This window comes from Vombatus ursinus, unplaced genomic scaffold (genome assembly GCF_900497805.2).
Source record: "Vombatus ursinus unplaced genomic scaffold, bare-nosed wombat genome assembly UNPS02009132.1, whole genome shotgun sequence".
Lineage (NCBI taxonomy): Eukaryota > Metazoa > Chordata > Mammalia > Diprotodontia > Vombatidae > Vombatus > Vombatus ursinus.
Window position 1 is genome coordinate 9,915,049 of NW_020948910.1, and position 137,074 is coordinate 10,052,122.

The window sequence follows — 137,074 nt, forward strand, 5'->3', positions numbered from 1 at the left end:
AAAGAAAGAAAGAAAGAAAGAAAGAAAGAAAGAAAGAAAGAAAGAAAAAGAAAGGAAGGATGGAAGGAAGGAAGGAAAGAAAAATAAAAAAGGGTGCAGCTAAGTGGCTCAGTGGATGGAGCACTGGCCCTGGAGTTAAGAGGATCTGAGTTCAAATCCAGCCTCATTTTTTCTATCACTTCCTTAAATGTAGATAATGAAAAAAATATCAACAATAAATCAAGACCTGATTGCGACATTGCTGCATTGCATTGCTGATTTCCAAGGTATAAATGCCCACATTGAAAATTAAAAATCTCACCAGTCCAAGCTGGCTGCAGCACACCCCTTCAAGAATCCTCTTAACAGCATCCTTTTCATATAATAACCTAAGTTCCAAAAAGAGGCATCAGGGATAGGGAAACTTACTTCTTATTGAGCCAGTGCATTCTGGTTTGGAACAACTGTAATTGTTAGGTTTTTCCTTATATCAAGCAGAAATGTGCCTTCCTGTATCTTCCATTGGTCCTAGTACCAGTCTGTGAGGCCAAGTAGAAAAAAATGGAATCCCTCTTCCACATGACAACCTTTAATACATTTAAAGGCAGGGATCACGTCCTCTTCTTTCCCTAAGTCTTCTCTTCTCAGAGTTAGATATGCTTAGTTCCCTTAGGTAACCCTTACAGATATGGTAGGATTTTGACCCTCCATCCTAGTCACCTTCCATAGGATGCCCTCCAGTTTGTCAATGTCCTTCCTAAAATATAGCACCTGGAACTGAATAATCCACTGAGGGAGTTAATCGTGGCCTACCATATTATTTCGATTATCAACAAGTATCCTTCTACCCCTGATTTCACTGAAGGGATTTTTTTTTTCACTGCCCACCAAGCTCTTCAAATGTAAATGTAAAAGGAGAATAAATGTTTCCAAGGTACACCCAAGGGATAGTGAAAAGAACACCTGTTTGGACATCAGATGACTCTGAGTTCAAATCCCAGCTCTGTTATGTCACTTAGTACGTGGATAACTTTGGACAAGTCATTTAACTTCTCTTGACCTCAGTTTCCCCACATATAAAAAGGAAGGGTTTGAACTAGATGATCCAGAGTGTTCCCTAAACTTTCCAATCCTATGATCATTAAGAAAACTTTATCCTTTTACATCCATGTTATTCAACAGTAGAAGTTTGCCTGATGATCTGTTCTACTCTATCTAACTAAGCTCTCTTGTCATAACAGGATCCCACCTCATCTTTGGGTCCTTTACAGAGAATGACAGGTTGGTTTTTGTATGATTGTAATCCAAAGAACACTGGGGTAGAAATTTGAAGGCCTGGGTTCTGGTTTCATCTCCTTTTCTAAGTAATTGCTTGACCTTGGATATGTCATTTAATTTCTCTGAAACTTAGTCACCTCATCTATAAAATGGAGATAATAATACCTTCCCTAACAAGCCTTCTTAGTGCAAATATAAGCCTATTTCTTCTTTTTTGTTGTCTTGTGTGGAGATGGAGTAAATTTGGTTAATATTCCTTCATTAAAATTAGGTTCCTCCCCCTTTGCCTTCTCTTAGCCAAGTTAAATGCATATATGGGCATGTATGTTCATGCTTTCAGGGCTGAGCTACTTATATATTTGTAGGTATCTAGATATATAGTCAATTCCCCATTGTGTCCATACCTCTGGTATTCCAGCACCTAGCTGTCATGTTGCTCAGCTGGGTCACTGTGGGAGAAAGAAGGACCACTGGCAGAGATGTGGCATTGATACATCTGGTTAGCACAGTAGAGAAACATCTACCTAGTATATATCTCATATGTACCTAGTTATTTACATATTATCTCCCCTACTAGAATGTGAACTCATTGAGGGCAGAGACTGTTTTTGCCTGTCTTCATATTTCCAGCACTTGCCATAGTTCTTGGCTTAATAAATGTTACCTGACATGGCAGATTACATTTCTCATAGGAGAGCTCATTTCAACCCAACTGCATTGCCACTATAACACAAATCCCTATAATCTCTGTATTTGGAGTCCTAAGAGCATTTAGATTTAGAGTCAGAAGGACCTTTCAGGCCATCAAGTTCAACCCTCTTGTTTTACAGATCTGCACTTTCTTTACAACTTAGACCCCTAAATCAGGAGTTCTTAACCTGGGATTGCTCCTAGAGCAGTGCCCCTAGGGATTTATGAACTTTTAAAAATATTTTTTAGTAACTTTTTATTTTGTTGGTTGAGACAATTGGGGTTAAGTGACTTGCCCTGAGTCTCACAGCTAGTGAGTGTTATGTGTCTGAGGCCGGATTTGAACTCAGGTCCTCCTGATTCCAGGGCCAATACTCTATCTATTGTGCCACCTAACTGCCCCCATACTTTTGGTTTTCCTTTGTGGTCCTATGTATTTTATTTTATACATTTAAAAACATTAGGAGAAAAGGACCATAGCCTTCAGTAGACTGCCAAGGAGGTCCATGAAGAAAGGAAGGAAAGGGAATAAGCATTTATATAGCATGTGCCAGGAACTGTGCTAAGCACTCTTTACAAATATTATCTCATTTGATCTACACCCCATCTTATAGTTGAAGAAACTAAGGTAAACAGAAGTTAAGTGAATTGCCCCAGGTCATACAGTTGTTAAGTATCTGAGGTCATATTTGATCTTGAGTCCTCCTGACTCCAGGCCCAGCACTTTATCCACTGCACCACCAGAGGTCTCAGATGTTCCTGATAGAGAAAAAAACAAAAATTTAGAAAACGAAAACATTTAAGAACCTGTGCCTTTGAGAGCTGCATAAGACACTGAGAGGTTTAGTGATTTGCCCAGGGTCACGCCAGCAGTATATGTCAGAAGTGGAATTTGAATTTATGTCCATCCTGACTCTAAAAGCCTTCTATCTACCTTGCCACACTGCAGCTCCAGCTCTCTCCCACTTCTAAATCTCTGAGCCTATGAAGATGGGTAGTTTATCCAACGATTTCAATTATCTGCATGAATGTGGCCCTTCAATAAAGTGGACAATGAAGACTTGACTGGAGAAACATCTCAATTTGCTGGCATGTTTCCCCCCCAATATTTCTAACACAATGTCCCCAGAGATAAAAAATTAAATATATGAGAATTACAGGATAAAGATTGAACCTGTGATGTCATTGATACAGGAAACTCCAAGATGAACAAACAACTACCTTCTCTGAAACTAAAGAATCTTAGAGCCTTAACTGGAGCACTGGTGTCAAACTCCCATAGAAACTAGGCCATTAATCCATACATAAGGATCCTTGCAGCCACATACTAACTTAACTTTAAAATGCAGTACTATTTACACTTTCTTGTATTGTTGTTTATTTTGTTAGATTGTTCCCAATTCCATTTTAATCTAGTTCAAGCCACACTCAGACTGTTGACCATATGTTTGACATCTCTGATCTAGGAATTATTGTTCAGTTCCTTTTTCAATCATGTCCAACTTTCTGTGACCTCATTTGGGGTTTTCTTGGCAAAGATGTTAGAGTGGCTTGACGGAAGAGGAAAATGAGGTAAACAGGGTTAAGTAGCTTCCCCAGGGTCACATAGCTAGTAAGTATCTGAGGCCAGATTTGAACTCAGGGAGATGAGTCTTCCTGACTCTCGGCCTGGTGATCTATCCATTTGTGCCACCTAGCAGCCCCTGACTAAAAGTCTACTTAAAAAAAAAAAGTTTACTAAAAATTTAAGTAATGTGTCCAGAGTTGCATGACCAGTAAGTGTTAGAGAAGGGCCTAGAACCCAAGACACCTTAGCTCCAAAGCCACTCTACTATATTGCCTTTAAATGACAATAAAGCTTGAAAGCTTACAAAAACCAAACCAAAACAAAAAACCTTTTATCAAAGCATTTCTGTGAGACAGAGAGTGGGGTCATCTAGTTTTGATTTGTAGAGGACCCTAGAGGTTATCTGGTCCCAAATTCTCAACTTATAGATGGAGAAATTGAGAGGTTGACACCTCCTGAGCCAATATTATTTCCCTTGTTTCATTCTGTCTGTTTTTCAGATTAAGAATCTGAGGTTCAGAATGATGCAGTGACTTGCCACACAGGGGTTACCTAGCACATCTGGAACTAGAATCCAGGTCTCCAGGGTCCCAGCCCAAGGCCTTTCCCACTAAACTATGCTCACTACCTCTCTATTATACCTAAGATTTAATGGCTGTGAGAAATCTACTTTAAGGGCAACTATATACCTGGGTTTAGTTGTGGCATTCTGTCACCTCTTCTTTTTAGGTTCTTTTCCATTTTATTTCTCATTGATATCTCTCCTCATGATAAACATTGCTGAATTACAACTTCACAAGCTCAGAAGGCAGACAAACAACATTTTGTAAGCCGGTGTTGGAGAGTTTCTCCCAGTGGTTAAAAGCACGAGGCCAAGGGTAGAGAACCTGCAGCCTAGAGGCCACATGTGGCCTGCTAGGTCCTTAGGTGCAGCCTTTTGACTGAGTCCAAATTTTATAGAACAAATCCTTTTATTAAAGGAATTTGTTCTATGAAGTTTGGATTCAGTCAAAGGGCCCAACTTGAGGACCTAGAGGGGCCATATGTGGCCTTGAGGCTCCAAGTTCCCCACCCCTGCACTAGGCACACATGTGCATCCCACTTTTTCTTCCCCCAAACCTCCCCACTTAGCCCTTTAATAGACAGTATGCCCCAAGGGCCTAGCACAGCATTCGGCATATTTATTTTTCTGGACTGATCTGCAATTTAATTGATATAGGTAACTCCCAGTAAAGAAACTTCCTCAACCAAAACAAATTAGTACCTGCTCTATAATTTGTAGTCTCAGCATACTGCCTGGAGCACTGAAAGATTAAGAGCCTTGCCTAGGGTCGCACAGTCTGTAGCCAGAGGCAGGGCTTGAATTTAGGTCTTTCTGACTCCATAGATAGCTCTCTAGCTACAGTACTATACTAAGTCTCATGCTGCACACAGTAGATATTTAATAAAAGTTTGTGAATGATGAGTGATAAAAGATAAACCCTCAATTCCTTCCCCTAAGGGAATAAAATGTCATGATAGACTTTGCAAATGCACACATTTGTTGAGGACACTACTATAAAAAAAAACAAGGCAACTAAAATTGTATTTAGAGTTTATTCTTTCCTTAATTATTAAAAATTTTTAAGGAGCTAATGAAGTGATGAACTGTATTAATGCTATAAAATATTTGCACTATTCAGTCTTTGGCCACTAGGTGTAGCTGAAGGTCTGTGAGTGATCTGATTAGACCCTTCCTTCCCAAGTAGCTATGTCAACATCACTATCAACCAAAAACCCAACTAAGCAGTTATATGCCTAAGAAAATATCTTTCTCTTTCATGTAATTATAGCATAAAAACATCTCACATCATGTACTTTAATATTTAAAATTAGAACTACACCTATATATTTTGACAGCTTATATGTACCTACAACCTACATATTTTTTTTTTTTCTTTTAAGATACACCTGGAAAGCTTAAGGGTCATTTTACTGCCCTTGTCCAGGACCTAGAACTAGGCCCTGGATAGCACCAGGACCACATTTTTTCTTTCCACAAATTATGCGTTAGGGAGGAATTTCTAGGAAATGGTTCAGTGTAACTTATTGAAGCTTTCCCTTTATATTTTGTATTAAATTAATATTATGTTGTAATTACATTACTATTTTATCATATATTAATTAATGTGGCTAAGAAAGTTGATCGTTTATGTAGTACAAATATAAAGGGTCTGGAAGATTTCCTAGATATAAGGTGGGATACAGATTTCTTTAACTTTAATATTTTTGAATAATATTTTATATCCACCCTTAGGTTATAATTTGAAACCCAGTGAGCAAATTTTCCTTTCTTGTCCAGCCATTAGGAGCCCCGTAGCTTTGTAGGGTGGGAAGTTTGCATATGTACATTGAAACATATTTCTTTTGCAGGCATTAGAGAGAACTTAAGAAGACCGCAGGGCAGATGGGCTCAAGTGTAGTACTGTTCAGTATACAGATTTTATCTTAAACTAATTTTACATTAAACTGCTATGATGGGGATCTGGGACATGAGCTCTTGTGATGACTACTCTCCATGGGGAAAAAATCTGGGAAATATGTTTCCGAAAGAATCACAATGATATGTAAATAAAGTCATTTGGAGAAACCGGAGTATGTATAAGCCCTCTACAACTAGTTCCGGTCAGCTAACCATATGATAAGTACAAGGCATACTGATGGGTTGCAGAGTCATTCAAAAAGGTCTGTTAGCTTTAGTCTCCTCTTTGCCTCAGTGCTCTTTGGAAAGCATGATGACCATTGAAGAGAGTAAAGCCTCCAATCTTGAGAGTTTGAAAGGCCCAAGAGTTCTTCAACATCCTTCATCTCATAGTCCAACTTTTCACCCAGCAAAGCATCCATGCCCTAAGGAATAAGGAATCATATTTGGGTTTCCAGCTCAATGAGCCAAAGACTCATCAGGCAGGGATGCCACCTCTGGCTTTAAGTTTGGTGGGACTCATTTTGTGCCAAGCTATGAGCCTAATCTCCTCTCAGAGATCAAGATGGTATTAGAGAGATTGTGCCTCTGAGGTATTGGTGGAAACTTTTATTTATTTGTTAGGTAAATATCCCTTTGTAAGAGCCAATAAATGTTAATCGATTAAATGGAACTGGGCTGCTAGTCATTGACCTAACAAATTGGAGGAACACAACTAATGGGGGCTCAAGCAGTAGAGGAGAGAGGTTCTGCTCATCCCTTAGGGTACAATAGCATTCTTAGAGATGTAGTATATCTTGACACTGAGAGGGACAGAGCACATTTGATACATTACCTCTCTGGTTAATTAATTGTAGGCTTTTGTAGACTTACAGAAAGTAGTACACAAAGTAACCAAAATAAGCTGGCATTGCTACTGAAGCACCTCAAGTGTCACAAGGAATCCTCACCAAGTGTACATCTAGCCTAGCTAAACCTGTGCTAAATAATTTATTTCAAAGCATAAAATATCATAAAAACTTTTCATTCTCCATCAGAATTATTTTTTTTTAATTCTTTCATTCTCATTCACTTTTCCTCTTATATGGTCCTAGTTAGTACTCTCTTCTGGTTCATTATATCTATATCTATATCTATGTATATATACATATATATTTATCTATCTATATTATATATATATATACACTTTGAATTATTTCATAAAGATATTTCCTGATTTATATTATTCACACTTCTGAGTCTTAATTGTATTATAATAGTCCATTACATTAAGGTACCACAATTTATTTAACAAATTACCTATTATTGGTCATTTAGTTTGCTTCTGACATCATTCTCATTAAATAGTAGCAATATATTCAAATCCTCTAGCCTAATTCTTCTCCTACCTAGCTTCCCCCTTTCTTCTTCGATTAAACCCCACCTTCTCTATCTCTCTATCTACTCTATAGTTCATGTCATTTGATGAAGAATACTTACAACATTATAAAAGATTTCTAAGACTACATTTTTAAAAAGGCATTTGCGTGTAGGGACCATAGCAGACAAACCCTCTAAACTTATAAAAACTATGCTCATTAGCTAAAGATCAGTTATTTGGCTGGTAAGGGTAAATTATTGGGCTCTAGTCCGTATATGAAAAGTACAAATGACAATAGAGAGCAAGCAAACTATAAACAAAAGAGGCCAATAGGCCTTGCCAACCATTTCCTTTTCCTCTGTCAACAGGCATCCATAATGCTTAAATAGTTCTTGCATTGAAAGAAAAGGACTAGGGTAGGGTTAAAGTACTAAGACACCTGTTTACTTTATAATCAAAAGGCAAAGAAAATCTTTCTGAAACTTTTGCCTGAGGCCTCAAAATCTCTGCAGGGTATAGTGGGGAAAGCAGGCTATAAATTGCAGAAAATACATTAAATTGGATTGGTAAAGGGAATTTCTCACACCAATGAAATCATAGATGTAGTCCCAATTCATATCCATATGTATTATATGGCTATATGAAGCTATTAAAACTTCATTATGATTTTTGGGACACTCAGTATACATATGTGTGTATGTATATAACATTATATAGTTTAATTATTGTATATTACATATAGTTGTACATTATAATTATTTAGCAGATATACACATAAATACCTACAACATACATATATAAATATATACACATGTATTTATTTGTACATACGTATTTATATATGTGTATATACCAATGCTTAATAACTAAAATAATAATAACTAGCTTTTATGTGGTGCTTCAAGGTTTGCAAAGTGCTATATTATCTCATTTGGTCCTTACAACAATTCAATGAGCTAGTACTTTATTATCCACATTTTTAAAGGTGAGGAAACTAAGGCAGAGAGATAGTAAGTAACTTGCCAAAAGTTGCATAGCTAGTAAGTGTCTTAAGGCAGGATTTTAACTCGAGCCTTCCTGATTCCACATCTAGCATCCTATCCACTATACCATGTAGCTATGTGTGTATATATTGACATTTTACAAATAAAGAAACTGAGTCTCAAAGAGATAAAGGAAGATACATTAAAGTCATATAACTTATAAGTGCTCAGATCCAGGTTGCCACATTTGCTTCTAAAGTCAGCAGAAGGAGGGGACCAAAACTCTTAAAAGGGAAATTTGATTCTGTCCAGTTTCCTCTCCTGCCTAGGGTTCCAGAGCTCAGTGGTGTTTATTATTCTGCCTCTGTTCAAGAAGAGCCACCTCCTCTCAATATTTACAGCTTGGTAAACCTAAGATCAAGACAGAGGCTATTTTTCCTTTTCCTTTGTTTCCCCAGGGCCTACCATAGTCCCTTGTACTCAGTAGGCACCAAATGCCTATGAAGGCACCAAACATTGGATTGAACTGGGCTGCTCCAGGGTTTTTTCCCCTCATTCCTATGAAGCACAAGATATTTTTCTACTATGTATATAACACTGTTTGAAGTTATGTGCCATCAAAATTACAGGACTAGAGACTCTCAATGAATTCTGCTATTTAAGCAGCAGCAGCAGTATCCACTATAATGCTTGAACTGACAAAGAATGATTTCCTCACAGGGCTACTCCAGGCAACATTGATCTCCCTGATTCTGACATCTTATGGTACTCATTGTCTGTACTATTCATTTGCTACCTTGCAGTATTTGATAACTATTTCATGTAAGAGGTTTTCCCAGTGAGATTGTAAGTTCTTTGAGAGTATGTCTTAAATGAAAAATAATATCACCACACAATCCACTATGTATTGCACGGTGATAGGCACGTGATTGTTGCACAATAAATATTTACTAAGGGTGGCACATAGAATTTTTTCAGCCTACTGCTTTTTTGCAAAGTTAATGAAGTCGAGTTTTTGTTTTTGTTTTTAGTGGCAGTAGCTCAGAAAAATTGACTGTTAATAATGAGACATAAGTCCCTACTTACATTTATGACCCATGGGATTCTTTTCCAAGCAACCTGACAGTACAGACCCCTGAAACTAATATATGCACAGGCAAAAGAAGTATTAGGGTATTTTCCTATAACTCCACACCAAAGATAAATTCCTGACAGTTTCTATTCCAATCCTTGGACTCTGGCCTTGACAATGAGGAACCTCTGCGCGATTGATCTGGTATAAAGTTACATCTAAAGAGTTGTTCAGAGCTAGGCATGACTCAGGTCAGTCCTCGGATAGTTTAGATTCAATATTGAAATGAAAATAGCTACTGATAGGCCATTCAGCAGTTAACCACAGAACACTTACTTGGCCAAAGCAGGGCAAGAATATTCGATAAGGACATGCATGAAGGATACCACAAGTTGATTCAACTTAGAAAAGCTCCCCAACCTCTCACAGCCATAGCCAGGTTGATCATGGCTGTTTTTACTCAGGTGATTCAGAAAAGATGTCAACCACCAATTCATTTAGTCTCCTGTGTTAATCTAGTCAAAAGGCTGGTCTCAATAACTTTTAAGGAAAAACTAGCTAATTCATTCTGAATCTGACCTATAGTTCAAACTCCCCTGAAAGCTCTACACTGAAAGCTTTCAACTCTGTAACAAACAAACAACAATGTCCCCATGTAGGACCTTTTAGAAAATCTGGTGTATATTCCATGCCAAACCTTGTCCAATCTCTCTAGGCTGTTATGCTTACAGGAATTATCTATACAAAGTTCTGTCTCCTCAACAGATGAGCAAGACTGCCAAAGAGAGTGATGTTTCACCTGGCACTGAGGAAATGAGTATTTTTATTGCTATTAGCCAAACTAACGTGGGCTCTAGTGAAAGTCATTCAGTCCTAATTGAGCAAAACTTGTTGGGCATTCCTCTCAGAGACGGAGGATTTAAAAATAATCTTTGGATTAGGAAACAGGGAAGTTCAGTTTGCATTAGTAATCATTCTCCTATTTGCACAGATTATTGTGTGTTTTACACTGAAGGCAATTTTCTCAATAGTTCTACCCAGTGCACACTTTTGAAATTGTGTCATTCTGAGGAGATGGAAACAAAACTTGGTAGGAAGATCTTCCACTGTTCAGCTACTCTGAACAACCTTTAACTTAAAACTAAGATAAATTGATTTTGGGCACCTATATAGGTGACAGGCCCTGAAATTCTATGCTCCCAAATGGGCCTTAAAGCAAATCAGATAGTGGATTACATCTTCATCTACCCTAAGTAAGAATACTAATGTTTCTTCTATGCCCTGCTTAAAAAATTTTAAGATAAGTACCAAATACCAAGAAGTCACATTTTCATTCACTAGAACAGGCTCCACTGCCATTCTTCATGGTAATATCTTTGCCCCATTTCTAACCTTTTTTCTTTCTCCTTCTCTCATCTATGTGCCACCTTCCTCCTTTTAGTATATCCACTGAATCCTCAGACCAACTACTCCTGTTCCCTCAGTCAGCCTTAAGCAAACGCCTCCGAGGATCTTGTAGCCATAAAGCCTTTCTTCTGGGGACCACTTTCCCCCACTTCCACACTCCCTTATAGGTAGGTGCTGTCATCACCCCCATTTCACAGATAAGGAAATTGAAGCAGACAGAAGCTAAGAGATTTGCCTGGGGTCACACAGGTGGTAACTGAAGCAGAATTGGAATCCAGGTCTTTCTGATTCCAGTGCTCAATCCATTGTGCAACCTAACTGTCAGGAAGAGCAGAAGTCAAGCTCCAAAGGAAGGGGCTATGTCATTCTATTTTTTGAGTGATGTGTGAATTGTTAATAGCTCCTAGGAGGGGAAAAATTGTATTTACTTTCAAGAGCTAGATGTAGCACCTGTTGCTGTGACATTTGAGGCCTCCAGAAAAGCTCCTCCTGATTCAAGGTATCTATACGTCTGTACCCACTCAAAACCATAGTTCACAATCACCTACCAATGAGTGTACTTTTACTATTTAGCCAGAGGATACAATTAAAACAATGAAAATCCATTTAATGAAATAGCATCATAAGAAAAGAAACCATAGAAACCCCCCCCCAAAAAAAACCTGGGACACATCCTCACACAAATACAAACACCATCGATTGATATGCATATAAATCATACATGGGGGCACATACTAGGGAACCCACGTGGCCAAGGCCCACAAGTAGAAGACACTACAGGACTTCTGATGTCTTCTAGTAGTCTCTTCGCTTTGTTCTTTCTGGGTCTGCTCCCTGCTGAGCATCATTCTCTACTTGGCCTATAACTTGGTCGTGTTTCTTCTACTTCTTATCTCTTTTACTCTTCTATGTTTCTCTGTTTAATAATGACAACTAGCTTTTGTATAGTGCTTTAAGGTTGATAAAACACTTACAAATTTTATCTCATGTTATTCTTACAACAACCTTTTTAATGTAGGTGCTATTATTATCCCCAACCTACAAATGAGGAACTGAGACTGAGAGGCTAAATGACTTGTCCAGAGTTACACAGATGAGAAGTGTTTGAGACTTGATTTGAACTCAGGTCTTAATGACTATTGGCCCAGTGCTCTATCCACGTGCACAAAATTTTGGCAGATCTCTGAGGGAGAAGACATGGTTCAAACTAATGGAAATAACACAACCAAAAGGTAATTTGGCCCCTTTATACCACAGGCATCAATCAGAAAACTGGAGTTAGAGTTATTATGTGAGTTATGAAGACAAAGTCGGGGCTGCTTGGCTTAGGTTCTATTTCCTATGACTGAATAGTAGCAAGGGATGACTTAGATCCCATTTCCTCTTTTTTACCTCTATCTACATATATTATTTCAGTCATGTACAACTCTTTGTGACCCCATGTGGCAAAAATAATGGAATGGTTTGACACTTCCTTCTCCAGCTCATTTTTGTAGATGAGGAAATTGAGGCAAACAAGGTTAAGTGACTTGCCCAGGCTCACACAGCTAGTAACTATCTCAGGCCACATTTGAACTCAGGTCTTCCTGACTCCAGGACCAGTGCTCTATTCACTGTACAACTTAACTGCTCATTCTGTAAATTTCCTTCAGATCTTTTCTAAAAACCTTCAAAAGTGACATCTCCTTCCACAGACTACTAGTTTATTTGTCTCAGCGGGGGGGGGGGGAAGGCTAATACATAGATCCAGGGATGTGCTAGGGTCAAAATTTCAGAATGAGTATTTACGCTTCATAAAACAAACACAACAAATTAGAACTTGATCTATTGTTTTGCTGTTTGTCTAGGTGCAAGAAAGTGATGGGAAAAAAAACATTAATAATGCAGGTTAACCTTAAAAGTATGTTCTGCCTATACTTTTATTTTTCTAAGAGCCAGTTGTTAAACATTTACCAGCCCACCCCTTCATTGAGTTGACCATTGCAAGCATTTCTGGGCATTTGTGGACCCATTTTCCCTAGCAGTCTGATCCTATTGCTTTTTTTATAGTATCTGATGTTCCACAGAGCAGCTCATGACTCACTTTGGCTCTGTAGACACTTTGACTCATTTCTTTAGGCCTTAACATCCCTGCCCCATCCTCCCTTCCACCCACTATAATATCTCTATTTCTGGTTCATTTTCTAGACTTTCTCTTTCTAATGTAACCTCTTTACCTGTGTGTTATATAACCTCTACAATAGTAAAATCAATACGAATATTTTCTTTCCAGACAGGCCCTTCTTCCAGTTGCAGTTAGAAAAGAACAAGATCATCCTTCAACATGTATTTTTTTTTTAAGAGAAAGAGTTCTGGGCAGAGGCCTTTCTGCTGGAAGACATCACCTTTGGAAAAGGCTTAAATATAATAGTAAGTTTTGATAAATTTGTATCCAGTTCAAGAATATTCAAATACTTTTTCTTCCCAATCAAATACATACGGGCCTTTTTAGGAATAAATCCTTCTGCACAAGGGCTGTAAAGGATTCAGACACTACCTCCTGAAAGAGACCCACCTAAAGGATTCCTTTTTACCTTTAGTGAGCCCACTAACCAGCTTGCCAAATTCTCCAGCATAACAAAATCATATACAGGTTTTCTCTTGGGTGAGCTGAAATGGTGAAAATTGCCCAGAGAAAATTGAAACCCTGATAATTGATTTTCTTGCTGTTAAAATTTCAAAAGATCTGAGTCTTTCTGAGATTAAATTGAAACAGCTTGGGACAAATGCTACCAGAACCATGGGGAATACCTCTAAATTCTTAGAACAGTTTGCCAGCTAAATCTATGTGTCACACTTCTTCAGAAATAGAAGGAGAATTAAATTATTTTCCTAAAATAGATAGTTCTATTCCCCTTGGGCCTGTGCAGAATCAGCTAATTTGGTTGTGCTATTAACTTTGTCATTGGTATCTGGAGCTGAAGAATTAAAGAGGAGGAAAATGGGGAAGTCTTGACTGTTGAAAAAATGCTTCAGGTCATGAGATGTTATTGGAAGACAATTCAAATCTCTTTAGCCCTTTGGAGAAGTGCTTGAGCAGAAAATCTGTTGATATAATCATTGAAATGTGGAGCAGCGAGTTGACACACGAAAACACAGCCAAACAGCCATACTGTTAAAATGGCACACATGAACACAAGATGGATCATAGGATAATCAATTTATCCTATTGAAAGCTGGTAAGGACCTTAGAGGTCATCTAGTCCAAGCCTCTTCCTTTTATAATATGATTTGTATTATCTAATGTAATGGCACATACAAATATGAAATAAAAAAAATACTTTTTTTTGGCAATATAAGTTTACTTTGCAAATTCAATTGCATTTTAGAGAAAATTACACCCCCTCCAATCACATCTTAAATGTGAGGTGAGATTTTATACCTGTACAGGTGAGGAAACTTAGGTCCAGAGTGGTAAGACTTACCCAAGGCCACATGGTAGGCCTGGGATTCAAAGCTAGGTCTTCTGACTACAAATGCTTTCTTCTCACTTCCTTTTCTTATGGCTATCCATAAGTATTGTAGAACTCCTCTGAGGCATTCTCCAAATCAGTACTTACAGGAATGAAGTTGGGTCTTTGGTAGGGTAACTACTCTCAGGTTTGAAAGTTTAATCTGTGAGTGGCTCCTTTACAACCAATCACCCAGTTTTGTTCAGTCATTTTTTTCAGTAGTGTCTGGCTCTTCATGACTTCATTTGGGATTTTCTTGGCAAAGATACTGGAATGGTTTGCTATTTCCTTCTCCAGCTCATTTGACAGATGAGAAACTGAGGCAAACAGGGTTAAATGACTTGCCCAGGGTCACAGAGATAGTAAGTATCTGAAGCCAGATTTGAACTCAGGAAGATGAGTCTTCCTGACTCCAGGCCCAGCACTCTATCTCCTGTACCACCTAGTTGCCCCAATCACACAGTAGACATAATTAACTCCCTGTCCTCTCATTACCATGGTATCTGCTCTTTTACTACCCTCCTCCCTCAGTGCCTCCTCTCCCCACCCCGAATGTTGCACTCACTCTACCTGAATCTCCAACTCTTAATGGTTGAGTTTTTGCCTTATCTTGCATGAGTACAGGCCTCCACCCCACCCCCTACAGTGTCTTCACCATATAAGTGCTTAATAATAATTAATAACAACAAAACATTGCAACCCAGAAACCCTTGAAGGGGACTCTCCCACAAATATACACAGGCTGTGGGAAGAATAGATACAATGATAGGCATATGTGTAGTGAAAACATTTGGCCATGGACATTTGTAACTCTAGAAATGTAGGGCCTTGATGTCCCTTCTCCTAACAGTGTTCTCATAATTTTTTAAAGGATTACAGCTATTTATTTCCCCAAACCATATGTTAGCTAATATAAATTCTGAATTAGGAGCTCTCATGGAATTTTTATGCAGCAACCAGAGAACATTTGGCACATACCGATCCAGCCAATGGGAACAAACTCAAGGACTAGTTCTTTCATCAATGTTCACACTGTTGATTGTAGCATTTGTAGAAAGTGGTCATAGGCTCATGTGCAAAATAGGTCTGAAGTTGAATGAAGTCGGCTCAAGGATATTCACATCTGGGGCAGTTCTGCAGAGAAGTCAACATCTCCTGGGCAGAAATGCCTCCTAAGACATCATCCACTTCTTTCAGCTTTGGATGACTTCTAATTTGTTATCTTCTGGTTGGTGTTGTGCATGTTTCAGATGAAATGGGTAACAGTGCTACTTCCACCATGATCAATTTTTCCTACAGCTAGGGTAGAAAAACTGGGTATAACATCTTTTCTGGGCAGGTTGCTCAGCAGGGCTCTCAGAGTCTTCTCTCCTTATCTTTACTCTCAATTGCAATGGCTAGCTCTAAATTGAATTCATAGATGGCTCTCTTCTTTGCTTCATGAGGTCCCAGTCCTCAAAGCTGCACCCTCACTTGAGTGACTGCCTTTTTGTAACATCTATCTACAACATGTCTGCTCCCTCAACTGTGTCTTGAACACACTTTAAAATTTCATTACACAGAATACATGTCTTAGTGATACAATGATTTTAAAATACAAATGAGGTCCACTTTAAGTCTTGTGCACTTCACACATTTTTTTCAATAATTACTCTCCATTCATTCTCAATAACATTAACATCAATAGAAATCCTGCCCCATTAAAGCAATTTACTGCATTTTTTTTCTTTTTCAGTAGCAAGATGATGTAGTATATTTTCACAGGCACTTTGGTTCAGTGCCTGAGTTTTAACCCAGAGCAGCACCACTTCACAGAAATAGATTATATTAAAATAAAGATCATGCAACAGCATAAATAGCCTTTGTTAATTTTTTTTGAAAATTAATCTGTCCTTTCCACTATCCTCCTATTGACCAAATTTTTTAAAGAGCCCTCAAACTCAACGTGTCCAAAACAGAAATCATCTTTCCTCCTAAACTTGCTTTTCATTTCAGTCATGTCTGACTCTTCATGACTCCAGGGTTTTCTTAGCAAAGATACTGGGGTAGTTTGCCTCTTCTTTCTTCACTTCATTTTACAGATGAGGAAACTGAGACAAACAGGGTTGAGTGACTTGCCCAGGGTCACACAGCTAGGAAGTGTCTAAGGCTGGATTTGAACTTCACAAAGATGAAACTTCAGGCACAGCACTCGATCACCTGTGCCACCTAGCTGTCCCTCCTATACTTACTTCTCTGCTAACTTCGATATTTCTGACAAACATACCATCCATCCAGTCACACAAGGTTTTAAGCCTCAAGTCATCTTTCACTCATCACTCTTAACTCACATTCCTTTTATCCAATTATTGATTGCCAAGATACGTCAATTATGTCTTTATGACTACAATCAACCCAGTTCAAGTTCATCATTTCTCACTTAGACTTACAAAAGATTTTTAACTGCTTTCTCTTTCTCTCTCTCTCTCTGTCACTGTCTCTCTCGCTCTGTCTCTCTGTCTCTATCTCTCTGTCTCTCTCTCTCTTTCAGTCTCTTCTCATTGCATTTCAACCTCCTATTGGTACTCCTAAAACACAGACCTAACCATATCACTCTCTAGCTCAAGATTCAGCGATTCTCCCTATTGCCTCTACGACAAAACACAAACTCCTCTGGCCTTTAAAGTTTATAAACTTGATAATCTGGCTCTACCTTCTCTTTTTAGACTGATTTTACATTATTCTCTCCATTTTCCTCTCCCTTTCCCCCACCCCTTCTCCTCTCTAATCAAACTGGCCTATTAGCTATTCATTGTACATTCCAGTCCATTTTCCTCCTCCATGTTTCTGCATAAGCCAATCCCATGCTTGGAATGCTCTTCTGCCTCATATCCACTTACTGGAATTGCTAGCTCCTTTTAAGGCTCAGTTCAGATACCACCTGCTACTTCAGGCCTTTTCTGGTCCTTCCAGTTGTTAGTACTTTCCTCTCATCTACTTCCACCAAAATTACTTCCTATTTACTTCTCTGTGTGCATGGTATATCTCCCTAGTGTAATGGAAGCTCCTTGAGGGCAAGAATTATTTCATTTTTGTCATTGTATCTCTGGAGCCTATACAATGCCTTATGCACAATAGGTGTTTAAAATGCTTATTGAAGTAAATTAAACAGTGCCCGTATGTATTTAAAGTATTTCTGTGTATATATACAGTACTTGCATCCTAGAGCCAGAGAAGATTACCAAGGAAAGGAATCCCAGAAATAAAAATGGAAAGCAGGTTCCAGGAGGGACTGAGGATCTCATAAGGTCTGACAGTGGTGCCAATATACAACTACCTCAAGCAAGAAGAAAGGATTGGAGTGGGGAGTGGAGGCAGGAAGATCTGTTAGGATTCTACTCATGTTTGAGGAGATCTGAGAAAGCTTTGTAGCAAGATGGAAAAGAACCCCCGGAGAGAGAAATATATACAACATATATGCGTATGCATATACATAGAAATCCTATCTGGATACGTTCATTCTTTGAATGAAAAAGTCACTTTCAAAAAAAAAAAATTTTTTTAATAAAAAAAAAAATAAAGTCATTTTCCAATTCTAAAGAATCCTCCAATAGGCTTCAGGAACTAGCAATCACTTTCTGGGGCAAATAAGGCAGGGTTCAAGTCGGGAGGTTAATAAATATAAATGGAAAAGCCAGGTTAGGTTATTACCAGGATGTCTGAAGAGCACTGAGAGTTAAGAAGCTGAGATGAGCAGAAAAATTGCTTGTCAAAATATGGATTCAGGGCCAGAAAAGCTATACTATTTTTTTCTAGGCCTGTGATTTCATTAGTATAAGGAACTTTTAGTAAGTAGATTCCTTCTACTGAAAGATTGGCAACTGTTCTGTGACTTATGGCCTTGTAAATTGACTGGGACATTGACAGATTATGTGACTTGTTGATCATCCTTCAGCCAGGACTTTTCTAGCTCTGAGATCAGCTTCTCTATCCACTATGATACTGTGTCTCCCTTTGTACTAAATTAAGAAAGTCAAAATACAGTGTAGCAAGAGTGGAAAGCTCCCCTTTGTCTGAAAATGGAGCTCTGATTCAGCCATTCCTGAGTCATCAGTTCTTCTGGCTCTACAGTCAAACAGAAGACTTTTTATCATGATAACATTCAACCCTGATTCACTTGGAGCACACAATTATGGCCAGAAACAGACTCCCCAATGTTTCTACACTGTTGATTGTAAACAAGCAAAGAATACATGTACATGCTCTAAGGACTAAAGCCAGGCAGGGAATATCTGCAAATGTTTCAAAGATAACTCTTCTACAATTGTCTTGATTTCTCCACCAATACCACTTCATCCTCTTACAACCATAAGTACAAGCAAGCATTTTTCTGGTTCAATCTGTTTCTCTAAAGTTTTGGTATTTCATTGAGTTTTTTGTTTTCTCTTTCCAGTATAGCCATGCCAGCGTGGTCACAAGTGAGGTCCAATAAGCCTCGTCTTGATTTCGCCACTCCCAATGGGTCCTGTAATTCAAACACACCTCCCAGAACCTCCCTGAGCTTTCAGGTTGTGACTAAATACGATGGCATAGTTGAAAGGTCTCTACACCTTCTAGAGGGTGCACACAGGATCCTAGCTTCTACATTCTCTCCTCTAGCAGAAGGCAGGCCTATTACCTCTATTAGCTTACCCTGAACAATGTATTCTTCCTGTCTATCCATAACTTGCAATGTTAGTCAAAGAATTGAAGGCTACAGATATTCAAATTCAGGTTTTTATGCTTTCCCACCTGCCCACAGATGACAATGTCCAGAAACCTAGTGGGGGAAAATGACCACCAGATTTGTCATTCAGACCATCTGGAGCTTCTGAATGCTCTAAAAGTTCTAAAATGTTCTCTAAAAGTTCACAGCCAATGTAAACAACAAAGGGGTACCAAACCCTCTCAAAAATGATGCTTTCCTATATCAAATGAAGCTTTGGCTCTGAGCAGATTTTTCTCCCAGGTTGTATAATTCTTATCAGCATTAATCAGTTTGCAGAGTAATTAGGGCCAGGGCTTAGAGTTGTCCAGAATGACCCATTATAGGACAATTCTCACAATAATCTTGATTCCATGAGTATTAACAAAGAACAGTTTTTATAAATCTAGATTATCAAAAGAGGGACTGAGGTAAGCCAGGTCTTCATAGCCCCATAGTCACTAAATGTGCCTCCCCTCAACCTCTAGCAACCATTGGAAAGTCTTGAGGTGTTTCAACAAATCAGGGATGCTGGAAAGATGGAGGTGCTGGAATGAACCAGCCACAATACCCTGTCAAGCTAAGGAGCTATACTACTGATTGTGGAGGACCTTAAATATCAGCTTGAGAAGATTGTATTTTATTTTAGTGGGGAGAGGGAGCCACTGAAGATTTTTGAGGGCAGTGACAAGGTCAGATATATGTTTTAGAAATATCATTTGGTAGCTGTGTGACTTGGAGAAGGGATACCAATTATGGAACTGGAGGTAGACATACCAATTATGTAGTTACTACAACAGTCCAGGAAAGAAGTAATGAGGACCCAGAAAAGGGTCATGATTAATAAGAGACACTGTTCCCACTGAAGGAAGCTGTTCTCTTGCATCCTGTTAAATTGACACATTGTCAATCACAGTCCTACCTCTGTGGTCATTACTATCAAACACTTTCAGTAGATTGCACTTTTGCAGGAAGGTGGGAAGCCAAGTTTGGCCATCTTATTTATGGAGCAATCCCTTAGCAATTGGGAATTCAACAATGATTGATCCTGTCATTCCTCCTTCCCTTCTCCCAACTGCTTATCTTCCTACTTCTTCCTGAATCACCCTGAAGTGGTTTTCACCCTATCACCTGCCTGAAGATCCACTTAGAGACAAACTGAAAAACCAGAGAGAAACAGCCAAATAATCATTTTCCATTAAAAGCAAAACATTCACTCTCTTCTCCTCTTAAATTCAGATAAAATGTTTTATTTGACGTTAATCTGCTTCAATATTGCCTTCTAAGAAATAATATAAGTGCCTTGAGAATGGGTGATAATATCTTTCTGAATTTCATATTACTCCCAGGCATTTATTACAAGTTACCAAGAGAAGTATTATGATTTTGGTGATTATTAGAGTAAAGAAGGAAAGCAGATCTAAATTTTTTTTGGCATTGATAGCAATCGGACTCTCTCCCCAGCAGGTGGTTGATTCTTTTCAATTCCTTCTCCTTGGGAATACACTGACTTCTCTTTTTTATACTTGTAACCCTTTTGCATCAGGAAAGATATAAATGGAGCAGAAGAGGAAAGAAGTTGGAAATCACACTTAGAAACCATAACTGCAGAAGGCGAACCACCCAGAGATGTGAGGGATGACCCAGTTCCCCTCATGAAAAGGAGAAAAAAATGTAGCAATTGGAAGAACCAGGCAGAGGCAATGGAGAATACCATAGACATCTATTAATGTTATTATTATCCAAAGCAGTAGTATGCTGGTAACTCTCCTACCAGAAATTTTCTTTGGTGGAAAAGAACACTGATCTCCAGTTGAAGGACCTGGGTTTGAGTCCACATTTTATCATGTTTCCCAACATCTCTGTGCTTCATTTTCCTTACCTGCAAAAGGGGAATAATGTTATTTGCACAACCTAGCTCAAAATTATTAAGAGGTTCAAATAAGCAAATATGCTTAAAGAACTTTGTATACAATCAAAGACTCTATCACTGTGAGTTGCTATCAACCCCACCTCTCTGGCAATACAGAGCTTGATTTTATCTGAGTTCTTGAGTACCCAAGGATGGTTGATTTAGGGTGTCTCATAAAACAGAGGTACTATCATCTAGGTGCAAAAAGGTAAATTGGAGTTTAGAGTTGTTTCTTTTCCAAAATCAATTTCTCTTTTATGCCCACAATGTAAAATAGTTGACAATTAAATGCCCAATTATTTTCCTCTGTGGGTCTTTCAATGGAGTATAAACATGGCCGCAATGATGCCTTAAAGTTAACACCCCATTACGAATGAGAAAGTAGCCATGCCACTTAGTATATTGCAGCAGTATTACTAGCCATAGAACCAATAAAATTGCAGTGCATTTGATTGGTAAACTAAATGCCTTTCCTGCAGTTCTGTTAGGATTTTTTTTTTAAGAGGCCACATTTGAGTTCATGCTTTGCAGAAAACAAATTAACATTTCTGAGATTATGAAAAATCAAATAAGAGTCTTAAGAAATTTAAGGAGAAAAGCGACTAGTTCTATCTTCCACAATTAGTGGTGTGAAACATGTAAGAAACAGATCCTTATAGACTACATATTAACTTATAAATCCACAAATTAATATTATCTATGGCTTGTTGTATTTTAATATATTTTCTTAAACATTTCCCAATTACATTTTAATCTTGATTTGGGCTACACTCAGGAGTTGGTTATGAGTTTGACACCTCTGTTCTACATGATACCGGGCATGTTTTGGTACCTACTATGTACCAGATATTGTGCTAGGCACTAGGTATGCAAAATGAACAACAATAACAACAAAAGAAAGAATGAAAAAGAAACAATCCCTATTGTCAAGGAGCTCATATTTTATAGAAGGAAGCAACATGCATATGATAATAATAATATCTAGTTTTTATATAGCACCTACCATGTGCCAGGCACAGTGCTAAGCACTTTACAAATATTATCTCATTTGATCCTCATAACAACCCTTGGAAATAGGTGCTGTTATTATCTCCATTTTATAGTTGAAGAAACTGAGGCAAACAAAGGTTAGGTGACTTGCCCAGAGTCCATCACATAGTAAATATTTGAGGCTAGATGTGAACTCAGGTCTTCTGACTCCAGGCCCAGTGCTCTAATCACTGCATCATCTAGGTATGGGTATGGGTATGGGTATGGGTATGTGTGTGTGTGTGTGTGTGTGTGTGTGTGTGTGTGTTTGTGTGTGTGTGTGTGTAGCTGGGATATGCATATACAGATACAAAGTTAAAAGTAGGGGAGCATTAGCATTTGGAGGAATAAGGAAAAGCTTTGTGTAAAAGGTAATGATTGAGTTTAATCTTGAAGGAAGAGAAAAATTACATACTGGGGAGTTGAGGAAGACATGCATTCCAGGCATGGGAGTGGGGGGTGGGTACAGAGACAAGGTAGAGTATCACATGTGAGGAATAGAGTAGACTAGTTTGTATAGAATGTGGGGAAGGAAATAATGCATAATAAGGTTGGAAAAATAGATTGGAGTCGGGTTGTAAAGGGCTTTAAAAGACGAGCAGAGTTTATATTTTATCCCAGAGGCAATAGGGAATCACTGACATTTATTGAATAATGGAGTGGCATGGTCAGATTTTCTCTTTAAGAAAATCACTTTGGCACCTATGTGAAGGATGTGTTGGATTGGGGTGAGACTTGAGGCAGGAAGCTCAATCAGGAAGCCATTATTACAGTAGTAAAGGTGAAAAGTGATAATCTGTGTGTATTAATAGAGAGAAGGGGTCAGATATGAGAGATGTCATGAAGATAGAAATGGCAAGATTTGGCAACTAATTGGATTGTGAAGTAAGTGAGAGTGAGAAGTCTGTAATGACAAGGTTATAAAACCTGGAATATTGGGGAAATGGTAACTTCTTCAATAGAAATAGGGAAGTTTGAAAGAGGAGTATGCTTGAAGAAAAGGGACAGAGTTTCAACACAGTTGAGTTTGAGATTTCTCTGGGATATGCAACTTGAAATGTCCAATAGGCACCTGGTGATGAGAAACCAGAAAGAAAAAGAGACTGGCTGGATATACATATCTATCAGTCATCTACATAGAGATGTTGAATAAATTCATGAAGAGCTAATGAGCTCACCAAGAGTATAGGGAGGGTATAGGGAAAGAAAAGGGGCCAGGACAGAGCCTTGGTGTATACCCACAATCAGGTGACATGATATAGATGAAGATCTAGCAAGTAGGACTAAGGAGTGGTCAAGCAGGTGTAAAAAGTGAACCAGGATAGAGTAGTGTCACCAAAAAAAAAAAATCCAGAATGGTCAACAGGGTCAAATGTACCAGAGAGTTCTGGAAGAATGAAAAGTGAGGAAAGACCATCAGACTTAGATTTTTAAAAAAAGATAACAAATTAGAGTAGCAAGGAAGGAGATACCTTTCATAACTATGGATAAGGAAAGAGTTTTTGACCAACAAAGGACAGAGAAAATTAAAGGAAGTAAAATGGGTGATTTTGCTTGCATAAAATTGAAAGGTTTCTATAAAAAAAAATCAATGCAGTTAGAATTAAAAGGGAAACTTAACCGAGAATGTATCTTCATAGAAAATTTCCCTGACAGAGGGCTGAAATCTAAGATATACTAGGAATCGATACAAATACAAAAAGAACAAGAGTCATTCCAAATAGGGCAAAGGAAATGAACAGCAAGTTCCTAAAAGACAGTCATCAACAAACATATTTTTTAAATGCTCCAAAGCACTAAAAATAAGAAAATTGCAACTTAAAAAAATCTCACATCCTTTAGATTATGGAAGAAGACAAGAAAGAAAATGACAGTTGTTGGAAGGGTTATAGAAGGATAGGAACATGAGTTCACTATTGGTGAAACTAGAGTGTGTCCAACCATTCTGGAAAGTCATTGTAAACTATACCCAAAAAGTCAATAAACCATGTATATTTGACAACTATTAGGCTTTACCGCTAGAAAGGGAGGGGGGGATAAGGACTCATAGGTACAAAAATATTTATAGCAGTATTTTGTGTTGAAGCAAAAAAACTGGAAACAAATTGAATATCAGTTGGAGAATGACTGAACAAATTATTGTATATGAAGGTAATGGAGTATTCTTGCATCATAAGAAATGACAAAAGGGATGGATTCAAAGAAATCTAGAATAATTTGTATGAACTGATGCAGAATAAAGAACCAGGAGAACAATTTAAAATGGCTACACCATTGTAAAGGGGGAAAAAAGTGAAATATTTAAGAGCCATGATCAGAACTATGAACAATGACCAATTATAGGTAACTATAGAAGATTAATAATTATTCATACTTCCTATCTCTTGGCGTATAGGTAATAATCTAGAGGTGCAGAACAAGACATACTTTTCACGTTCAACACATCTATAAATTTGTTTTATATAACTATATTTACTTGTTATTAGGGAGAGCTTTGATTTTTCAGTGGGGAGTAGGAGGAGTTACAGTGAATTAAAAAGGAACAAAAGAAAAAAACCTCAATGAGTCATTAAAAAATAAACAGAAGAGGGGCAGCTAGGTGGCACAGTAGATAGAGTGTCAGCCTTGGAGTTAGGAGGACCAGAGTTCAAATCTGATCTCAGATGCATGATACTCACTAGTTGTGTGACCGTGGGCAAGTCACTTAACCCCAATTGCCTTGCCAAAAAGCAAAAAATAAAAATAAACAGAAGAGAATAGGAGGAAGTTCAGAGGGAAACACTGACAAATGCAGCAGTGTTGAAACTATGATATTAATTTTAATTATACAAAAAATTCAAGCTGTACCTAAAGGGGAAAAAACTAGGCTAGAGTATATAGTTTCATTCAGAATCTCCCTTTTTTGTTGTTCTCTGTATACAAACATGTTCATCTTGCTCAAGTTCACAATAAAAAAGATAATTTAAAACAACAAAAATAAACCATTCAATTTGCCAATTGAGAGATCACTGGCAACTTCGGAGAGAGTTGAGTGATGAGGTCTGAAGCTCAGTTGCAAAGGACTGAAAGAAAGCAAAGTAGAGGAAAAGAGTAGAAATGGTTTTCCCACCCCAGGAGTTGGTTGAAAAAGAAAAGAAATATTTGGGATGACAACTTGAGAGGGTGGTATGGTCTAGTGAATGTGTTTTGCTTTGTTTTGTTTTTTAAAAGGATAAAGAGACTGGCTTATTTGAAGGCAATGAAGAAAGACACAGAAGAGAGGGAGAGATTGAAAATTGGAGCAAGAAGGGATAATAGAGGGAACAATCTTTTGAATGGGGGGGTGGAATCAAAGGCACATGTAGAGGGGTTGTTCTTGACAAGAAAAAGAGCTACAACCTATGTTACAGTATGCAGAACATTATACGTATATATGTATGTATATATAAACATGTATATGTATATGTGTGTTTATATACATTATGGTATCCCCAAAATCTTTGTGTAGTTTAAGCTATTAAAACTTGATAATTAAATAATGAATTTAAAGCTTTAATAGCTTAAAACTGCACTGTTTTGGGACACCTTGTATGTGAAATAGCAGGATAGCAAAAGAAAAAAAAAGCTAGTTGGATAGTGAAAGAGGGGTTAGATTTTTTTGTTTGGTTCCATACAGCAGAATGAGGGCCAAAGAATGGAAGAGGCAAAGAGGCAGATTTAGGCTTAATATAAGGGAAAGCTTCCTAACAATTAGAGCTGTTCAATAGTGGCATGCTTAGCTTTGAAAATTAGTGGAATTCCCATATTTGGAGGTCTTCGAGCAGGGGCCAGATGACCCCTTAAGGAGAGTGGAAAAGTTTTCTTGGTCAAGTATAAATTGGACTAAATGAAATCTAAAGTCCCCTCTAACATAGATCATGTTATAGTCAAATATCAAGTTTAAGGATTTCTGTCCCCATTAATAAAAAATAATAACTATTGTTAGTATTCTTACTGTTTTTTGTATTCATCTTTTTTTGATGGGGTTTAGATAGGAGCAATCCAAAGTCAAATTACTATACTGCCATGTATTTTTTAAATTTGACCTTCTGCAGATTATTGTCCAGAGAAATAAATTGATTTTTTTATCTAATTGAAGAAGTGTATTGGAATGTAAACACATCTTCTGTGGACTTACTGAAAACGTCTTTAGGACAATTCCCATAGCAGGCAGAACAGCAGTGATGATATCTATCTTATCCTGTTCCCACATTATTGTAATGTCTCCTAGATTTCTATATTTTGAAAAGATTTTCATTCCATGCAATTTGGAGATTATGGGTATCTGGCATTGCAACATCTAGCAGAAACATTCTGAAGTTTTTATGGATCAGTGTTATATATTGGTTATTCTTTCTGAAATGATGTTTTGGTTCCAAACACATCCTTCAAAGGGATACAATTTGCTGGATTTTTCTAGGATATTTCAAGGCTAATATTTTTAGGATGAGGAATTGTCATCAGTTGCTAGTTTAGAAAAGACAGTGAGCTTCTGGTGTATAATTCTATTCATATGATTTTGTCTGTCTAGATATCCAGTAGATGCTAAATTTGTGTAACATGATTTAACGTGTTACATTGTTTCTATCACTTCATTGTACAATCTGCATATGTTCTGTAATTTCTAGTGTCAACAGGCTGATCTTGAAATATTATAATTACCATCTTATTCTCATCTTTTATCACCATTGTCACTGTCATTATCATCATCTCTTTTTCCTCTTCCTTCTTCCCATCCTCTTCCTTCTCCTCAATAGATCTGTGATTCAATAATGTAGTTACACTGTCTACTGCTGCAAATCAAAATCTACCCATGCCTTCTCTTCCCATGTGACTTTTGTTCAAGTCCTTTTGTAAATCCTTTTTATGTGACTCACCCAATGTTGGATGGGAGTCTTCTGTGTTTCTTAACATTTCACGGGGGCCAGCACAAAACATAGGAACCCCACTGGTAGGACATCTAGTCCTCAAAGGCCTTTTGTAGCTTTAAATCTATGATCCTATGCGCTATATTTTAATCCTTACCTTCACTACATAACCAGCCTCACTCCTTTTCTGGGCATATGTTTCCCAAATGATGTCTTTTATGCCATTTCTTACCAGTTACTTGCCACTGGCAATATTAGGCTATGGTCTATTTAATCCCACAATCAACCAATTCAATACCAAATACTTATTAAGCACTTCTCTGTGCCTGACACCTAGGCACTAAGGAGATAGATATAAAAAATAATTCTTGCTTTCAAGGAGCTTACATTCTCTCAGGAGAAACAATATGTACAACTGTGAGTACATATTGAGTGCATATATACTTCAAAGAGATCCAAAAGGGAAAAAAAGGATCCGTATGTATAAGAATGTTTATAGAAGGTCTTTTTGTCATACCCAAGAACTGAAAACTAAGAGGTATTCATTAATTATAGAATGGCTGGGCAAGTTTTATATGAATGTCACAGAATATTATTGCTACATGAAAAAAAAGGGACAGATTCAGAGAAACCTGGTAAGATTTGTATGAATTTATACCAAGTGAAGTGCATAGAACCTGGATAACAAATTATATAAGAGCACCAAAAAACTATGTTTGATATAGTGATCAACTACAATTCCAGAGCATCCGTGTTGAAGCATACTAAATTATTCATTGATCTGGAAATTCCCCTATTGAGTGTGTAAGCCAAAGGTGCCTATTGATTAGGAGGATGGTTGAATGAATTGTGGAATATGAATGTTGTCTTAGGTATTTTTTGTTCCACCAAGTTGGGCCCTAAAGCGTGGATTAGGTTGCATGGTGTTAAGGATTTAACCCTTAATCAAGACCTAGAATGAAGATAGGCTAAACACTCCTTGGCCTGCTTTAAAGGAAATCTTACATAAACTGGTATCAAGAAGGAATAATAAGTCTTTGGATTTAATAAACTCTTTATTGCTACATAGGCTATTTCTGCTGTTAACCTGGTGGTGTCCCCATAGATGGGTACCAGAGAACTGCAACTGTACTATATATCCATTTTGAGTATTTATAATTTAGCTTAAAGATTTGTTGTTACTGTTGTTTTCTCCCTCTCCCCCCAAAAAATTATTTAACTCATTGATTCAATGTCTCAATATTATAAGCTTGCATTTGGGGCAGATGTATACTTGGACAGGGATATATGGTGTAACTGGCAGCATCTCGTAAAGTTTTTTGCTAGGAGGGGGAATAGCAGTTGTGAAGGAAAGAAGGCTAGAACATTCCCATTGCTGGGGTGCTATTGTTCCCTATTATTTGATGGCACAGGAATTAAAGCTCTATGAGATGGATTCCATTCATGGAATGTCTAGAATCCCTGTAGACCCAGAGGGATTGACCTGTTGAATTTGGCAGGAGAGGTAATGAGGAAGTAAAACCACTTTCCACTTTACTATTCTCTGGCTGTTGCTAATTATTGAAAAACCATCTTCTATGTTAACAAAAGTAAAATTAAATGAGGCCAAGATAGTTGTACATGCACAAAAGGCAGAGGGCCAATTGATAGACTTCGTAATAGCCAGTTGAAGGTGACAGGGCCAACATTTTCCCTGAGGTAGCACTTCAAAGAGTATCTGATCATGACCTAGACTAACCTTGTTGTTCCAGGAAATTTGTGCTATTAGAGATTAAATTTGGGGAAAGGGTGGGGGCTGGAGTAAAGAACATTCTCCTTCTGTTGGTATTTCCCCTCCATCTTGGTCCCAGCCCTGGCCTTCCCCATAGACTGGGAACTGGAGGGGATACTCAGTCACCATTATGAGGCAGTGTTCTCTTAGAGGACAGTGAATTGGAAGAGATTAAAGAGTATTCAGGGTAGGGAATAAGGTGCTTACCTGCTAAATATTGCCAGAAGGAAATGGAGGCTTTAAGGGATTGGCTAGTACATTTGTGGGAAAAAGAAGCCAACACTGATTTATTTTCTGAGGATCCATTTCGTAACTTTAGGGAATTTGCTGAAACCCCTGTTGCAAGGCCATTCTAATACCCTATACAGTTGGGATAGGTGATCTGTTTCTGTTTCAGTGGGCTCAGATGGGAATCAGGCAGGTTTAGCTCTCTAAGGATAAATTCCCTTCCCGACCTATTCAAGTAGCCTAGAATAAATACTCATTATAGAAGAGTTGGGAGTTCTTGATTGGCCATATGATACTGAATAGTTGAAACTAAACAGACCCCAGTCCCCTTATGAACAGCCTGTTTCAAAGGCCATTAGAGCTGAAAGTTCTTAGAAGGTGTTCCTCCTACCTGGAAGTAATTGTACTTACTATGGGACTTCCTCTGTGTGTTGCAATTCAGGTTATGCTTTTGAAGTTTGAACAAAGATTGAACCTCCTTAATGTTAAGCAGACACCAGTAGTGCTGCCCTCTCTGGTGAGCCATTCTAAAAGGATGGGAAGACAGGAAGCTTTGTCTAGGTAGAAGGCCATGAATATAGTTATCACAACATGGGGTTGATGAGACTTTTTAGCATCCTGATTGGATTAGGATTAGGATTAATCACAATGGAAGAACATCCAGATAAAGGACTGATAAATTCTGAATGCAGATCAGAGTGTGCTTCTTTCACTTACTTTATTTGTGTGTGTGTGTGTGTGTGTGTGTGTGTGTATCCTTGTGGTCTGTTTCTCCTTTCGCAACTGTGATTAATATGGAAATACGTTTTACATGATTGCACATACATAACCTATATCAAATTGCTATCATTTTAGGAAGAGGTGAGGGGAGGGGAGGAAGGAAGGGAGAAAAATTTGGAGCTCAAAATTTTATAAAAATGAATGCTTAAAAAATTGCCTTTTCATATAATTGGGGGAATACTATAAAAGTTTAAAAAAAGTTAAAAAATAGCAATGGAAAAGGAAGGAATAGGCAAATGGGCTTTCAATGGTCTCCACTGATCCCTTTGCATCATAACCTTACGTAATTTAAAGATTGTCAGGGGTGGGGCCAAGTTCTCCAAAATTGTTCAGATGGATGGTAGGGTTCAGATCTTTAGGGATCTTCTGGATACCAGAAATCAGGTGATCATTACTCCTAGGATTCTCACTTGAGTAAGACATGGAATACTTCTAGAGGTGGGAGGTTTAGAGGAAATCACTAAATGGGGAACAAAAACCACTGACTCAATAAAGGTGAGACAATATAATAATAGTATCATATATGAAAGGCAACCTGGCATCATGGATAGGTCACTGGAATTGGAGACACTTACTAGATACACGATTATGGACAAGTCATTAAACTTCACTGTGCCTCAGATTCTCCATTTGTGACACAATGACCTTTAAGGTCCCTTTTATCTCTAAATCTACAATCTTATAAGCACATGATTCTATTATAGTTACAAATCAGCCCATTTATAGTGGGGATAGATTTGTGGGCTTTGTAGGGGTTGTTTCCAGCTTAGGTTATTGTTTCCATTAGTAAACATGAATTTTAATAGAGTGAACAGAGGCCAAGAGTATGTTAAGCCTGGGACCACTGATGCTAGCACCTGCCATGAAAATGTTATTGATCTCCTTAAAAGTGATATCACCAATGAGTCTCTTCCCCTGCCACTATAATGCTTGCTTTGCAAATAGCTCAACCCATTATGGGTATGTATTCCTTGCTGCTACTCCATGGGGCTCAATTCCATCTCTCATGAGAACCCAATGGATCAGGGGCCTAGACAGTTCTTAGGACACTATTGCTATGGGCCCCACTGAATAGTAAGGAGCCTAGAGGCTCAACATTTGGATCACCAAGGGGGATAGCTTGTGGGGGCAGGGTGAGTCAACCATATCAGCACTCCAACGCATATTACGGTAGACCATATCAGTACAACTAACAAACATATATTCTCTCAGCTAGATGGAATAATGCTGTAGATTGATTCTTTCTTTTTGACCATCCATCTGTCATTTTCTTTGATTAAGGGACTCTCCCTCCTGTACAATGAAGGAAGTTACCCCCAATCTCATGCTAATTTATCTCCTAGAATAGTTTGAGCAAATAAACTCCCTAAAAACCAAGGAGTGTTTGGCAGTAGAGAGAGAAATAGTGGGCCCCAGCCATAGGTAACAACATATGAGGAAAGCACATTAACCAATTAATACCTTTCCCAAATCCATAGGTTTAAAAATCAAATAAACAATAGGACCCTTGAGAAATGTGGGGATTATTAATCTGGATCAGAGGGTATGGTTTCACTCACCTTGTGAGGAAAAGGTGATAGCCAAAGTACTAGGACATACAGGATGGGTTGCTGAGAGGAGAGGGGAGATGTTATTTCAGGCCAAAAGACACACTTCTAGGAAAGAAGATTATAAACCTTCAGCTTCTTGTTCCAATTATGCTTTTTTGCAGATATTCTGTAATGAAATATCCTCTGACCCTTCTTATCCTTATGGCTGAATTTTGTTACTAGTTACTCTTGGTGTTATATTTTATTGACCTCTAGCTAAAATGAGACCTTTAGGCTAGCTTATGATTTGGCAACAAAATGAATGTTCTAACTTGGGGTATAGTTGAGGTTTGAGGTTTTGGTTTTTTTGTTTTTTGGGGGTTTGGTTTTTTTTTTTTTTGCTTTTTTAAAAAACTTTCTTAGAAGTATACTTTGTGTACTCCTCGCCTGGGCATTTTGTTTGTTAGTACTTGAGATTAAGTGCTATGTTATTTCCTCTAAGGCATAAAACATGGTGTTGGTCCTGATGTGGCCATGATAGGTATGAGGCCAAGGGGTAGAATGTCTTAGGCACTATTTGTTTTGTCCAGATCTTGGGTATGAAGGGACTGCATGACATTCGTGACTTAAAGTGTGTGGTCTCTCTATGACTAAGAGATCTGGAATGGTAATGGGCTATATAAGGCCTGCCTTGAGACAAATCTTATATAAATTAGTATCAAGAAAGGAGATTACCAATGTATGTCTGATGAACTATTTATTCCCACACAAGCTGTTGCTACTATTCATAAGTGGTGACCTTGAATGCTACACCTATTTATTTTTACTAAGTGTATATATTTAGTAAAAACAATTTTACCTATTTTTTTTGCTTCACTGATTCAATCTCTGCAGATAATCCAGACAATCTTATAATTAGGGCCAATGCATACCTAGAATAAGACAAATATAAGGGAATGATATTATACCCTAAGAAACAATGAATATGAAGAATTCAGAGAAATGTGGGATTTTAAAAAAATAAATACAGAGCAAAACAATACAAATGGCAACTATAATATAAATAAAAACAATGCAGAAAGGCAACAACTCAAAATAATCACCAAGTTCAGATGACTATAAATGTTAAAGATGATAGATATAGATAGACACAGTTGCTACACTTGTCAGTGTTGCTTGAGCTTTTTTTTTGTTATAGAGGAGGATTATAGGAAAATGGGAGGACATGTAGAGAAATGATTGTGATATGAAAACATAAAGATGTTGATCATCATTATGTTGGTGTTTTTTAAAAAAAAAAAAGATTCTCGGGACAGCTAGGTGGTGTAGTGGATAGACCACCGGCCCTGAAGTCAGGAGGACTTGAGTTCAAATCCAGCCTCAGACCAAACACTTAACACTTACTAGCTGTATGACCCTGGGCAAGTCACTTAACCCCAATTGCCTAAAAAAATAAAAAATAAAAGATTGTCAAAATAGTCAATTTGTTTCAAAATAGACACAATTTTACACAGTCCTATGTGTACAGGTAAAAAATCACAATTATCCTCAAATGCATAGTTTTTTCAGATCCAACAAACATTTCACAAAGCCTGCTAAAGATTACTGCTTGCTTAGTACTCAACAAGTGCCTGACACAGTGCTAGAATGGCCTTCTTTAACCCACAATCAAAAAGAAAAGAAAATGGACTTCTCTGTCTCAGTCGGAAATCTGATCCTTACAGAGCATTCTAGACCATGTGGATCTCTCGCCACAGAGGTTTCAGACCTAGGCTTGACTGGGCATCACCCCTTCACTTTTAGAAGAGAAGTCAAATGCCCTGGGTGAAAATGCTTCCATTATTCCCTCAGCACCTAAGGCCATCCAAAGGGTATTTGGACAAATTTTTCTAAGTGTGTCTTTATACACCTGGCACTCCAAAATTTCTCTAGCCTTCATCATAGACTCTCTCTCTCTCTCTCTCTTTCTATATATATATATATATATATATATATGTGTGTGTGTGTGTGTGTATACATTATATATACACATATACATGTATATATATATGTGTGTATATATCATAGACAATAGACCTTTAGAGGTCCAGGCAAATTTCCTCCCCTTATTCCAAAGCGTACCTGAAATTCCCCCCGATGGATTCCTGCCACAGCAAGGGCAATCCAGGTAGAACTGCGAACTCACTTAATATGACAAGTAACCTGTTAGAAAAAATAGCAAAGAAAGTCAAATACTTGGGTACTGGCAAATATTTGGATAAGTAAAACTTACTCTGTGAATTTGCAGGGCACATTGCTCTCATAATAAAGCAAACAAACTAGTTCTATTTGACTGCAAAAAGAGAAAAAAAAAGATGAATATCAGCTGTTCTTCACACCTTCGTTTTCTTTAGTACCTTTTCCACTTCTTCATGCAGCATATTAGGGACTGAAATCTCTGAGTCCAAATGTAGGCACTACACTGCCACTGATGAAGAAAATAATTTGCTACATAAATTTTGGAAAAGCTTTTCCATTTTTCCTGTTTGTTGTCCTACTTTTCTGTTTTACTGTTCATCTTCAAATGATCTAATTAGGTTTCATGCCTTGCTTTCTGTAAGTTATTTTTTTCTTTCCTTCCTTTACTTCTCATTTAAAAAAAAATGAAGCATCACTCTTCAAAATTTTCCATCATCCTTATCTGTAAAGTCTTGAAAATGAATCTATATTTTAACCCAGTGTTGCACTTGGCAACCAGATCTATCTGCTTGATAGAGATAAAAGTGTTTGATGTCTGAGGGAGTTTCTAGGTTTTTTCTGTTCTTTTTTGTGGTGATTGCTTTACATCAGTTAAACTCTGTAAGAAGAGGCAATCTTCTCTGTTGATATCTTCTCCTTTATGTATTCTATATCCTTCAGCATCAGTAACTTATTTAAATAGATCAGATTATAGTTGTTTAATTGCATATTATATTTTATCTTTGTAACATCTAACATGATATTGACTTTAATATTTTCTTTAATAAGGAACTGATCTGACTGTACATCTGCAGCACTAACTCCCACATTGGTAAAACAACTGAAGTCCCTTTAAATTTCAAACTATGTCTTACAACCAAACAACTATTTGGCATAGGAACATCTCAACAAAGAAATTTTCCCAAGCAATGCATATCAGCAGAGAGAATTCCTACAATTCATTGAGAGTTCCTATTACCAGTGAAATATGTTTGTGTGGGTCTATGTATGTAGAATATGTGTGGTGCCAATGTGGGCTATGTGTATATGCATATTGTTGTTATTTAGTCATTTTTCATGAATTTTCAGATGTTTTTCAGACTCTTTATGACCTCTTTTGGGGTTTTCTTGGTATAGAGAGACTGGTGTGGTTTGCCATTTCCTTCTCCAGCTCATTTTACAAATGAGGAAACTGAGGCAAAGTGACTTGCTCAGGGTCACACAGCTAATAAGTGTCAGAAGCCAGATTTGAACTCAGGAAGAGGAGTCTTTCTGAATCCAAGCCCTGCACTCTATCCACTGCTCCACCATTATACATACACATAGATGTATCTAAATGCAGCTCAAAGGGAGGTGTGAGTAGATATCTCTGAAATCTTAGTCACTAGACTCCAAGGAAGACTTTGATTATTGTCTGGAGGGAAGCAGGAGATGGAGGTCCTGAGGCTGTCTCACTCTGCTGTCTTCAGAGAAGGCATAAGAGACTAAAATTATATATTTCTGCCCTCTAAATATTACTAGTCTAGGGAAAATTGTTTTAGATTCAAGCCTGGGGAAGGAGTAACCAAAGTTATATCCAAAGAACTGACTCACTTCCTACTATGCTAGTTAAACAAAGACCATCATGATGATAAATAGAAAATAAACTCATTGATTCAAGCTGATAGCAAACAGATATTAGAAAAGCTATAGAGATTAGACAATACAAAGTGAATGAATGCTACCACTGGGAGTAAGATAGTTCAGGTTGACCAAAAGAAAGAGTTCCTAAAATCACCAAAGGGGCAGTTTCCTGAAATCTCTAGTAAATTAGCTAGAAAACAAAGGATGTGTTCAAGACACCATCTCTAGGTATCTGTTTCTTCCCAAAGTCTTTCTCTCCCTACAGGGCCTCTCTCTGAAGAAAGCCTGGGACCACAATTATCCTCTCTAGGAGAGAGGAAGACAGAAAAGAAAAAAAAAATCTCTCCTCTTCCAAGGTCTGACACCAACTCCACTCCTTATACATGCACTGAATGTCAAGTAAGCCTTCTCTCCACCAATTCAGAAAACATGCCAGACCCGAATTCTAGGTTTTTTTTTCCCTAAATCTAGATCTAGACATATAGACACACACATATATATTATATATAATGTTTATATAATGTATGAAGCATATATATACATGCATATATAGATATGGATATAGAGTTATGATTTCATGACTATAGGGAACTCTCAATAATGAAATTCCTCTACTAATATGAATTGGTATCCATATAACAACCAATTTTATATGTGCATATACATATATGAATATATATATATGGATGTTGTTCAGTCATTTTAGTCATGTCTGACTCTTCATGGGGTTTTCTTGGAAAAGATATTGGAATGGTTTGCCATTTCCTTTTCCAACTCATTTTACAACTCAGGCAAACAGGGTTAAGTGACTTGCCCAGGGTCACACAGTTAGTAAATGTCTGAGGCTGTATTTGAACTTAGGTCTTCCTGACTCCAAGTCCAGTGCTCTATCTACTGTGCCACCTAGCTGTCCTTTATGTGTGGACAGATAGAATTTACACATACAGATATACACAACATACACATATACATTGTTTATATATACATAAAAATGTATTGTATGTGTATATGTATATATATCCATATATGCATACATATGTATATATATCCATATATGCATACATATGTATATGTATATATGTGTGTGTATATCCAGACATGTGATCTCATTGGTATAAAGAACTCTTGATAAGAACTAAATTAATATTTATTAAATAACAATATATGATTAACTTACAATAGGGTATCTAGTTGACACTGAGACATTAGTAGCTCCAACTTATATATCCTTTACAGAAATTTAATGCCAGTTTAATGAGGTTTTACTATAGTTGTCCTATTAAACATTTAATTTTGGGATTTTTTTTCTCTGAATATAATGCACGTGTCATTCATTATTCCCATTCACTTTCTAAGATCTATTTCTTATTTATTAAAACCTAATTTCTTGTAGCCTGCACTCTCTTAATAAATTTTCTCTTTCTACAGTTTTTTTCCCCTGTTGCTGGTCTCCTGATATAGTGGCTTGTCTTCAGTGCTACAAGAAATTATGTGGAATAGAAAGAGAGTCCATATAAATTTTATTCATCTCAATACAAATTCTTTTTCCTCTCTCAGTTATTTTGTTCTCTTGCAGAGTCTCAAATTCCCTTGTCTGGAATATCCATCTTTTGCCCTTCACATTTTTAGTAACACAAGCTATTTAAACAGAATCTCAAGCTCTCACTTTTCTCTGGGGATGTGACAAATATTCTATTTGTATGAGCTTTGTATCCAAATATTCACTTCTCCATTATTTCATTCATTTGAGTCTTGCTCTGTGGGAAAAATATGAATAACAAATAATTATACACAATGCAGGCCTCATCCTGAGAATGCAAAGATATGAATTTTATGAGGTAATTTACTTTCTTCTAGAATTCACAGATATAGAGAACAATAACATTTTCTTCAGAATAACAAATTTGCAATCCCCCAAAAGAAAAACCATGTGTTATTCCAAGTATAAGTTAACCTCCAATTTGGGATCTCATTTTCTGAAAAGAACTTATGAACTGATTCCAAACCAAGCACTCAGTTAAGTGACAAGCTTGCTATTCTGGTAGTTAGAAAACCTGTATTCTTGCCTTCATTCTGTAATTAACTGGTTTAATGTCAGACAAGTGACTTACATCATTTTAAATTCAGCTCCCCAATGTGAAAGGCAGTTAGGTTTTCTCACAGGAGTCTTATAGGGATGAAAACATATAAAAGATACTTTGAATTGTTCGGGGAAATTGGAGTTAAATAAATTAGCATTATTTTTTAAAGCTCTATTCAATGATTCATGGTGGTGTGAAAGGGACTGTAAATTATTAGAATGATAGAATTTGAAAAGATTTCAAAGAACATCTAATCATATTCCCATTTTACAGAGGAGTAAACTAAGGCCCAGAAGGATGAAATGACCTGCTCAAAGTGCAAAAGAAGTAAGTGGCACATCTAAGATCTGAACCTAGGCTCTCAGTCTTATACTATAGAACATTGGTGAAAGGAATTTTGCTAATATTTTCAAAATATTGCATCAATGTTCATTAGGGATATTGGTCTACAATATTTTTTCTCTGCTTTGTCTCTCCCCGGTTTAGGTATCAAGATCATATTTGTAGCATAGAGAGAAGTTGCAAGGATGTCAGTAAATGTTGGTGCTCTGAATGTTTGATAGAATTTACTCATAAACTCATCTGGTTCTGGAATTTTTTCTCTGGGATTTCATTTATTGCTTATTCAATTTCTTCTCCTGATAATGAGTTAATCTTTTTTTAAATTTTTGTTAATCTAGCTATTTTATGCTTTTGTAACTATTCATCCCATTTCCCCTAAGTTATTTTTGTTAGCATATAACTAGACAAAATAGTCTGATAACTTCCTTTATTTCCTTGTCAGTTATTGTGAATTACCCATTTTCTTATTTGATATGAATAATTTGGTTTTCTTCTCTTTTTAAAAATCAAATTAGCTCACTGTTTAGGTTTTTTTTAATTACAAGATCCATTAACATGCCAGAATTGTCTGCTTTTTAGAAGGGCTTTCATCACTCATTGTCTTTGTACTCTTCTTCCATAGCATTCTCTCACAACATCATCATTTTTTCAATTCTTATCTCATTCTTGGCCCCCAGACTGCCCACATCAATATCTTCTGCCTGCTTCTAACTTGCATCCCAGTCTGTACAGATGATTCAACCATCCAGGCAAGTCCCACCAATATACCGAGTGACATTTCAGCACCTCCTCTGGAGTAGTATTCAACATAACAGCACCCACATACCCATTTTCTTCCCTTTATTCAGGTTGACAGTGATTTTCTTTAGGTCACAACTTTTGCCACAGTTCATTGATCTGTTCTTCAGTTGTAAGAAAGGAAAGATTTCCCATATGCAAGTTACAACTTTTCTTAAGTGGTTTCTCTTGGATCACTGTTTTCATCCAGGCAGTATGGGTCACAGTACTAGCTGAGTTCCATCTAGATTACTAGTTAGTCACTCTGCATTTGTGGGACAGCTGAGGTTAGGGTAGTCACTTAGTGAGCATGACTAAAGTCAGGTGCATCTGTGGACTGCTTTTTCAAATCAAATCAAATTAAATACACTGATTGAGTTAATATACATGATGATTCTCTATTACCTGGGAAATGTGGAAGGAAGAGTACCAAGTGTGTATTGGAGCCCACTAGGACCAGCTCTAGAGAGCCCATTGTTAAACATTCAGTGTGAGCATTTACACCTTAGAATCAGCAATCATTACAAAGCTGGGCTTGATTTATTGTTTTGTTGATTGTCTAGACTTAAGAAAGTGCTAATAAGGCAGATTAAACTTAAAAGTGTTCATACATTCTTCCCCCTACCACATATACCCCATTGGTTAAACATTTATTGGCACACCCATGTATTGCTCAATAAACATTGCTGGAGCACAGTCCCAGTTCAGTAGAAGGCTCAGGGAATGATGTCATAACTAGAATGAAGACCTGGTTACTGAAGGCTAATAATAATAATTTTCAGCATTTATATACTGCTTTTAGTTTTGCAAAGTCTTTTAAATCCATTATCACTGAGCCTCATAATGCCCCTGTGGTAAGTCCAGAACTCACTCTCCCTTTCTCTCCCTCTCCCTCTCTCCACATACATACACATACATATACACACACACACACACACACACACACAGAGTCACTGTTTGGAATCAAAGAAGAGTAGATTTGAGAAATGAATAGGAGCTAGAAATTAAAATATAGAATTAGGATCCCTGGACCCCAGCTAGAAATTTAGGAATGGTTTTTGACCAAGGGTAGAGTGCACATAATGAGGTATAGTAAAATATATTAGCTGTATTACAGACTTACAAATATTATCAAGAGGGCTTTAAAGTTGAAAATGAAGGGGAAATTTATAACAGTTCATTTGTAGATTCCAGAGAGAGCAACACAGCTCATACTTTGGGAATTTTCCTAACTAAAATGTATTTATATCACAACAAAGCATTCAGGAAGGACATTTCCACCTCTGCAACAATGCCAGGTGTCATCCTAGCATGCTTGATTTCTGGCAGCCAGAATCCTGGGACCCCTGACACTTATAGATCCCTAGGGCAAGAAAATGGCTCACAGGGAGTATTTTCAGGAAGGCAGCATGCTGACCTCAATGCTTCTAGTCATCACAGCCTTTCCCTTGGTACAATATACCAGCTTCAAGCAGCAAGTAGCACTTCCAGGGCATAATCTACACAATTCAATTCAAATCAGTAAGCACTAAAGTGTCTCATCTGGCAAAGGGACTCTCTCAGGCACTAGAGAGAAAAACACAAAAATGGAACAATTCTTGCCTTCAAGATGCTTATATTTACAAATTCTTTAATGTTTCACTGAAGAAGCACCTTCACCCCTAAAGGGAAGACAAATTGGGTATATATAAATGCTGCTTATGAAGGGCACACACCCAGTGTTTCTGACCTGAGCTGGTTTTTCCTTCACTATCTCCTTACCTTCAAACTACTGGACACACACAGACAACATGGCCAGTCTCTTAAAAATACTCCAGCTACCTTCCTATGTTCAGTTCAAGTTAAATGCTTAAATACTTGGGTTAAGTGCAATACTGTCTGTAAGTATTCATGCAATCATTCTATACCTCATCCCATCTGGAATTTGTTCTACTTCATCTTTTTGTGGGTTATGCTGCTCTAGAATTTGTTTAGAGTCATTTTTAAAGGTATTAGGATGAGTTTGGGAAAGAGCTCAGATGAGTCCCAGACTTTACTCTGCCATCTTGGTTCTGCCTCCTCTCCCATTCCCTCATCTCACCTGTATTGGTAAGCTCCAGCATAGTGGAACCATTCTCTATTGCACAGTGATGATAAACCTCCACTGGTCACTTGGCAACAAATACAAATCTCTGGACATGCACTCAAAACCTTTTGAGCTTGTTAGGATATGGCAGAAACTGCATTTCACTGGCATGGCCTTAAAAAATACAGAAAACTATGTCATAACTTTGGAGGTAGAAATTAGGTGATGCTGATTTGTACAGCAACCAGAAAATCATTGGTTTCAACTGTCAGCCTGAAATTCTCTTGGGCAAGTGGCTAACAACTGATGCTTTGAGAATAGAAATGTCTTCATACCTTAGCCACGGGGAATTCAAATAAATGTAAAAACAGTTGTTAGCTTCCATACTTATATACAATGAATTTTCCCAGCAGGGGACGTCAACTGCCATAGTACTGGAGTACTGGAGTAACCATTTTCCATCTATAGACTAGCTGGAGTAAAAAAAAATCCTGTCAGCACACCACAAAGTCATCCTGTATCTCTCCCAGACACTGTAACAGTTATTCAAAGACCTTTCATAATAATGGAAAATCAATCACGCTCTCATCGAAATAGATTTTATCCTTCAAGTCTCTCTCACTGCTAAAATGAACTCTCAGGAATTCATGATAATAAAACCTAATCAATTCAGACTCCATTAATTTGGAATTTGTAATCATTAAGAGGGGCTAAGGTTTACCTTTGTGGAAAACAAAGTACTTTCAAGGACTTGCAAAGAACTGTATAATTTATATGCATTTTTTATTCTTACTACTTTAATGTCTATTAAAAGCAAGTCTATTAAGATTTTTTACTAGGCAACCTAATCCTAGGTATGTTTCTATACTTTTTATCCTTTTATGAATATTCAAGAATTCACATTTTAATTCAAGAAAAATATTTCATTTAGTATTATATCTCTCAGCTTTGCACATAGTAGGTATTAAATAACTTTTCATTAAGTTAAATGTGGTTTAACTTTCACTAATCCAGACTGACTATATCCCTGAGCTCAAATTAGTGAGGTTTTGCTCCATTTTCCAGATACCTAGACTAATGAAAAACAAGGTCAATTTGATTACAACCCTACCCTGTTCACAAGAATAAAATAAAACCACAATCCTTGCTGAACGTGAACACAATGTTGACTCAAGTTCACCCTGTTCTAATCATGCTCTTCCTCTTCCCCCTACTCTGGAATATTCCGATAAACCGAAAACTTGGCTTTGATTCTAGAAACTAAATTCCAAGACAGCACAGTTCCAAAATCTGTTTACTATGAAACCCATTCATTCCCCTTTTCTGTCCAGCTTTTCATACTTAACACTATTAACTGCTTGGTGTTAATTAAGGTAAGTTATAAATCCTTCATTTAGATTTAAAGATAGAATCCTCAAGTTGGAAGTCACCTCAAAGGTCAAGTCCAATATTCCTTTCAAAATAAATAGAAACCTTTTTCTATGGTATGTCTAACACAAAGTCATCCAGATTCGGCTTGAAGAATTTGAGTGATGGGGATCTCACTATTTTTCGGAAGGTTTTACCATAATGCTTCCCTACAGTATATTTATCCTTATTTGCAACTGTCTCATCTGACCCTCTCTTTCAGGCAGACATACTGAGAGGATCCCAAGTTCTGGAGTCATGATTAAAAAAAAAAACAACCCTGCTATTGTTCCTGATAGGGATATCTCAATTTACCCTCCTATGGCCTACTGACCATTTTATAGTAACCTTGACCAAAGTTCCCTTCCCTGACCATCTGTTTTGCTATGTGTTCCATGTCTGCCCTTATTAGAATGTAAGTTCCTTGAAGGCAGGCACAGCCTTAGATTTGTAACCTTAGAGCTTAGCACAGTGCTAGTCACAGAGTGAGCACTTAATGAAAACCTTCTCATTTATCCATTGTAAGGTACCTTATTCCATTATTGAATTTTTCCAGTTGTTAGGCAGTCCTTTGAAATATTATCTCAAAGACTTGTGTAGCCCTTAAAACTCTAGAAGTCTTTACTTGAACTCCCATTTTCACTGATGAATCAGATCTTCAGAGCAAGTCTCATGACTATACCTCCCTCTATGGGTTCCAGACATATCCTTGAGGGATTGGGAAATTCTATCTTTAATACTATCAGCTTGAGACCCCATTCTGGTGTGTGCTGCAAGTATCAAGCACTAATGATTAGCACCTTACATTCATTTAGCCAACTAATGTCAATTAGTTTTTTCAAAGAGATATTTACTAGGTGGCAGCTAGGTGGTACAGTGGATGGAGCACCAGCCTTGAAGTCAGGAGGACCTGAGTTCTAATCTGGCCTCAGACCAAACACTTAACACTTACTGTGTGACCCTGGGTGAGTCACTTAACCCCAATTGCCTAAAAAAAAAAAGATATTTACTGAAAAGATATATAAACAGAGATATAAACCATTCCCCCAAAACTAAGGATACTCTCCCCTATGCCACCCCAGCTCATGGAGATAGTGGTCTCAGACTTAAGGTTTGCCATAAAAAATTCATTCTCCGCCCTCACTACCCAGTCCACTTCTAAATTCAAACGAGCTACTGAATGAACCCTTGTCTCACCTACTGCTAAACTTGGTGCTGTTAGGCTGAATCCCAAAGGTTGTTCCTTGGGGACTTTACTTTTGCTCTGGCATAGACTCTAGCTCCCAGACCTCTGAGGATACATCATCCCGATCTTTTGAAGTTCACAGTGTCAGAGCTGTTTCCACTACTCTTTTATCTACGGTAGTAGAGATCAGTCACAGTAAAAACCAACAACAACAACAAAAAAGCTTGAGTAGAGCTATAAGTTATTGGGGCATATTATTGTGACCCAGTGGGGAAATAAAGGCCTGAGGTGTCTCTGTCTCCACTGATGACTTTCAACTGTTCTTGACTCTTCAGGGATTCACACCCAGACTGGAATGAGGATGAAATCTCACTGTGGTCATCTAATAGGGCCTGTTGAATACACACCCACTTCCAATACACACCCACTTCCAATTCACAGCCAATCAAAAAGGCTGCTCTTAACCACAGGGTAAACAGACCAGAACCAGTTACAGAATGTCTGGACATTCTATTACAAATTGTCATACTTTTCCATAAGCAGGCTTGCAGCCTCTTCCATGGGAGGATAACATCAGTTGAGTTTGCAGGGTCTGCTCACCAACCACTCTTTTTACTCAGAAAGTTAGCTTCCTATCTCAGAAGGAAACCTGGTCCTTACAGAGCTTCTCAGCTTATCCTAAGGGGACTGAGGTCAATTGATAGTCAACCTCTCAACTTCAGGTGAGAAACCAAAGTAATTTAGCTTGTTGCCTACAAACCAGCTAGGGAAGAGGCTGTCTTACTTTGCTCTTTCTCTATTAAACTAAGCTCCCCTCCCCCTATTCTGTAGGTCTACACTCACAGAGTGGGTTTAATGCTGTCAAATTTTTTGGGCCCCTGCAATAACATAGGTACTCACGTTTTTCTCCAGGGATCCCTGAAATTCAAAGAACATTCTACTAGAAGTCCAGAAAAAGAAAATTCCCAGGTGCTCCTTCCCACACAGGGAACACCAAGATCTTCTGAGTTACATCCCTCACTAAGACAATCAAGTTAACTTCAAAAGAAAACTCAGGAAAGCCCTCCTATAGGGCTCCCCCTAAAAATGATTAAGTATTTAGGGTTAATTACTCAGAGTTTCTAGGCCATCAAGCAAACTTTATTTTGAAGTAAACCTTATCTGCTTAAAGGCATTAGAAAAATAAGAACATTTACCAACTGGGCTGATAGACTTACAAGATTATAATAATATCATAAAGGTGATCACATTTTAGCAATCTTATAACCTGATCTGGATTGCTAAGTAATTTAACAATAGCAGTAACAAAGATTGGAAAAGTAATTTCAGACTTTCAGAAATATATTCTATGGAAATCCATGAATTACATCTATACTAGTATACTAACACTTCACTTCTCCCTAGGCTCACTAAAGATGACCAGCTGTCACCAAAGGAGAAATAGAGAAAGGCTTAGAAAGAGTAGTCAGTGTGAAATAGTAGAAAGACAATTGAATTTGAAGTCAGAGTACATGGGTTCAAATCCTCTCTTATTTACTACCTGTGTGACTTTGAGCAAGTCCCCTCCCATCACCTGGAAAGTGCTAGGTTGGGCAAGATGGTATAGAAAGTCATATTTTTACCTCTTAAATTCTATGATCCTGTTTTAGAATTTTTCCACTATAACAGTGTGTTCACATATTTGGCATGAGAGATGTATATGTGCAATATCCAGTATTAAATGTGATGAAAACTAAGTCAGGGTATCCATTCACTTATATGCTAGATATTGTGCTAGGTGCTGGGGATTAACAGACAAAAAAATGTCTCCTTAAGGAGCTTACATTCTACTAGAGGAAGGTAACATGAATGCAAAGAAGTATATTGAGGGGCAGCTAGGTGACCCTGAAGTCAGGAGGACCTGAGTTCAAATCCAGCCCCAGACCAAACACTTGACATTTACTAGCTGTGTGACCCTGGGCAAGTTACTTAACCCTAATTGACTAAAAAAAGAAAGAAAGAAAGAAAGAAAGAAGTATATTGAAAAGATATACAGATTAAATACAAAGTATTGCTGGTGAGGGGAGAACACTAGTAACTGGGGAGATAAGGGAAGCCCTCCAGTAGTAGGTGGTATTCAATCTCTGCTTTGAAGGAAGCTAGGGATTCAGGAGGCAACTAGGCAGCTCAGTGGATAGAGTGCCGGGCTTGGAGTCAGAAAGACCTGAGTTCAAATACAGCCTCAAACACTTAGGAGCTGGGTGACCCTGGGTAAGTCACTTAACCCTGTTTGCTTTAGTTTCCTCATCTGTAAAATGAACTGGAGAAGGAAATGGCAAATCATGCCAGTATCATGGCCAAGAAAACCCCAAATGCGATCATGAAGAGTCAGAAGTGATTGAACAAGAAAGGGATTCTTTGATATAGAGGTGAGAAGGGAGCCCATTTCAAACATGGAGAGAGCTTTTGCAAAGGCACAGAAATGGGAGATAGCCTTTCATGTATAGCGTCAGTTTGGCTGGAGTACATGAGGAGTACATGAGGAGAAGTGATAAGAAGTCAGTCACAAAAGACAGGCTGAAATCAGACTGAGAAAGGACTTTAAATGCCAAAGAGAGGGATTTGCTCTTTATCCTAGAAACATATGGAGCCACTGAAGCTTCTTGAGCAAGGAAGTGACATGGTCAGACCTGCACTTTAGGAATATCAATCATGCAATGGTGTGGAGAATGGATTAGAGAGGTATGCAATCCAATAATAGCTGTATCAGCAATTATTGAACATTTTAACACTAGAGGTCATCTAAGTAAATGCATGTACATTTTTGCAGATGATATAATTTAGAGAAATAACACTTATGCAGGTTTGTATAGCACTTTAAGATAGTAAAAGCACTTTCCTCATAACAATCCAGTTAGGTTAAGTGTCATTGACCTCATTTTACATTGGAGGAAACTGAGACTCCTAAAAGTTGTCTAATGTCAGAACTATTTCTAGGTTGGAGCTGGAGCCCAAATCCAGGTCTTCCAACTCCAAAAAGAACAGCAATTTTTTTCCCATACGCTGCTCCTTTCCACATACTACAATGACTAATTATTAATTATGTAAGCAATCCCTGAATGTTTCACAATAGAAAATCTATTCCAAGTCTAATAAAAATGTTTCCATGCTTAGGACACCACAGTATTTCCTATGTTACTGTGTTACTATGTTACAGCACTGTGCTCTTACAATGATCCATCAGAAATTGGCATCCTTTTTTACATGCTATTGCAGAATTATGAAGGAAAGCTGTAAAGCTGGAATTCTGTGACATCTTACCAGACTGTCAAAATATTAACAATATCTTTAATCACCACCACTACAGGTTTTTTCCCTGAGGGCTTATTAGAATACCAATAATAAGGGAAAGAAGAGGTTACCAGGGGCAGGGAACCTGCGGCCTCAAGGCCACATGTGGCCCTCTAGGTCCTCAAGTGCTGCCTTTTGACTGAATTCAAACTTCACAGAACAAATCCCCAGTAAAACAAGGCCACATGTGGCCTCGAGGCCACAGATTCCCCAGCCCGGAGTTAGCCCATCATGGAAGAGATACACAATAGATAAAATTACAAACTAGGATGAGAAACTTTGCCTATTCCATGTTTTTTTTTTGTTTGTTTTGTTTTTGTTTTTTGTTTTTTGTTTTGCTTTGTTTTGGTTGTTTCAAGGCTTACAAGTAAATGATATCAATTACATCATAAAGAAAGTGTTTCAATTCTTACATTTTTCAAGCCATATGTATTTCTCCCTCTCCTCCCCACCCATTTTCTCCATAAGCAACTTGATACCACATACCCAAAAACAAAACAAAACTAATTAATTAAGCTAGCATGAGAAGGAAAAGGAAGAGAAATCACAAACCATACCGGAAACACATCTTGAGAACTGAGAAACCCTGAACACCCGAATGAAAAGCCCTCCAGGGTGAAAAAATTAACTGACCCAAAATAAAGCTACTCTAGCTGTCAGCGTTTCTAGCCTTCAATGCAGTGGGGGAAAGGGTCTCTCTGGTTGTTTCCACTTTTCTTTAAAAAAAAAAATAATAATATTAGAGTGGAAGAAACCATTAAGCCCCAGAAGCTGTCAATTATCTCTGAGCCACACTCACTCACCAGGAGGTATCATGCTTAAATTTTGCATAGTACTTATTCCTTGCTATATATGTCATACAGGCTTCAGTCCCTTGGTCCGCTCCCACCCCACCCCCATTCCTCATCTCTCACTGCATGTGTGTGTGTGTGTGTGTGTGTGTGTGTGTTTCCATGTGTCTCTCTCTTTCCCTCTCTCTCTCCAACAGGAACAGGGGGTGAGTGTCCTGCTCTGGTTCCTGCCCTGACTTATGCTGGTTCGTTTGGGTTTTTTTTTTTAAATTTTGTTTTGTTTTTTAACTACCTCCTTCCTCTGGCTCTCTCTTCCTCTCTTTGCTTTGTTCCTCGCCTACTGGTAAGTTCAACAAACACTTTTTCAAGAGACCTTAAAAGTTGTGAGGTTGGGGTTGGGGGGGAGGTGTGCTTTGCCCAAACAGCTCAACTTGGAGATTGACAATGAACTGCTGAAACCCTTTTCATTGTTTCATTTGTGCTTAATAATATGCTCCTCAATAAGGCACAAGGGTCTTTTAATCTTCTGCCAGAATTGGCAGTAAAAAGTTTTCAGTCTGAAGAATGAAAAAAAAATAGTCAAGATAATAGAGTTTATACAAGAGAAAGTTTTGTAATACTCCTTTTTTTTTCCACCAGCAATTAATCAGAAGATCAATATTTGCTAAGAAAGGGACAATTAAAAGAAACACAGAAATTTTCCTAAACCAGGCTTCTCCTGCCGTTGTCAGGCTACTTTTAGGAAATGAGGGTCCCTGAGTGTTCAGTGACTCATTATTCCTATTTAAAAGCAAATATAATGTGAAAATCCAGAGGGCTTACAATAGATTTACTGTATGGAATTAGAACAATCTTTACACCTGAAAAGTACAGGGTGAATTCACATACAAGTTCCATTGGCCCAAACCCAGACCCTGTGTGCACAGGCTACTATTTATATTTATTATTTGTAGAATCTGAGTAAATGTGGGTCTGATTTCAACCAAGGAGGACCTCTTTAAAGTACACAGATATGTATATGAGTATTTACCTAATCATTTTTAATGTACATATTCCAACTTGTTAATTCTTCCCATTTGGAATTTAATTTTTTAAAAATAATGTTCTCCTTCCAAGGTTTTCAAGGATGAAGTGTTAACTAAATACCAAACCTCCTTTTAGAAGAGCTTAAAATAACTTCTGGCTGGACAGAGGGTGCCATGTGTCTTTCTGCTTGGTGGTGTGGGGAGAGGCAGAAGCTATATATAGACAGACATGTGTACCTCATGGGGGTTAAATTAAAAATGCCTGTGATTAAGAAGGTGAAGAGGTGCTTTATAAAATTGATTAAGAGAAATAGTATAAAGAAAGGTGAATTTACTTTTTGTCAGTATTTAGCTAATGCTGACAGGTTGCATTGTTAAACTCTGCCTTGGAGGGAAGAGGAGAGAGGGACCTGTCTACATTGAAGAAAATTTTTTGGTTTTTTTGTTAAAATCTGGGCATTAAGTGAGAGTGAGGGTGAGAGAAAGGGTAAGATATCTTGCTCATATAGAACCTATACTTACATTATTCCACTCAACATACTATCATTAGCAAAAACACTAAGAGCCTAAAATGGGGCCTCTTTTTGTAAGAGGGTAACCAACTTTATTGTTAAAAATAAATGGATCACTAGGTACTGACAGAACTGATGTCAACAGGAGCCTAAATGCTGGCTTAGGTTAAAGTTATTACAATTTAATGAACTATATGTAACAGGTATCAGATCTATTTATTTAATTTGCAGTACTTGACAGGACACAAGCTGAGAAATATACACTCCAAGGCTTACCAGGACTGATCTTTGCCCAATGATTCAAATAATAATAAGAGCCAATATTTATATAAAAGTTCATGAGTTATAAAGTTCTTTTACATCATTTGATCCCCATGGCAACTTTATAAGATCAGTATTTATTATTATTAATAATTACCATTATTATTATTGTAAAGATTATTATAAGTTATTATTAATCCCTTTTTGCAGGTTCAGAAACTGAGACTCAGAGAGGTTAAATGACTTTCCTGTGTTCATACAGTTAGTAAATATCAGAGGCAAAAAGCCAGGACTATTCTGTCAGGAATAGAACTTGAGTCACTTCTGACTGCAAATTCAGAGTTTTTCCCTTTAAACCACTGTGCTCTCAGGTTTCTAGCTTCTGGATAGAATGTAAAATAACAAATATCTTTGTCTCTAAAAATCGACTTAAATTGTATTCCAACTTGTTTCCAAAAGAGCATGATGGGTAATTCTCCTTGTTCTTCGTAGTAAAGCAAGTTCTTTAAAACAATATTTAATGCAGCTATTAGTATCATAGAATCCATCTATGTCATGCTCAAAAATTCAAACGGATGGGTGATCTCATCAATCTGAAAGTTCACTCCAGCAATATGGATCTCGATCCAACCATGCCTTCCCAAGCCATGTGTGATTCTTACCTATATTTTCCCAAAAGTTCACCACAGGGGATCCATCCAATGCTCTGCAGGCCTTCCTCACTTCCTCCCAACATTTCATGGTACCCATGGAATGATTTGGATGTCCACTTGTCATATCTAGATCTTGTCAAGTGACCAACCCATCTCTCTGCCTATCATAAAAGTCCTTCGTCACTTCCTTCACTCCTATTCTTTTTCAGAGTTTCCTATTGGTTATATGTTGTAGCGTGCTCATAGTAAACATGTGTTTCACCATTGCTCTCTATGCAAGTCACATCTTTAGCTCTTCGTAGGTAATGGTGTTCCATGTCTTACTGCTATAGCCAGAAAAATGTTAGTATTGAAAAAAAATGATGCTTTATTTTCATGGGAGGCTTGAAGTCAGTAAAAGAGCTCTGTAGTTTCCAAAAGCAATTCAGCTTTCTCTCCTCCTCCACTTTGACATTCTGGACCCAGCTTATCCATTCACATTCTCTATCCCAGATATAAATATATACATATATATGTGTATATATGTATATATATAAAACATGTATGTATTTATGTAGGTATGTGTATATATATACATGTGCATATATTTATGTATAAATCCCATATATATGTGTGTGTATATATATATAATATATATATATACGCACACAAATAGATACAGATGTACACACACACACACACACTGTCGGATAAGCTCTTTCAAATGCATGTTGAAATCTGTGCAATAAACTTTCTTCATTCACGTGTCCTTTCCTGCACTGAGGAATAGGCCAAACTCTTTTAAGCAATTACAGATTTTTTCCAGGAGTCTCTGCAGTGTTATGGGACATGATAATCATCACAATGTCATCTGCAAAAAGGAGTGTCTGGAAGACCACATCATCCACAGGGAATCTCTTTCCCCAGAGCTCTGTGCTCAGTCTCTGCCATCACAGGGGTGACTACCCTTGGAGAGCACATAGCTTCTTGTTTTATGCCTCAATTGATGTTTATTATTATTGTAGATATGTTCTCCTATACAATATTTCTTATAATAACCTGCTAGTTCTCTGTCTCATTAAGAATGCCCTTGCATATGATTCTCACAAAGTTTTTATGTAGATGGGGAAGTAACCACATAGGGCAGCAGCTGTTGATGTCCTCTTGCTCACTTTGGTGAGGGGTAGTGCACGGAGAACTTTGGAGATTTTTTCCCCTTACCTTTGGTACTGTCTCCTCCCTCAGATACTTTGTGATTCAATCATATTCCCACAACACAGATCTTCTCCTTGTATGTTTGGTCTAACCTACCTGCTTTTTCTGTCTTTGTTCTCTTTAATGCCACTTCTGTTTCATTTATAAGCACATGCAGGGCCATGACATTACAGTCCAGATGCAGTGGTTCTATTGTCTTTGGTGATGAAAAAAGTTTTATACACAGTATACAAATCCTTGCAGATCTTTTCCATTTTTAAAAAATGTTTGTTGTCCTCCATCCAATTTCCTCTCTTGGGAGGATTTTGTTTAATTGTGTCTCCCATGAAGTTTCTTTAAACTAGTTTTACCCTCCACTGCTTCTTTCTGCATTATGAGATGATGCTGTTCATCATCTTATGTTATCCTGTTATGTAAGATCTTACAAATAAATTTGTATTCTAAAAAGGTGTTACTTATGGCTGCCATTGATCTCCACTTTGTAATTAAGTCAAGTGTTTCTGCCTAAGATCCTTTTTAGGCACTTTTGACCTTCTTATTATAGCAATTGATTTATATTGGTTAAACTTTTGTGTGAAATCATTGTAATCTGTCCATATCCTTTCAACCAATATCCTTTCAAACATTTATGAAGTGCCTACTATGTGTGAGGTACTATGCTAAGTGCTGGAGATTTAAAAAGAGGCAAAAGATGGTCCTTGAACTCAAGGACCTTACAATCTAATTTCTTCCAATCATACTCCATATTCATGATCAATATCTTGATTAAATGGGTTGAGGTTTTTGTTGTTTTAATTGTATACAACATCTTTTTTCTTATTTTTATTCTTTCTTCTGCCTTTGTATTAATTTTAATCTCTGTTTTAACAAATAAGTGTTCTGACCATATACAGTCAGTTTCTTAAATAATAAATCCCATAGCCAAGCACAATGTGTGTTCCAATGGGCTCTGCTGCTTGGGAGGGTGAGACTGGTGTATTGCTTGAGTTCAAGTGTTTTAAGCTACTATAGAGCTAAAGTCAGTCAAGTTTCCTCATTAGGTCTGGCAACAATATGGTAAGCCCCAAGGAACAGAGGGTCACCACACTTCCAAGGAAGAACAAAAGGACCCAGACCACAAAAAAATAACAGATTAAAGCTTCTATGCCTGTGAATAGCTGCTACATTTTCAGTCTGAGAGAGGGATACTCAGTCTTTAAAAAAAAATTAATTCTATATCAATGATGAGTCATTTCTTTCTTTTACAATATAGCAAATTTCATTTTTGTGATGTTATTCAGGATTCGCCACGTCTAGGACATTGCAAAAAAAATTTTAAAGAAAGTATTCATGATAATAGGTCTAAGGCTTCTTTGTAGCATAAAACTTTCTGGCTTCTCATATTTATTCCTGCTACATATCTTGTAATATGTTTCTCATTCTCCTCACCTATCCTCACCTTTGCACTGAGGTCATTAAGCATTAAAGTTTGTTTATTTGTTTGTTTGACTGGACCTGTGATTATATTAGCGTTGAGAACTCCCAAGAAGTAAACTCCTATCAATGCAGATCAGTACTCCCTTGCAACTTATAGTCTTAGAGGGTTACCTGTAGCATTAAGAGTGTAAGTGACTTGCCCAGAATCACAGAACTAGGATATATCAAAGGTAAATATTGTGATCTCTGAGTCCAGCTATCTATATACTACGTCACACTTCCTCATCAAGGTACATGTAGTTTTAAGTCAGAAGGTCCTCATCAAATTGTGCACAGAATTTCTCTATCTCTTTGTCCTTTGCAACAGATGTTAGTATATAAGCTGCAATTGTTTTCTTGATGTCTTTTGGTAAAAACTTTTGCAATACAAGCTAACCAAATGTTTCCTGAAATTATGTTTCTTATTGTCCTTAGTTCACAACAAAAGCAATTTCACTAACTCCTTTATTTGGCTCTCTAAGGAGAACCTGTGAGCCATCGTATTGGCTGAAATTCCCTTGTTTGGTTTCATTTATAGCAAAAACATCAGGATTGATATTAAGGTGTGTTCATTTGGTCATTGAAAAAAGATCTCACATTTAGTATATCAACAGCCAAGTTAAAGTTTATACAGTCCAAAACTGTGATTCTTACTGCCCTGTTTTCTACCACTCTACCACCCTCTCTGCAAAAGAAGAAGGGGGCTACATAAGCCTGAGGCTATTTTGTATTTGTCTTTGATTCATGGGTTGCCATGGTCGAAGAATGAATCACTAAGTGACCAGTCTACTTACCTCTCCACACCTAGCTAAGATAGTCCTCTGAAAGCAGGCTCTGTCCATTGCCAAAATTACACTTCAAGTCTTTCTAATTTGGTTGAACTTGCCAGAGTTTGAGTTCTGCTGGCATAGATTTCAGAAACTAGGATCATTTCCACACCACAATGAGTCATTACAATAGGATTTTGTGAAGACTATTCAGTGCAGAAATTCACTTTTATTATCTAAGGATCAGTGCTACAGCTATGATTCGTGCTGTAATTTGGCAAAAGACCTTCCTTACATATGAATGGTCCTGTATTATCCCAAATTTCATATTTTTCTGTTAGATTCAGAGACTATCTGGTAATTTTATTATAGTATCTGAAGGGCAGGAATCATGGTAGTTGAAAGAGACCCAGATATGAAATCAGAGGGCTTGTGATAAAACCACAGCTCTGCTGTTTATTTACCTATAAAATCCTAGGTTAAGATCACTTCATCACTATGGAGATCATTTTCTTCATCTATAGAATGAAGGAGTTGGGCCAGATGATCTCGATGATCACTTCTGTCTCTAGATCCCAAGATAAACTGTGACCTGATAAGACATGTAGGCCACAGGAGTCCAGGATCAATTGGGTTGCCTTGAGAGGGAGTGAAATCCTTGTCACTTGAAATCTTGATGACCATGGGGTATTTTATAGAGGTGATCCTTGTTCAGATATGAGTTCAGATATTGACCTTTGAAGTCAATCAGTCAACAAGTATTTATTAAGGGTCTATGATATGCCAGGCACTGTGCTAATTGTTGGGAACCCACAGGAAAGCAAAAAAAACCCCAAAAAACCAGTCCCTACTGTCAAGATGCTCACAGTCTCATGGGGGAGATAACATGCAAATAGCTATGAACAAAAAGCTATATACAGGATAAGTTGGAGATCAACAGAGCAAATGCACTAGCATTAAGAAGGATCTGGAAAGGCCTCTTGTAGAAGATGAGACTAGCTGACACTTGGAGAAAGCAAGGAAACTAAGACTAAGAGGGAGAGAATTCTGCCAGTGAAAATGAACAGTCAGGAGATGAAGTGTCTTGTTCAAGGAAGAACAAGGACAGTGTCATTGGATAGCAGAATGCTAAGAAGAATGGAAAGGGGTGAAGAGACAGGTTAGGAAGGGCTTTGAATGCCAAACAGAGGATCACCTGACGTTGATAAGGAATCATTGTAATTTATTGAATAGGCAGATGACATGATCAGTCTGGAACTTCAAGATGATCAGTTTGGCAGCTGAGTAGGGAATGGCCTGGATTGAGTACAGGCTAGTCAGTAATCCAGGAGTGAGGTGATGAGATTCTTTACTAGGGCAGTGGCAGTATTAGAGGAGAGAGCAATGTTACAAAGATAGAATTGAAAGAACTTCAAAACAGATTGGACATGGGAAGGGAAGGAGAGAGACAGAAATAAAATGATATGAAAGTTGAGAATGACACCTTGGTTTTGAGCCAGGGAAACTAGAAAGATGGTGGTGGCTTCCATGGTAATAAAGTTAGGGAGGGAGGGAGGGTTAAGGGGGAAAGATGATGTTTGGTTTTATACATATTGCATTTACGATATCTATGAAGCATCCAGTTCAAGATGTCCAGTATGCAGCTGGAGACATTCAAGACTGGAGGTTATGAGAGAGGTTAGGGCTAGATAAGTAGATCTTTGAATCATCAGGATAAAGGTGATAATTAATTCCATTATAGCTGATAAGATCCTTAAGTAAAATAGTATATAGAGCCCAGAACAAGTCCCTTTCAATTCAATAATTTTGGGATTCTGTTATGTGGTGCAGTTAGCTCAAGTCTGCTTATATTTTAAAATATTGCTATATAATCCAATGAAAACCTTTTTTTTCCTAATGATAGAGTGATAGACTTGGGGTCAATAAATCCTGAGCTCCAACCTTGCCTCAGACATTATGAGCTTGTGCCAATTAATCTCTCTGGGCCTCAGTTTCTTTATTGTAAAATGAGAGGGTGGACTTGATAAGCTTTAAGGCTCCTTTTAGCTTTAAATCTGTGATCCTATGCTTATAAATAATCATACCTCTAAAAATCAAGATGGGTTGTTGTCTCAGCACACCAAAACTCAAGTATTATACTAAAAAATTGAATGAGTATTGCTTAGTAATGCCATGGAGCTTAATGCCCTCAATCACACAAGTGCCTCCTTTCCTCCATTCCCCTTGCAATGAGAAAATCAAGAGCCTTAGAAAGAGCTCAGAGTTCAAAGGGACCTCATCGGCTCTCTAGTCCAACCTATATCTGAAAAAAGAATCCCTAGTACAACATACCTGAAAAGTCATCATCTAGCCTTTCCTTGCAGGGTCCTAATGTGGGGGAACCCACCATTTCCCAAGTTAATCTATTTCTCTTTGGGATTGCTTTAATTTTTAGGAATTGTTTCCCAACATCAAACCTAAACTTTTATCTTTATAACTTCCATCCATTGTTCTTGATTCTGCTTTCTGGATCCAAACAGAACAGGTATAATTCCTCTTTCTCATGATAGCCTTTCAAATATTTGAAGACTGTCTGGTCATGGCCTTCTTGAGTCTCTTCTTTTCTAGGCTAAATATCCCCAGTTTCTACAACCAATTCTCTCAAGGAATGGACTTGAATCCCTTCACTGTCGTGTTACCCAGAAATGAACACAGTATTTCAGATAACCAAGGCAGAGTACAATGAGACTATCATTGGAAATTATGATTTTTTAAGGTTTTTTTTTTGTTATTGTTGCCATATCACATATTGGCTCATATTGAGCTTGTAGTACACAAAACAATTTATGGTTTTATCCAAATGCTTTTCAAACTGCTAGTTTTCCATGGCAAGGACATGTGGGAACCAATTTGAACCAGCTCATATGAAAAAATTGTTAATTTCAGTGGGAGCATTACATCTCAGAAATCAGCAAACACTACAAATCAGGACTTGGTTTATAGGTTTTGTTAATTGTCTAGAATTAAGGACATAATGGAGAAAATGTTATTAATGCAGATTAAATTTAGAAGTGCGTCACATGTACTTTTTTTTCACAGACAGGCAGTTGTTAAACATTAAGCCATTGTTAAACATTGGCCTCTGACCATGCCGCTCCCATTTTATACTTGTGAAATTGCTTTTCAGAGTCCAAATGTAAGACTTTACATTTATCCCCATTACATTTTATCTTAATGGACTCATACTAGTGTTCTAGCCTGTCATAATCTTTTGACTCTGTCAACCAATATGTTAGCCATCCTTCCCAGATTTATGTCATGTGCAAATTTGATAAATACGCCATCTATACCTTTATCCAAGTCATTAATGAAAATGTCAAACAGCACAGTACAAAAAACAGATCCCAAGGTACACTGCTGGAGACCTGCCATTTTGATACTGAACCATTAATGACCACACTTTGAGTCCAGCCATTCAACCAGTTCTGAATTCATATAATTTTATTATTTCATAGCCCACATCACTCCATCTTCTCCATAACAACAGTATACTATTAACATCAATAGTATATTAAATATTATTAATAATACATTATTATCAAATGCTTTGCTAAAAGCTAGATGAACTATATTAATAACATTACTCTCATCTACCAGTCTAGTAACCATGTTTAAAAAAAAGAAAATAAGGTACATCTGGCATGGCCTGTTCCTTTGTAATATATATATATATATATACATATATAGATATTTATATATACATATATATAATTTATATCTTTTATTTTCACATTGCCAAGATTTCCCCCTATAACTCTCCTTTCCTGCCCAAAAAAGTCATTCCTTAATAACAGAATAAAAAAAAAGAAATAAGAAAGAGAGGATGAAGAGAAAAAATGAACAAAATCAATTTGTTGAAAAAAAAATTTAACATTATATGCAATATTTCACACCTGTAGACTGCTCCCCTCCCCTCCATCTCTGCAAAGGCATAGGGCAGAAGCCTCTACGATCTCTTCTCATAACATTCATTTTCAACTATTTTGTTACTCTTTCCATTTACATTGTCATAATAAATGTATATATTGTTTCCTTGGCTCTGCTTACTTCATGTTCCATCAGCTCATGTAAGTCTTTCTTTGCTTCTCTATATTCATCATATTATTCATTTCTTATAACACAGTAATATTCTATTATTATGCAGGACAACTTGTTCAGTTATTCCATGACTGATGGGCATCTCCTAGTTCCTTCAATTAATTCTTTCATGGAATAGACTTTAATGCCTTCACTATCCTGGTACCTAGAAGCAAACAGCTGGCCAGGGCAAAATACAGTAAGACTATCAGTTCTTTATTCTTGGAATTTATATTTTTCTTAAAATAGTCTGAGAGTAAATTTTGGTTTTTTTGGTTGCCATATCACATGTTGACTCTTACTGAGTTTGTAGCACACTAAAACTCCCAAATGTTTTTCTTAATACCCTTTAACCATGTCTCTCCCACAAAAAGTACCAATATAAATATTTTAGTGGATATGAAGCCTTTCTTTTTGTAAGTGAATTCTTTGGGGTTTATGTCTAGCAATGGAATCTCTGGGTCAATAGTTATGGACACATTAGCCATTTTATTTGTATAATTCCAAATTGCTTTCCAGAATGATTGTACTAATTCACTGATCCACCAACATACTAATGTGCTTGTCTTTCCACAACTCCTCCAACATTGACTCTTTCCATCTTTTGTCATTGTAGTACATGAGAGTTCAGAAAAAGAATGGCAGAGCCACACAGGGATAGCAGTTTTAAAACTTTATTACTCACAAAAGGAGGGAATGAATAAACGTGAACAGGGAGCAGCCTAAATGTATGGCTCCCATTGCCTTCTGCCAAAGGCAACATAGTGGAATGGCACCCTGACATGGAGCCTTGCAATGGTTTTCTTACTCACATGAGAATCACATAGTCCCAGTAGGCTCAAACTTATATAGATTTTTATACAGAGTCAGCTGGCACCAATAGAAGATTGCCAGGTTATCCATAGAGGAAAATAACAATATAATTGGGACCAGTGAAATGAGAATATTTTCTAAATTGCCTAATAAGGAGTGAGGAATGAGAGAAAGAGATAGGTAACAACTCTAATTGTGCCATTCAATGAGAGGTATTGGGGAGGAGTGCCCAGTCTCAAGGTCATTACCCCTACCATACTTGTATCTTGGGGACTAGAGTCATACCAGTCAAACTGGTTTTCACTGGTTCATAGTCATCTTTGCCAATCTGTTGAGTGTGATGAGGCAAAACCTCAGAAATATTTTAATTTTTTTCTCTTATTATTAGTGATTTGGAGAATTCTTTTATATGGTTGTTAATAGTTTGAATTCTTCTTTTGAGAAGCATGAATTGTTCTTGATGAAGCCATATTGTTTCTGTACAATTACTCCTTCCCTTTATAGTTGTTTACCAACTATCTCTTTAATGATCTTTTCTGGGATTTTCCAGGCATCAACATCAAGCTCATTGGCCTACAGTGGGCAGAATCTATTTTCTTCCCATTTTTGAAAATGGAAACAACATTTAATCTTCTTTAATCCTATACTACTATTCCCATTCTCGTCAACCTGTCAAATATTATTTATGGTGGGGGGTATTAGCTTTTTTACTATTCAATTATTATTTTATTATTATTATTAGCTGTTTTATTATTCAGTGTTTATTTGGGATGGTTGACTTGAGTTCACCAAGGACAGATAGGTGTTCTCTTATTAATTCCTTGTTGATCTTAGTTATCAGTTCCTTGTTAGCCATTTTTATTCTGTCCTTTCCATTCCAAAGGTCCTTCTTCTTGGCAAAGAAAATGGAAGTAAAGTAAGAATTAAGCTTCTCTGCTCTCTCTCTGTTGCCAGTTATCAGTACCCTATCTACCCCAAGCTATGGTCTTATCCCTTCTTTGGTCATCCACTTTCCCCTAATTCTGCTGAAAGAAGTACTTTTTATAGTCCTGGAACAAATGCCTAAATTCATTGGTAGTCTTAGTATTCCAGACACTATGTTTATAGTACCTTATCGTGGGCTTTTCTTTTCATCCTCTGTTGCCTGCCCAAAGTGCATGACTTTTGAAAATCTAAATTAGAAGCTAAGGGTGTGGACATGTATCAGTAATCCCTGATACTAAGGAGACAGAGGCCAGCGGATCACTTGAGTTCAGGAATTCTTAGCTACAGTGGGTTAAAGCCCATCAGATGTCTACACTGAGTCTGGAACCCATCTAATGACCCCTTGAGAGTATGTGGAAGGGGGTAGGATGTGTGGGGATTAGGCTGTCTAAAGAGGAGAGAACTGGCCCCTGAATATATCCCTCCTCCTTGTCCCCCCATTCATACCTCTTACTCAGAGAGCCATTTTCTGTAATAGGTATTAAGATGGGGTAGGGGAAGCAGGTCAGCCAAATTAATCACATGTCAGCTAAGTATGACAGTATATACAATGTTGCCTACCTCTAGGCTCCTACATTTTCAACGAAGGGAGGGAGTCATTTCTGTCTTTCTTCATTACGCAAGGGTCAATTATATCATTGGTTGTATAACTATAACTAACAGAAAAATACTGTTTTGTCACAGAGTACTAACATAGAGAGAGTCCTCCTTATCTTTTGGGTCCTACTTCTTTCTCCCAACAGTAATAATCAGACCCAAACAGAGACTTAGGATCCAGTCTCCATAGCACCACTCACAGGAATCCCACCTTCCCCTCCCCATTTTCTCTAACTACAAAAAAACAAAAAAAACCCTTAAGCAAAAGGGTTAGAGCTCTCCCTCTCTTATTGTGACTGCACCTGTACTAGGACTGTCCTTTGCATCCCAGTCTCCTGCAACCACTACCTTCCCCCCACTTCCCACTCTGCTCCTCCACTGCATTTGTCAAAAGTGAAAATCTGATTAGAGGGTAATTCCTATTGTTTAAACAAAAGAGCAGTCTGTACCTCAGGAGATGGCCCTTTTGAGTTCCTGTGGCTGAAAAAGTCAACATCCTTTGTCCGCCCTGTTGATAGGCCTCTCCTTAGATGACATAAGTTTATTACCAGGCCCAAACTCAAAGCCCCTCCAAGTTCATAGGAACTGACAGAGTTTTACTCCATCAGCATTCCTTTCAAGTACCTAGGGCCAGTACCCCCATGAACTAATAAGGACTTGAAGGAGAATGCCCACAAAAGTATAGCTGCCCTTCGTTTTCTAGAAACACAGCATGACTTGCATTTATAACTCTTTCTTCTCCCATTACCCATTAATAAATTTAGAAACTAAGAGAACTGGAAGGGATCTTATAGGTCATCTAATTCAAGTTCCTCATTTTACAGATAAGAAAACAAACTCACAGAGATTAAAGCAACTTAGCCAAAGTTACACTGTTACCAACTGACAAAGCCAGAACTTGAACCCAGGACTTCTGACTCTATGTCTAGTGTATTCATCATACCACATGATCCTCCAGTTCAATAAAAGTTTTCTTCCCCTACTAAGTCTGGTGACAACTTTGAAAGTACCTAAGGCTCCTCATTTTCATTTTAACACATAAAGATTACCTTGTGCAAGAAAATTACTCTTAAATTGAAGACAGAGAATTCCTTCTCAGTCTTGTTTGCTGGCTCCTCATCCAGGTCATGCCTGCTAACCATAGGCATCCCTCAGGGTTCCATCCTGGGCTCTCTTTTCTTCTTTCTATATATTACCTCATTCAATGATATCATCAGCTCCCACAAATTTAATTACCATCTCTGTACTGATGTTACTCAAATCTACCAATCTTGTCCCAACCCTCAGCTGAAGTTCAATCTCACATCTTCTTCTACCTTTCTGTTATCTCAAACTGGATGCTCAGTAGACAACTCAAACCTATCCAAAACTGAATTCATTATATTTCCCACTAAACCCTACCTCCTTCCTACCTTCCCTATTACCGTAGAGAGCAACACCATCTTCCAAGTCTCTCAGGTTGACCACTAGAAGTCATTCCCCACTCCTATCTCTTATTCCCCATCCCCATCTAATCTGTTGCCAAGGTCTTTCAATTTCACCTTTGCAACATCTCCTGAATAAACCTCTTTCTCTCTTCTAACACTACCACCACTCTGTGGGTCTGCCTGCCAGAAGTCTCTTCACTCATCCTCCCCTCAGTCAGTAAAGTGATTTTCCTAAGGTGCAAGTCAGACCATGTCGAATTCTCTTTATCTCCAAAAACTCCATAAACTCTAGTGGCCAGGATCAAATAGAAAATCCTCTGTTTGGCATTCAAAGCCCTTCGTAATCTAGCCCCCTCTCACCCTTCCAGTCTTCTTACACCTTACTCCCTGACACATACTCTGACTTAGTAACACTGACCTCTTGGCTGTACCACGAACAAGACACTCCACCTCTTAGCTCTAGACATTTTCTCTGGCTGTTCCCATACCTAGAATGTTCTTCTTCATCAAGTCTGTCTACTGGCTTCCCTGGCTTCCTTAAAGTTCCAACTAAAATCCCATCTTTGACAGGAAGCTTTTCCCAATCCCTCCTAATTCTAATGCCTTCCCTCTATTAATTATTTCCTATTTATCTTGTATACAGCTTATTTATATATGTTTTTTAAATTGTTGTCTCCCCCATTAGATTGTGAGTTCCTTGAGGGCAGGAGTCTTTTACCTCTTTTTGTATCCTCACCTCTTGGCACAGTGTCTGGCACATATTAGACACTTAAATAAATTGATTGATTAATTGATCCTAAATTTACTGTCTTCTTTGGGGACAGCTGGGTTTCAAAGCATGTTCCCATACTTTCACTAATGTACATCATCCCTTTCCTCCAAAAGACTCCTTCATATTAAACATCTTCGCATACTTTTTATGACCTTTGGATTTTACTGTATACTATAATTTTGATCCTTAACTTTCTTCCTTGCCCTCATCTAACATTCATCTTAAAGCCTACCTGCTGTAAGACTCCTCCCCAGATTGTGTGTACTTGGAGGAGAAGAGAGGGAGGAAAGGGAACTGCTGCCCCACCTCCAAAAAAAAACCCCAAATCCAGGACTAATATTTATTTGATACATTTAGACCCCCCAAAATTGTGCTTGCAACATTTGTTTTTATATTTTAGAACATTGCTACTGTTTGAAAATGATCACATTTGCAGGGATGTGTTAGTAAATGTTTAATGACTGGCTCTGGAAAAAAAATATTAATACTCTTCTAAGTTTAATCTGTATTATTAACATTTTCTTCATCAGTTTCTTAAGTATAGAAATCAACAAAACAATAAATCAATCCCTGATTTGTAGCATTTATACATTTCCAAGGTGGAAATGCTCACACTAAAAATTTAACAATTGGCTCTGGCAAACTCTACAAGCTGGCTCCAACACACCCGTGAGTGGCCAAAGCTGCAATATTTTCACATAAAATTTTTGCTTCATCTCTTCCTTCACCTTTTGAAATGCAAAGCCTATCATTATTGTTATTATTATTATTATTGATTTTAATGCCAGTTAGACCAATTAAATCATGGAATTTTAGAGTCAGAAGGATTCTTAGGCAAGCGAAGGAAATACTGTCTGTGAAAGGGTTTCCTGCAGATAAAATACACTTTATGTAAGCTACTATTATTGTTCAGTTCAACCCTTTCGATTTATGTATGGAAACTGAGGGTCAGAGTGGATTGATTAATGATCTGTCCAAGGTCACACAGCTAGTGTTAGAGGTAAGAATAGGACTCAGGTTTTCTGACACACCTAGAACTCTTTCTGCTGTGCCATAGATGGCTATTTTGATTGGTCCTTATGTCTAACTCTGAGATTTTATTATTCTATTTCTAAATATTATACTTTCCAAATAGTGATCACTTAAAATTACAGGCAAGCAGAAGGCTGCCTCATATAAATTATGATTTTAGTTCCAATTTTGGTTTTTTATGTTTAATATTACAATTGAGAAAATCCCCCAATTATAATTGTGATATTAATAAAATTTATACAATATGAAAAAACATATAATGGGGAGGCGGTATTTACAGAGTTGTTCTCCTCCCAGGTTATGACTTTAAGCTGTACTAGATAAGAAAATGGGAACCCTAAAGTAAAACAGCTCAAAATGATCAACCCTGAGTCAAATGTCAATGTGAACATAGGAAAAAATAGATTGTAATTATGCTTTCAGTCTCCATAATAGAGAATAGTACTCACCTTTCTCCACTCCCCGCCCCCAAAGTTCGGGGAGGAAAAAGTTAAGGGAGGATGGGGGAAGAGAAGGGAGGGTGGAAAACCCAGTGTTGATAAAATGCCTTTAAAAGGAAAAATGGCTTTGAAAAATATTCTTTCCATTCCAATTCTAATAACAGAAGTTTATGAATGTGAGTTCTGTTTAGACAATAGGCTTGTAATAGCCATCTGTTTTGGATATGTTTGATAAATCCATTCAAAATCAGCATTGCTCTATCCCATTCATGTACAATTGGGAGAATGACATTAAACCTCATTATGTTTGACGCTAGATACTAGACCAAGCATGGAGAGTAACCAGCACACAGATCTGTCTGCCGAACAACAGCCACCCCCTTCTGCAGAGAGCAACACTTCGTTGTTACCTCATCAGAATGGCCTGGACAAACAAACAGAGCAGAATCCAGAGCCCAAGTCTCAGATACCTGAGAAAGAAGCAAGTGCTGGCCCTGAAAACATGGGGAGTGATATTTCTGAAGAGCTCAATCGGCAGCTGGAAGACATTATAAAGACCTATGGGTCTGCCTCCAGCCTAGTGGGGAAAGAGAGTGGTATGAGCGATAAGGAGAAGTCTGAGAAGGTGGAACCCTTCAACCATGAGGAAGGGGAATATGAAGATGCAAATGATGACAGCGAAAAAGAACCAATAGCTGCTGGAGAAGCCCCCACATCTGCAGTCAGGGAGCCTTTCAACAACAAGGAACAAAAACTGGAAAAGAAAATCCTAAAAGGACTAGGCAAGTAATGATATAATTAACATGGGGCCTTTCTTTGATTCATTTCTAATCATGAGCAATAATAACAACAACTAACATTTATATAGCACTTTAAGGTTTTGCAAAGCACTTTACAAATATCATCTCATTAGATCCACATAACAACCTTGAGAGGTAGGTACTACTATTGTCCTCATTTTACAAATAAAGAACACAAGTCTGAGAGAGGTTAAGTAATTTGCCCAGGGTCACACAGCTAGTAAATGTCCAAGACAAGAATTTAACTCAGTTTTTATTGACTCCAAGTCCAGTGCTCTTTCCACAATACCATTTCTTCTTTGGGTCTTCACAAAGTCCCACGATCAATTATAGACATGACTTACCCTAGGTAATGCCACTGTATAAAAATTTGTATGTATACCAAAAATTCATCCATTTTAACAAACATTAGTATCTACCATGAATGGGCAATGCCTTATGCTGGGTCCTGGGAATATGAAAGCAAAAGTAAGATAGTCCCTGCCCTCAGGGAGTTTACATACTATGGGCGGTGGGAGGGAGGGGGAAGAGATACAATATGAACAGAAATAAGAAAATACAAAGTATAAAAAAAATTAATTGTGTAAAATAATTTTAGGAGGTAGAGAGTGCTGATGAGTAGAGATATCAGAAAAGATTTCACAAAGGAGACTGTGGGCTTTGATGGAACATAGCTATCCTATGAGAAAGAGGTAAAGAAGGATTTCATTCAAGACATTCAAAACATGGCCATGGAGGTGAAGGTTGAAGGGCAGGAATGGTGTGCACAGGAAACAACTAAAAGGCCAGTCTGACTAGAACAGAGATTGAGGAAAGGGAAGTAATATGAAACAGGACTGAAAAAGTAGAAAGGATACATAATGTAAAGGACTTTGAATGTCAAGCTAAGGAGTTGTATTTTATTCTAGAGGCAATCAAGAGCCACTAAGGGGTTTTTGAGTATGGAGGATGGGTGGCATGGTCAGACCTGTGTTTTAGGAATGTCAATTTAACAGATATTGGAGGATATATTGGACAGAGAAGAGTCTGGAGGTAGGAAGAACAATTAGGAGGCCATTGCAGTATTCCAGGTAAGAGGTGATAAAGGCCTGGACTAGAGGAGAGGACAGACTATGTGAGCAGAGAGTAGGGAGTGGGAACAAGACATGTCATAGAGCTAGAATTAGATATGTGGAATAAGGGAGAGGGAAGAGTCAACAATAACCCTGAAGTTTGAAACCTGAGTGAGTTGGAAGCACGGTGATGCTCTCAACAGAAACAGAGGAAGATCAATGTGAGAAGTCAATGTGTTTTGGTGGAAAGAGTACTACATTTGAAGTCAGAACCTGAAGTCAAATCCTAGTTCTACTGCTTACTATAACTTATGTAAACTTAGATCAGTCATTTGCCCTCTCTGGGTCTCATTTTTCTCATCAGTCAAATAAATGAGTTGAATTATATGGTCTCTAAAGTATTCTTTCAGCTCTAAGCCCCATGACCCAGTTTGGAAAAGATTTGTAGATGTAGTTAAGACTTAAACTAGGTCCTAAAAAGGGAATAGGATTGAATTAGGTGATTAGGGGGCAGGGGAGGGGTGACATTCCAGGCAAGATTCAGTAAAGGCCCAGAGGCAGGAACTCACCTGGTATATTTGGGGAACAGAAAGGTTCATAATGAGGATGGAAGTGATAAACTTTTATCCACATAGAGGACCTTGCAAAGGAGTTTGAATTTCATAGGCAATGGTTCATGCTGGAAGTCTCTGAGCAGGGAAAAGATCTGATAATAATAATGTTTTAAGAAGATTAATTTGGCAATAATAAGGGATAGATAAGTAGTCTATAAGTTCCTTGAGGTCAGGGACTGATTGTAGAGTCTTGCTTAATCAAAGACTTTTGAATGAATGACTGCCTAACAAAATTATTATAATAGAGATGCTAAGGGGGAAATGCCACCTATAAAGGTCCCCATTTCTCTCCAAAACATAAAATAAGCCTTCACTTGACTATGAGGTTTCTTCTTCTACAAAATCAGTTTGTAGACTATTACAATAATCTAGACATGTGGTAAATATAGGGAACAAAAGCAAAAGAATCATTTGTAGGAAAAAAATTCTGTTCCCATGCATTCATTTACAATAATACCAATGGAGAAAGGGAGCTTAATCATACAATTATTAATTTTTAAAGTGTGCATTTCAAACATAATTATCTTGTAATTCATTTTGGCATTTCAAAAAATGGAACATAGAGACAGCAGAACACAACTGGGTGACAGAATATAATTTTATTTTATGAGGTGACTAATTCTGTCATTCAACAGCAGCCCCAAAGCACACTAAATGTTAGCTTTCAATTAATTAGAATGCAAAAAAAAATTTTCTTGCTGTGTAGGTAAAACAAGCAGAAAAACTTTAGGATCAGAAAGGATGGCACGAAGAAGAAATAGGAGGTTGGGATGCCCAGAATCTATTAACTTTTCAACCAAATAATAGTGACACCCCAGGCAAACCCCTTTAATCTGATAGCTTCACTTCGTTTATTGATCCATTGGAATCCAAGAGCAGAATTCATTAGATAAGTTGAAAAGTAATTCTACAGTCATGGAACATCACTATGAGATGCTAAGCAACACTACAGTTGACAGTGTAAGAAAGGCTAAATAATTTATTAACGTAACTGTGCCTCAGCGCAGTTGATCCATCCCACATAAGACATTAGGATTAAAATAACTGAGATGAGACCTAAAAAAATAATATTCCAACAGGTTCAAAAGTTCAAGGTTAAATTCAAGATCCTTTTTGTGTAATTGGCAGAGATTCAAAAATCACTCTAGCATTTGGTCATCCCAAGAAAGGCTTCACAGCTGCTTTCTCCTTTCTCCCCCACTCTCTATGCAAACCAGAATAGTAAGGGCTTTCCTATTTATGCCTGACATTTTTAAAAGAACCTAGCAGTACTAGAGACCATTAACAAAACTTTAGCCTAGAAGAATGACTCAACAATTCCTGACTTGGGAAACTAGAACTTTGGTGTTAAATCTCCAAAATTTAGGTCTCCAAATTTGATTATGTTTACTTTTGCATATGGAAGTTGCAAAGATATATGGTGGGAGTGGAGAAAAGGGAGAAGGTGGAAGAGAAAGGGAAAGAACAATGACTGGTTCTTAGTGTGGTTGTTTCTTCTTTCTGTTCATTTTTATTGCTTATCTTTACCAAAGCCTTCCAATTTCCAAATTGCCAGAATGATTTACAAGAGGAAAACCCATCTAGCTCCATTTTGCCACAAGTCACAAGGCATATGGATTTGGTTATATGTTATCTTTTAAGAAAGGTGTTGTGAGTGGGGAAAACCTGGGTTCAAATCAGTCGCTGACACTTCAGTATCCATGACCACAGCAAGCGGGTTACTTAAAGTTCTAAACCTCAGTTTCATCTTCAGTATCACTAATAGTTGTGACTCAAATCCATAAAAATATGTAAAGTACTTTGTAAGCTTTAAAACAGATAGTATAACTTCACTTCTTCCACCCCCAAGTCTCCTTTAAACTTGCAAATAAGTATAAACTTATTTATCTACTACTTTCTGTATCTACTATTTGTTCCTGGCAGACAGACTCCGTGGGGGACTAAGAAGCATAAAAATAAAAGCTCACATTTGCAAAGAGCTGTTAAGGTTTACAAAGCACTTTCCTCACAATAATCCCAGGATGCTGGCATTGTAGGTGTTATTATCTCCATCCGAAAGATGCAGAAACTGAGGCGTGGAGTGGTAAAGGGACTAGCCTGGGGTCACACCAGGAAATGTCTGAGCCACTATTACAACCTAAGTATCTCTTGACTCTAAGCATAAGACAAAAGTCCCTGCCCTCAAGAAGCTTTCAGTTTTGCTGGAAAAACAAGACTAACACACAAAACAACAGTGGACAATATAAGCAGTACACAAATTTCATGATAATGATACGTACTATAAGCCCTCTAGGTGATATGAGAGAGAGAGAGAGAGAGAGAGAGGGAGGGAGAGAGAGAGAGAGAGAGAGAGAGAGAGAGAGAGAGAGAGAGAGAGAGATCAATGAAGCCTGAGCTAGACTAGTCAAGAAAACTTTTTATGGGGGAGTGAGGTCTTGAGCCATCCAGAACAGTCTTACTGTTTCAAATCCCCACCCCTTCAAGAAATCATATTTATTCTCTCCTCTGTTCTGGCAACAGAGTGGGCAATATAGTAGTATCTTGGTCTCAAATAGCATGATGCTTCTTTTTTTTTAATAAAAGGGGCAGTTTTATTTGTTTCTTTTCTCTCCTCCCCCCTTCTCAAAACTAGACTTTTCAAGATTTTTAATTAATTTTTTCTTTGCAGTTCCAAATACCTAATTACCAAGAACTTAAACACAACAAACATGTACACAATCACTCTTTCTCCTACTCAGCTAACCTAGCAAAGAATCCTGAAGTTACTTCTTTAGCTAAATTTAGTACCAAAGCATATAGTTTGGTGAAATGAGAAGAATCCTAGTAAGAAGACCTAGATTTAGTCCTGGCTATATCTATTAGCTGTGTGATCCTGAACAAGTCCCTTCTTTCTGGACCTTTGTTTCCTTATCCATAAAATGATGCAGTTAGAGAAGATTGTCTCTAAAATTCTCTCAAAAAATTAATTGGAAAGTAGAATAAAGAATATTACATAGGCATTGTAGGATAGTGGGTAGAGAATTGGCTTCAGACTCAAGAAAACCTGGGTTTTCCTCTGACATCTATTGGGGTATGACCCCTTGGAAAAGTCATTTAATTTCTTAGTGCCCCATTCACTGGGTTTCTTGCCCTTAGACATGAACTTTTTCAAAAATATTTTGGTAACTATTTCAATATAACTGATTACCTTTATAATCCAATGTGTTTTATTTTGTTCATTTTAAAACATTCTAAGGAGTTCATATGCTTCACTATACTGGCAAAGGGGTCCAAGACACAAAAAAAGATAAGAACCCCTGCTCTAAGATTATTAACTGCAGAGCAAGGACTAATAATCTTCACTGATAAAGCTTCCTCACTGAGACTTCCCTATACCAGGGATGGTATCATCCAAAATTCAATATCAAGATCATTAAATCAATAAAAATTTATAAAAAAAAAAGGTAAAGAACATTAAATTATGGGAGACACAAAGTTGTTCAAATGTAGACTATAATTAGCAAAGGCTAAAAGCATAAGTATATGAGTTCAAGTTTGATAAAAAAATTTTAAGTTAATTCTAATCATAAAATCCTATAAAATAAATCATAATCTAATAAAATAAAACTAATCATAAAATCCTATAAAATAAACAACTTTTTAAATCAAGTAAAAATCAACACCAAAAAAATTTTAAAGTATAAAATATCCTCTAAATTTTTTTCTTAGAAGCATTAAAAGCATTCACAGTAAGAACCATAAAAAGTTACAAGAATCCCAGACCAATCTAGTTCAACGCCTCACTTCACAGGTGAGAAAACTAATTCCCAAAGAGGTGGGGATTGGGGTGGGGTGGGGCAGGGAGACAAGAAGGGAAAAAAAATAAGAGAAAAGCAAATTTATAAGATTTGGTAAAGCTAAGTAAAGGATCCCTGAATTTGTTATGAATAATCATTCTCAGGCTAGAAGTTTAAACAGCTCCCAGACCACTGGTGTACAGCTGGTTTGCTCATCTTAATTTAAGATTTTTTTCTTTGATGTAAAAATAATCTCTTAATATTCCACAGCTCCCTCAGACTACATCTGCGCAGTCCCCACAGCCATATGTGGGTCGATGTTATTCTTGCCGCGCAGGTGGCTATGCTCCCTTTTATACTCACTACATAAACTGAACATTTCACAGTATGGGGACCATATGCCCACCACATGCCTTACCAAGACTGAACACAAAAGAGACGCAGATTTCTTTTGAATGACACTTTGGGGAGAATTCAGTTAGTACTCTCCTTTAAACCAATTCCCTGCATAAAAGTAGGTTTTCCCTTTTGTGTCCGTCCCTCTGTTTCCTAAACTACCCTCACTTCCCCTTTGCTATAATTATAGCCTTTCTGGAAAGACAGACAAGTCCCTTTGTCTGATTACCCTAGGCCACAATAATCCCACATAACATCCCAGTGCCAGGGAAACCTGAAGCAGCAGAAACAACACAAACTCTTTCCCTTAGCAAAGTCATATCCTCTACACCCACCCTCTGTCTGGCTATAACTTCATCATTTTCTGTTGTTGCTGCTCAGACAGGTCAGCCCCAAAGAAGACTTTATTTTTTAAAGGGTGGCTAGGTGCATCTAAATATTAGGCTTCAAAATAAGGAAAGAATGTAGTTGATATATAGGAAAGAAAAAAATATACATATATATGTATATTTCAATCACTTTAGCGTTTCCAATGCACCAAGAGAGAAATTACTGATTTTGGATAACTGTCACCTCCTAGGAAGTTATGCTATCATCCAATTCAATCCAATCCGATGCATTCCAACAAGTAATAATTTATCTATTAAGTGCCAAGCAAGTCCCTGGAGAGAGACGGAGGAAAACAGCTTAGTTTCTGTTCTCAAAGACCTTACATTCTACCAAGGGGAGATGAATGTAAATGGATCAGTGTATACATCATCATTTGTGGGAAGGAGAAGGAAAACACTAACAACTAAGAGAATCAGAAAAGGCTTCTTGTAGGAGAAGCCTTGATTGAAGCTGGAGGTTCTAAGAGATAGAGATGAGGAGAAATGCTTTCTAGGTACAGGGGACACCCTTTGTGCATTGTCAAGGAGTCTAGAAATGACACATTGATTTTGGTGAACAAAGTAGGACAATTTGATAGGAGAGTAATGTGCAATTAGCCTAGAAAGGTAGGAAGTAAGAAAACAAGCATTTATGAAGCACCTACTACCTGCCAGGCACTGTGCCAAACACTTTATAAGTGTCATCTCATTTGATCCTCACAATTACCCCACAAGGTAGGTACAGTTAATTATCCCCATCTTATAATTGAGAAAACTGAAGCAAGCAGAAGTTAAGTAACTTAGTCAAGGTTACACAGCTATCAAGTGTTTGAAACTATATTTGAACCCATTTCTTCCTGACCCCAAGGCCAGCACTCTATCCATTGAACTACCTAGCCACCACTAGGTAGGCTACAGCTAGTCTGTCACTATGATTTCTTATCTCATTTGATTATAACAGTATGTAGACTGGTAAAATATAGGAGTATGGTAGTAAAACACAGGAGTACAGCAGTAAAAATATAGGAATACAGTAGGAGGAGGGATTAGTTTATAGGTTTTAAGAAAGAAGAATATATGGTATTCTGTTTGTCAGCCCGTTAAACATATTCTGTGGAGCTGGTGGGTAAGCACTGAATTAGAGTAGTATTAATGAATTTAGAGGTTTGAGCAGGAAGGGATCTCAGGAATTATCTAGTCCAACTCCTTCATTTTATACATGAGGGAATTGACCCTAATTTGGCCTGGGTCGATAAGGTAGAATTTAAATTCAGGGCTTCTGAGTTGAAATCCTATGTGCTTTCCACTACGCTGTGATGCTTTTTAATTAGCCTGTTCTTCACGGCCATAAAGGCAATTAGGTGGCTCAGTAGATGGAGTGCTTTGCCTGGAGTCAGAAAGATCTGAGTTCAAATGCAGACTCAGACACTTATTAGCTGTGTGACCCTGGGTAAGTCACTTAACCCTGTTTGCCTCAATTTCCTCATCTGTCAAATGACCTGGAGAAGGAAATGGCAAACCACTCCAGTGTCTTTGCCAAGAAAAACTCATGGACAGTCCATGGGGTCATGAAGAGTCAGATACAACTAAACAGACTCAACAACAATATGCTAAATAAATAAATAAATTAATTAATTAAAAGGAACTTTTTTGTTCATTTGTTTTTCATTCTAGACCTGTGCTATCATGCTAGAGGGAAATCCCTCTGAGGAATTCTACAATTTATAGTCTTGGTGATTTTTCTAGAGCACAGAGAAATTAAGTGGCTTGCCCCGAGTCATGTGGCAAGTAGAAAGGAAGGAAATAAGTATTTATTAAGCATGTGCTAAATTAGTGTGCCAGGTACTGTGCTAAGCACTTTACAAATATTATCTCATTTGATCCTCATAACAACCCTGGAAGTTAAGTGCTTATATTATTCCCATTTTACAGTTAAGGAAGTTGAGGCAAACAAAGATTAAGTAACATGTCTAATGGTCACACAGTTAATAGATGTCTGAGACAAGACTTGAACCCAGGTATTCCTGCCTCTAAGGCCAGATATCTATCTACCATAATTCTGTTTTTATGGTAATATGATTATCATCATTGTTGTTAGCAGCTGTAGCAGTAGCAGCAAGTACTAATAATTTGCATTTATATAACACCTTTATGGTTTACAAAGAGCTTTAGATATCTTTTTAATGTGCATTTTGCTTACAAATGGGAGCAGAGTAAGACAAAGTATATGGCTCACACAAATCCATCCTCATTATCAAAAAAATTACTCTAAGTACAAGGTCTATAAATGATGAACCAATAGTGTATTGGAAGGGGTCAAAAGACCTGGTTTCCACTTGTATGTAACCTTGAGCAAATAACTTCACTTCTCTGAGGCTCAGGTTCCTCATTTGTAAGATGAGGAGACTATTAAATGCTCTCTAATGCCCCTTCTAGCTCTGAATTCTTGAATTCTATGGATTAACTCACCTTGAAGAAAAATGCAAGCAACATTTTTTAAAAAGGAATTCAAGTTTGTTTTTACTTCTATAATATATGGGACTAGAATGGTTTAGAAAAATTCAGATAAACTAGTACATGACTTTGAGTAGTCATTAGACCTTTCTTTAAAAAAAAAAACCCTTATTTAATTTTGTTTTGTTTTTTTTAATTAGTAAGCATATTTTCTCTCCCTTTCAGAAAAACCAAACCCTTGTAACAAATGTGTGTAGTCAAGCAAAACAAATTCTTGCATTGGCCATGTCCAAAAATGTAGGTCTCATTGTATGTTTTCAATCCCTCACATCTCTCAGATCATGGGTAACATGTTTCATCATTAATTCTCTGGAATCATGGTTGGTCACTGAATTGATCAGAGTGCTTACGTCTTCCAAAGTTGTTTGTCTTTACAATATTTTTGTTATTGTATAAATTATTTTTCTTGGTGCTGGTCACTTCACTCTGTGGTACTTCATAAGAGTCTTCCCAAGTTTCTCTGAAAACTGTCCTTTTTGTCATCAGCCACTTACTGTTTGCTGTTGTTCAGTCATTTTTCAGTCATGTCAAACTCTTCATGATGCCATTTAGCATCATCTTGGCAAAAATATTGGAGTGGTTTGTCATTTCCTTCTCTAGCTCATTTTGCAGTTGAGGAAACTGAGGCAAACAGGATTAGGTGACTTGCTCAGTATCACATAGCTAGTAAGTGTCTGAGGCCAGATTTGGTACCAGTATTCAATAATTTGTATATCATAGTTTGTTCATTAATTCTCCAATTGATGGGAACTCCCTTAGTTTCCAGTTTTGTGCCACTACAAAAAAAGAAGGGGCTATTATAAATATTTTTTGTCCATATGGGCATTTTTCCTCTTTCTCCTATCTCTTTGGGGTATAGGCCTAGTAGGGTTATCACTGGGTCAAATAATATGAACAGTTCACTAAATTTTTCAATTTCTTCATCTGTAAAATAAGAAGGTTGAAGAAGATAGCAGTCCTGCCATCTGTAACTTTCTATAATTCTGTGACTTATCTATCTTTATAGGAATGTAAAATGGAAAGGCTAGGTATAGATAAGGACAAACAGGATATGACAAAGACTCTAATTCAGGGGTGGGGAATCCCATTGGATTCAGTTAAAGGGCCACACTTGAGGACTTAGAGGGCCACATGTGGCCTTGAGGCCACAGGTTCCCCAACCCTGCTAATATTTTAAAGCAAATTTTCCTAGGGAAAGAATGTCCTATGAGACAGTGTGGTACAGGTGGAAGCAGAGATGTAGTGGAAATAATGGTAGGTTTAGAGCCAGAAGCACTGAGTTCAAGTGCCACCTTTAATACTTACTAGCTTTGTGACCATGGATACATGTCACTTCTCTGTACTTTAGTTTTCTCATCTGTAAAAATGAAAGGTTTTAATTTAAATCTAAGTTCCCTTCTAGCTCATACTTTATGGTTAGGAAGGAATATACCTTGACACCCAATGGTTATTATCTGGACCTCCCTATTCAACTAATGAGTGTTCCTTTGGGGGAAAAATTCTTAATGAACCAATATCACCACCAACTACCACCTGATTTTTAAAAAGATATATAGTTTTCCTATTCTGCTTCATTGAGCCCTACCTAGAAGGTAGAGATATCCTGAAAGATAAGGTAACAATCACCATAGATAGTGAAAAGCAACATTGTGTGTTAGGGTTGGCAATCAAAGACAAAAGCTGAATGCTGAAAAGCAATAGGGCTTAAGGTGAAGTCTTAAGAATAAAAAAGGAGGAAGAAAGAATATTCTTTTAACCCCCATAATATAAAATTCTAATCATAGAATGAAAGAGTTGGAATAGACCTCAGAGGCCTTGTAGTTCAGTCGTTATCTGACCAAGAATCCCTGTTACAACATTACTAATTGGCTTCCCTAGCTTTCTTCAATATATAGTTCAAATCTCACATTCTGTAGGAGGACTTTCCAGGTTTCCTTTTCCCCAAAACCCACACCAACCATCTCTCTGAGGTTACCTTCCCTTTACACTGTTTATATCTTATATGCATAATTTTTTTCATGTTGTCTCACTATTAGAACGGGAACTCCTTGAGGACAGTCTATTGTCTTTATTTATATCCCCAGGGTTTAGCACAGTACTGGACACACAGTTGTTTAGCAGACATCTACTAGCAAGTCAACATCTTGTCTCCAAATCCCATCATCTCCCAAGAGAGCCCTTTTATTTTCATGCCATTCTAATTGTTAGAAAAGTTTTCCACACAGAACACCAAATCAAATCTTCCTCTCTGCATTATCTACTCATTGTTCTTAGTTCTGACCCCTAAGACTCAGCAAAAAAAAGTCCACTATTCCACCATAGAATAAAAAACAGGTCAGAGATCACTAAATAGAAGAGAGGTGGCATCTTTAACAAGAGAAAAAGGATTGTCAACTGTGGCCCTAGAGGAGACATAAACTGAGTCCAGAAAGAGTACAGGGAGACAGAAGACTCTGGCATTAATGGATTTCTACAACAATATGTATGTGTAATGGATTTCTACAACAATATGCAGGACACATTTTTGAGTTTGACCTGCATTGTTAACATTCTCTACATCACTTTCTTAAGACAACACCACAATAAATTAAGCCCTGATTTAACAATTGCTCTTGCCAGTAATGAGAGCTGGCTCCAGTGCATCCCTGGGTTTATAATATGCAGAGCTAGAGGGACTAGGTAAGGACCCAGAAAAGAGAAATTTGGGAGCTTGCTCAAGGTATCTAGCTTCTATGGAACAAGGTAAAGGAGAACTCCAGGTTTCCTTCTGGAATGATTGTCCAGTCCAATTCCCTAGTATAGTAAGGGTCATAGGGACCTAAGGAAGACAATCTATGTTACTACCTAGTTTCCTTTGCTTTGTGTTTCAGAAATAAGACATGTTTTTCAGGGTACAGAGGATGAAGAATTCCAATAGTTAAACTTCAGGAATTAATTTAATAGACCCAGAAGCTTGCCCTGGTTAAATTTGGTACCTTCCTGACACAATCAACTCATCAACAAATATGTATTAAACTCAATTCCATGCTTGGCAATGCTGGCTGTGCCAGTCAGCCCCATACCTACTATGTACCCAGGACACTAAAAGTAACTGTTTCTAGATATTACAACCTAGAATTTTTAATATTTCAAAATTATTTTAATTGTGTATAGCATAGTAAATAATATCATATTAATACATATAATGAGACACATATCTCAAAAGAATGATGTAGATACACAAGGAATTGATAGACCAACTTTGATTTTTAAAAAATAATATACTAAAAATGGCTGGTAGCTGGAGATGAATGCAGAAGCATGTAAGAATCCTGTAAGAATGCCATCCTGTAAGAATACCACTAAGAACACTAAAATGCAGAAAAGCCTGAGAATGGAATATACTAAGGGCAACAAAAAGAGATCAAGGAGTAAAAATGAAGGATAGAATTACTTGAGATAGAGAGATGATAATAGACAGAAAAAGAGAAGGTTCAATGCCCAAATTTTTTATACTTTTAAATTCTCTTCCAAGGAAAATAATCTTTTGATTTTAAAGGACATTTTAAATATGGCTATTAACAAGGCAAAATCCAAGATAAGTAGAGAAATCTAAATATGTTGGGCTTCAGAAGGCTGAACTAAGAACACAAGTAAAATAGTATTAGAGAGCACATAGATGCCATTTTCAAGTTCACATCACTAGACCCATATGAACCATAGTCCAAGATACTGAAAGGCCTGACAGTAGTGATTAGTGAGTTAGAATCTACCCTCTTCCCAACAAGGTCAAGGTCTCTCTCTCTCTGTCTCTCTCTCTCTGTCTCTGTCTCTCTCTCTGTCTCTCTCTCTCTCTCTCTGTCTCTGTCTCTCTCTCCCTCTCCTTCTCTCTCCCTCTTAAGCTTCTGTCTGATTTAGGATTAGAAAATCCTTATCACTCTGATTTAACTTTTGATTGCCCAACTAAACCCATTCAGAATAATTTCTTAGGATTGCCCTTTCAACAAATGCTCAAAGGCTGTCTCAAGTTGAGCTTTTCCTTCACCTTTCTCAACTCAGAGATCTTTTTTAGTCTCCCATGAAAATAAATAGGAACAGGGAGAAGCAAAGGACAAAAATTCTAAGTAGCCCTCGGCACTTTGTTCCAGATTTCTTTTATTGTATATGTGGCTAGCAAAAAGCTTTGAGCTTCCTTTGTGAGTTGATTCTTTTCATCCCAAATTAGTATACTTTACTAAATTTACTCAAATTTCATCTAATTATAGGTTATATCCTGTTGAGGTCTTAGATCCTGATTCTGTAATTTTCGATTCATTTTTTGTATGCATTCATCAAGTCAAGTCAACAAGCATTTATTAAGGACTCTATGTGACAGGCACTCTGCTTAGCATGGTGGGGAGGGGGAGGAGGGGGAGAAGAGGGGGGAAGAGCAAGGGGCATCTGCAGTTGTCCTGATCTATATCTTGACACTGGACTCAGATGGCTCCAAAGGAGAAAATGAGGCTGGTGACTTTGCACAGCCCTCCCTCACTTAACTCCAATTCACTCACATGTCATGGCATCAACTTCCTGATACCAGGTCTTCCCTACTCTAAGGCAGGTCTTCTTTCTATGTGTTACTCTACATTTCTTCTCTATTTAGTTGTTATGGATGAGAAAAGGAGAGCCAGGGCAACATAAGGACCTTTATGCCTTAGTTATAAGGCCCTCTTTGAGAAGGAAGGACAAACAACAGCACTGGGGATTTAAAGAAAGGCAAATAGATGGTCCCTGCTCTCAAGGAGCTCACAGTTTATTGGGAGAGACAACATGGAAACAGGTTATCTAGATGTAATCCATTGTATCCTCACACCACTTTGCCTTTAACAAATGAAATACCTTTATGATTTCTTTTCTCTTTTTCAGGGGTTCAATTTATATTCAGAAGTAGCCTATATTCAGACCAATTCAATCCATCTCCATTGAAAGTAGCACAGAAATTTCCCCAGTTCCTATGGAGATCACACAAAAGATGATTGCTAGAATATATGGGATAGTCAAAAGAGCACTGTCTATGGAGTTAAAGAACATGGGTTTAAATTCTATCTCTGAGAATTACTATGTGACCTTGATCAAGTCACTTAAGCACCATTGGCTTTAGTTGACTAGAGGGCCTCTGAAATTCTTTCTGTCTCGAGATCAATGATAATTCCAGAGGTGACTGGAGATTAGGATTAAACTTCAAATTAGAAACTAACAGTTAACTACAAGCCTGATTCCATGCATTAAATAAACCAGGTAACAAATATGTAATGAAAACCTACTACTTTCAAGGCACTGTAGTTAAGAAATTGAATATGAAAAGTTCATACTTACATAGGGTTGCCATGGTCTCTTATTCACTAGTCCTTATTCATTCATTCATCAAGGGGAAAAAATGCATTAAGGGTATAGAGAACCCTGTGCTTAGTGCTGATTTATTCCAGTTTGCTTTCTAAAACATATCTTTTTGCCCTTTCTAAGGCAAAGAAGCTACCCTGCTGATGCAAAATCTGAACAGACTGCCAACAGCTGAGGAAAAACTTGAAGTTTTATTCAAGAAGTATGCTGAATTGGTCAGTATGTCCTTTGCTAGCCTCTTAGTGGAACAAAGATTATTTAATGTAACAATTATTAATCAATTTAATATTTTAAAATTAGTTTAATAATTACTAACCTAATAATTACTTGATTTATTAATCCATGGAATTTTGCTTTTGTTTGTTTTTATATGTGTCTGCGATTTCATTTATATGGAGAACTCTTGGCATGGAAACCCCCTCCATGAAGATTGTCAATTAATCTATAATTGAAGGTATTAGTTGCTTAGAACACTAAGGGGTTCAGGGACTGGCCCATGAACACACCATGTAAGCGTCAGAGTCAAGATGAATCTAGGTCTTCCCTACTCTAAGGCAGGTCTTCTTTCTTTGTATTACTCTGCATTTCTTCTCTATTTAATTGTTATGCTTGGGAAAAGGAGAGCCAGGGCAACATAAGGACCTTTGTGCCTGGTGGGAAAAACACTGTGGCTTTAGATTCAGAGGACCAGCATTCAAATTTTAGCTCTTCTACTTGCTACCTGTGTGACCTTGGGCAAGTTATATCACTTCTCTGGGTCTCAGTTTTCTCATCAGTAAAATGAACTAGGTAATCTTGGGAGAATTCCTCAACCCAGGGATCCTAAACTCCTCCTGGAGAGTTATTCCTTCCACCTCAGTTCACTTGGCTGGAAGTCAATAAATCAAGAGGCAAAAATAAAAGATAAAAGGCTTAAATAGTATCAGCTGATGGGCAAAAATAGATAGACAGACAGACAGACAGACAGGTAGGTAGATAGGTAGATAGATAGGTAATGTGTGTGATTTTACATAGCTAAGGCAATATTATAGGCGGCAAAAGGACTCTGTCATGAAACAGCTCAGCCATTTTCCTTATTTGAGAGGTTGAAAAACAGGGACAGATTATCAGGTGATTTGGAATGGGGAGAATGTCTTAACCTTGGGATTGTATTGTTAACTTCGATTTTATTGATTACTATCTTCATAGTCTCTGGTGTTGCCAAAGATCTGGCTATTCCTTTGGGGATGTTTTCATGTAATGAATTTCATCAGACCATCTTGGTGGGGCAGAAGGTATAGGAAGTCAGTCTCTAGTCAATCTCATCAGAATATCCAGGTGGGGTAAGAGGTCTCCAAGATAATAGAAGCCTTCTTCAAGGTAGAAACTATAGACTTGTTGAACAAAATACTGACTGAGGGTCCATATATACAACCTTGTAGCTCCCTTTCTTTGACCTCTAAGCTTACTTTTTCTGGGGAGAAGCTATTTCCCCCAAACTCACCATAGCACACAGGTTTTATCCATTTCCTCCACAAACTTTAAGGACCATTCCAACTCTCAAGCCTTTTAGCCTTTGTTTTAAATAACCTGTACCCCCTCAGTTGGTCAGCTGAAGTCAGCCACCCATAGCCAAAGGGCACATGTATTTTTTCAAATTTATGACTCAGATAACAGCTGCAATCCCAAAACAGCTATCACTCTGCTATAGTCAGACAACTCATTTTCAGTTTCATTTCCGTCTGTGGTTTTTTGTTTGTTTAATTCTTCCTACTCATTTGTGTTGGAGAGGCAAAGACATGAGAGTAAGGCCTACATGTCTGCACAATACCAAAACTGCCTTCAATGACCAGACAAGCTAACAGCCTGCCACCATTAGCTAGCTGCAGCCATTGCCACTGTTACGGCTTTTTTTGCTCTAATGTAATTATATACTTAAAAATATTATCCTGGGGAAGAGGCTATGGGCATCACCAGACTGCCAAAAGGATCCATGACATAAAAAAAAGTTAAAAACCCCTGATCTAGCACAGCTGCCTTTTTGATGAATGAATAAATGAATGAGGGAGTAAGTAAGAAGGGTAAGGAACTTCAAAGTAAAGAAACTTCCTCTACCAATGCAGATCTGTATCTGCTCTGCAAATTATGGTCTTCGAGAGTTACCTGGTGACTGGAGAAGTTAAATGATTTGACCAGGGTCACATAACCAGTTTTCGTTAGAAGCAGGATTTAACCAGGTTTTCCTGACTTCAAAACCGGGTGTCTATCTAGTATGCTACATTGCCTCTAATAGATGAATAAATACCCTCTACAACATCCCTGAGAAGTGTCCATCCAAATTCTGTACATCTCCAACGATAGGGAGCTCAATTCCTCATAAGGCAGCTATTTTTTAAAGCAGCTCTAATTATTAGGAAATGCTTTACATCTAGCAAAAATCTACTAATCAATTAATATCTACTCATCCACTGAAATTTTATCATTAGGTACAGGAATATAGGAGACAATTGGTTCAGTTTCTGGTCTAAATGTCCCATACAGCTCGAGCTATGTGACCTTTTGAATCTAATGCAAGAAGCTATTTAAGGGAACTATGACTTAGGAGCTAAAAGGGATCTCAGAGGTCACTCTAGCATTTTACAAATAAGGAAACTGAGACCCATGAATGAAGAATGATCTGCCCAGGGTCATACAGCAATAAGTAGCAGAGCCGAGATTCAAAACTAGTTCTTCTGATTTTAACATCAGTGCCCTTTTATTGTACTGTACTGACCACAGAAGCTCTTGTCCAGCTTGCCTAAAATCTTGTCCATGAGGCCAAAGCCTTCTAGAGCCCTTTGCATTTGTGCAATAACCTGCAAGCAATCAGATCTTGATAAGATTTCCCAAATTAACTCAATAAATCTTTTGATACTCAGTGATTTCAAAGTAAAAGGGGGCTCAGAAAAAAAAATATTGTTCAGTAGTTGCCATTTTTAACAGGATCCCACCCAAATGAAGCTTAGATCACAGACTGTTGGTATTTCAGTCACTACCTATAAAAAAAGTACATTAGAAAACTGGCTAAATGGATGATCCAGAACTGAAAAACTGTACTATCTCATTGTCTTAATTACTCATAGCCAATCCTCTGCTCCCTAATTTAGATGACAATATAACAAATGTCCAGGCACTTCAGTTATGTCTGAGTCTCTGTGATCCCTGGCACAGTGGATAGAGGGCCAGGCCTGGAATCAAGAAGACTCATCTTCCTGAGTTCAAATTAGGCTGCAGACACTTACAAGCTGTTTGACCTTAACCCTGTTTGCCTCAGTTTCCTCATCTGTAAAATGAGCTGGAGAAGAAAGTGGCAAACCACTACAGTATCTTTGTCAAGAAAACTCCAAATGGGGTCATGAAGAGTCATGACTAAAAAATTACCAAACAACAACAACAACATAACAAATATCAGAATTTGCAGAATTGACATAAAACATTTTCACTAAAGTCCCACTCTTGATGCAAAGATGATTTTGAGACCCTGAAGACTTGTCTGAGGATGGATGTGCTGGGCTAAGTTATCAATTCATCACTAGAAGACTGGCCATTAGCTGACTTTTTTTTTGCCAAAGCAACTCATAAAATGGGAAAAAAATATAAATGAACCTTTAGTCCTTTGCAACCCCTTCTACATCTTCAGTGATGATGGCTGACCAGGAAGAAATCAAGCAGAGGATGCTAAAAACCTCAGTTTTTAAATCCACTACAAACATTAATTCAGCTGTTAGTACTTTTTATTTTAGTCTCTGTCCAATGAAAGAGTTGATCTACTACCACAGAAATTGAATCACAACCATACTGACATTCTTATTATCAACAAAAGCAGAAGAAATGGCTATAAAGAAATTTGGCCTGCATGTTCTCCTTGGAGATACAAATAAAGAACAGGCAGAGAACCTCAAAGGCAACAAAAAACATTGTTTAGTTGAAATTTGTAGTTTTGTCTTCTTAAACTTATGATGTATATAAGAAAGCCATAAATGGGAATTCTGGTATCTAAGACAAATTCATTTATTGGGGTGGGGAGAAGAGTTCTACCTAATCAAGTGCAGTTGTATCGAAAGAAGGGCCAGATTGCCCTACAGAAAACCTGAGCCAAACCTCCTTGGCATAGTCCCCTTAACCCTTTTAATCCACAGGAGACAGCAGCAGGCAGGGAATACCAAAGCAGGACCAGGCCCTATAACAACAGGACCATTGGGCCTAGTGACCTTAGACCAGGCAAGGGAGCAGAGGTGGTAATGCCAAGGACAGTGGACAAGAGGGCCACTGCAGGGAAACAAGAATGCTGTCTAGTGCCCTGGAGACAAAGTTCTAGTCACCTGACAAGAGTTATGTCTCCACATAAAAACAAAGCAATCACAGTAAAGATAATTATATCTTACACAAATATGCATTGCAAAGGATAAAGTAGAGAAGTTCTCTGACAAACTTGACAAGATCTTCCAAACTAGCTTAATATATATTTCAATATTTAGTGACTTTAAATAAAAAATGGGAACAGGAAAAATATGGTTCAGTATAAAATTACTAAAAAGGCTAAGGCACTGTAGACTGTTCAAAAGCTTCATATCCATTAATTGTGAATACTTATTTTTTAAATAAAAAGAATAGAATTAGAAGGTACTAAATATACTAGAAATGAAATTGACACCTTAATAGGCAAGAAGCAACAGTTTGCAGACACAGCAGTCATCTCAGAATTAGCTGTTCGTGTGCAGTCAGACCACTATCTGGTTAGAACCAACTTTAAGGTTGGTTCTATAATAATGACAAATTATGACAAATGATAAAGACAAAAAGTTTCTGCAGATAATTAGAATAGTTCCAACCTGACCTGTTTAAATAAGGTACTGATTCTGAAGGGAAAAAGAGGGGAGGGGAAAGAGGAATACATAAAAGTAAAGATGTTGATTTTATTGTCATTTCCAAGAGAAATTTAACAAATGTAAAACAGTCACCACAATGGGGAAGTCTAAACAGAACAGAAACCACATTAGCTAGGAAACACTTAATCTTTTTTTAGTCAATCAAAGAAATATGGCAGCCAAGAGAAACACAAATTTAGAGCACATGCTGACATGCAAAAAGCTACAAAAAAATGGTGGAAGATTATGAGCTGTACCATTTCAAAAGACGTGGGGGAAAACCCAAAGAGAAAATGAGCTTGCAAAGAGATTGGTATTCGTTCCATTACTGCCAAGTTATCCAAAGAGCATTTATAGATACATCAGTGGGAATACAACAGAGATACAAAATGGAACAGATTTGCTGACACAACAAAATGAAAATTTTCATCAGAAGCAAAAGCAGGACCACTGTAGTTGGACTCTATCTATTCCCATTCTACAATATGAAATAGATTTAGGACTTAAGAAGCAAAATCAAGAAAAGAGGTTGGCTTTGACCTTGCACTGTGAACTTATTGAAGAAATCTTACCGAAGAAATCTATGCCAGAAGTAACACAATTTTAAAGTCTCTTGGGGTCAGTTTTCAAGATTTCTCAAGGAGAGGGAGATATCAAAAGAATAAAAAAAAGAAAAAGGTCATGAATAGGGTTCTTACAAAAAAAAAGTCAACTGAGAAGACATCAGCAACTACTGATGCCTATTTTCAGATATCTATAAGATTCTTCATGAGAATGGTCTATGTATAGTATACATTGAAGAAATTATTACTGAAAATGTAAAAAGGGAACAAACAATTTTCCGTAGCAGATCCCATATTTATAGCCACATAACTGAGAGATGTAAAGCATATGATATCTTGATATGTTTAGTGTTTATTGATTTCAGGAAAGCATTTGACTCAAGAAAGCAAAATGTAGCCTTGAAGGCTTCCCTCATACAAGATGTTTGATCAAAATCATATATGAATTCATGACAGACACGATAACACAGATAACTCAGTTCAACAATATGCTGAATTTTGACAAGTGGAATGTTAAAAGGTGTTCACCAGTGTCATAGCAGATGCTTTGCATAAGAGCCAAATAAACCAATTATTTCCTATTTATAATGAGGTACTCTGAATATTCCTATTCCTAGATTATGTCATACTAATTTAATCAAGTTCTGGAATACTACAAAGCTTCATCAGAGACATACGCTATGATATCAAAGAGATTGGTCTAACCAATGCACAGGAAAAACAATGTAGTTTTAAAAGATACACTTTTCTTCCATCATGATAAGCAGCTATCTAGTCATTCAGATCAATCAATCAGCTAATATGTGTATCTGAGATATATACTGTAGATGGACAATGAGCTTGGCTAGAATAATAGAAAAAAAATGAAGATGTACTGCATTTGATAAATTGTGTGGTGCTTTCAATTCCAAATTGCCCATTGCAGCAAAAATTTCTCTCTTTAACACTAATACTCTCCCAATGATGCTACATATCTGTAAGTCATAAAATACTATGAATCAGAAGAATTTAAATTATACATGAATCAAAGGGCAATTAAATGTTATGTATAAGCAGGCTATAACATGTTGCCATCTATGGCATATAGGGAAGCCAAGTAAAAGACATTATTGAAGATTTTTATGACCAGGGAAGAAAGTAAGCTAGTCATGTAGCACTAATGAGAGACAGCATAAGTAGTACACTGATATCCTTGAGATACTAAAGAAACATATGCATTGTTTTGATCTTATATGGATATTTGATGGGGAATCATAGTCAAGAAAAGGCCAGAATGAGAAGGTATAATGGAGTTGTAATCTACCTTGTTTGAAAAAGTATCCATACCAATGAATCATTAATCTAACAAAACATAGACAAATTCCCTCAATTCAGAGTTATGAATTATACAACCCAGGAGTGTGTTCACTTTTGCACAGTTTGAATCCTCTAGTATTTCTGATTTTGTTCATTCATAATTAGGGAAAAATAACATACAGTACACAGCTGAATTAAGAAATTATTCAAGAGACAATTTCAAATTTCTTGAATTTGAATGAGGTTAAAACACCATCTGTTTACTCTGAAATTCTGCCTCACAACCATCAGATGGGCAAAGCTGACAAAAAGAGACAAAACAATTGTTAGAGAGGTTGAGGGAAGATAGGCACACTAATACACTTTTTGGGGAGCAGTGAATTGGTCCAACAATTCTAGAAAGCAATTTGGAGCCATACTCAAAGAATTACTAAACTGTGTATATTCTTTAACTTAACAATAGCACCATTAAGTAGGGACATACCCCAAAAGAGCTCAAAGACAGAAGGAAAGGAGCCAAAGGTATTCAAAGAAGCACTCACTACGGTAGCAAAGAATAAGAAACAAAGTGGGTGTCCATCAACTGGGGAGTGCCTGAATCAATTATGTTACAGGAATATGATGGAATATTATTATACTATAAGAAATGATGAAAGAGATAAATTCAGAGAAACCTTGGAGGACTTGCAGAACCAGGGAGACATTTTTACAGTGACTACAGTAATGTAAAGAAAGAGATCTTTGAAAGACTTAAGAACATTAATCAATGCGACTTCAAAAGACTAATGAAGCAAGTTTCCTACTTCTTGTCAAAGAGGTGATAGACTTGAGGTACAGAATGAGATTTATGTTATCAAATAAAGCCAACAGGTACATTTGTTTTTCTTGACTATACTTATTTCTTATAAAGGAAGATTTCTGTGGAGGGACAAAGAAGTTGTGAGGTAAGAGAGTTGATGAAGAGAGATAATGATGCAATTAAAAAAAAAGAATATTAAAGAGACATTTTGAAATACAAAGAAAAGAACAGGGCAGGGAAGGGGAAATTCAAAAGGAGATAATATCAAAGTAGTGTTGTTACTATCGCATTAAATTTAATATGTGTTTATAAAACAAACTACATATATGGAAGTTCATGGTTTTATCCTTTTTTTCTGTTCTTTATATATTTAATTGTACATGTTTATTGATGTTTGATAAGTTTGTTAAAAAAAAAAGAAAACTTAAAAAAAAAAACCTTACCACATTTCATGGGTCTGTAAGACCTAAAGATTCATCAGCACACAATTCATTTGACTCAGCCTGAGTTGGCAGGGAGATCATGCACACCCAGAAGATACCCCATACAAGGAAGGATATTTGTCTCCTAGCAGGAGTGCCTGAGGCACTGGTCCCAGACAGGGTCCTGGTGGCCAGTGGGTCTGAGGACTTGATGGTTATTAATGACTAAAACACTGTTGTTTTTCTCATATAGTTTGGTGAAGAAAGGGAGGATAGACCATCCTTCCACATAGTGCAATAGATTCTTGAATGTGGGGGTTCCAAATCCTGTGAGTTTGAAATTAGAGGCCCTATTCTCACTGGTTCAGTGATGGAGAAGGAAAGAAGAAGTGCTGGAGCAAGGACTTAGGGGTCAATGATGGCCTCCTTTTACTTGGGTGCTCAGTGGCCATACAAAGTTGAAATACTATAGCTTTCTTGGTAGTGGCAGGTAGACTAGATCTCTGCTCCCCATGTGGCAACTGGCTTCACCCATCTGCCCCTACGTCCCAGAGTACTCACTGGTAATGGAGTACTGAGATGTCACTTTTAGATGGTTGCTTCAAATGGTTAAGTGATACAGTGCCAAGCAAATATTCCCTCCACAATTGGCAGTAACATACAAGATAGGAGGTTTCCAAATCCCAGAGAGGGTTGCAGCAATATTGTGGTGGTGAAAAACAACATAGTGAGTACTGGGGCCCTACTGGGTAGTGGATTTCAAGGTAAGCAGGAACCCAGACCTAGTACCTGAGTGGGACTGGGGCTGGGGCATCTGGGGCACCACTTGTCAGGTGATGACCATTCCACTCCTGCTCTCTCATTACCTCTATTTAGCTTAGACTATAGGGCACTGCTTCCTCATCAATATAATAAGAGACTGGAGCTCTCAATGTCCTTTCCAGTACTAACATTCTATCATTATATGATTCTATTTTAAAACATTTAGTTTCTCAAAAGGGAAAAAAGAAAAAAAGGTTTTATAGATGGAAAGTCAATGTATCTATCTTGATCATGTATTTACAGGATATCCCAAAAGTCTTAGTGCAGTTTACTATATTTTATCAATAAGATTGGGGCCACTTTTAAATAGATTTTAGTCTTTGGTCTATTGTATATACTGAAAGCATAAGGGGGTAAAAGTGACTCAGTCCAGGCAGTAAACTGCACTAAGACTTTTAGGATATCCTGTACTCTAGAGTGCTAGACCCAAGGACACTAAAAACATTTATAAAAGGCCATGACTATTCTAAAACACTTATCAAATTTAATCAAAATTATTTACCATCATTAAGGATTCTAACAAACACAGGTTGTAACATTGAAAACTAATTTGTTTTTACCTCTCTCCTTTCATTACAGAGATGCAGGACTATGTATGTGTAATATGTCATGTACTGTTAGACACAGTTGATGTGTTGGTTGCTTTTTATATCTCTTTCTTTTAAATTCTTTTTAAATTCTTTAAATTTTTAAATATTAAAAAATAAGGGTGATATAAAAATGAAAAGTAACAATAAAAATAAGATAATTTTTTAAAATTAATTTTAAACTAAAAGAACAGTGTATCCAGTAACAGAGAAAAGAGCTTTCATTGTTAGACCAATCAAGATAGACCTCATAGTGAATTTCAATGTAGAGTTGGAATCCTATAACACAAGAAAACATTATATGGTCAAAGGGTAAGCTCTGAACTCTTTCCTCCTATTCATATAATATAAGGATCTTCTATATTGTCACTGAAGTGAATCCATAGAGTGCCTAAGTTTTTAGTTCTTTAAAGGAAATGTCCAAATGTTTCTCTGAAGATTTAAAAAAAAACTTTCAGGGATTAAAAGAATATTCATCAAAAGCTAAGAATAAGCACAAGAAATTTTAGCTCAAGTATAATCAAATTACATCTGTCTAGTAACTGGATTACACAATGAAAGGGCTTCATCTGCCCCCATAAATGAGAATTTTGCACAAGAAACCACATAACAAAACGTCACTCATCTTCTAATTGTGCCTCTATTAAGATATCAATTTCAGTAGCAATTCATCATTCGTATGTGTCTGATTTTTCTCTATGCTAACTCCCCCTGATTTGACTTGAGTAGAAATTGTTCAAAAGTATGAGTGCAGAATATGACAGCATGTAGCTTTTGTGTAAGGATGACTATAACTTTGTTTTTTTGTTTTGTTTTGTTTTGTCATTTTAATGGTTGGAACCTCAAAAGATTTACTGTGACACATTCAGTTCAATAAAACAAAAGCCAATATTTCTCATATGATGAACATTATAGCACTTGCCAAAGTACAACGTATCTATAAGCCAAAGGGATTAGTCCAGGTTTTGAAGGTCCATGAAAGCTACTCGTGGAGTGGCCACAAGGCCAACAAGGCCTTTGCTCTGGGTGCAAAGGTGGGGAAAGCATGCTTTTTCCCACCCCCACCCCCATTACTACCATCTGTGTACCTCATAGCCTTCTCCTCCTTGAGGGGAAGCAGCAGGAAGGGTTAAGGGATGAGGGTCACAGGCTATTGGATAGGTGGAGGGTAAGGGTACAGGTTACTCATCCCAGTTATTACTGAACTGCCTTGTACCCTCACAGAGTAGGGAGAGGTGGGGGAAGACAGAATGCAAGATAAGGGACTAGAAGAGGTCAGCAAAGAAGGAATATAAGATATAAATAACTCCTTGCCCAGTTACTACACTGCACTGACCCCTGGAGGGAAAGGAAGTACAGGCTATGTGGAGGAAGTATGATCCTGGTACCTGGAGGGAGAAGAGGTAACGAGAAGAGTTGACGACTAATCAGACTGCTACGGTTGCTCCCCCCTAATTGTTTTGCCCCAGGTGGAAAAATTCCCAGTTGTGCCTCTGTTAGCTAGTCTTCCACTATGGTGTCCAGGGATGTTACCACCTGGAAGATTGCCTACAGGGTATTGCAGTTTATTCTGAAGGGACTCTAGTTCAAGTAGAAGGATAGAAATAGCCCCACAGAAACAAAACAAACCCAAAACATTAGCTTGACTGTTCCTTTCTTGCAGCTGTGCTAACCTAAGCAGCGAAGCACATTTAGTCCCTTAGTTTCTAGAAGAGGTTGGGTCCCCGTTCTCCCTGCCTCTGGAGATGTAGAGCTGAGCCAAAGCATAGTAAAATAAAAACCACACTGCCACCCAATGGCTATCTCGGTAGCTTTGGGGAAAACCTGACAACGTTCAGGTGATTTAGTGTACATTGGTTCCATGTGTACTGCACCATCTCTTCCTCTCAGCTCCCTCCAAGAAAAAAAGAAAGCGGCACAGGAAAGAAGATTTTATGCTTCAGTTGCTGTGAGGTTTTCCCCCCTTTCCTCCTTTTTTCTACAGTTGTACAAAAGGGTCATTTTGGGGAACAAGGCAAAAATAATAATAACTCAAAAGCAAAGCAAAAAAAGAAAGAAAGAAAGAAGAACCAGAAGAATGGAGTACATATAAACTACAAATATATGAGAAGAAAAGTGAATTCAAATGAATGGACAAATAATCCTTATAAGGCCTTAACTGAAAAATTATTGTGATATGTTAGACATTGAAATGTTGTCTAAAGAATTACTAATCAAGTTTTATTGGTTGTATTGAAGTTCACTATTAATCTTTTAATAAAACATTAAAAGCAAAGCTTCGGTTTATCAGGAACTTTATATATATTATATATATATATCTTATAATATATTATATATATATATATATCACCTCATTTAATCATCAAAAATAAGAATCAACTACCTCGTAAGGTAGATGCTACTACTATGCTCGTTTTACAGATGAGGAAACTGGGGCTCAGGGAAACCTCAACTAACCCAGTGAATAGATGTCTGAGATGGGATTTGAACCCATGACTTCCTGACTCTGGTCACTGTACCATGCTGCCTTTCAAAAAAAAGCAAATGTGCTCCTGGGAGGTGACTTCTAACAATTATGTCACCATCTGATCTCTGAGATCTGGCATCATCTATAAATTCTAAGAAAGTCTCCCTGTTTTAAGACTGGGTCATGATACAAAAGACCAATAAAGATAAAGCATTCAAATAGCAACTCAAAGCAGGAAGGGATGAGAAATTAAGAAAGAAGATTTATAAGCTTGTGTGTTTTCATAATTATGTCTGAGGCTACTGAGAAGGTGAGGAGATTGAAGATAGGCACAGATGGGGATGAATCCATAAACATTTCTGAGAAGACAATTACAAGGAATTTTTTTTTAATCTTTCATCTTCTGCACTGCTTATCTCCCCCACAAGCGAATTCATGCTCTTTCCTCCCTCCCTCATGCACATGCAGCTGGAAGAGCACCGGGCTGAGCAGAAGCAGCTGAAGCACCTGCAGAAGAGACAGGCCCAGATCATCAAGGAGAAGGACCAGTTGCAGAGTGAGCACAGCAAAGCCATCCTGGCCCGGAGTAAGCTGGAAAGTCTGTGCCGTGAGCTTCAGAGACACAACAAAACTCTCAAGGTGAGCAGGCTCCTCTAGGGGCAAACTCACACTACCATTCATACCACCCCCTCTCTCAGTTCCCTGAATGAGAAACAGCCAAGTGCACAATGTGTACATTCTGGAGCTCCCTGAGCTTTCTGCCACTGCTTTGAGCCCACCTTTTTTCTGGCAAGCCTCAGAACTGGGGTGCTAGTGACCCCTACTGGTATCTAGCTGTTACCAGCTCTCCTCCCCAAATCTGGCTTTCTGAGCTCCTGCCTGCAGGAGAGAGAACACAGATGGTCTTTTCTCCTTTTCCCTGATCCTTAAAAACTAGCCTCGAGAAAAAAAAAAAAAGTAGTTTCACTAGTTAGTACTCAAGTAATTAAAGTACCACTTAACTCTAAAGGGTGAACTCAAGGAACATTATAAGATTAAGGAGGTCCTAGCCTAGTCCTATATGCATGTTTCAGGAGGTAAGTACTTATGAGTAGTTTTTTTTTCCTTTTTGTTCTTGGAGTTTTGCTCTCCTAGAATTTATTACTTCTCTTGAAAAAGAAAATCCAAATTTCCCTTTCTCCCTAATATAATATAAGCTCCTAGAGAGAAAGAACTGTTTCATTTTTTTCATTATCTCTGGGGCCTAAAGCAGTGCACTTACTAAATGGTTGCTTTCTAACTGATTAATTTAATTCAACAAGAATTATTAAATACCTACTAGTGCTAGGTGCTGCGGATACACAATTGTCCTCCTTTATCTTCCTGGCCCCTCACTTCGTCACTCAGTCCTACAAGCAACATTCGAGATGCAGGGTAGGTAGAGGGGGCAGAAGGTATAAATTAGACTTATCCTAACCTAGATAAAATTCTTTTTCATTTCAGAGGTTCTTCCAGAACTATTAATATGCTGTTAATATGGCAGCATCCATACTACTCATTTTCTAGTTCTGGTCAAGATTATTTGGGCTTCAGTTTGCTCATCTAGAGGATGAGGGGGTTGAATTCAACAGCTTCTCAGATTCCTTCTAGCTCTAAAACTATGATCCTATGAATTGTTTCCCACAGATACATATCTTATTTGATCCCCAACCCTATGAGATTGATGGAGTAGGTTTTATTATCCCTGTTATACAGTGGAGAAAATGGAGGCCTAGAAGAGTGAAATGACTTGCCCAGGGTCACAGAGCAAGGAAGTAACCATGCTATGATTTAAACATAGGCAATAATAATGATAATTTTTATTATTATTGCTATAACAAATAGGATTTATATAATATTTCAAGGTTACTTTACATATATTATTTAATTTGTTCCTCACAATAACCCTGTGATGTAGGTTATTATCCCCATTTTACAGATGAGGAAACTGAGTCAGATAGGTAAAGTGACTTGTCCAAGGTCACACAGATAGTGTCCAAGGTAGAATTTGAACTCAAGCCTTCCTGACTCCCAGTCCAGCATTCTATCTACTACTCCACCTCACTGCATATCACCTGACTCCTAATTCCAGTGCTATTACTAATATATACATCATATTGCTTCTCAGTTATTTTAAAGTGGCACCCTTCAGGCCTGTCCATGCACAAATTTTCAAAGAATCAAAAACTTTCAGTATTTATAATGGGAATCCCCAAAACGATCTGAATTACGTGAAAAATTATAGACAAGATAATTGACAAGGTAATATTACAGTAAGTACTAGAATAGTCATTCTGTAAATAGGCACATAGAAAGGATTGGGAAAACATGGGAGCTCTTCAGACAATAATTCCTACTAAAAATAATGGAGTGATCATTTCATTTGTCTGTATGTGTTTTCACTAATTATGGCGTAAGCCTTCAGCAGTGTGGTTAATTTGATTACACACAGACACTGGCTGTGTTCAGTGCTGGCAAGATACTGCTCTCTAATAGATAATACTTCCCACTTCTACAATACTCCTTTTCAGCTAAGGATCCTGAAGCATTTGACAAACATTAATTAATTAAACACCAACGTTCCTATGAGGTATGCATTATTACCCATGCTCATAAGGGGATAAACTGAGACAGGGGGAGATTAAAAGACTTTCCTAAATGTGCAAGCCTCAGACACAAAACCAGAAGCAAACTGAGGGCCCTAATACTTTGACCTCTTCTTTAATCAAGAGATCACATTTGTTCTCTGGGAAATGGGGAATCCAGTATGATGAGCATCTCTAATTCTCAGGTTACCTTGTTGCCAGGAGTGATGGTTTCAGTAACGTTCAAACCTGGCATCACTGCAAAGGCCGTGTTGAAGAAAATAATAAACATGGACTGGGGAGAGGGGGTGAGTGTGGGAAGTCTTCGTAACTTGAGAATTGTGTTCACGAGCAGTAGTCTGATGTGTTTATCTGTATTCTCCTGTTTAATTTTTAATTTAATGTTTAAGGACCTAGGTTTTTAGAACTAAGAGGGACCTAAGAGATCATCTATCCCAACCTCTTTATTTATTTATTTATTTTTAGTTTTCAACATTCACTTCCACAAGATTTTAAGTTACAAATTTTCTTCCCATCTCGTCTCTCCTCCTACCCCAAGATGGCATGCATTCTGAATACTCCTTGCCCTAACCTGCCAACCTCTCTTTTTACAGACGATGAAACAGGCCCAGGGCTGAGAAATGTTTTGCCTAAATTTCCAAAAGTAATTAGTTGCAGAGGCCAACCCAGGTTTTCTGACACCAAACTTAGGCTCCTTTGCAGAATTCCTGACTATTTCATTGTTTTGGCAAAGCTACAGCTGGAATAAAAAAAAATTTGAATTGAAAATAAAGAATAACAGGATTAAAGATATGACAGATAAGCTATATGGATTGATATAGAGAGGAAAGAACATTATTTGCCATGACCACATTCTAGCTGTTACCACATGTTTATAATTCTAGGAGGCTGGAGAAGATAGAGGTGGGGAATGTCAATGTGTATTGCTATAACCATCCAAAGTTGTTTCCACTACTCCTGATGGAAATATAACTTTCTTTTTTCAACGGATCAAAGAGCCTTTCCTTTCATAGGTGTGTGTATGCATATATGTATATACACACATAAATGCATATATATGATATGGGACAGTTTTTTAAATTTTTAATTAATTTATTTTGAATTATCAACAATCACTTCCATAAGCTTTAGAGTTTTAAATTTTTCTCCCTCTCCCTCCCTACCTCCCTTCCCAAGATGGTGCGCAATCTGATATAGGCTATACATATATATTCCTTTTAAACATATTTTCACATTAGTGATGTTGTAAGTAAGAATTAGAACCAATAGGAGGAACCACCAGAAAGAGGAAACAAAACACAACAAAAGAAAAAAAATAGCAAATAGCATGCTTCGATCTACATTCAAACTCCATAGTTCTTCTTTGGATGTGGATAGCATTTTCCAACATGAGGCCTTTGGAGATATCTTAGATCCTTGTACTGTTGAGAAGAGTTAAGTCTATCAATATTAGTCATTACACAACGTGGCTGGTACTGTGTACAACATTTTCTGCTCATTTCACTCAGCATCAGACTATACAAGTCTTTCCAGGTTTGTCTGAAGTCAGCCTGTTCATCATTTCTTATAGCACAATAGCATTCCATTATTTTCATATACCACAACTTGTTCAGCCACTCCCCAATTGATAGTCTTCCTCTCAATTTCCAATTCTTTGCCACCACAAAAAGAGCTGCTATAAATATTTTTGTACATGTAGTTCCTTTTCCCATTTGTATGATCTCTCTGGGATATAGCCTTAGAAGTGCTATTGCTGGGTCAAAGGGTATGCACATTTTTATAGCCCTTTGGGCATAGTTCCAAATTACTCTCCAAAATGGTTGGATGGTTTTACAACTCCACCAACAATACATGTGTTCCAATTTTCCCACATCTTGTCCAACATTTATCATTTTCCTGTTTTATCATGTTGGCCAGTCTGATAGGTGTGATGTGGTATCTCAGAGTTGTTTTGATTTGCATTTCTCTAATCAATAGTGATTTAGAGCATTTTTTCATATGACTATAGATGGCTTTAATTCTTCATCTGAGAACTGCCTCTTCATATCCTTTGACCATTTATCAATTGGGGAACGACTTGTATTCTTATAGATTTGACTTAATTCTCTATATATTTTAGAAATGAGGCCCTTATCAGAGAGACTGGTTGTAAAAATTCTTTCCCAATTTCTTATCTTCCTTCTAATCTTGGTTGCATTGGCTTTGTTTGTGCAAAAACTTTTCAATTTAATGTAATCAAAGTTATCCATTTTGCTTTTCGTAATGTTCTCCATCCCTGTTTGGTCATGAATTCTTCTGTTCTCCATAAATCTGATAGGTAAACTATTCCTTGCTCTCCCAGTTTGCTTACAGTATCAGCCTTTATATCTAAATCATGAACCCATTTTGACTTTATTTTGGTATATGGTGTGAGATTTTGATCTATGCCTAGTTTCTGCCATACTCTTTTCCAGTTTTGATATGGGACAGTTTTCAAGAAATATCACAATATACTTGTAAGGAATAAAACTGCAGCTCAGATTAGTAAAGAGTTGAGGCACTTCCAGGATATCTGCTTTGCTGAAAAAACTAACTATTTTATAATTATAGGTCATAGAGTTCTAGAGCTCCAAGGAAATTTAAAAATCATCTAGTATACCCCTCACCACCACCTCATTAATTTAAACTGGTGAATCTGAAGCAAAGATTCTTAACCTGGGGTCCACAAGCCCCTGCATGGTGGAAGGTCCTTATTTTTAAATCTTTATTTTTATTGACCTTTCACTGAAACTTAACATTTTCTCCAATTATTTAAAACCATGATTCTGAGGAGTCCATAGACTTCACCAGCCTACTCAGGAGTCCATGGCGCAAAAAAAAAAAAAAAAAAAAAAAAAAGTTAAGAACACTTGATCTAAAATACTTGAAGGTGCTAGAGAAAGTTTGTTCTATAAGCATTTCAGATATTTTCTCTTGCAATTTTGTTTACATTTTTTAATCTGCATGTTCTATGAAGACTTTACTTAATGATAATAACAAAATACTTCAGCTCAACTACTACTGAAATAATGGCAATCTCCAAGTCAGTGCAGTCAAGAGTTAAGTTTTACTAGTTTTTCTTTAGCTGTTGGCAAAGTATCTTTCACAAAATTCCAGCATTGTCACATTGTGGTTCAAGATTAAGCACTGTGTCATAAAATGGACAAAAGAGGAGTCATGAGCCATGGATTCTAGTGCTGGCTTCTCCCCAGTTTGTGTGTCCATGAACCAGTCAATTAAGCTTTCTGGGCCTCTGCTTTCTCATATTTAAAAGAAATTGTTAAGGTCTCTTCCATCTCTAACATCCTGTGAATCTGAGTTTGTTTCACGCTATGAAGATTTCCCTTTCCCTTTCTACTGTTGGCTAGCAAAGCAATAAAAGACTCTTATGTGTGGTTTTTACAGCCCTCTCAGAGAGAGAATATGGAGTAATGAAAACCCCATTGGATCAGAAGTCAGGAGATATGTACAGTTTTAGCCCCAGCTTGGATAGTAAGTAGTTGTATGACCTTGAGGAAATCACGTAAACCCTTTTTGGCCTCCATTTCATCATCAATAAAATAAAGGGGTTAGACTAAATGATCTCTAAAATTCTTTCATCTTTCTTTGTATTCTCACTGCTTAGCATAGTGCCTGGCACATAGTAGGTGCTTCATAAATGCCTGTTGACTGAGTAACATGCTATGATAACAGTATCTTATGATCATGGAATCATAAGTTAGAGTTAGAAGGGACCTCAAAGGCAACCCAATTCAAGCCCTTCATTTTACATTAAAGGATACTGAGGTCCAGGGATGTTAAGTAACTTGTGTCAAGAATTTGGGGATTTGAACCCAGGTCTTTGATTCCCTTGATTCCCTTGCCACTGTGCATTGCCAACGTAGTTAGTCCTGATTCTAAGTTGATCAGAATTTCCCCTGTACCCATTCCTATTCAGTTCTGCATTAACCTATACAGAGTTAATATTAACAATTGTTTTAAAATAATGAGGTCTTAAAAATCACATATACATCACAAAGATTGGCATATTCCTACTTCTTTTGTAAAATTGATTCCTCAGGGCCAGCCAGTATAGTCTCTCCTAACCCTCTATAATACCTTATAAATAGGACCAAGCATATACATCACTCAACAATACATACATACATTTATTTTATAGATACACATACATATATACATATTTTTAAATTCTTAAATTATAGTTCATATTACTTTTGCACACTTAGGAGATCTATAGTTTTGTCAGTGTCAAATCTCATCCTCCTTCTACCAGTGTAGATGGTGCCCCTCTCCACCTAAGCATACAGCCTTGAGAATTGCTGTGACTAGAAAATTCATCATCCTGTGACCAGCTTGGTGATAAGTCTCATCAAACCAGCTACTCTGATCCTTGGACATAGCTCCACTAGAATATCCTTCCTTAGTGACTTTCATGAATGATAAGTCATATGAGGATGATAGAAGACATTAAAAAAAAATTTCAGAGAGATAGAAGAATTACTATGCTTATTGATAAAGAATCTTTTGCAAAATGCTCTATTTTTTATGATAGCAGGCTAAGCTGGTTAGGGCTAAGGAGTGTATCCTCACTAGCAGGCTGATACCTGTAATAAACTGTTTTCCCACTTCTTTGTATCACTTTGGTCTTTCCGTGGTAGATAAAAAGTGGGGTAACCCTAATGAAAAGCTGAGGGGCCTTAGCAAGAGGTCCTACTCTTTCTTAGGCTCTTTCTGCTTCATATAGGCCAGGCTATCACAGGATGCTTCCAGCTGCTTTCTTGAAAACAACTGGAAGACACAGACTTTTAGAAAGTCTGTAATCTATGCTCAGTCATCCATGTAAGCCTAATAGAACAAGCCAGAGTAATGTTAGGATTGTTATTATTGTCAAGTGCACATTTTATGACAGAAAAGAACTGTTTTTTTCTGGTGTATTAATATTCAAAATGAAATCATAAATTTTGACTTAAAATGAAAAAATGCTATATTTTAAAAACCACTGGATTTATCTAAAAATTACATACCAGTTACATGACATTACTCAAATCACAACTTCTCTGAGTTTCAATTTCCTTATTTGTAAATGGGGATGCAATTCGTTCAACAGATATTTATTAAATACTATATGCAGAGGGCTAGGCTAGGCATTGTGGAGATTCCAAGTTTAGATAAGACATGTTCCCTTTTCCTTACATCTAGTAACACATTAGATGCTATATACATATTACTAAAGAACATTTTAATATATTAAAAGAGTATTAGGAAGACACAGAACAGGATCTGTGCTTTCCACAAGGAGTACAAAGGAAGGCTTTACATGGAAGATGGCCTATGAGTTGGACTTTTAAGCATGAGTAGGAATTCAAAAGTAGAGGGAGTAGGAGGAAACCATAGGCATAGGAAGTAGTGTGAGCAATTCTGTAGAGGCAGGAAAACCAAAGTATCTTTTGGAGATAAGAAGTCCAGTTAAGCTGGAGCATTGAGTATATAGGGAGGAGAAATTCAAGATAAGGCTAGAAAGGTAAATTCTTGTTAATTGACATGCCTGGTTGTAGAGGGCCTTGAAGGTCAAACAAAAAAGTTAGAACTTTATTTTGTGGGCAATAGGGAGCCATTAAAGATTTTTAAGCAGAGAAGTGATATGACCAGGCAGTTGGCAGTGTGATATCCCATTGGCACCTCAAATTTAACACATCCAAAATTGAATTCATTGTTTTCCTTCCAAAAAACCTATGCGCTTTCACCACACTTCCCCATTTCCATTAAGGGCAATTTTTCAATGATCCAAGTTCAAAGCCTCAGAGTCATCCTAGACCCTTCTCTCCCCCTCACCTCATTCCCATCCAATCAGTTACTAAGACTCATCAGTTCTCTTCCCCCAGCATCTCTCTAATCTATCCTCTTTCCTTCTCAACTCACATAGCCACCACTTAGTTTAAATTCTTATTACTCTCACATGAATGAGCATAAGAACCTTCTCATTGGTCTCCCTGTTGCCAGTCTCTTTCCCTCTCTAATCACTTTCCACATTGCTGCCAAAATAATTTCCTAAGACACATAGTACACTTAGTACTTACCTTACACATAGTAAGAGCTTAATCAATGCTTATGAAATAAAACGAAATGCCATGCAATGGGTTGGAGATGTGGGTGGTAAGCTCAGATGAGAAACCATAGGATAATAGTACTTGCACTATGTACCTCACAGGGCTGTTGTGAAGAAAGTACTTTTTAAACTGTAAATATAATGTGAACTATAAAATACTCAATTTCTCAAACTGTGACTTCATCAATTTGAGAGTTCCCTCCAACAATGCTAATTTCAACCTATTCATGCCTGCCCATCCTATATGACTCTTATCCATAGTAAAGATAAGGCATAACTACTGTTGTTTACAGAATTCTCCTGCCCTCCCCATGCCATCTACACACCCACCCACCCACACACACACACACACACACACACACCCTGCAAAAAAAAAAAAGTTCTTCAGGACTTAATTTGAACTTGTTAGACATTTTTGTTAGAAAGTTCTATACTATACAGTTTTTACTTTCCACTGATGAATGCATAAAATGTCCTTGTATATTATAAATTAATCAAAAAGACTATAAAGGAACCCTTCAGTGTCTAGATGTGATTTGCCAGCTGTGTAAGTGTCTCTATCTTTATTTTTATATGGAAATATTAAACCCTTTTACTCTAGAAGAATGAGAATAAGACTCACAAAGCAAACAGCACCCAATATAGATGTGTGGGAAATTTTGGTATATTGTCAGTGGGTCTGAGTGAATGGAGAGTTTTGATTTAGAAGGGAAAAGGGAAAAGAAATGTCATTATGAAAGTTAATTTCCAACTCTACCATGTTAACAAAGTGAAAGAAGGGAAAATTAGATGTTTCTTTTAGAGTTTTAGAAGGTTTTGAAACTTATCATTGCGCCCAGAATCAGAATTTTCCAGTGAACATGTCAATTACCTTGTGTGACACATGACTGTTCTTTCCAACAAAAGTTCACTATCCAGCAGGTTTGCCAAGACTAGTGTAACTGCTCAGTAACTATTTTAGTTCACCTTGTTATTGATCTTTTAGAGAACCTTTTTCTCAATAAAGAGGAGAATGTATTTTACCAGGGTGTACTTATGACATTTCAATAATATTTTTAGGGAGTTGATGTTTCTTGGTGGCTATATAGTGGCACAAGGCCAATTTTCCTCCTTACAGCAAGCCACAGGACTGGATGATTTGAACCATCACTTTTAACCCCTGGCAAAAAAGTGACCTTTGTTTTCAGCTAAACACAGTCAGATCAGAACTGGGTATTGTGGGCTTGGTAGAAATTACTGCAGCTCACTCAAACACTCACCCAGAGCCTAGTTGTCTTTCAGATAGGCCTATTCATAAGTAACTATTAGATACAAGGTGTTCACAGCATCTGTTTCCAAGAACTATTCACCCATCATTGATATGTGTGTTGGCCTGTATAGCCCTTATATATTTACTTCATGGTTAAGCAATACGATTTAGAAAAGAACTCAAAACCTCATACACATGTTTAATTATTCTTTCTCTTCGCCTTGTTACTGATCTTTGGCCTGAAAAGATTTTGTAAATCTGGGAGGAGGGGAGTTACTGAAACTCTTAAACTCAAATACCGTTCTTCTTTTCAACAGGAGGAAACTCTCCAGAGGGCACGTGAGGAAGATGAGAAAAGGAAAGAGATCACAAGCCATTTTCAGGGTACACTGAGTGACATCCAGGCTCAGATTGAGCAACAGAGTGAAAGAAACATGACACTATGCCAAGAAAACACAGAGCTAGCAGAGAAATTGAAAAGCATCATTGATCAGTACGAACTCAGAGAAGAGGTGAGAACTGTATCAAGCCACACAGAAATAGGGCACTGAGCCATTGGGGTAGATAGATGGCATGGTAGATAGAATGCTGGACTTGGAGTCTAAGAAGACCTGAGTTCAAATCCTACCTCAGATGTGTACTGTGTGACCCTGGGCAAGGCACTTAACCTCTATGGCCTCAGTTTCCTCATCTGTAAAATGGGGATAATAATAGCGCCCACCTCCACAAAGTTGTTGTGAGGATCAAATGAGATAACATAAATAAAGTGCTTTGCAAACCTTAAAGGTCTCTGTAAATGCTAGCTATTATTAGCTAAAGAAATTGGGGAAATAAGGTTTTGATCCACTTTTTAATGGAATAATATTTAGGAGCAGCTTTCTTTACAAACCAAGAATATCACAGATAACATTACTAAATCACTAATTTGAAAGGGTTTAAGAAGTTCATCTGAATTATATCCTTACAGTAGCTAGAAAGAAATAAAAAGTGAAGTTATATGATCCAAGCCACAGCTTTCCCTTTGGAAGGTAGACCAATATTGCTGGGAAAAAGGGCGGGGGTGATTTTAGCAACCTCCTCTTTTTTCTTGAGTAGATGTATAATTCCAGTGTGGGTGCTCCTTTCACTGATGTAGATTGCAGCCCATGTCATCCAGTATAATTCATATCTTATGTTTTTCCATAAATCCTGGCACAGAAGACCTCCCTAATGGAATGAAAGCTACCTTCTGTTTTTTTAAGTGTCATCAAGGCATCAATCCATACCATTCAGACTATCCTTCCACAATGTTTCATTCTCATTGCAAAAGTGACCCAATTCTTTTTCTGGTCATATGGTTCCTCAATAATGTTTTTTGTATCAATTTTTCAATGCAGGTTATTAGTGGTGATGCATCGCAGCCAGCTTATGCCTGCCCTGTATCTTTTCATTGCCTTTACTTTTTGTAATTTTGTCTTTTTAAATTATGATATTCCATGACTCATAGACATATGGTATCCCTAGAAGATAGGTGGGGGAGGGGAGGAGGGGAGACTTTCTTTATTTGTGTTTTGATCTGTATCTGAACTTCATCAGTGAAGGAAACACCTCGAGCAGAAATTCTCTCTGCTAATAGATAACTTGTCTTGGAGAGTTGCATGGAGCACTTAAAATTGAAGTACATGTCTATGGGTCACACAGTCAATGTGTGCCCAAGGCAGGTCTTAAACCTAGATATCTCTTACTCCAAGGCAGGACATCTATCCACTACACTATGCTACCTCTCTATCAGAAGAATAGCAGCATTAAGAAAAGCAATGGCAAATAGTTTAGAATCATTGAAAGTAATGGCATTTTCCAAATAGAATCTAACCCTAAGACTTCCTTTAAGTTCAGCTTCTCTATCTATCCAAGAAATAAATGATAGAGAGATAGACAGACAGACAAATTCTACATGTAACTGTATCATAATTTAAGCATTATGCATTTTTCATCCATTTTGTTTTTGAAGTATAAATGGTTAAGTCAATCTTTTCAGTATTGTTGTGGATTTTACTAAAGGAGCTTTATAGCATTCTGAGACACAAGAATGGTAATTAGAATATTGTCATCTCTCAATAGAAACATGTGGAGAGCTGAGTTTTGTAATAATGCTTGTAAGAGAAAGCAGTCACATGGTAAAATAAATGTAACAATTTTGTCATTCTACTTTCTAGTCCACAAATTTCAATCCAGCTCCAGGAATATCTGTATAGACTGATACATGGAAAAATGATAAGTGAAAGGAAGGATAATTATATAGGATCAAAAAGCTAAAACTGAAAAGAATTTTTAGTCTAACCTCATTTTACAGATGAGGTTCCAAAATGTCTTATTTGAGGTCAAACAGTTAATGTGACAGAGGTAGGATTTAAAGTCCATTCCTCAGAAATATTCTAAACTAGCTATGACCTAGGGCCACTTCTATCTCTCTGAGGCACTCTCCACTGCAGAACCATACACTGCTCCCAGGGCTGAGTTAAAATTAGACCAACCTCTGAACGTGATGATGGTAGAACAACATTTGTCTCTGAATTTTCACCCTATTCCTTAGCCCTTACTTATTCAGTGTCAGGTCATTAGGATGCAGTTTAGTCTAGTACTAGGGTTGGCCATCTAGAGATGACAAGACCACATACAGCTCTTCAGTGATTTATATACATTCCTTGAAGCCAGCCTAAAGACTTGGCAGGTTCTAAATCATTGGAATTCTTTAGGCAAAGATTGGAAGACCAATGGTTATGAAGTAGCTAGGTGGTACAACAGATAGAGCACTGATCATGGAGTCAAGAAGACCTGAGTCAAATCCAGCCTGTAACACTTACTAGCTATGTAACCTTGGGCAAGTCACTGAACCACTTTTTGCCTCCATTTTCTCAACTGCAAAATAAAGAAAATAGTACCTACCTAGTTCCAGGGTTGTTGTGAAGATCAAGCGAGATAATATTTGTAAAACACTTAGCATATTGGCGTTACATAAATGCTAGCAATAACTATTAATTATTGTCAGAGGTGTTAGAGAAGGAATTCTTTTTCAACTATGGGTTGGATTGCATGGCCTCTGAGCTCCTTTTTGATTTTGAAATTTGGTGATTCTATTAAAAAAGTCACCATTACAACCCATCTTGATGGTGAGACTAAAAGTAATACTATTAATCCTATAATGCAGGTATTCTAGTGCTTAATTGTAAACATTTGTCAGTCATAGTCAGTATACTAAATGAAAATAAGTATTACAACTTTGAAAAAGCATCATTGTAAATCTTCACCGATCACCTTGTAGAATTCTGGCTTCTTCTCTGGGTCAGATCAGGTATATGTCTGTTCCTAACTAGCTGCATGATCTGGGGAAAGTCGTTTAATAAAGGCCACAATTTCCTCAGCTATGAAAAGGGGATTGTAGTAGATGATCTCAAAGATCTTTTCCAGTTGTAACAATTCTTTGCTTCTTGGATACCTGCCCTCTTTAATACAGTAGATTATTTAACAACATTAGGAAAAATAATGGAAAAGAAAAAGTGGATTCCCACTTTGAGCTCCTCCAAAGCTATCAGATACCTCTACTTAATAGGCCTGCTATTTTAAAATGCAGACATTATATAAATTATTATTTAAAATGCAGGGAATATTATAAAGGAGCCACAATGCATTGTTAGGCAAACCTGGGAAGCAAATTGAGGAGATTTTACCTACAATGGAACTTAAAAGTTTCAAGCCAACAGGGTACAGTGAGAAGTCACTAGATATAGTAGAAATAGCACTAATTCTGGAGTTAGAAGACCTGGATTCAAATCCTACCCCCAATACTTACAATCCTTCTGACCTACAGCAATTCACTTCACTTTCTAGAGCTTCAGTTTACTCATACGTAAAATGAGGGGTTGGATTAGATGGCCTCTGTGGTTCCTTCCCGTTTTAGATCTATGATTTTAACCACATGAAGACATGATGCCCAACACAGGGAATTTTTGCTACCATGGATGACGTTTCCTTTCCTTCTCCAGAAGAGGGAGCTATATACACTTTTCTTGATCTCTTAAGTTCTGCTCTTTTGACATGGGTTCCTTTTTTGTCATGGAACCTCAGAGGGAAGGCAAATTGATGTTATGTTGATAGGAATATTGTCTGACAATTCTCAAGCTGTCATAAATAAATCCTTTTTTTTTCTTTCTTTCACATGCATGCTTTGTTCTTCTCCAGCATCTGGATAAAATATTCAAGCACCGGGAACTCCAACAGAAGCTAGTGGATGCGAAGCTTGAACAAGCCCAAGAAATGATGAAGGAAGCAGAGGAGCGACACCAGCGAGAAAAGGAATATGTACTTATCAATTTAAACATCTGCCTGCTATACTTTAATCCCACATCACAGAGAAACTCCTAAACCCCTCGTGTTCATGAATAGTCACAGAGGGGCAGGGTTCCATTATTACATGCAAATGGAAACAATGGCTTCCTCACCTTACCCACCCCCAACTGTAGAAAAGTCCAAATTTTATCTTAAGAAACACCTTGGTAGATAATCAGGAGTCCAGGGAGTATCTATAATCTATACCACTTTTCCCCCTAAATTTTAATCGATGTCCTTTGTTTTTTATACCAGTCTTTTCCTGGTGGTATTACCTGATAAACGCTACTGAGCTCTCCTGTGCAACAAAGAGAAACATTTAAGTTAAATTAACTTGCCTAATAGTTGCCTTCTACTGAGACATTTCTGATATGCAACATTTAATATCTATAGTCTTTACCAAGAGGAAAAAGGTACCTTTCTTGATTTGTCCTCTGGAACTAATATTGGTTTTTATCTTTCATTTAAATTCAGCTGATTTTTAGAAATAAACAGTCCGACTGTGCTCTAGGGAAAGTGCTAGCATCCTCATACACTATATCTATATATAGTATATTAGGACATAGATGGAGAGAGAAAGAGAGAGAGAGAGAGAGAGAGAGAGAGAGAGAGAGAGAGAGAGAGAAGACCATCCTTTAACTTTTTCATATTCTATCATATTATAGGCTCCTGAGAGGTAGGGACTATGTTGTCTTTAATCTTTGTATCCCCAGCTCCAAAAGTTCCCATATCCTTTGCACATAATAGGTACCTATTAACAATTTGTTGAACTAAGAAGTCAAGTCAAGTCATTTATTAGGAACCTAATATGTCCATCACTGTGTGGTTACTATGAAGAAGTCAAAAGAAAGAGGGGACATAGTCTCTGGCTTTTAGAAATTTACAATCTGGCTCCAGAAGCTTAATCATCCATATACATGAAATAACTTGGGAGCATATAAGACATTTATATCCTCAAATGCTAGATGGTTTGATACCCCCCCCCAAAAAAATGCTGTAGGAATTTAGAGAAGGGAAGAATCAGTGTAGGTTAATTTAGCCAGGGAAGCATTGGTAAAGGTTAGGCTTGAGTTAAGCTTGAAAAGAGATGTTTAGAATTAGGATTGGTAGAGACAGAGGGTAAGGATTATGTCAATGTGGGGGAAAGCAATGAGTAAAGAAATAAAAGAAAGAATTTGGGTGGCCTATGTATTACTAAGGAAACTGGCAGTCCCATAGGCTTAGCCTAGGAAGATAACATTTGCCTAGGAGGATAACCCAATAATCTAGGGGGCCAGATGCATAAAAGCAATAACTAGTAGGAAATAACCTGCCCTTCTAACTCTTTTTGAGACACAGGGGTATCTCAACTCCTGCTTTTGGTCTGCACAGTGGATTGAACAGTACATTCACACCTGTCAATGCCATTCTTACAGATGTCAATGTTTCTCGTGTAATTGTCAAAGGATCAAGAAAACAGACCCACTGTTACTGGCACAACTGCCTCTCTATTATCAACTAAAATTACTACATAAGGCAAAGTTAACTCAAGTATTCTAGGCCATCTGATAGCTCAACAACACAGAGGAATATTAACGGGAAGATCTTCTAGGTAAATTAGACTAGCATCAGAAAGAAAGTAACAAGTTACTTAACTTCTCTTCCGCTGGCTTTGTAGATCACAGTAATATACCTCATTCTTTCTCTGCAGCCCTTTCCAAATGTAGCTACTGACCCCAACTGGCATACTTTCTATATTAATTTGAGGGTGGTAGAGGGAAACATCATACACAATACATTCTCCCCTTGCCTTTGACACCTTTCCTACTTCTTGCCTTAGGTTTTTCCCCCCAATAAAACCCAGAAATCATGAGAGCAAAGCCACCATGCAACTTGTCACTATTAGAGTAGGGCAAGGGACAGGTATTCTTCACTGGGAAACTCCATTGTCTACTATTTGTTTAGAGAATGGGACTCAAATATTGAGTCTTCTCAGTAGTATTAGGAGTCTTCAAGCAGAGGATGGAGAGTCATCAATTAAGAATATTAAGAAGGAGACTCATTGCGGCTGAACTACATGGGGATTTAATTCAATTAAAGCACTTATTTAACACTTGCTATGTGCCAGGCACCATGTTAGGCATTTAGGATACAAATATGAAAATTTTTAAATAGTCTGCCCTCAAGAAACTTACATTCTACTGATATTTCATAATCATAAAGTTGTATTTCTATTTTTTTCTTCCATGAAATCTAATCAAGTCATCATCCAAACCACAATATACATTCCAGCTTTTATAAATTATTATTTTATATATTTTATATTCTTTTAAAAGTCTGAAGCTTTCAAAGAGAGCTAATAGGCAAGAAAAGTACTAAGCTTTATATATTAACTACAATAATAAAGTCATTCAAAAGATTTTTTTAATGTAATATGTTCTCGTCTTTTGGATACTCTTTTCACACAGTTACTGAACCAAGCAGCTGAGTGGAAGCTTCAGACTAAGATGCTGAAAGAACAAGAGACAGTCCTGCAGGCCCAGGTGAAGTACAAAGAATCAAATGCATAATGTGTGCCTTTCTTTATCTGTTTCCAAGTCATGGTCCTAAGATCCAATATTTAGAATGCTAAAGTCTTTATATTGGGCAGGAATAAGGGGAAAAGAAGAATAAATTCACAATTGTAGAAACATAGCAAAGGAAGACCTATCTTTAAGCAGGACAATTCTACCAACCTACATGACTCATTCTATATGCCCTTCTCCTTATAATTTATGGAACCACAAGTGTCAGTCAGGATAAATCGGTATCCAAACACTCCTGAGCTCACATCTTCCTCTCTCTCTCCCCTCCTTCATTAATCTTTGAAGGTAAGAATAAAACACAGTCTAAGTTTAGATTTGCCATTTACAAACATAAATATCCAAAATCTCTTCCACACATGTTTTATTTCCTTTATTTTAAACATGTCAGTATATCAAGCAAGGATCTATTATTGTGTTGGTGCAGGAATTTTCTCTACCTAGAAGATCCTACATATAATACAGTACGTGTCTTTGAGAGTTCTGAGGCTCAGAAAACTTAAGTAACTTGCCCAACATCACACAGCTAGTAAGTGCCAGAGGCAGACTTGAATTTGGGTGCTTTTAACCCTGAGCTCGATACTCTTATCTGTTAAACTATACTACATTTTTTTAAAGAGAAGGAAAAAATAAGAGTTTAGTCAATTCTCAAGTAGTTGTCCTATTGAAAGGGAGCAAAGTCAATGATGAATTTGAAACATTGGATAATCTAGAATTAGTTTCTGTTTGGCTTAATCTTAACTTGGCTTAATCTACATCTTAATACTTAGACTGGAATAAGAATGCATCCATCTCACAGTCTGCAAATTCACCCAAGACCAAAAATCTGCTTCAGACCAAGCAATGGTGCCCCAATGTGAAGATATGATGAAAATCTAGGAAGCTGGACAGCTTTTTCATTGCCTACATGTTCAACTGCTCTATTCCTTACTCCAAACTGGAGATAGGAGGTTTAAAACTGATAAGATGTGGTAGTGGCCTTTATTATCCCATCTCACTGTCACTCTTGTTTGCATCTTCATTTTGATTCAATTAGTCAAAAATGCATTAGGTACATTGGAATTGGAATCTTAGTACCTGAGTTTGAATCCCAATTTTGCTACTCACTTATCTTATGTCCTTGGGCAAGTCACTCTGTGCCTCAGTTTCCTCACATGAGAAAAAATGAAGGCATTGGTCTCAATGACTTGTAAGGTCTTTCCAGCTCTACATTTATGGTCTTATGATCTATAAATATTTTAACCCATCTGGGCCTGATTTCCTCATCTATAAAATGAGGATAGGAGGAACTGTACTCAATGGCTTCTAAGGTCTCTTCCAGCTCTAAATCTATGACTCTGTGATCTTAATTTGTGCAAGACTCTGTGGTAGGCACTTGAGATATAAAGATGAAAAGCAAAAGCAAAAACAACAGTCCCTAACCTTAAGGAGCTTGTAATCTAATGGGGAGGGGCTATGAAGGATTACAAGGGGGAGAAAGGAATAAGCATTTATATACCACCTACTACATACTGGGCACTATGCTAAGTGCATTTTACAAACACTGTCTCATTGGATTTTCACCACCCTTTGAGGTGCTATATCTTTCTTTTTTCAGTTGAAGAAACTGATATAATCAGAAGTTAAGTGATTTGCCCAGGGTCACAGAGCTAGTAAGAGTCTGAGGTCATATATGAACTCAGACCTCAATGATTCCAGGCCTAACAGGCTTTATCCATTTTGGCAACAACTATATACAATACAATACAATATAATACATAAATTATTTGCAAGGTAGAATATATAAAGGCTAAGAAGAGATTGATACAAAATATTCTAGAAAAATTTGAGGAAGCAAAGATTGCTTTCATCTGGGGGGGGTGTAGAGTGAGATGGGAACAGGAAAGTTAGTGGAGTAGGTGGTACCTTTGTTGGACACTGAAGGAAGAAGTTTTCAATAGTCAGAGACTGGGAGCCAGCAAGTTCCTAGAATGGTGGATATGGCCCAGAATGAACAGTGGCAGAAGAGAGTGAATGATGAAACCAGAGAAGTATTAGCAGTTCTTCCATGAGAGAAGAAGCAATGACACATTCAAGTGGAAGAGACTTTCCCCTGGAATCCTTCAAGGCAAGGTTGTGGCCTCCCTAGTGTTTCAAGCAGAAATGTCCCAATTATTATGGGATGCTTAGGGAAAGTGAGAAAGTCAGAAGGCCTCCAAATTTAGCAGAGATAATGCAAGAAGTACATAAATCCATTTGCATATAGTCAAGGACTACTTATTTATGAAGGGTTGAATAAATCTTTTCATGGCTAATGTTCTTTTGGGGAGAGGAAAGCAATCATGAATTTTCCCCTTCTAGTATGATTTATTCTCTACTCCATTATTTAATACACACACACACACACACCCCAAAATAGACTTGTTCTAAAATCTTGTCATAGTCCATCTTGTTTCACTTCATGCTTTCCCTGCTGCTCCCCAGAACCTACTTCCCCATAAGGTAAGGGCGTTTCCAGAAGCCTCTTACGCAGCCACTTCTATTTAATTTCAGCCTTCCTCCTCTTCTGGCTTTCCATATCCCCGAACTTAAACATCAAGAAATTAGCCATTACATAGTCCACCAAAAAGACAGAAAAGAGCTTCTCAAATCCCTAAATTCAACAGAAGTTTAAAAGGATTCTCTTTTTAAAATGGCAAATATTATGCTACCAGAATGTTTATTTGTTTGTTTTAATCACACAACAAAGTTAAATAGGAGAGGTTTTTTTTTTTAAGTTTATTTTGTATAGCACTGGAAATTCCTGATTCCATTTAAAAGCAATTTTTTAAGAGCTTCCAACAGACTTAGGGATTGTCAGAATCCTGGACTATTAGCACTAGAATGGAGCTTAGACATCCCCTGAGCTGGTGTTCATTTCTCAAGCCTGTATTAAACCCAAAGCATGGCTGTGTTATTTTCCTAGACCTTCATTTTTCAATCATTCAAGATGAAAGGACAGAATCAATGGCCTAAAAAAGATCAGTGCAACACAATTGCTACTTAAAGATACAGTTTTCTTAAGGTCACAATCAGCAATTCAACAGGGAGGAACATTCACAGATTTGGAATGCCAACATTATCAACCAAATAATACGCCTACTCAATACTATAAAAGGGGAAGGAAGATTCAGAAAATCAATGATTGAAAAAGTGTAACTTATACACCCTATAAAATCAGACCTTCTATGGACCATGATTCCCACCTCAGTCAGGGAACTTAGCTATGGAGTTAGTTACAAAGCAGGAGAATACCATACACCCCACAGCAGTCACTTCTGTTGATGGTCACTGGACTTGTTTCTAAGGTGAATGCCGTAGGTCTTTGGACACAGATCCTAAATACAGAATTGTTTTGTTATATTCTTTGAATGCTTTTAAGCTTTTACTCATTAAAAAAAAAAGAATATTAAAAGAAATCCTTTTAAATGAAATAGATTCAGTTATAGTTACTTCTAAATGAAAGAGTGCCTTGAAACACAGCTAATCTCAGAGTCTGGCTCAGAGATATATCTACCAGGGAGATTATAATGGAGAATCCTGCATAGCCCCAGCACAGTGTCATGCATGCAGTAAGCACTCAATAAATGAGTTGAACTAGATTTCATTGAACACTGACCTAGGCTGAATCTACAAGGGTTATCAGAGCTACAAATACTTCTAGAATCACATTGTATGTAGCCATAATAATTTTTCTTCCCAAATAATAAGCCACAGCATAGTGTTTTGATCTTAAATCACTCTGAATGTAACTCCTATAATAGATCCCCTCTTTCCTGTGCCTACAGCTTACTCTCTACTCTGAGAGGTTTGAAGAGTTCCAGAATACGCTGACAAAAAGCAATGAGGTATTTGCCACTTTCAAGCAGGAAATGGATAAAGTGAGTACCACTTATCATCCCGACTGTACTGGTATTTTACATTTTGACAACCAATTCTCCTTTGGGCTCATTCATCTGTGGCTATGGCACTACAGTGCCTCTCACAGAATCATGAAATGTTTATAGATTTGGAAGAGATTGTGGCTGTATTTTTTATTGGTAAGTTTGTGGTAAAATACTCTCAGCAACTGTCCAAAGAAAAAGAAAATGATTCCTTCTCACTTGTCTTCTTGGTATGGGGAGGGAGTAGAAGAGAAAGGTAAACTTTCTCTTTACTGTTTGCTGAGAGTTAAAGAAAAGGCAACCCTGTAATCTGTAGTAACTTCATAAGCACTGAAATTAAAAGGAGCTATTCTCCTAAGCTACAAACTATCCCTTAGAATTTAATTACACTTTAATTTTTTAAAAATGTAGATAATTGCTTTAATTCTCCATTTTAGAACTGTGGAATTTTAGAGTGGAAACAAATCTTGGAAATCATTTAGCCCAACCCTACCACTTCGTAGATGGGGAAACTGACATCCAAAGTGATGGAGTGATGTGCCCAAGGTCACAGCTAATGAATTTAGACTATAATCCAGATCTCCTACCTCTCAGTCTAGTCACTAGATCCTTCTGCCTAGTTCATCATGCTATTTCCCTTACTTCTTCAACAAAAAACTAGTCCCTATTTGTAGATGCATTCCTCTCAGAAATGCTTATGCATATGTATTTCATTTTTCTTTTAATTAAGTTTTATCAGGGCAGCTAGGTGGCATAGTGGATAGAGCACTGACCCTGAAGTCAGGAGGACCGGAGTTCAAATCTGGCCTCAGACACTTCACACTTACTAGCTGTGTGACCCTGGGCAAGTCATTTAACCCATTGCCTAGCCAAAAAAAAAAAAAAACCAAAAAAAAACAACTAAGTTTTATCAACTTTTAAAAATAATTTTAACAGTTATTTCCTGATATATACCCCTGACATCAAACCTTCTCTTCTGACAAAGAAAAATAGTTATATTGCTATACTTTTACAAGGAGTAAAGTCCCCTTTCCATTCATTCCCTTCATAGTATAGTCAGTATCAGCACTATGCTTGGTAAATAGCATATGCCAACTCATAAATATAAGAAGCATATAAGAACAGATTTCGTAAGTCAGCAAGAGAAATATGTATATATGTAATATGCATAGATATACACATATTTTTGTGGGCAGTCTAGACCTATGATTTTATCAGTGTAGGAAATGCCTGATACAGAAATTACCTCTGTTGATACAATCACCTGAGGCACTGAGAAGTTGACTTGCCTATGGAAAGAGCTTAAACCCAAATCTTCCTTATCCCAGGGTTGGTCTTCTATCCACTATGCACTCTACTTCTCATACATATTATAGGATCATAGATCTAGAACTGGAATGGACCTTAATGCCATCTAGATCAATTCCTTCATTTCACAGATGGGAGAAAGGAAACCAAAAGAAGTTAGCTGATTTGCCCAAGGTCGCATAGATAGTAAATAGCAAAGCTGAGATTTCAACTGCAATTCAATGGTCTTTTCCTCTTTCATTTGCATATGATTTTTATATACACATATATGCATTTATATACACATATATGCATATTTTATATACACATATATGCATTTTATATACACATATGCATTTTATATACACATATATGCATATATGCATTACATACACATATATGCATATATATAGTACGAGATATGTAGCACAAATATAACATGAAATATATAAAGTACAAATATACAATATGATATATATAGCACATATGTATACACACAAGTAATTCTGCCATAACATGGCACATGTGCTCCCAAAAAGCATGGTGCTAAGCACAATGGCACAATAAAAACCACAGAGCCGGGGCGGTTAGGTGGTGCAGTGGATAGAGTACCGGCCCTGCAGTCAGGAGGACCTGAGTTCAAATCTAGCCTCAGACATATGATGCTCACTAGTTGTGTGACCCTGGGCAAGTCACTTAATCCCGATTGCCTCAAAAAAAAAACAAAACCCTGCAGAGCTTATGGTGAAAATGGAGTCGGGGCACAATGCTTAAAAACTTCATTAGTGATGCATTTTTAAAAGAATAGGAACCTAATTTTAACAGTGGTAGCACAGTTTTATATATGTTAAATGGTCAAGAAATGCATAATGGCTACATCCACAGTCTTGGACTCCTACTAGGCCTTGACTGCGTCTGTACCCTGAATTGCACAAAGCTAGGCAGGCCTCCATAACTCCCAACCTCAGGCCTAAGGTCATGGTGGAAGGGAGGGTAAGGGTGGTTCAGACCAGGCCTTCTCTGCTCATAGCTCCTACTACACCAGAAGACCTAAAATAAATATGCCACCTTACCTTGACAAAGACCTGAAGTTTGCTTATGGAAGTGGGCATCATAAGGTTTGTGGCTTATGAGTTATAGTGAAGTGGTGCAGTTTTCTGAGTTCTCTCCTGTTTATCACCAAAGGAATCACACAAAAGCAAACTCGAAATTTGAATTATCAGCAGAATGTTCTAGGCAGCAAATATTAAGAAGCTTTACCAAAGCCAATTTCAAATTAAGAATTAGTTCTCCCTTTCCAGAGTGATTGATCTATTAAAAACTAAAATAACCAAAAAAAAAAGAGAGAGAATTAGCAAAAAAAAAAAAAGGTCAGGGACTTGAGATGACTTCATTTTTCACCATCAAGAAACAAACTTAGAAAGTTCAGACAAAAAGAGACATGAGAGAGTAGCTAAAGTGATTTAAAATGAAAATATTGCTCATGACCATGGTTAATCCATCCTTATTGTTAATGAGATTCCAGAAATTATTTTCTCTTCTAAGTATGAGCAAGAAGCCCTGGTCTTAAATTGAAGAAATGAGCTCACCATATAGAGAGGACTACTTTATTAAGGGTTGGATTTTTGTTTATAGTTATTGTCAATAATGACTTCTCCTAGTGGTAAACTTATATAAGCAAAAGTTTAATCGAAGCACAGAGTAGCCAGAGTTCACTCATGGAAGTCAGAGAAAAATGACCTAGATGTGTCGAGTATATTTCAATTATATGTGACTTCTAAATGAATTTTTATTCACTTCCCCTCACTGGGTTGCAGTGTTCTTACCTCTTAAATGAAGGGGCTGGACTGAATGGTCTAAGGACATAGAGCTCAAAATCCTTTGCCTGTCTCTGAAATATTGCTCGATACAGTGGTAGATATTTTTATAAATGCAAAAGTAGTACAAGCCTCAGTATGAATCCTCTGAACCTGTGAAGGAAAGAATGAGAAGAACAGTACCTAATAAGATGAAATTTAACAGAGATAAATTTATACTTGGATTCAAAAAGTCAACCTCACACAGAGGTCCTCTCCCACAAGAGAAGGGATCTATTGCTAGATGATAACAGTTAGTCTGGGAAAAGATTTAAGGGGTTCAGTGGACTGCAAGTTCATAAGAAGTCAACAAAGTGATATGGCAAACAAAAAAAAAACTAATGCAAGCTTAAAGTTGTGCTATTCTACACTAGAAGAAAGAATAAGCAGGTCTAGAGTTATACATTGCGAACTAAAGTGTGAAGAAGGCATAGAGGCTCAGATCTGAAGACTTGTGTTGGAATCTGAAGGGCAGCTAGGGGGCACAGTGGATGGGCTGCCAGATCTAAAGTCAAGGAGACTCATTTCCTTAGTTCAAATCTGGTCTCAGATACTTACTAGCTTTGTGACCCCGGGCGAGTAATTTAGTCCTGTTTGTCTCAGTTTCCTCATCTGTAAAACGAGCTAGAGAAAGAAATGGCAAAACCACTCCATTATCTTTGCCAAGAAAACACCAAATGTGGTCACAAAGAGCTGGACATGACTGAAACAACTGAACAACAATCTGGGCTCTTCTATTTACTACTTCTGTAACCCAGGCAATTTACTTAATCTCTATAGGTTTGTTTCTCCATATATAAAATGGGGATTGGACTTGACAATGTTTAAAGTCTCTTCTAAGTCTAGCATTCTGACATTCCTAAATCTTTATTCTTTGCTATGGAAAATTCATTTGTCTTAGTAATTGGTAGTAAAAGTGTCTCTTTTTTAGAGGTGGGGAAGGAGAAGATGGCTACTAGTCTTAGGTGTATCAATTTCTTATACTCCTCTTATGATTTTAATAGAGGCAGCTAGGTGTCACAAATAAATAGAATGTGGGACCTGGAGTCAGGAAGACTTAAGTTCAGATTATACTTCAGATGTTTTTAGCTATGTGACTCCTGGGCAAATCACTTAACTTCTGCCTCAGGTTCCTCACTTCTACAATGCAGATGAAAATAGCAACTGAATCCCAAGGTTGTTGTAAGGATAAATTAAGTTAATATTTGAACAATGCTTTGCAAACTGTAAAGCACTATATAAATGCTAGCTATCATCATCATTATTACAGACAACGAAGAAAATGAAAAAGCTGGAAAAGGATACAGCCACATGGAAATCGAGATTCGAAAACTGTAACAAAGCACTCCTGGACATGATTGAAGAGGTAAGAAAAATCTGTCACAGTTTTTCTAGGTTTCAGCCAAAACAGCCATGCTAAGGCAAGGCCTGCAACATCATGGCAAAAATTATTGCCTTTGAAAAATAGCCAGGCTCTTCAGGGACTTGCCGTGTTAAAATATAGTCAACTGATAATAAGCACAAAAATGATCTAGAATTAGACCAGAGATTGTAAGTAGGTTTATGACCCTAATTCACATACTTTTTCTTAATTCAAAAGCCTCTCCCAGGGGAATACCATAATTTTAACTTACTACTCTGTGCTTGATAGGAGGTACCTGCTTGAACACAAGATGTGCATGGCTGGCCCTTCCAGGAGAGCATCTTGTATACCTCTCCCCATCCCTTGTCCTCTCTTTACCTTTCCTCCTCCAATTATATACCATGTTGCTAAGGAGAGGAAGGAGAGGTGATGTGTAATAGTTCTGTCTAAGAACAAAACTGCATTTGTCCATATTATATAGTGGATCACAAGTGGATGAAGCATTGGACTTGGAGACATGAAGACAATTTCAAATCCTACCTCAAAACTAGGCATGGAACCCTTGGCAAGTCACTTACCTTCTTTTAGTCTCAGTTTCCTCATCTGCAAAATGGGGATAATAATAATAACAGCTAAGTCATAGGATTGTTGTAAGGATCAAATAAGACCATATAATGTAAAGCACTTTGCAAACTTCAAAAAGGTATATAAAAATAGCAATTATTAATTACTAGCTGCTATTATTATTATTATTATTGCACCAAAAACTACAGCAATTATGGGGCCTTATATCACCTTATTCACTACCAAACAACAGAGTTGTTGAGGGTAAGGAAATTCCTCCCATAGCCTCAATCAGAGCCCTTGCTTTCCCCTTCCAACCCAATTCTTCAAAACAGCAACCCCCTGCTGCTTCAAGATTTCAGAATCTTTAAATGAGAAGCATGAAGTTGCCTCATCCCTTTCTTTCCTAAAAAAAAAAAAAAAAAAAAAAAATTTAAAGCAGCAGAGTGATTGGGGTTCCAGCAGAGCTGTATGTGTGTTGCAAAAGAAAAAGTAATCTTGCCTAGATTTCAAGTCCAGCCACCTCAATTTACATTCTTTGAATGATCTTTCAAGGAAAGATTTTGTTTGTTTCAAGAGATAATTCTCAATTTTTCTTTCTGTCCTATTGTTGTCATTTTTCTTCTCCTTTCTAAAAATCACAGAAAGCAGTGAGGACTAAAGAATACGAGTGCTTTGTGATGAAAATTGGAAGGCTAGAAAACCTCTGTAGAGCTCTGCACGAGGAGAGGAATGAGCTATACAAAAAAATTAAAGAGGCCAAAATCCCTGAAAAAGAAGAAAATGAGAACACCTCAGAAGAAGAGTCTGACACAAATGCCCTAGTTGATGGAACAGTTGATGGACAGGCAGCCAGTACTGATGAGAATGCCTTGAGGAATCTGGCAACAGCTTTCATGATAACCCATCAAGTGGATGTTCCTCATGAACAATCCTGTGAAAACACAGAGCTGACGTTATGTAGCCCTCAAGCTTGCAGCCCAGGGAGTTCCCTAGCCCAACCAAATCCTCCATCTAAGTCTGAGGAATGTGAGGAGGCCACACTTCCACCAAAGACTGACAATCAGTCTCTCTTACCAAGGGCAGTTTCCCAAAGTCAGTCCTTAAAGCCTATGGCAAGGACTGACAGTCACCCCTTCCAAGCACCAGGAGATGCAGACAGTCAATCCCTCCCACCAATTGGAAAGGCTCCAAGCCAGCCTCCACAAATTGCAGCAAATGTTGATGGTCCACCCGCACAACCAACCCAAGAGGCTAACAGTCAGCCCTTACAGCCTATAGCAAGTGACCAATGTCCACTTGTGCTACCTGTTTGTGAGCCTAATGGTCAGCTCCCACCATCTGCAGCAGAGGGCCAAAGGCAAATTTCACATTGTCCAGTACAGGCTTCCGATGTGGCATTGATGCCTAAGCCAGACACTGATGTGGAAGAAGTAGATTAAAGGCTACTTTCTGGCTGACCTCTGTGAAGTTTGCATTTCAACTTCTACTGGTTGATTTCTTTAATAGGCATAAAAGGGTAGAAATGGGAGGGAGGGTGTCAGGTAAAAGGTAATTAATTCCAATGGTCTTCATATCTTTGTGCTATACATATGCAGTTTAATGCCATCTATGATTAATCACTGATTTGGAGCTTTTTTAGGCAACAAGGGTTAACGGCCTGGTAGTCCCTAAAGGCAGTAAAACATGACAAAATGATATCAGCTTACCCTTGGAAAGGTATTTGATTTGATTTTTAAATCAACAATAGAATTTTATGGAATTTCACTTAACTATAATCCCAGCAGTTTGTTTCCCTGAATCATAATGAACACTGTCAATGGTATTGGTGGTTTCAGTACTTTTCTAAAGAGTTGATCATTATGGCAACAGAACACACATTTCAAAAATAGTTGGTCACACATCTCTCAACATGTTATTTATCAACCACTTCTTGACACTCTCCCTCCTGCCTAACCCACACAACACTTATGTTCTGGTAAAAAAAAAAAAAAACATAAAAACTTAAAATTTTGCATTAAGCACTACAAATAAATCATGTCTTCTATCAGTTTTCACCAGAAATAGACTCTAAACATGGGCTTTCATGTTTTTATAGTGCTAGGCAAAATGCAACTAAACCACAGGTGCATCAGTGTGATCCAATCCATTGAATCAAAAATCAAAGTGAAATCAAGCTATTTGCTGACAACAGTTCTCCCATGACAGTGAAGATCAAGGATCCAAACAACTTTCAGTCTTCTAGTGGTACAACAGGCCACTTAGGTCTTTTTTTTTTTTTTTGCCAAATTCCACACAAAATAATAGAATCTCAGAATTGGAAGAGACCTTAAAGGTCCTGTGGTACAACTCACATCTGATGTATGAATCCCTGTTGTGATATCTTGACAAATCCAGCCTCCAGTTGAAGACTTTCAAAAATGGAGAATTCATCAAATTAGCCCATTCTGCTTTTGAACAGCTCTGAAAATGGGCAAGTTTTCTTTATGTAGAGATAAAATTTGTCTCCTATTAACTTCCACCCACTGATCCTACTTTTGCCCTTTAAGGCCAAGCAGAAAAAATCTAATCACTTTTTCATATGACAGTCCTTTATATGCTTGAGGGCGACTATTATTATGTCCCCTCAATCATTTCTTCTTTGGGATAAATAGCGCTACTTCATTTAACTAGTCTTTGGCATAGTTTTGAGTCTTCTCATGGTCATAGTATGGCTCTTCTGAAGTAGTTTGTCAATGTCCTTTATAAAATCTACCAAGGGGGCAATTAGGTGGCACAGTGGATACAGCACTGGCCCTGAAGTCAGGAGGACCTGAGTTCAAATCAGGCCTCAGAACAAACACTTGACACTTACTAGTTGTGGGACCGTGGGCAAGTCACTTAACCCCAGTTGCCTAAAAATAAAAAAAAATTAAAAATAAAAAAAAATCTGCCATGAAGAATAAGACACAAGATTCCAGAAATGGGTTGACATGGCAGACTACAGTGGAACTAACCCATTCTTTCTTTTGTATGTAGTATTTTATTAATTTGGCCTTGACTGAGTGTCTTATCTTACTATTGATTGATATGAGTTTTTATTCTACCCCTTATCCTTTCCATGTGAATTATCATGCAGTACAACAATATTTTTTTTCTGTTTTGTTTTGTTTTGTTTTTTGGTGAGGCAATAGGGGTTAAGTGACTTGTCCAGGGTCACACAAATAGTGAGCATCATATGTCTGAGGCCAGATTTGAACTCAGGTCCTCCTGACTCCAAAGCCAGTGCTGTATCCACTGCACCACCTAGCTGCCCTATAACCGTAATTTTTAAAAGATGATCTTGCAGTTTTAAATATTGTAAGCAGTAACCAAATTCTAGTTAATATTTTTATAGAGTCTGGTCTCAGAGAGAGAAGCCGGATATCAAAAAGAGTTCTATCCAAAGAGCATAGCAAATATAAATACATGTCAGGAAGAATCTCTAACTGTTCAACTTTCTTCATGGGAATGCTAAGTGCTCTCATTTTTCTCACATTAATGGTTACCATCTGTATGGTTAAGTTAAGAGCAAGCAATAAAGATTTGGTCACATCAGTATAGCATGGGAAGAGGTAGTGAGAAAAAGAGATGGGGTGGTGTGCTGGGAAATTTAGTGAGGACTCAACATAAAAGCAAAGAGTCAAGTAACATACTTTCAGCAGGTAATAAATTGCTACTTTCATCTTCCAAAGTTATAGAGGGTATATAAACTACAGTAGTCATCAGGCCCACTAAATATGCTGTGAGCAATTACTGGTGTAACAGCCTTCTCACTGCCATCAGCTTTCTCTCTTATAGCACTGGCCTCTCTCATAGGGTGTCAAGACACTCTGACCTGCTGGACATGAAGGGTTGAAGTAAGAAAAGGAATTTCAGAGATGGGAACATGGGTAGATCTTGCTCTTTTCTGTTGCATTGTTTCAAATCTTTTGCTGTAATTGGAAGGCATATTCTGATTCTTCTAATCCCTTGGTCTAGCCTCATATATGTCTATTACATTCTCTTTCATAGGCATCCAAATCACCTTTTTAACATTACCTGTCTTCTTTACTTTCCCAACAAAAAAGGGAGGTAAGAGAAAGATAAAGAAAGGGATAAAGTTGCTGCTTGGGATAAACATGGTGATACTAGATGATGGAGAGAAAGCAGAAATACTCAACTCTTCTTTTGCTTCTGTTTTCTCTGCCAAGAAGAATTATCTTCAAGCTGTGCAATCTAGAATAAAAATTGTCAAAAGGAAAAACTCAAGGTAAGTTCAAAGGGAAAGCTCATAGTAAATGAGGAGGCAATTAAAGAGCACCCAGTAGCTTTCAAGAGAGCACTGGATGATAGTACTGTTGACTGGAGCCCACTGAACTATTGGTCCCAAAGAATGGTAATGAACAGATTCATGTCATATTGGAAATAAGCCTCCAGTTTGCCCCAGAGATTCCTCTTTGGTCCTATGCTGTTCAACATTCTTATCAATAACTCTGATGAAGAATAGATGGTATGCTTCCCAAATTTATGGATGACATGAAATTTTGAAGGATAACTAACACACTGAACAATAGAGTCAGGATTCAAAAAGCTATTCATAGGTTAGAATGATGGGTTAAGTTTAATAACATGACATTTAATAAAAATAACTATATAGTCCTACATTTGGGACCAAAAACACAATGGCTAAGAATGAGGCAGATGTGACTAGACTACAGTTCATGTGAATAACATTTGAACCACAAGCTCAATGTGCAATCAATGGTATGATACAGCAGTACAAAAAAAAAAGATGCAACTTTAAGCTGTTCAGAATAAGGGAGATTATACTCCCTCTATATTCTGCTCTGGTCATAATAGATCTTGGGCAATATTCAGTTCTATGGAATATATTGTAGGAAAAACATTAATAACCTGAGCCTTAGTTCCCTTATTTGTAAAATGGAAGAACTGAACCAGATAATTCCTAAGGTTTCTTACAGCCCCCTCTAAATGTACTATTCTACAATCATACTATGCTGGAGTACATCCAGAGGAAAGAAGCCATAGAGAAGAGATCTGAAACTATGCCACATAATTATCAGTTGATTAAATTAGGGATATTTAGCCTAATTTCAATATGTGGAACTGTGAGGGTAGGGAAGGGTGGCAGTCATCATCAAGAATTTTAAGGGTTGTCATTTGAAAGAAGAATTAGACTTGTTTTATTTAGACCCAGAGGGCAAAATTAAGAGTGAGTAGAAGCAAATTTTATCTCAAGGTAAAGAAAAACTTTCTAACAATGAGGATTGTCCAAAAATGAAATAACCTGCCTCAACAGTTAGTGTGTTCCCCACGCAGCCAACACTCAGAGGCTGGATGACCAAAAGACATATATGTATTGGACTGTAAGAATTCTAGGATTTTTCCAGCTCTGACACTGTATCCTGAAACATCTACTGCTTCTTGCTAAATTCTATCCTTTGCAGCAGGAAATTAGACTGAGCTCTCATCACAATAAACATTAAGTGACAACTATTTTTATTCTAACTTGGATATTCATACAGAGCTTTAGTAAAAGAGAAGAATCTGTGCCAAGACAATAGAGCCTCTCCCTCAAAGAATTCTCTACTAGCCAAAAGAACAACAGAAAATACAGGGTCATGTCCAAAATTTTGGGGAAAGGGGTAAGAATCCAGGAGAACAGCCAGGATGCTAAGTTTCATGTAAACCAAGGAAAACTTTGGAACCTCTTGATTTCATTGTCATCAGCTGCCCTATTTAGGGCAAGAATAGTTCACAATTTTTTAAAAATGATTCACTATTCCCACCTAAAGAATGCTCACATGTAGGGGGGGAAAACTGTATTGTCTTCCGTCAACTCAGTAAATAACTATTCATCCTGATAAATGATTAGATGCAATATCAATTCAATTCAGCAAGCACTTTCAAGTACCTACCATATTTAAGGCACTGTGCTGGTGCTAGGGATACAAAGAGAAAAAAGAAACAGTTCCTGGTCTCAAAGAGCTTATGTGTACATGGCAGCAATCTTCAACAGGATTGGTAAGTTCTGTATGACATGTGTCCTGAATAGACAATGAAGATACTGATTGGTATAAGTGCCATACTCAAAAACAATCAGGGAAAATCATGTTACTATTTGGGAATAGTTATGTTTTGAGGGCTTAAGTTGTTATGACAACAATAGAGTCACCAGCCAGATTCAAAATGGTACTGCCAATTTAGGGATTTTGATTGTTCCAATCACTTAGAGCAGAGTATTCAATTTAACAGTTCAGGACGAGCTCAGTTCCAACAGTTTATAGACTCAGAATTCCCAAATACTGGAGGAAATGACATAAACATGATAAAGTCATAATCTAAGTGAATAGGAAGAAGAGGAGGCAGGAAGGAGGCCAAAATCCAGATAATGGAATATTATCACTCCAAAAGTTCATTTGACTTCATCCAAGAGGGATTTGTCAATTTAAAGTTTTATCAACACAGTATTTCATTAAAATCTAGGTACTAGGCAAGAGTTTCAAATAATGTAAGTTCCTTGGTATTTACAGAGCATGATATAGTCTTTGGAAGGATTATTTTCATATTCAGAGCATGTTTTATTACAGTTGTTTGTGTTGGAGTTTGGCCTTGATAATTATAACAATAACTCTCAAGAGCTGAAAGAAGGAATTTATATTCTTTTATAAAGTTCATTTAATTATGTCTACAGACACCAAGTTTATGTTGGAGCAGAAATGCAGCTGTTGGAGTTTTCTAAATTAAATTACTATAATTTATGTATCTATTAAAAGTTAATCCCCCCCTGATTTTTTTTCCTTTGGTGGTGGTAGTTCCTTTCTGTATCTTTTTCTGCACTTCAATCTTTGACACCAAAAACATAACTAATACACATTCCGTTTGACCTCAGTTATGTACTGACTGCTTTCCTTAGAGGAGATCTGTATTTATACAATATTTTCAGAATGTGAGACTTCAAAGGTGTGTGTGTGTGTGTGTGTGTGTGTGTGTATTGTGCATATGTACAAGTGTTTGTGTTTAGAAAGTAAAATGCTTGGCCCAAGAACTTATCCCCAGGGGAATATAGTTCAGGCATCTAGGCTTCATGATGAGCTCAGTCCCTTCCGACTCCACAGAAATAAGATGAAGGGACTAAATAGCATAAAACAAACCTCTCACTGGGCCTTAGGATTCTCCTGATCATGAGGTCTGATGAGATGGGAAGGAGGATGCTGAACATTGCTAAACAATCATATTCTCACTTCTCATTTACTTCTTGTGATTACCTTCTGATAATAACTTGATGAATGCTACCATCCAGAGCTCTCTTTAACCATTCTGAAGCCTAGGTCAAGTACCATAAAACAAGATAGAGGAAGTCCTCGGATTAGATTAGATATATCATTCAAGCATTTACTATACTGTGCACTAGGCACTATACGAAATCTTGGTAATACGGGAAGACTACATACGAAAGGGAGCTGGAAAAGAGGAGTAGTCTTGAGACTGGGGTTAAATTACATTAGAAGTGAGTATGGCTGCATAGGTACTTCCCCAAATGGAGGGCCCAGGGAGGCCACAGGACTGGATGGATACATTACCAGACATCTGTGAAAAGGCTGCTGAGGTGGAAGTAGCAAAGTCAAAGTTGTTAGAGGGTGAGCCAGATGAGAAGTTAGAAATAAACTTCTAAAGACAAATTTAATTGAGGAGAGATGGGTTAGGAAGAGCTCTGATCTAGGGACAAAAAGCCATGTAGGTAGAGACCCATGGGTCCCATCATGTTGCTACTAGTGAGATCACTGAAGGGATGGGCTAAGGAGGAGCTGGGGAGCCTGAGGAGTGGTCACACCAGGTTGGGGGAGGAAACATACCATCTACAGGCTTCCTATTTTAACTAATTATTCTTGCTAAGTGCTAATTAAGCTCAGTTGTTTCTGCCTCTAAATTTCAGTACCCTGGGACAAATCTCTCACTATTCTGCCCTAGCTATACCTCTGTTTGTATCACTAAATACAAATCACCAATTTTTTTTTTCTGGCCTTAGAAGGTCCTTACAACAAGCCTTCTCCAGGAAAAGGAAGAGATAGGTATGTCCCAAGAACCACACAATATTAGATCTGGTAAGGACCTTACAGATTGTCTTGTCCAACTTCCCCTCATTTTAATAGAAAACTGAGGCCTAAGGAGGTGGAGTGAGTTGCCTAAGATCACATAGCTAATAAATAACAGGAATTCAAATTCAATTATTTTTACTTCAAATGCAAGATTCTGCCTATCCCTTAAAAAGAACCTCTTCATTCGGAGTTGGTTAAGGGAAGAGATCATTTCACCATATAGGCAGGCAGGCTCTCTCTCTCTCTCTCTCTCTCTCTCTCTCTCTCTCTCTCTATTTCTCTTTTGCCCCTCTTCCGTCCTTGCCACCTTTCCTCTCTCTCCCTCCTTCCCTTTCACTTTTTCTCTGTCTGTCTCTGTCTGTCTCTTCTCATAAATTGACTGCTCTTGGCTCCATATTATTGCCAGAGCAATATTCCTAGCACACTTCCTACTCCATGGCAAAAACCGAAAAGTAGAGCATTCCTCCAACGACGCTGTTCACAAACCATCCATACCTGTATATCATGTGAGACTCTTGTCGATGTGCTCCCATAAGTTCACCACAGTGGGCTCACCCAACATAATGGGAACTTTTATTGCCTTTTTTCCATTTTTCAAAGACATCAATGGACCATGCAAGCTAATGGAACACGCAGGCTATCAGTTATCCTTCATTCTCATCACATAACCAACCCATCTTGTGTTTTGATTGTATATTTCTTTGGTAACATCCTTTACCATGAATTTTATTCACAGTTTCTTATTGTATACACAACATTCTGCAAATATCCATCATAAACCTCTCCATTGTCCTCTAAATGATGCTCTTTTAAGTTCTCCTTAGATGCTAGTGTTGCATGACTTGCTGCCAGAGGAAGGGACTAACACAATGGGCCTATGTTTTAGGGAAAAGTTGGGGGTCTTTAGAAGAGCTTTGTAATTTCCCAAAGGCAATCTATCTCCACTTCCTATTTAGTTAATTTAGATGGTTATCCATTTGTAGTATCTGTCCAAGATTTTATATATACACACACACATATAGATAATATATATACATGCTATATATATGTATATCAATGTGTATGTATGGATTGGTTATTATCTGAATATATAGCTTGTATACACACACACACACACACACACACACACACACACACAGATGGAAAAGCTTTATTTGTATTTCTTCCCTAATACTCATTTCAAAATACCTTGAAAAGACAACTGTTTCATCCTAAGAATATGGAACGTCAATACCCATATCTTTAACTCTAGGCTGTTCTTTGAACCAAATTATAGAGAAACAAAGGTACATAGTCAGCATAAAGAAGCAACCTTTTGAAAAATGAAGTCTTTTTAAAAAATATTTCCGGGACAGGCTTATCCTAGGGAAAGATCAACAATGACAAGCAAGCAGGAAAAAAATGTAGTCCAAGAACAGCTTTACCACACATCTTCTCCTTGAACAAAAAGGTAAATGTCATATTTAGGTTGAAAAAGTTTCAGTGTTAATGGTCAATTGAAAGTGCAAGGAAGAAAAAAAAACCAACCAACATTTCTAGAGTTTCCCAAATTAATCACTGATATTTGGGTAGATCTGTGGCACTGCCTCCATTAGTTATTCAACCCTTGTCTCAAGCTATCATCTTATAGTTCTCCTTCTGTTCACAGCCAGGCTCTAAGAAAAGCTGTCTTCATTCATTGGTTCTGCTTCCTCACCTCCCACTCAAGTCTTAACCCTTTTCAATATGCCATTTAACCCTACCACTTCACTGAAACTATTCTTTCCCAGGTTCTCAGCAAACTTTTAATTGCTATATTTCATGGCCTTGTCTCAGTTCTCATCTTTCCCAATCCTTCTGTAGCTTTTGACATTGTTGACCAATTCAATTTAATTCAATCAACATTTATTAGGTGCCTACCATTTAAAAGACCCTGGGAAAACAAAGACAGAATACAAGTAGTCCCTAACCTCAAAGTGTTGCTGTAAATTCCCATCTATTCCCATGAGCCTCTGAAACTCAACAGCATCTAAAACAGAATTCATTATCTTTTCCTCCCAACCCACCCAACCCAACCCTCCTCTAAACTTCTCTATTACTGTTTTTCTAATATTTTATTTTTCCAATTACATGTGAAAAAAATTTACACACACACACATATATACATAATACACAGACACACACACACATACACAGACAGACATATATATTCTAAATTTTGAGTTCCAAACTCTCTCCTTCCTTTTCTCTTTCCCCTCTCCTCCCCTCTGATGGATAAGGCAAGTAATTTGATGTAGGTTATTCATGTACAGTCATATAAAACATTTCCATATTAGTCATTGTGAAAGAAAACAGGCCGAAACAACAACAAGAAACCAAAAAATAATGTTTAAGAAAACCAAGTATGGGGACAGCTAGGTGGCACAGAGGATAGAGCACTGGCCCTGGAATCAGGAGGACCTGAGTTTGAATCCAGCTTCAGACACTCACTAGCTGTGTGACCCTGGGCAAGTCACTTAACCATGATTGCCTAAAAAAAAAAAAAATAGTATGATTCAATCTGCATTCAGACTCCAACAGTTCTTTCTCTAGAGGTGAATAACATTTTTCATCATAAGTCCTTCAGAATTGCATTAGGTCATTGTACTGCTGAGAATAGTTGATTATTTTATAATATTGCTATTACTATGTACAATACTCTGGTTCTGCTCACTTCACTTTGCATCAGTTCATATGAGTTTTCCCAGGTTTTTCTGAAAGCATCCTGCTCATCATTTCTTATAGCACAATAGTATTTCATCACAAAAATATACCACAGTTTGTTCAACCACTCCTCAATTGATGGGTATCCCCTAAATTTCCAATTCTTTGCCACCACAGAAAGAGCTACTACAAATATTTTTGTATAAATAGGTCCTTTTCCTTTTTAAAAAAATTTCTTTGTGATATAGACCTAGTAGTGATATTGCTGGATCAAAGGGAATGCATAGTTTTATAGCCCTTTGAGCATAGTTCCAAATTCCTCTCCAGAGTGGTTGGATCACTTCACAAATTTACTAACAGTGCATTAGTGTCCCAATTTTCCCACATCCATTCGATCATTTGTCATTTTTCTTTTCTGTCATATTAGACAATCTCATAGATGTGAGGTGGCCTCAGAATTGTTATAATTTGTATTTCTTTAATCAATTTAATTTGCATTTCTCTGATCAATTGTGATTTAGAGCATTTTTTATATGACTGTAGATAGCTTTGATTTCTTCTTCTGAAAACTGCCTGTTCATATCCTTTGACCATTTATCAACTTGGGAATGAATTGTATTCCTATAAATTTGATTCAGGTCTCTATATATTTAAGAAATGAAGACTTTATCAGAGAAACTTGCTGAAAAATCACTCCCCAGTTTTCTGTTCTCCTTCTAATCTTGGTAACATTGGTTTTGTTTGTGTAAAAACTTTTTAATTTAACATAATCAAAATTTTCCATTTTATATCCCATAATGCTCTCTATCACTTGTTTGGTCATAAATTCTACCCTTTTCCCTAGATCTGACAAGTAAACTATTTCATGCTCCCTAATTTGCTTAAGGTATCACCCTTTATGTCTAAATCATGCTATTCACTCTGCTATCCACTTCTGTCTTATGGATGAGTTCATTCCATTCACATTTACAGTTCTGATTACTGTGTATTTCCCTCCATCCTATTTTTTTCTCTTGTTTATCCTTCTCTCTCTCTCTCTCTCTCTTTCCTTTCATCCTGGCCCTCCTCAAAAGTGGTTTATTTCTGACCACTGCATCGCCCAATCCTCCCTCCCTTGGATCAGACCCCTTCACTTATCCCCCTCCCCTCCTACTTCCCTGTAGGACAAGAGATTTCTATACTGATTATTTATGTTATTCCCTCTTTGAGCCAATTCCAGTGAAAGTAAACTTCAATCATTGTTCACCACCACTATCACCAATCTTCCCCTCCACTGTAAAAGCTCTTTTGTGCCTCTTTTATGTGAGATAATTCACTCCACTTTGCCTCTCCCCTCTCCCGAGGTATCTTTCTTCCTGATCCTTTAATTTAATTTTTTTAGATATCATCCCATCATAGTCAATTCACATCTATAACCTCTGTCTATGTATATTCCTTCTAACTGCTTTAATAATGATAAAATTCTTAGGAGTTACAAGTATCATCTTCCCATGTAAGAATATAAACAGTTTAACCCCATTGAATCCATTATGATTTCTCTTTCCTGCTTATCTTTTTTATGTTTCTCTTCAGTCTTGTATTTGAAAGTCAAAATTTCCATTCAGCTCTGGTATTTCCATCAGGAATTCTTGAAAGTCCTCTATTTCATTAAATATCTATTTTTCTTTCCTCTGAAGGATTATTCTCAGTTTTGCTGAGTAGGACTGATTCTTGGTTGTAATCCTTTGCCCTCCAGAATATCATATTCTACGTCCTCTGATCTTTAAAGTAGAATCTGCTAAATCTTGTGTGATCCTAACCACAGCTCTCTGATATTTGAATCATTTCTTTCTCACTGCTTGCAATATTTTCTCCTTGATCTTGGAGCTCTGGAATTTAACTGCAATATTCCTAGGAGTCTTCATTCTGGGATCTCTTTCAGAGAATGATCAATGGATTCTTTCCATTTTTATTCATCCCTCTGGTTCTAGGATATTAGGGCAGTTTTCCTTAATAATTTCTTGAAATATGATGTCTAGACTCTTTTTGATCATGGCTTTCAGATAATCAAATAAATCTTAAATTATCTTTCCTTAGTGGCAGCTAGGTGGCACAGTGGATAGAGCACCAGCCCTGGAGTCAGGAGGACCTGAGTTCAAATCCGGCCTCAGAACAAATACTTGACACTTACTAGTTGTGTGACCCTGGACATGTCACTTAACCCCAATTTAAAAAAAAATTATCTTTCCTTGTCCTATTTTCCAGGTTAGTTGTTTTTCCAATGTGATATTTCACATTTTCTTCTATTTTTTCATTCTTTTGATTTTGTTTTATTGTTTCTTGATGTCTCCTGGAGTCATTAGCTTCCATTTGCCCAATTCTAATTTTTAAGGAATTATTTCCTCTAGTGAGTTTTTGTACCTCCTTTTCCATTTGGGCAATTCTACTCTTTAAGTTATTCTTTTCTTCACTGAATTTTTGTACCTTTTTTTTCCATTTGGCCAATTCTGCTTTTTAAAAAGTTGTTCTCTTCAATGGATTTTTGTGCCTCTTTTACCATTTGGTCTATTCTATTTTTTAAGATGATACTTCCTTCAGTATTTTTTTGTGCTTCCTTTACCAAACTGTTGATTCTTTTTTCATGATTGTCTTGCATTTTTTAATTTCCCCAATTTTTCCTTTATCTCTCTTACCTTATTTTTAAAATCTTTTTTGAAGTCTTCCAGGAATTGGGGGGGGGGGGGTAGAATAGCCTGAGACCAATTCACATTTTTCTTTGAGGTTTTACATGTAGCTGTTTTGACATTGTTGTCTTCTGAATTTGTAGGGGTGGGGTTGGGGGTAGGGGAGAGATTAGTTTTAATTTATTTTAAATATACAGAGAAATATTTTCACAAGTTTGTTTGAGTTCTTAGACAAATTCATATAAATTACTTAGAGGCCTAATTGCACACCAAAACCAGGTCCTTTGGGTGGCTCAGTCAAAGATGTAAGACCACCAACTGGCTCACAAGAGAAACATCCATTCCTTGGTCCAGGTTTTGGAACATTGCCCATTTTCAGCTCATCAATTATCTCTTCAATATCCTTAGGTGTCAAATCTTCCTAGTAATTACCATTTATTTGAACCATTGATGCATTTACACAGGCACCGAAACATTCCACTTCTATTAGCATGAAAAGCTTGTCAGGTGTAGTTTCTCCAACCTTAATACCAAGCTTTTTCTGAATGGTCTCCAGTATGCTGTCAGAATCTTGAAACATACAAGGTGCAGTGGTGCAGACTTGAATATGATACTTTCCAAATGGCTTTTGATTATACATTGTGTAAAAAGTTGCTACTTCATATACTCTCATTGGAGGTACTTGTAAAATTTCAGCAACTTTGTTCATGGCAGAGATGGGCAACCATCCATTCTGCCTTTGGGTAAGTCCAGTACTGGAAACACAGCTGCTGCTTTATGTCCCTCTGGATAATTCTTTACAATTGCTTCTATCCTCTTGTAGTTTTCTGGTGTGAAATCAAATGGAGTATCTGGGTTATTTTCAGGAGTATCTCTGTGCACAAATAAGGCTCCTCCAGTTTCACTTTGCACAGCTGTTTTGTGTAAGCATCTCTTCTGTCCCTCCTGTGGGTGACGAGACTGGTGGCCCCCACCTGGAGCGAGAAGGAGAGAAACATGGTGGCTCAGATTCTTTGGCTTCCCTCAGCTGAGTCCAAATCCACAGGCATCTGAGTTTGTGTTTTAATCTTCCCTGTCTCCATAGTAACTTTCCACAGCCAGGTCTTTTCACTCTAGAACTTTGTCCCAGAACCATATATGGGCAATGCAACAGCATTCTGCACCCAGTGCCAGCAAAGGGTTCCCTGTACTCTTCCACCGACCAGTCGTTGAACCCCTTACTGTCCATGGGCTGAGAGCTCCAGAAGCCACTGCTGTCACCAATTTAGTCACCCTTGAGGCCTGTTTTTGGCTTTCCTAGGTATAACTGCACTCTACTCTCACCCCAATGAGACAGACCTTTCCTGCCAATCTTCTAAGTTGTCTTGGGTTGAAAAATTGTTTCATCTTGGTTTTTTTTGTTGGTTCTGCCACTTCTGAATTCATTTTGCGGCATTACTTTAACATTGTTTGAAGGGGAATTTGGAAGATCTCAGTCAAGTACTTGCCTTTACTCCACCATCTTGGCTATGCCCTTCTTTCTCTATTACTATTGAGGGCTCCTCTATCCTTCTAACCATCTTCAATTGCAAACTCCAACCTCAGAATCATCCTCAATTTTTCATTCTCCCTCTGCCTATATCAAATCAGTTACTAAGTCTTGTCAATTCTATTTTCCCAACATTTCTTGTGTCTATCCCCTTCTTGATACTCATATGATCATCACTTTAGTCCAATCCCTCTTCACATATCACTTGAACTGTTGTAATAAGCCTAATTTCCATTCCCTCACCTCTGTAATGTATGCTACACAGGCCTGCCAAAATAATCTTCCTAAAGCAAACCTATTTTTAGGTAAGTGTAGTTTAGTTTAGCTCTCTCTTTCCTCTAATTACCTTATATTTACTTATCTGTATACATGATGTATCTCCAAATAAAATGTAGTTTTCCTGAGTGCATCTTTGTATTCTCAGCACTTAGAATAGTGCCATGCACATAGTAGATGCTTAATAAATGCCTTTTGAGTTGGTCAGATAATAAGTAATCCATAACTTCTTATGCTAGGGATTTTTGTTCATGCCCTTCCATAAAAGGATTATAGAGGATCTATTAAATATACTGGAAGCTTTTCTTTGAGTCTTTTAATATTTCATGAATGCCAGTGTAACAATAGGTTGTCTGTTACCTCTCCTTTCAACACATAACTAGCTCATATCCTTTTCCAGTTATCATGTTCTTGATAATATGTTTTATACCTCTTCTCTCATTTAAGCTATTACTGATAAGATGGTGAAACCTACTTACACCTACTATGAATCTTTTCTTTGAACTTTGGGTGAAATGAAATTTTGATTTGTTTAAAATAATGATGTTTCTGGATTCACAGTCCTATAGTCTCCCTGGGAGAATACTGGTGCTTAAAAAGAAAGATGAGCTTTTGAAATAGCAAGTAGCTTGGGATTCTTGAAAAGGGCTGCTCGTTTTCACAAACATAAAGCAATTCACATCTCTCTTCTTATTTAATTCAAAGGCCAGTTCATTGTCCTTCTGCAATGTCCAAGACACATCTATAAATGGATTGACTAAATGGCTGCCCATGCATCTGTATGACATCACCTGAGTTACATGCAGTTTTCATCCACTTAGGGTTTTCCCATATGGTTATACAGTTGATCTCTTTTGAAAGATCACATGGAATTGAGTGAGGACGTGCTATAGTACCCTAGAACTTGACACAATCAGTAGATTTAATGCAAACAGGAGCATTTAGAAACTCTAGAAATTTATGGGAAATAACTTCCATTGACACTTCAAACAGCATATAGGAATCACAGATTTAGAGCTGGAAGGGATCTTAGAAATCATAGTGCAACCTTTGACCCTCATTTTAAAAACGAAGAAAACCTTTATGATTTATGAATGTCACAGATTTAGAGCTGAAAGGGACTTTAAGGGCTACCTAGTCCAATCCTCTCATTTTATAGATGAGGAGACTGAGTCCTGGAGAGATTGAGTGACTTGCCCAAAGTCACACAGAAAGTATATGGCAGGGCTAGGATTTTAATCCATATCTTCTGATTCAAAACCCATCACACTTTCCACTCTACTATGTTCCATTATTAACAAGCAACAAAGCTGAGATTTGAACCAGGTCCCCCAACTGCAAAATCAACAATCTTTCCATCTCATGACACTCCCTCTATGACACTGGCAAACACCATTTCTGAACATTTATTTCCCTTTTTTATTCCTTGCTTGATATCAATAAGAGAATGAGTGAACAAAATTGTCTCTGTGGTTGTACCTATCAGGGACTCTTGTGAGTATTTTTCAAAATTTATTTTCTCTTATTCTGAACTTGACAAACATCATATACATTTGAAAATACAAAGAACATAAAGAGATTATAGGTGAAACTGTAAATCTATATTATATACAGCTTGTTTTTTAAGCATTTAATAAATTCAACACTTTAGTTCCAAAGCTGTTCTACTTGTCTCTGTCTCCCTCCAAATTTCCTTATGTTTTCTTCTGTGCATTTTAAAAATGTTTCATTGATGCTCTTTTCTACTTTTTCTTTTTCACAACACTATTGATAGGCCTTCTCTCTTTTCACTCCTCAACAATAAAAAACCTTCCTTATGAAAAATAAACATAGTGAAGCCAAAAAAGTCCAAATGTTGGCCGTGTCTGAAATATGTCTCATTTTACATTACTAGTCCATCACTTCTCTGTCAGGAAGTGGAAAACATGCTTCATCATTATCTGTCTTCAGGAAATCAGAATTGGTCATTGAATTGATTAGAGTTCTTAAGACTTTCAAAATTGTTTTTCTTTACAATGGCATAGTTATTGTATAAAATTATGTAGGATCTTAGCATATTAATGAGGGAGATCTTGTTGAAAGGGAACTGCATTTTGTTTCATCAGGTCAAGTGCATTTTCTGCAGTCAACTGGTATCTTATATTTTTTCTCTAAGATAACTAGGTCACTAGGAAGATATATCATCTACTGTAGAATAAGGATCATAGATTTTGACCTATAAAGGAGATAATCTAGTCCCACCCAAATCATTTGCAAAATTTTGCCTATTCCTCACCACAAAGAGATCAAAGAAAGAGGAAAAGGACCCATAAGTACAAAAATATTTACAGCAACTCCTTTCAAAGTAGCAAAAAAAATTAAAACTAAGTGGGACAACTACCTATTGGAGAATGGCTAAACAAATGATGGTCTGCGAATATAATGAAATATTATTACACCATAAGAAATGATAAAATAATGAAATGGCAGTTTCAGGAAAAGCTGGGAAGACCTGAATGAATTGATTCAAAGTGAAGCAAGAAGAACCAAGAGAATAATTTATACAATATAAACACTGTAAATACAAATTGAAAGACTTAAGCACTCTCATCAATGCAAATGACTAATCATGCTTCTAGGGATGAGGCACACATGCTACCTACATCCTGATAGGTGGTAGACTCAAGATGCACAATGAGACATATATTTTTTGGACATGGCCAATGTGGGAATTGTTTTATTTGATTATGCATAGTTGTTACACATGTTTTAGCATTTTGGGTTTGTTTGTTTTTGCAATGGAAGGAAATGAAGAGAGAAAGGGAAAAAAATGCATGGTACTAAACAAAAAGTGAACAAAAAGCCTGCCTGTTCTTATCACATTTTCATTAAGGCTAACTTTGATGTATGCTTAGACTGCTCTCATATTTTACAGATGGGAAGTAGGCATATGGGTCATTAGTTCCTAATGTCTTCTCAATTGCCTTTATTTAGTTAATAATAAAATCTGTGATCTTTTGCATTTTTTTAAAATCTCTTTGAGAGAGGTAGAAAATGAATCCCTGAATGCTTTTAAAATCATGTAGTCTGGAGCACGAATTTCTTCTTTGTACATTTGATCAGGTCCAGTCATTCTTTCCAGTTTCATCATCTTATGTCATTTCTACTTCTTTATATTGAGTTTTGATGCATCAGGGTCTAAATATGGGGGTTCCACTGTCATCAGTATAAGTACAGAATAATGTAGTTCCCTTTCACATTGGTCATATCGCACTTTCAGTTTCACCTATAAATTATCTCAGGATGACCCAATTTTGCTGGATTTCAGTCCAAGTGTTCTACAAACTTATATTCCCTTCCACTATTTTTCATTGTTTTGTGAGACAATACTGCTTGTAATCAAACATCATTTTCCTCCACAATGTTTCTCAAATCACCTTTTTTTTGGGTTGAGTGCTACCCTGGGCTGCTATGTTTCTCAAATTGGCAAGAAAAATAATTAAAACCTTTAGGCAGATCCAAGTTATCTTATATAGGAAAAAAAATGTGCTAAGACTGAGATGAGGAAAATACAAACTTAAAAATTAGCAATATGCAAAGATATAAAGCTTAAAAGAAATCATAAAATGAGTAAGTGATATTTTTAATAAAATTAATTTAATTAATTTAATAAAAATTTTTAAAAGACTCATAGGATTAATCCTGTGTTTCTTTAGATAAGCAGATGCAAAATGGCAATAGCCAATAGAGTCCTGGATTGGGGCTGAGAAAGATCTGGGTTAGAATCCCATCTGTCCTATCATGTGACCACAGGCAAGTCAGCTGACCTCTCTGAGCTTCAGTTTCCTTATCTATTAAATGTAGATAAAATATTTAATTTGTTCCTCAAAGGGTAGTTGTACCAGATCAAATGAGATAATTTATATGAAGCACTTTGCAAACTCTGAATCATCAGATAAATTTCAGTTATTATTAAGTGATGTTCACTACCAGATTAAGATATATGTATCATATAGAAGGAATTGATAAAAATGTTGTGAACCTGACCTCCCCCCCCCAAAAAAACCACTTTATCTGCCACTATAAAAAGCAATACAGATCACAGAAAGCCCTTATTATAAGAAAAACATGAAAGAAAAAATTTCATATATGCAGACTTGGTATAATAGGTAACTCATTTATTTTACATTATCTGAAGTCTTGAAGTAAGAAATTAACAGGCTGGAGTATACCAGCCATGTTGGCTGTCTGCATTTACTGGCACTGATGAAGTGTGATGTAACAGCCCAAGCCTGTTAACACATTGTAAATAAAACACCCAGATCCTAGGGAAAGTTAGGAGCGGAAAGCATGAACTAAGGAGATCCCTAGCCAGGGAAAACTTCTACAGTAAAAGGTGGAAAGATGAAAGAGAGGCAGTAGATGTCAACAGGTATAGCCTAGAATCAGGAAAGGAAAAGGAAAGTAAATCCACAGATAAGATTAAACTCTCAGCAGGCACAATGTTGCTGCTATAGCCTACTGCCTGCAATGGAATGGGTAGCACTACCATCTACAACTTTTGTCACTAGTTTCCTTCTCAGTCTTTTGGAAATTTTTCCCTCATGAAAGTGCACTTGTTCTGAATAGAATTAATTTTATAGCAAACTTTGCCAGGAACATGACCACTTCATAAGGCAAACGATACTCTAACATCTTAAATAACTCATTTAAACCCAAGGATATTATTTCTATAGAAATTTGTCAAATAGGCAATTGTATCATATTTTGAGAGCAAAAATTATTTCATGTTCATATTTGAATCCTCTGGACTTTGTGTGGACCCAGAGTAAACACAACAGATGTTTATCAATTGATTCATTGATACTCACCTTTCCCCACTCTTCCCCAGTCAGACAATTTTTACTCTTTTGTAGAGAATTGCTCAATCTCATACCCATCCATTCATCCTCCTAGTTGTTAGTGCCTCCCTTCCCCATGCATTAACTCTGTGTGTGTATGTGTATGCACAACTCTCTTGTACATGTTATCTCACAGAGAGAATATAAAAGGCTTCAAGGGCAGGGTGTGTTTTATTTTTGTCTTTGCATCCTCGTACCTAGCACAATGCTTAACATATGATAAGCACTTAAATGCTTGTTGATTGATCTTGTATCCAAAGTCAGTTTCAAACCTGAAGGAATCCCCTTGAGCTATTTAACCTAGTGTAGCAAAGAGCAACCTGGTCTGGAAATGAGGAGAACAAAGATGTTATTCCAGCTCTGCCACTAACCAGTTGTGTGTCCTTAGGCAGGACATCACACCTTTCTTGGACTTCATTTTTCTAATCTAAAAAAAATAAGGAGTTCATACTACATAGGATGTGAAGGGGAGAGGAGAAGAAAGAGCCAAAAGAGATTCTGAATAGACTAACCTAGGTAACTAGGAGCATGGTGGTGCCATTGAAAGAAACAGAGAAGTTGGGAGGAGGACCACAATTTGGAGGGAAAATGAGGAATTCCATTTCAGATATGTTTTTGTAGAACTGATGATACGCCCTATGCTTACTTTCCTATCCTTTGCTGTATGATCCAGCTCTGGAGAATCCCTATTCATGCCTATCAAGAACTTATATCAAGAAAAGAAGGTCTAGGACCATCTTAACTCTTTCTTTATCACCTCAAGTCAAGTGAGCAGTTCTGATAGATAAGAAATGGGAAAATAGAATACTAAGAGCAGTGATGATATTCATTTGATCGTTACTGAATCTTTTCATCTCTCCCATACCAAGTTCTTTCCCATACCTTTCCCATACTGTTGTTTAGTCATTTGCAGTTGTGCCTGACTCTTCATGACTCCTTTTGGGGTTTTCTTGGCAAACATACTGGAATGGTTTGCCATTTTCTTCTCCAGCTCATTTTTATAGATGAGGAAACTGAGGCAAACAGGATTAAGGGATTTGCCCAGGGTCACACAGCTAGTAAGTGTCTGAGGCCAGATTTGAAATCAGGTCTTCCTGATTCCAGGGCTGGCACCACTGTGCCACCCACTTGCCCCTTTCCCATAACTAGCACAGTACTTTATATGCAGCAGGCACTTAACAAATGTTTATTGAGTTATATTATCACAGTTATGACCATATTGCAGAATACAACACATATTCCCTGTGTAGTATACAATAACTTTATAACTAAAAGTAAACTATCAGGTTTTTTTTTT

General features: G+C 37.3%; 1 protein-coding gene and 1 pseudogene across 1 annotated transcript; one reads left to right on the forward strand and one right to left on the reverse strand.

The window, feature by feature from the left end:
* The first annotated feature begins 47,225 nt into the window (after positions 1 to 47,225).
* TXLNB (taxilin beta) lies at positions 47,226 to 117,128 on the forward strand. Its single transcript, XM_027850720.1, has 10 exons — positions 47,226 to 47,308; positions 63,331 to 63,795; positions 78,015 to 78,106; positions 90,202 to 90,372; positions 100,048 to 100,242; positions 103,949 to 104,068; positions 106,543 to 106,617; positions 110,463 to 110,555; positions 114,972 to 115,067; positions 116,273 to 117,128. Exons 2-10 carry the CDS (start codon positions 63,345 to 63,347, stop codon positions 117,068 to 117,070), a joined length of 2,091 nt encoding a protein of 696 aa, XP_027706521.1. The 5' UTR covers positions 47,226 to 47,308; positions 63,331 to 63,344; the 3' UTR covers positions 117,071 to 117,128.
* A 12,215-nt stretch (positions 117,129 to 129,343) lies between these two features.
* Positions 129,344 to 130,091, reverse strand: LOC114034925 (annotated as a pseudogene).
* Between the last annotated feature and the right edge of the window lie 6,983 nt (positions 130,092 to 137,074).

Bases quoted from the DNA above. Each gene is read 5' to 3' on its own strand.
- TXLNB (XM_027850720.1), top strand. From the start codon at position 63,345: ATGGAGAGTAACCAGCACACAGATCTGTCTGCCGAACAACAGCCACCC. The intron at 78,107-90,201 runs GTCAGTATGTCC...ATGCACATGCAG, and splicing joins TCAAGAAGTATGCTGAATTG to CTGGAAGAGCACCGGGCTGA. The intron at 110,556-114,971 runs GTGAGTACCACT...TCATTATTACAG, and splicing joins TCAAGCAGGAAATGGATAAA to ACAACGAAGAAAATGAAAAA.